This window comes from Poecilia reticulata, chromosome 15 (assembly GCF_904066995.2).
Source record: "Poecilia reticulata chromosome 15, P_reticulata-male-v2, whole genome shotgun sequence".
Classification (NCBI taxonomy): domain Eukaryota; kingdom Metazoa; phylum Chordata; class Actinopteri; order Cyprinodontiformes; family Poeciliidae; genus Poecilia; species Poecilia reticulata.
The window spans coordinates 27511249-27655427 of NC_088844.1; the positions used below are offsets into that span (position 1 = coordinate 27511249).

Consider the following 144179-nt stretch of genomic DNA (forward strand, 5'->3'; position numbering starts at 1 on the left):
ATTATCATTTTGGTCCTTAAAATGCCAAAATTTCCACTTAACTTAACATTTGGTCCATCTGATGACGTAATATTTAAATATTAAATGATTGATAATTTGATGAGTTACTCAGTACTTTTTCACCTGCGTAATTTCTTGGATAGCGACGTTTTTCTTTATTTGAGTAAAAACGTGTCGATTGCTGCTCTGGCTTTAATTTCTGCCCACCTGGACGTGGTGTTACCTAACAGCAGAACCAGGATGTAGGCAGAGCAGCTGCAGACTTGGCTTCACAGTAAAACCTTCCCACTCAAAAGTCTTCTGAGTCGAGGAATGTTTTCAAGTGGAAAATCTTACACCCGTTTTTTTCCATCAATATTGTGTTTCAGCTCACCTGTGGGAGCGAGTTACTCAGATATCGGAAAACAGAAACTATTTTAGATGCTTTTTTGGTTCTGTCACGTTGACTGGCGCCGTAATGCAATGTGAGCATCAGCAGCTTCTGTGTGGGAATTTTCTGGAGATCTAGAGTTCTAGATCAGGCAAAAAAAAAAAAAAAGTCACTAAACCTGCAGTATGTAACTTTTAGAAATATATATACATATATTTTACATATTTATTAAAACTGTCACATTTTAATGTCACAGATAATCGTTGAATAGATTGATCTCCTCCACCTTCTAGCTGAGCTACTGTTTGAAGAAATGGACCAAAAACAACGAATCAGAGCCAGGAGGCGGGTCTTGGTGCTGTCAATCAACCTTAGGTACTCGCTACTAAATGTAGCTAATGCTAGTGAAGCAACTTACCTTTACAGGACAACCATTTATCTGCTGTCATCAGTCGCTATGGTAACTAGCCTTAGCATTCACAGCAGGCAATGCTAGCTCCAGCAGGAGCAGCGCCAAATGGAGGGTGATTGACAGCGCTAACACCTGCTGAACTTTTCCATATTTTGTCACTTTACAACCACAAATATATATTTTTTTCTTTTGAATTTAATGTGAAAAACCAAGGAAATCTGGTCTCTAGTTGTAAAGTAGAAAGAAAATTATAAACATTTTAAAACATTTTTACAAATGACAAACTGAAAAGTGTGGTGTGCAAAAGTATTCAGCTCTGTTTTCTCTAAGTAGCCTGATGACTGCTAAAGGCTAAAATAGTCCAACTGTGTGTGATTATTTCTAAATACTGTCTTGAATCACGTTTAATCCTCTTTCTACTTCACTTTGTTTTAATGTTTCACATTAAATTTAAAAATTTTTTTAAGAGGTATGAAAACTTTTCCAAGCTGAGTCGGAAGCTGAACATTTTTTAACTTTCTGAAGATATATTTTGATTCATAAAAACAACTAAGAACCTGGACAAGAGGGTGAGTTTAAATCCAGATGCTGTCTGACTGTTAGCTCTTAGCCTCTTTAGCTGCTGACGTCCTGCATGTCCTCCTCTAGTGTCACCTCCGCTCCATCGCCCTCTGAGCGAGGATAGATGGCCATCGATTCTGTCCAAAACCAATCAATCGCTCTGGGCATCCCTCAGCAGAATCGCAACCTTCTGAACCAGAGAAAATGCCTGTCAGTGATTCAGAAAGGAAACGCAGACCTAGAGGTGTGGCAACCAAACACAGTTACAGCGGCTTTTTCTGTCCGTCTACCGCTTATATATCCGCTCCGTTTGTAACGATAGAGCCGGTTACCCCTTAGAAAAGGAAAGCTAAAGGTACCAATGGGAAATCCTTTCCAAACCTCACTGTATTTCTCATAATGGTTATTATAGGTAACTAAACAAGAAAAACTGGAACTGAGAGAATTTTTCTTATCTAAAATAAATAATAATGGTCATTAGTGGGGAAAACGTGTAGCTAACTGGAACTATTTTGTGCGTTTGTAGCACTACACTGAAATTATAGATATAACATTGTTTGTTTTCTGCCTTATGAATCTGTTTAATAGCCTTTCAAACTGATGTGAACTGATTTTTTCCTCCAACACGAGCAGTTTACGTCAGCTGTCTGCAAATTACGGCACACCATCCTCCTCCTCCTCATGCGTAAGCTAGCCCGCAAAAATGGCGACCGCACATCTGTGAGAAAACACCAGAATCAATCGGTTGGTCAACAATGATTCCATCCAATTTTTGAAAATGGTATTTTCTGTTGAGCATTCATGACCCAACTGATGTAAACATAATCATAATCACTTTCACTTTTTTCAATTCTGCACCTAACAATTAACTAAAGTGTGAAAAAAACTAAAGCTACTAAAACTAAACAATATTTAATGAATGCTAACTAATAATAACTAGCAACCACACTCTAAAAACTAAATAAAACTAACTGAATTAGACCAACAAAAAGTGACAATTAAATAAAACTAGACTATAATAATAATAATAATAATAATAATAATAATAATAATAATAAACTATTCCCACTCTGGTCCTCAGGGATTATGCACTTTATGTTGCGTTAGCTCATAAATTCAGAATTTCTTTTTTTACATTACTACTCTGACTTTAATTTCAGAGTAGCAACATAAATTACTCTGTTTATGTTGTTAAACGTTTCCTACAAATGGAAATACGCTTTTGTATTTCCCTTTGGGTTTCTACGGCATCTACAATGCTGTAGAAACCCAATGCTACAATGCTAGGTAACAGGCAGAACAGAGTTCTGCCTGTTACCTAGCAACCCCAGCAGAGTTCTTCCCGTTACCTAGCAACCCTAGTGGAACTACAGCACATTTGACCAGCTGGTTTTGCCACTCTATTCGCTGTACAATGGCTGCTGGAAAAGACAAGTGTTTTATTGTTGACTTGCCATCCAGAAACCACTTGCTGCATTCTTGTTGGTTGTGCAAGAGGCTCCACTTCTGCTTTTCAAAGGTGTATAGTTGTATAATTGCGCATCTGTTTGCAGCCATTTTCACATGCGAGTGTAAACGATAAGTTGAGGGGCGTGGCCAGCAGCGGCTTTTTGGGATTTAAAGTTATAAGATGCTTTAAAACAGCTAAAATGTGCAAAAAATTTGTCATGAATCCTAACTTGTTCAAGGAAGCCTAATAGGTCGGCTTTAAGGTTTGTAGCTGTGATGAGGTATGAGCAGAGGGTCAAAGATTCACCAGGTGCGATTAATTCAGGTGGCATTGCAGAGGCATTTTACCAAGGATGACATTTGACCCCCATTCTTCATTTGTATTTCAGCCAAAGTAAGAGGGAGGCTTAATCAAATTAAAATCCAAGTCAAATGTCAGAAAATGGGAAGCTGAACGTGTTTCAGTGCCAGAGCAGCAGAAAGCCAGGTTGGAGACAATCGGCTCATCTTTAATGCATTTTGCCTCGACTTCCTGGATGCAGCGCTGAGTCAGAGTCTCGTTTGAAGCTCGTAACCTCGTTAGGAACTTGTTAGGTGATGGAGGATCAAAGCTTCAGTTGGGAGTGTCTGTGTGGAGAACAAGACGCGAAAGCAGCAACTTTGGATGATCTTTTGATATTTTCTCATTTTCTCTGGGGAACATCAGCTGCTTGGCAGCAGGAAGATCCATTATTCCTGGAATTTCATCATCAGAAACACAAAGACAGAGCAGCATAAAGCAAGAGTTCTTCCGTTAAAATGTGGTTTAACCAACTTATACAGATAAACACAAGTGTTATCTTAAGAGTTTTTTCAGCCCAAAAGACTAAAAACTCACACGAGTCCAACATTAGTTAACCATCGACTATTTAACTGAGCAATTTGACATTCAAAAAAAAAAAATGCTTAAAGGAAACATGACAATTTTGAGAAAAAAAGTTTTGCTGCTAAGATTAGGTGTTTATTATTATTTTTGACTGTATCGAAATCGGTTTATTTTCAATTGAGTCACATGATCAACAACCAGATGTTGCTACTGGCGGAAACAGCAAAGAAGACGACAACATGAGGTAGTTGAAGAATGATGGCACAGCTCGTTTATTAATTACTTATTCATGAGAACAGTCTTATTCACAAAGTTTTGTAATGGAAATGCAGCTGTTACCAAATGGCTTTCACATTTTTGGGGATTGCTCTCAAGTCAAAAGGAAAATACAACTAATTTGTGGTACTTGGATGGACTTGAACTACAAAAAACTTAAATATATATCTGAAGTGCTATTAGTGGCAGCCAAAAACGGTCAGAAATTCAACTTTTAATTGTAACGGAAAACTTTCGAACCTTCTTGCACGTAGCTTTTTGAAGGCTTCGACACAGAAACGTACAAAACAGATACTGTATGTTATGTCAAACTCCTGCTGCTGCTTTAAAAAAACAACGTCCAAACAGTTCTTCATTGTTTCTTCACTTTGCCAGCTGTCACCGGCGAGAACAAACTCATCAAAAGTAAGTAAGTAAGTAAGTAAGCTTTATTTCTATAGCACTTTTCACAGACCAGGATCACAAAGTGCTGCACAAAGTATAAAAAATAAAACAAATTAAAAACAACATACAAACAATAAAACACAGTAGTACACTAAAAAGCAAGATTAAAAAAGTGGGTCTTAAGTTGTTTCCTGAAAGTGTCTATGCAATGTAGAGATCGAATGGTGCAAGGTAGCTCATTCCATAGTCGAGGCGCCACAGCTTTAAAAGATCTGTCTCCACGAGTCTTAAAAAAGGTCCGAGGAACCGTCAACAAGTTCAAATTCGACGACCTGAGGCTCCTAGTTGAAACATAAGGCTGTATGAGGTTCTTAATGTAGTCTGGCGTCTGTCCATGAAGAGCTCTGAAAGTCAGTACCAGGATTTTATAGTGCATCCTGTAAGATACAGGCAGCCAGTGCAAGCTTTTGAGGATGGGAGTAATATGTTCCCTCCTGTGGGTGCAGGTGAGCAGGCGTGCAGCAGAGTTTTGTACTACCTGCAGACGCATTAACTCCCTCTTATTAAGACATGTAAACAGGCTGTTACAATAATCCAGTCTAGATGAGACAAATGCATGAATAATCATCTCAAGCTCACCATAAGTTACCATTTCACGAAGTTTTGAAATGTTCCGAATTTGGAAAAAACAATTCCTAACAAGTTGAGTCACGTGCCGCTCCATCGACATTGCTCCATCCATGAAGACACCCAAGTTGCGCAGGTTGCTCTTAACTGTGCAGCTCAGGTTTCCAAGGTGCTGCTTAATTCCAGGCACAGCACTGTCAGGAGCAACAATCAAGGTCTCAGTCTTATTGGAGTTCAATAATAGGCTGTTTTCAGTGAACCATTTTGTCACTTCGGCCAAGCAACTAGTGAGAGCGCAAAGTTTATGCGGCTCACTAGGCTTGAAAGAGCAGTACAATTGAAGATCATCGGCATAGAGATGATAGGACACCTCACTAAACTTCTGAATGACCCTGCTTAAAGGAAGTAGGTACAGCAGGAACAAAACAGGTCCCAAGACCGATCCCTGCGGCACACCCCACAAAAGCCCTGCAGAATCAGACACTACATTTCCCACTGACACACTAAAAGTTCTACCAACCAGGTAAGAGGTGAACCATTTCAAAACGCAACCCGACATTCCAACCAAATGTTGGAGCCTGTTTATCAGGATGCCATGGTCCACTGTGTCAAACGCCGATGACAGATCCAATAAAACCAGCACAGAACATTTACCGGTGTCCGCTGCTATCATAATATCACTAAACACCTTCAACAGGGCTGTTTCAGTAGAGTGAAACTCACGATACCCTGATTGAAAAGTGTCATAAATGTTATTTGCCTGCAAAAATGATCTAAGTTGGATGCAGACCACCTTTTCCAGGACTTTGGCCAAGAAAGGGATCTTGGATATTGGCCGGAAATTCTTGAGTTCAAAAGAGTCCAGCCCAGGTTTCTTTAACTGTGGCTCCACAATGGCATGTTTAAAAAGACGGGGAAACACACCGCTAAGCAAAGACATGTTAAACATTTCTGTAATATAGGGCCCAATGGAATCAAAAACCCTCATAAACAGTTTAAAAGGGAGAACATCTAAAGTACCAGAAGACGGTTTAATTTTTTTGATGATGGTTAAGATGTCTTCCACAGTGACGGGCTCAAATGAGGTCCAGCTCTGAGTGGGAGGTTCAAAATGCTGTAAACTATGGCAAGGCGGCAAAACCTCACACGTTGGTTTGTCAGCGAGAAGGCAAGCTCTGCAGACGGTAACGGTGAAGATCCCACCTGCCAGTCCCAACCCGCAGAGAAGAAAGGTAGACACACACACACACACACACACACACACACACACACACACACACACACACTCCTGTATACAACTCTGATGATAAAACTCATGGAAGATGAACACATAACCAAACCTAAGAGTAAGAATCTAAAGCTACGCTCACACAGCAGGTCCTGATGCTCTAATTTGGTGCAGAAAACCAATAAAAAAAATCATACTACTAATTAAACCCAACTGTAATCTGACTTCTGTGAACGCTACAAGTATACAAGATATTTACTGTAGAAACTAAACTAAAAATACTTGGTAAGATTTTGTGTTTTTCAGACTGCCATGAAAAAGCCGGTCACTGGTCACAGTGACCGGTAAAAAAAAGCTGATTTTGGTTGCATTTGAAACCTAAAAGTACAAAAATAACAAGGAATAAATTGGTATGGAACACCATAAATGAAATTCAACAGATTCCAATTACAAACCAAAAACAAATCATGGCAAAATGGAAGCAATGCTACCAACTGAACATTCACAGCCAAAGTAAAAACCCTTTTATAAGCACCGTTTTCATCATAGCTCCACTATAATCATCATAGAAATTTCAATGTGCCCATTATCACAATTACAACACGTCATAGGCTGTTAGATTTCAGGTGCTGTGCACTCAAAACGTTACTTTACAATTCATTTGGTGAGTTAGGTAAACTTTTATTGTAATGTACAAGCAAAATCAGCCAGAACCCAAAACGCAGCCAAGACAAGTGTTCAGTAGACAAAAGTTTATTACAAAATAAGGGTGAAGAAGGGGCTCCACAGGCTGTGGTCACACTGGTGAGTCAGGAATGGAGGGACCAGAGGGGTTGGGAAGCCATCTTGGGGAGGGTAGGGTGAATGGGCTGCGGGGGCCGCGGGGACAACCAAATGACAGGGACAAAATCCACAAACCAGAGACTAAGGCGTTGAACAATCCAGGGGAGCTTCTCAGGCAATGTAAATCCAATAGACAGAAAGCTGGAGGCAGGGTCAGAGCAGGCAGGGTTCAGCAACAGGAGGTAGTGATGGGTCCAGCAACACCGACGCGCCGGCGCATGCATCAAGCCCATAGACCAACACCGTGTCGGTGCATGTATTGGTTTCAGCAAGTCACGTGACCGACACAGGAACTGTTTCAAAATGACACTGGATGCCAAACTGAGTTTATAAGGAAGCGAATCTGTCAAAAGTATTTGCCAAACAAATTCTTGATCTTTTACATTGTCATCTATGGAGCAGCTTCAGAGGAAACGTTTCCGCAGTGTGGGACCATTTTGATCTGATATTGGAAAATAAATTTGTTTTCATTTTTGTCGTTTCATCCGGTTCTTGTCAGTTTCTACTTGATCTGTCTGAACCCAAATTCAGCTGAAACTGACTGTTAGTTTACTTTTATATTATGTTCTGCAGGTTAAGTGCCGCATATGTTTAACTAAACCAGGGGTGTCAAACTCCAGTCCTCAAGGGCCGCTGTCCTGCAGTGTTTAGATGTGCCACAGGTACAAAACACTTGAATGAAATGACTTAATTACATCCTCTTTGTGTAGATACGTTCTCCAGAGACTTGCTAATGACCTAATTATTCTATTCAGGTGTGGTGCAGCAAAGGCACATCTAAAAGTTGCAGGACACCGGCTCTCGAGGACTGAAGTTTGACACCCCTGAACTAAACTGTCTTATTTAAATAAATCCACCTTTTCAATGCTGAGGCATTATGAGGCCAGGCAGGAGAATGAAGTCTCAGATTCACCCAGATAAACTCAGATATGCAGCCAAATTACTCAGTTGCTTTTTATAAATTATTTCATATATCCCTCGCTGTAACGCGGTTCACTTTTCACGGTTTTGCTGCTTCGCAGATTTTTTGTGCATTTTTTTTCCACAGTGTTCTTCGTCCTGATTGACCATATGATTGGTAAAAACAGTCTCCGCGCTACCAGAGTGCCAATAACGTTACAGTGTTTAATACAGATTGGCCACTCAGGAGATGGAAACTGAAACTTTCAATGTCTGCTGGTAAAAAAAACTGTGGCCAGAGGCAGCAGAACCGGACCGGAGGCTCGTTTGATGAGATCCGTCGCTTTGCCGTAGATACAGCTGTGAATCTGGCGGTGCAGGTTGGAGGAGACGCTTTAATGACATGACTGCAGATCACATTAATGCCCGATTGATGCACATCCGCTGACCTGAAAACAGGTTTTGTTCTTTGGTTTCAATGTAGAGTATTTATTTATGCTGTGTAATAACTGTAAATAATAAAAGTAACTACTTCACGGATTTCGCCTCACGGGTTATTTTCGGAACGCAACCGAAAAACAAGGGTTCGCTGTAAATGTAGAGTTTACTTAATTTTTTCTACAGCAGAAGTTTTGTCAAAAAAACTTAACAGGCTTAATTTCAAAAGGTTGTAAAAACTTTTTTTTAAATAAAAATGTGTGGAAAAAAACAGTCCATGCATCCTCATTCCAAACACATTCACTTAAATTGTTCACATTCTTTATTGACTGTATATCAAAATATCAAATATATTTTAAATGTAACTGAAGATATGACATAATACAACATATAATATTTAATAAAATAAGAAGACTTAAATCTTATTGTACAGACTTGATCAAATCACTACGTTGCCTGTAGGAATTTTTAGTGTCCAGCAGGTGTCAGTATTGAGTGAAACAGTATCGACACAGTATCAATACAGTGTTGCTATGCGTCGAAACGCCTCATGATGCCTCATTTACCCATCACTAACAGGAGGTCAAACATCTTCTCACAGCAGAGGGCAAAGGCCAAAATCTGTGGTCATAAAACAGACGGGATCAGAAAACCAGGAGACTCATCTGAACATGGCACAGGGCTTGAAAGCTGTGACTGTGGCAACAGACGATCTCACACTGAGCTGGTGACGAGCAGCTGTTTAAATAGGGAGCAGCACAGAGCAGGTGAGGGTAATGAGTAATCAGCACAGTCAGGGCAGAGCTGAAGGGCTGAAATCATGACATTTATACCCACATCAGATGTAGATCTTTGTGACCAATATAGAAAAACTCAGATGGAAAATAATATTCAGTAACGATCTTGTGTAGTTGACATCATTTCCTTTCCAGTGAAGTAATTCTCTTTCACAGCAGGTGTGTGTTTGTGCAAGGTAAAATTTAAATTTCTGAGTGAAACAAAGCAAAGTCTTTGCAGGAACAATGTGCTCAAGTGAAAGGGAAGCTGCTTTGTGCAGGAAACAACAAAATAGAAAGCTCTGTCTGAAAATCAAACAAGAAACATGAAGAAAAAAACAAGATTTCCTCAAGTGTGATATTTATCTGGTTTTTAGTTAGACTGCTGATTCATTAACTTGTTCAGTTATGTTCATCTGATGGCGTTTCTAAGGTTGTTTTCACTCTTTATAGTCTGGTAAACTCAATTCGATTGGGGATCAAAATTGCAACATTTGATAGGTTGCAATTTTGGTCCATCCATCCATCCATTTTCTTACACCCTTGTCCCTCAGTGGGGTCGGGAGGGTTGCTGGTTCCTCTCCAGCTAATGTACCGGGCGAGAGGCGGGGTCACCTGGACAGGTCGCCAGTCTGTCGCAGGGCAACACAGAGACACACAGGACACACAATCATGCACACACACACTCACTCACACCTAGGGGCAATTTGGAAAGGCCAATTAACCTGACAGTCATGTTTTTGGACTGTGGGAGGAAACCGGAGAACCCGGAGAAAACCCACCATGCACAGGGAGAACATGGAGACTCCATGCAGAAAGACCGGGGCCGGGAATCGAACCCAGAACCTTCTTGCTGCAAGGCAACAGCTCTACCAACTGCTCCACTGTGCAGCCCGCAATATTGGTCCAACCAACCAAACTAATTTAAAAACCTGTTCCCCTCCTCGCCTGTAGGGGCGCTGCACCAAGAATCACTGAGGGAAACGACATGAAACCTCTGAAGACACCGAGCGCAACTTTCTTCTTCATGAAATGTAAACAAAAATGGATTAGCGTCAGATTGTATCTGTCGTAGGATTTCTATTTTGTGTTTAGTTAAAAACCACGAGCCATTTCGCCTGCTAGCTAGTGCTAGGCTAATTCCTTTGTTTTGGCTGTATTTACCCAGAATGCCCTGCTTACACTTGTCTTGAATTTAAGGCAGTAAATTAAAGATTGAGTTAATTTAAGAAACACTAAAACATGTACTGAGTCAGAGGACACAGAAAATGAAAAATGTTTCTTATCTACTAAATAATAGTTTTATTCTTTATTTCAGCACTTAGACCAATAATCTCCCTCTAGTCCTCATAGTCACAACGTAAAGCTCTCTGCATCAGAAAAAAATGTTCTCATCTCCTTTTTCATAGATGAAAATGAGCAGCTGTGATTTATTTAGGTTGGTATTACCAGGATTTGGAGATTTTCCAGTTCAGAAAAATGAGCATTTTGATGCTAACGCTGTGTTTGGCTCCCTACATGTGACTGCAGTGCTTGTCATTCCCATCATGTCTCCTTGGCCTGTGTGGGAGGTTAAATGCATTTCCATCTGATGAGTTTATGTGTAGGCTGCAGAATCTGTGACACTTTCAATATGAAATTAAGCCCATGTGTGATGTTCCACCTACATCTGACTCTCTGCACAACAAACCCAAACAGTCTGTGATAATGATGCGCTCCGACTGCATCTGGAGCTTCAGGCTTTGTTTAAACAAACTCAGCTGTTTCTTTTACTCCTGTGTTTTTACTTAAAGATATTCAAACTTGCTGCTTGGTTATAATTTTGTGGGAATCACAGCTGACACACAAAAAATCTGAGTTAAACTATTTCGGGAGCGGTCTGTGCGAAGTGTCGTTTGATTGGTCAGAAGTTTGTTGCTGTGAAGTGTATGACGGCGTATTAGTGCCGACTTTTAAAACTCTGAAACTTCCAAGATTTTTCCAGAAAATTTCTGAGATTAAACTTAAAATTTCTTAGTTTTTTTTTTTTTTAGTAATTTTTGGACTTTTGAAGCTCACAAAATTTTGTTTAGTTTGCACAATTAAAATATATTATGTTTTATTATAATATATAAATATACCATATTATATATATTATTATAATATATAATATATTATATATAGATCAGATATATTATGAAAAAAACTTCCACCCAAATAGTGTAGAAAAAATACATCCCAAGCATAAAATCAATTGATCGTGAATTTAGGAATACAGTCATACAGATAAAAATAAATGAAAATTTTAATAAAATAAACAAAATCTTACCAAGTATCCTTGGTCTAGTTTCTTGTGCAAACATCTTAGTTCACTTGTAATAAGATAAAAACAAGTTTATTTCACAATTATGGAACTCTCTGCTGTTACCTAGCAACGCCAGCCCAGCCCAGGCCGTTACCTAGCAACCCAGTTCGAGTTCCATTGGCGGATTATTTCACTTATAACAAGACATTTTTAGAGGTTATTTAACTGAAATAATCTGCCACTTTAACTAGAACTGTTTCACCAACGCTAAGGAATTATTTACTCAAAGCAAGCTTGTGTATCTTACTCAAGAGTTACTTATAAATTAGTTTTGTCTTAATTCAAGTGAACTAAGATATTAGCACAAGAAACTTGACCAAAAATACTTGAGAAGATTTTGTGCTTTTGCCGTGTAGTCATAGATAATTATACAATAGATTATCAGGGTGGTTTATTTAAGTAAAGTGTTAAATAACGTTTAAAGTCTTTTACAGACGACGTGCCTGTTAGAGCTTAATCTCAAAACTTCTGAAAAATTCACTCTTTTTAAAATTTTTATATCTAAAAGTGTGCTCGGAAACAGCGATGTTGATATTTTGCTTCCATTTTGCGGTTTTTCTAACTGCAGGAGACATTTAAGGAACGTTTATCTGATGCATTTGTTCAGTTCTTTGCTAAATAACTGTTATATTAATAAAACTAAAACATATTTACTAAATCCTGGATGGAAATTTGAAATGTCATTCAGAAAAACCACCATGAAACCACTGTTTGGGTGTTCTGCTTCGGGTTAAGTGTGTCGGGATTTTTATTCTCTGCTCTCGTTTAGCATTGCGGTTTAACTCACTGATTCCTGAAAGATTCGTCTATGAAGAAATGTTTCTGAAACTCCCTGCGCTCACAGCGTCTTCACACCAAACAATGTGCGGCGCTTGAGTCCAGTCCACTGGAAGGTTTACATGGAAATGCAATCAGCGGTGAAGAGGAACCGCTCAGGTTTATTAGTGGAGAAACTGCACAGGACCCCATTTACCCCGAGGTAGAAGCAGATGAACCACTGAGAGAAGTCAAGATTTCCAGGAAGTGAAGTGAAGGGGCCTGCATGCTCCCTGGTGATAGTCCTTGATTTTAGTTTCATCAACTTCCATCCATCCATCCATTTTCTTACACTCTTGTCCCTCAGTGGGGTCGGGAGGTGCTGGTGCCTCTCCAGCTAACGTACCGGGTGAGAGGCGGGGTCACCTGGACAGGTCGCCAGTCTGTTGCAGGGCAACACAGAGACACACAGGACACACAACCATGCACACACACACTCACACCTAGGGGCAATTTGGAGAGGCCGTTTCATCAACATGTGTCTCTGAAACTAAAAATGAGAGTTTGTGACCCTGAGAGCCTCTGCAAACTGTAATCTGGTTTTCGAGTTGCTGTTGAGGAAATGGCTTCTTCTTCTCTGGGTGGCTTTTCAGCCCACATCAATATCAGTTTCATTTACGTCATTATTGTGCAAATGAGAGAAAATCAGTTATTTTAAAGCTGTAGTATGGAACTGCTATGAAGAACATGTTTTTTTTTTACATATTTGTTAAAATTGTCCCCATGTTGTGACAGTTGGCTATGGGACAGATAATCTGTGAAAAGCTCATATTGCTGTCTGGAGAAATGCACCAATCAGAGCCAGGAGGAGGGGCTTAGGGCTGTCAAACATCCTCATGTACTCACTGCAGAGAAACAACTTACTGCATATTGGAGCTTTAACAGAAACTCATCAATTTGAAAAAAAAAAATTTGATACGTTTTTGCGCTAGAATGAGGTGATTTTTCAGCTGCATCAAAATTTGTGATTTTTCTCAAAACTGTGATGGAAACACTTTCTTTGTGTCACACGATCAACATCAGGAAGTTACTACTGGCAGAAACGACAAAGAAGACGACAGGAAGTAGTTTTATGATGATGGCGCAGGATGTAAGTTGGTTTAAACTTTTAATTGCATTTCTTATTCAATTGAAACACCGTACATGTGAAATTGTGTTTTCTTTTTCAACATTAGTGAGTTATCAACAAAGTTTTGCGCAAATTTGTAACAAAGTAATTTGCTTGTTCCTGATTTTACTATTTCCAGTCACATAATGTAGACAAGACGAACAATGAATGGGTGAATGTTGCTGGTAGTGTAAATGCTGCACAAGATTACAGAAACTGTAAATAGCAATTTACTTATTTAAAGCTTTAAGATTCAGGCAGCATCTATTGGCATCCACTATAATCTGTGAATATAAGCTGAGGGTCAGTTATGGGCACACATACTGCCTCTGTAGGAAGAAATCACAGGTTTGTGTTTTAAACTGAGATAATTGGAAACTGTGTCACCGCTGCAGCATCTTTTCCACATTCACACACCCAGGATTTCACAGCAGGCTGTCCGTAAACTGTGTGAAACTGGTGATTATGATGATAATTCACTTTCCTGGAGACAAGGTCAGAGAGGAAGACAAAGCAAAGGGAGGCGGAGCAGAACGGACAGACAGAAGAGATAATCACCGTTTTTAAATATCAGTATCTATATTAAAGCTGCAGAAACTTAAAAAAAATATATGTTTTTTACTTATATGTTAAAACTGTCACCATGTCATATGAGACAGAGAATCTGTCCTCTCTGAGCTACTCTTGCTGTTTGAAGAAATGCACTGAAAGCAACCAATCAAAGCCAGGAGGCGGGGCTTAGTGCTGTCAATGAGACTCATGTATGTGCAGATGAAGAAAACCGTTTATCCACCGTGATCTGTGGCCATGCTAACTAGCCTTATGACAGGCTCTGCTAGCTTCAGTGGAGCTGAGAGCTACACAGAGGGTGATTGACAGCACTAAGACACGCCTCCTGGCTCTGATTGGTTGTTTCTAGTTAACACTGGGAGATGGTGGAGAGGCTTGATTTTTTTTTCCACAGATTATCTACCCAGAGGAGGGAAAATACCCCAAAATAGCACTCAAGTAAGAGTAGCTGTACTTCAACATATTTTTACTGAAGTAAAAGTAAAAAGTAGCAAGAAATTACTCAGGTAAGAGTTAAAAAATATTTGGTAAAAAGACTACCCAACTACAGATTAACTGATCAAATTATCAATCATTTAATATTTAAAAAATACATGATCAGACAGACCAAAACATAAAGGTCAGTGGAAATGTTGGTATTTTAAGGAAAAAATGGCAATACTTCATAGAAATAACAAAACCAGGCAAAATAAAATGTTTCCAAATCAGTTTTTTTCAATATAAAACGGATTAAACTTTGACAAAAACTGCAGGTGTGTGCCTGTGTTTGGTGAAGTTTTGGTTAAAACATGTTTGTTTTTCATTCAGCAGGCAGAAAATCTAGAAATTTACTCAAATAGGAGTAGAAATACTTCAGAATAAAATTACTCAAGTAAAAGTAAAAATTACGGTGCAGTAAAAAATACTCCTAAAAAAGTTACTCATAATTGATAAATACAGATAAATACAGAGCTTCCCATCTCTGTATTTATCTGATAATAAACTGTCATGATATGGTGACACCTTCAATAAATATGTAGGAAAACATTTTTTATAAAAGTTACACACTGCATCTTTAAATAACATCAGCAAATGTCTCCAAGTTTACTGCTAACCCCTCTGAGGACGGGGAAAACAAGCCCAGTCTTGAATATGTTGATAACTTATCTCCATTCATGGCAGAAGCATCAGGATGAATCTTAAAATTATTCTGCATCCATTAGTTTCCCCGCTCCGTTCCCGTCGCTGCGTTTCTGTTTCCCTTCCTCCTCAGATCCTCCTCCTCCATCGGAGGAAGAAAAGGAGACGAATAAAAGTCAGCCCCCTGCTGCAGCTGCCAGCCTCACACTTCTAATGAGCCGTGACACACACACACACACACACACACACACACACACACACGCACACACACACACACACGTACTTATCTAAACTGATTTGTTTGTTCTGTTTGCTTATCGCAGGTTTCTGCACATGCAAAGTTCAACATGAGTTAATTTTAAACGGTTAAAAAGTTTAATTTTTAACAGAATTACCAACTTGGAAGCAGAAAATCAAATCAGTATACATCAGAAATGGAAGCTACAGGGGGGCTCAAAGTGTGGCCTGGGGGCCATTTGCGGTCCCTGGACTGATTGTGTGTGGCCCAAATTCAGTTCAATAACGTTACAAATTTGGACTCCAGTTCAAGACTTTTTATCTTTAATTCACATTAAACAAGTAAAATATTGGCTTTAACACAACGGATTAACTTTTTACAGAGACTTTTACACCCAAATCTGCTTTTAATTAATTCAGGAAATTTGGCTAACTACACAAGAGTGACATAAATCCGGATTTTATTCATCAGAATTGATTAAATTGTGTTATTTCTTTCCTAATTGATACCTAGAAAATTAGCAACATTATTTTTAATCAGGCAAATCTGCAGAACACCTTTTAGGTTTTGGATCTAGAATCATTTACAAACTGTTTCCAGCACCAACCTCACTACTTTATTTGTTTAATTGAAGTGTTGCATGTCTGGTTTATTGTTGAGTTGTCATGATCTTGACCCATCTGGCTAAAAGTTTGTACACCCCTGACCTACAGATTAGGCAGAAAGAGTCGGGAATCAGAAGAAACTGAAGCTGCGTGTTTGGATTTGTTTGTGCGTCAGGCGAAGTCGGCGTCAAATTGATACAGACGCTTCTCACTCACAGCCTGTTGAGACGAAATGACAAGAGCAAAACATGTTTCGCCCCGAGGAATAAAAGAGTTTAATAAAACAAAAGGGATTCAGCCGTACAGTCAGACCTAAATTAAAACAAACTCCATTTTACCGTTTTTCTCTTTTCTCTCTATCTTCCAAAAACGGGATTATAAAAGTCTTCATTCTGCTCTCAACTATCCTTTTTTTGAATGATAATTTAATTTACAGAGAATTAATAATTTATTTTATATGTTGTCAAATAAGCAAAACTAAACTTTGTATAAATTATTCAGCTTTAAATGAAGTTTGCACTACACTGTAAAACTTTAAGTTACTTAGCAACCAAAGCCTAGTTTCTTTTAAACTAGAAACTACTTAGAAAGGAAATATGTGACTGAAACATTTGGTGGCTCCTGGTTTTTATTTGTTTCTTTACTCAAACTTTGACAGAAAATATGGAAAGCAGTGACGGTGTGTTTACTTTTTTCAGTAAAACAATCATTTCATGAAAATGTGTGCGAATGTAAATGATAAAAACTAGCCAAAAAGGCTCTGAACGCTCTTTATTCCTGATGAACGGATGTTTTCACCTTAAGCATCTTAAAACTAATTTAAATAAAAAAGAGGTTTAATTAGCTGCTGCTGCTAGAGGCACAATGCATTGTGGGATACCTTGCTGGCCAATCCCTTCTGCCACATGTAAATCAATGTCCTAAAAGAAATTAATTATTACAACACATAAAAACAACTGAAGTTGTGATGTAAGTATTGCAAACCTAAATTAACTTGATAACATTTGTTTGGCTGTCATAAACTAAATAGCAGCTCAAAATCACGGCTTGGAAACCCTGATGGCTTATGGGTAATATCTGGTGTTTTGAAATACAGTAAAGATAACAAGATTGTTTTTTGTTGTGTGGACAAACTTAAAAACATAAGCTCTTGGTACTTAAACAATTTATCTTCTGAAATATATTTTGCATCTTGAACAAATACTTTTGACCTCAATGCTTCATGTATTTGTGTAAAGATATTAACTTTAATTTTTACTGTTGATTTCACAGATTCAGTTATGTTAAATTTACTTCACCACAGAATATTTTTTTTTCAGTGTGCACTGAGGGGCGTTAAAGGTTATTTCTATTCTGTTAAATTTTAAAAGTGTTTGAATAGAGAAAGGTGAAAAAACTAGTCTAGATTGATGAAACCAAGCTTGACTTTCTCAACACTTTTTCAGGCTAAAGCTGAGCAGGTCGCGTGGCGTAAACAGGTCCAGTTTTAAATCTGTTTGGTAAAAGGGAAAGAAGACAAAAAGGATGTTTCAAATCTGTCTAAAGATCCTCATGAAAGCCGCTCGGCTGAATTTCAGGGCTCAGTGTTAGATACAGAAGAAAACTCTTCTACCCTCCATGGTCACCCGATACACTGATGACCTTGTAATATTAACCAGAACAGCATGTAGGCTTACAATGCAGTATTTAATAGGCACAATTATAAATTTGCAAGCAAGTCAGACAGGATTGAGTCAAGTTTCAATGCTAACTGAGGCAGCTTGATGTGGCGGCTTATTTATATAAAAGATGTTGTGGTTTACAGTTCATGACTTTTTTCCATGTCAGAAATAGTTAAATATGTTATTTATCCAGCTACACATCCAAAAGAGAGACAAAGAGTTATAAATTAACTTATAACATGAGAATAACGTCCTGTTATAAATGAAATAATCTGAAAAGTTTCTTTTAAATCAGTTTGCTCTTGTTTCAAGTTTACTAAAGACCAAAAATACTTGGTAAGATTTTGTGTTTTTGCAGTGTAACGTTGCAGAGAGTGGATAAAAGTTAAATAATTTATATACAATTAGAAAGTGAATCTAATCAAATCTGTTCTTATGTTTTGGTTCAGGAACACGAACATACAGGAGGATGAAGAGATTTTTGACTTAACACAATTTGTTGATATTTGGAGACATTTTGTGTTATTGGACACCTAATAAATCAAAAAAGATTAAACTTATAATAACCAAGTGAACATATGCTCATGTTTTATGAAAGGAGGATTTCACCGTGGATTTCCTGCACATTGTGAAGGTAACCGAACTGCTCAGTGAATTTTCCAGGTGTCCTGTGGCTAAACGCAACGGCAGGTCAATGAATTTTAATAGGTGGAAGGGACTAAAATCACTATCACTGCTGGGAAGCGAGGATAATTTCACAGCTGCAGGATTTGTGCTTTAAAAATTAAGCACAGGATTGTCTTTTTGAATACGATGGAGTAGCAGGGCCAAAATAAAAATAAATTAAATTACAAGGAGGAGAATAAAGTCATTAAATTACAAGAATAAAGTAAAATATATATATATAAGAATAAAGTTGTAATATTACAAGAATAAAAGAATAATCTCATAATGTAAAGAGAATAAAGAAAAAAAGAATAAAATCAAAATATTACAGGAAAAAAGTCGAAATAATACAAGAATAAAGTCGGAATAATATGGTAATAAAGTCAAAATTGTATGAGAATAAAGTTGAAATATTACAAAAAATAAAGTCAAAATAATACAAAAATAATTGTATAATATTAAAAAACGAATAATGTCAAAAAGGAGAATAAAGTCACAATATTACAAGAATAAGGTCAAAATTATATGAGAATTAAGTTTAAATATTACAAGAATTAGGTCAAAATTATATGAGAATAAATTCGGAGTAATGCCAGAATAAAGTCGTAATATTACCAGAATAAAGTTATAAAATTATGACTTTATGCTTGTATTATTTTGGCATTATTCTTGTAAGACTTTATTTTCCTAATGACTTAACTCTCCTAATTAATTGTTTAATTTTTTTCTCAGAAAAGCCCTAATGCTCCATCATAATCTGGGCTCATCACTTGAAGTTGGAAGGACTTTCTACCATCGCCAGTGTTATTTTATTCTCGGCAAAGTGAAAATAACCCAGATTATGTTCTGAAAACCCGTCTGATTGATTCCACCCAGTTTATCTCCTCGGTAATGATAAGCTGTTCTGATTTACATTCACCACCTGCCTGTGTAACATCCCTGAAGTCCTTTTTAAACAGCTGCAGCGTTGATCCGCTGCCAACACGACTACGTTTCCACAAGGGCTGATAATTGGGAGGGTTCAGAAATACTTCTCTTCACACTCGGGTGTTTTTCCCTTCGACCTGCTGACGCCGGGAGCTTTGACACTTTAAAATGCTGCTCCCTGCCTGAACTGTCAATTAGTCCGGCAGGCTGCTGCGTGGCGTTGTGCTAACGTTTGACCTCCTCCGCTGAACTCGTGGCACCTCGTTTAATCCGAAACCCCCGAAGAAAGACATCAGGCGCCTTTGTCTAAACGAGCTTATCGCACGCTGCCGGCTGACGAGAGATCATCAAAGGTGTCGTATTACTTACAGGTGAATTGGAAGTTCTTTTTTCTATTTTTAACAATTTTCCTGAAATAAATGTGGCACACAATGCATACACTGCAAAAACATAAAACCTTACCAAGTATTTTTGATCTAATTTCTATTGCAAATGTAATACACGTGAAATAAGACAAAACTAACTTAACCGGTAACTTTTCAGCAAGATAAATGAGTTTATTTTAAGTAACTGATTCCTTAATATTGATGAAAAAGTGCTAGTTCCACTGGCAGATTATTTCAGTTATTTCGCAATCGTTACCTAGCAACGCCAGCCAAGCCCAGCCCGTTACCTAGCAACCAAATTCTAGTTCTACTGGCAGATTATTTCACTTAAAACAAAAGGTTTTTCCCATAAAATGAAATAATGTCCCAGTGGAACTTGCACTTTTTTCACCAATAATAATGAATTACGTACTTAAAATGAGCTCCTGTATCTTTCCGTGACGTTACATGTAAGTTAGTTCTGTCTTACTTCAGGTGTACTAAGATATTTATACTCGAAACAAGAACAGGGGTGTCCAAACTTTTTGTTAAATTGTTTGAAATCGCCGAGTCTAAATAAGTAGTTATTTTAACACACAATACTTAAATTAAACAAATAAAGTAGATTTATAGGTTATACAAAACATGCTTATTACAGAGTGATTTGTTGCTGGAAAAGGATCTAAAACTTAAAAAGTGTTCTGCAGGTTTGCCTTATCAAAAATTATGTTGCTAATTTTCTAGGTATCAATTGAAAATAAATAGAACTCAATCGATTCTGATTAATAAAATCAGGATTTAGGTCATTCTTATTTTATTTAGCAAAGTTTATTAAATTTATTATAAGCAGGTTTGGGTGAAGCAAAGTTTGCTTTCGAGTAAAAATTCTTGAGGAGATTGCTAAAAGCAAATCTTTTGAGTTATAGACTCAAAACATTTTTCTTAATTTTGTCCTAATTAAAGATAGAAAGTGTTCATCTATACCAAAGACTTGAACTAGGGGCCAAATTTGTATCTTTCTTGAACTGAAATCAGGGGCCACAGACAACCAGTCCAGGGGCCCTAAGTGGCCCACGGGCCGCACTTTGGACCCCTCTGAACTAGACCTTAAATACTTGGTAATATTTTGCGTTTTTACAGTGTATGCATCTATCTTTTTAATGTATTTCTCTCAAAGCTTCGCCTCTGGCTCATTATATCTATAGTGTTACGTTTATCATTTCTCTTTCTTTGATATATGAAAGGCTTTGATTCACTGCAGTTTATTTTCATCTTTAAACCTGTGAATAATTGCCCACGCTGTAGATTTTGTTCTCAGGAAATTTATTGTGACCTGAATGTTCAAGTTGTTTCTCGCTGTGAGACGTTTTCTCACCAAACAAAAGTGAAGCACTCATTAAATTCCTTTAGAAGTAATTCATCAAAGATGGTTTTAGGCACTTAAGAGACTTTTTTATGCAACTGGAGCCATTCATGATTGGTGGAGGTATTTGTTTCAGAGAGTTTCCAGTGCAAATCAAGTGCTTGCTTTCTTAACTTTGGAGCATTTTGTGCTTTCTGTGTGTTTTTAAATGTGACCCGTCATGCTTCCTTGACCAGGTTCGCATTATAGGTGACACAAAAACATGCTTATTACAAAATCATTCTTACATAATGAGAATTTAGTCTGCTCAATTCTGCCTATGAGATGTTTTTAGGACTCTTGTCACTTTAAATCCAAATACAAACGACCTGGAAATCAGCTTTGGTTGCTAGGTAACGGGCTAAGTTCAGCTGGGGTTGCTAGGTAACGGCGCAATAAGGAGGGGCTCATTTTACAGACCCCAAAAAACATTAACTTTTTATGCTAATGTTTTAAAACACACAAAAAATGCCTGTGTGTTTTTTTAAGAAACAGTAGAAACCCAAATAAAAATACAAAAAGGGTCAAAATGTGAATTTAGCATCTTGGTGATATAATTTCAAAATGGTTTGTATCAGATGACTCACGCACTTTGTTATATGAATGATTTTGCATATGTTTTAGCTTTATATGGAAAGATGAGAATAAAACATGACAAAAAAATAAATTTTTTACGGTCAAGTACAAGATGTTCATATTTTGATGTATTTGCAGAAGTGCACAAACTAAGAAACAAGGAAGGCATCTGAGCGGCGCTCACTGTAAGAAGCAGAACTTCAATTCGCCTGTGTCCTACTTTCAAGGCTCGTCTTTTCGTCTTCATGCTGCGAGAGTCTGGCTTTCAAAGAAAAACAGACAAAGAACACAAACAGAGTGACTTGACATCTGTAGCTTGGCTTTTAGAGTAACACAGTATGTCTTATAGTTAAAGCCAAGGACACACGAAATCAAAAGACTGTACATGCTGTGCAGTCTGAGGATATACTTTTTCTTTTGGCTTGGAAGCTGCATGCTCAACATTTGATTTGAACTGATTTTTGCCTGGAGTTTTTTCCCCCCAAGTGCCTGCATTGATTTTCTCGCTGCTCCCAAGAACCGGCGGCTCACTTTGAGATGCTAACTGGAACAGTGGAGTGAAAATAAACATGTTTAGGTTCTGAGTTTTCGGTTCACTGGGTTGCTCCGGACGTGGCGTGTTCGTGTTCGTGAACTCTGTATCGGCTGCTAAAGGTTGGATGTGGAAAATGCGTAACCATAACAACCGTGAATCTTTGCACAGAATATCACTCAATATACTGTTGGGCAACCACTGCGGAGCAGGTAAAGAGTTGCTCAACCTTGAGATGTTGTAAGACTAAAAACTATTTGCCTGGAGGAAACCTTCGCACCCATCGTGTTGATTTATCTAAAGCAATAATATTCTATATACAAACGATGTAATAGAAATGAGTCAGTCTTTCCACAGTTGTTCTTTGTTGGTGTTTTAAGTCATTGTTTAAATACAGTTTCTAAAAGTCAGTTTGAACGGTAAATATTTCCTTTCTATTAAGCAATAATTATTCTCCCAAAAATGAAAAGAGGATTTTTGTATATTTCTCACGATTCAGGTTTATTTAGAATTCAAATGAACAACGAACAATAATTAGAAACTAAAAGATGTGGATCTGAACTCATCCAGAACAAAGAGCTCAAACAGAAGATCATTCTCTCAGGTTATTTCGACTCAACGTTTACACTCGGACCTGAAAACAGCTTCCGAGAGATGCACAGTTATATAACCGTTCATCTTTGAAAAGCAGAAGTGGAGCCTCCTGCACAACCAACACTTGTCTTTTTCTAGCAGCCATTGTACAAAACCAGCTAACCAAACATGCTGGTTTACTAGGTAACGGGCGAACTCCACTGAGGTTGCTAGGTAACGGGCAGCGCCTGGTGATTTGTGATGTCACATTATGGAGGTTTTTGAAACGGTTCAAAAAACATGAACTTATTGCCAAAAAAATGTCTGAGTGTTTTTTAGAAGTAATAGAAACTCGTATGGGAATATAAAAACGGGCAAAATGTGAATTTTGCACAACAGGTTCATTTTAAGTTCACAGAATTTATTTGAACTGGACAAACATGGTGTATAACCCTGCAGAAAATAGCTGTTAAATCACCATTATGCCTATTTTCAAAAAGGTTTTTTATCGTTCCTCCTAACCACCAAGATGCCTTTATCAACGTCATAACTTTCCCCACGACTTCTTTACTGGATTTAGTGCTTTAACAGGTCAGTAAATATATTTTACTTCTGTTATTCACTAAAAGGTGTTTGAATCACCCCAAAGTGCATGTTTCACTGGGACTGTGCAGTCCTGGTGCCAACTGCTCAGGAGATTAAATATGTCACATCTACTGCGTCCTCATTCACCGTTAGCCAGGAGTTTGGCTAATGGTGACAAATATATCTCACCGCTTCACCTTGTGCACACTGCGGCCCCCGAGGGGAACTGACGTCTGTCATATCGCATTTTTCTAGCTGCCACGAAGCCGGAGTGGAAGTGGATGGCAAATCTCAGGTGGAGCGAAGGGGCTTTGAGAAGGAGTTCAGAAAATTGATCGACCATGTTTCTGTCAGTGCCTCCCTTCAGGCCCATCCGCTCACCTCGCTAATCTCTGACCGTTCACCTGGAGATGTGACAGCACTTTCAAAGCGCTTGTTCTCATTACATGCTGCTCTGCCTCGGGTGCAGCAGGTTGGAAAGTGTATTAGCTTCAGCTGCAAAGTCGCACATTGTGTTTTGTGTGGCGAAATCTTTTAAAAAAACATCCTGATGGATGAAAGTTGCAACAAAGCATCCATAATCCATCAGGTTAAAAGGTGAGATGCAGGCACACTTAATTCAAACTAACTCATAAAACAAAAAAGATTTGCTGTTGGGTTAGATTTTGTGGACAAGAATTTCTTACCATCTAATTACTGTTTGCCTTATCTGACAATTTAGCTCACATCCACATTAACATTCATTAAGAAAAAAGACTCCTCGGATTAAGATTGAACAGATGTGCTTAAGCAGGTCACGTGATGGGAACATATCCTTATGAGGATTAAGAGGGTTAAACATTGAATTAATCAAGAACTACTTGTGCTTTCTTTCTTTTTGTCCTGTTCTCTCAGTTTGGATTCACTAATGACAGATTAAATCAGAATAAAAGAGAGATTCTGCCATGAATTTATTCATGCAAACCAGACAGATTCTCCTTTGTCTGCCTTATTTCTGTTTGGACCAAGAGAGCATTAACTTATCAGCTATTTAGGGATGAGTAACAAAAGCTAGGAAGGTGGTTTGCTGTTAGCTTTTTAACGGCACAGATTTACCTCTGCAGACATTAATTAGCAGCTATTAATGTGAAAAAAAGAAAGACTTCAGGGAAAGTACATTCTGTTGTGATCTGTGGGTGTTCTGATCATTTACTGGTCGTTTTTGATTGTCTTTGAGACACACTAATGTGTAATCACTGTTATTTTATTGTCCGTCCGTCCATTATCTGTACACCCTTGTCCCCCAGTGGGGTCAGGAGGGTTGCTCCTGCCTCTCCAGCTAACTTTCCGGGCGAGAGGCGGGGTTCACCCTGGACAGGTCGCCAGTCTGTCGCATAATTTTATTGTATTGGTTTCTAAAAAAAAGAGTATGTCACTTTGGGGGTTGCTTTATTTAAGTTGTAGTTACACCGCCATGCCATGGGGTGGCGCAGTGCCCTGTGAGGCAGTATAGCGAGATCGCAGGCCTTCCCTCTCCTGTGGCAAATATGTGGAATTTCTCCTGTCGTCTGTCTCATCATTTCCCTGTTTTACAGGTTAGTAATGAATTAAAAAAAACGCATGACAGGGATTCTAAATTATAAGAAACACAACTAATTGTGGATGCGTAAATTGTTCGGTAAACTATATTTTATCACGTTTTTAACTATAAAAAGACTGAAAAAGCTAAAGGACCGCCGCTGGCGCCATTTTGGTTTCGGTTTATTTATTTCAAGCTACTTTTTAGTTAAACTCCGTTTTGTATCCTGATATTGTGTAACAGTGCTTATATAATAAGTGAGAAACAAATGTTTACTGGTTTTAATGTATGTTCAAAATGTTAAACGCTGTAGTTGTGCGAACATGAAAGCTAAAAATAACATTGACGGTCATTACTGCAGTGGAGATGTCCCGGACAGATTGTAAAGAACGGTGGCTTTCAGACATTTTCTGACTTTCAAAAGTCAATAAATGTCAACTTGTGAAACTCAGAAACGTTCCAGTCTTTCTAGAAATGTCTTAGATTACTCTCAATATATCATTTTTTTTCTAGCAAATTTTTCATCTTTTCACGCCCACAAATTTCCAAGTATTTTTCTAGAATTTTTCTGAGATTAATCTCAATACTTTTGAGTTTTTTGGCTGAAATTTATTCTATTACTTTTTCTACTTATAGTAGTCCTAATACACTGTTGCAGTATACAGCACACCAGCTATAGTGGCTGTAAGAATTGATTTCCAACTGTTTTAAAAATGTAAAATTATCATTTGGAAACTGCATTTTATATTTACTCAGGCTTTATCTCCGGAACTCATGTGATCTTAATTTCACTGCTGAAATAAGAAAAAGCTTCAGAAGAAGATCCAGACCTTTAATTTTTCGGTCTCCTTGCAGCGCAGCGCCGCTCTGTGTCATCTGCTCTGACCGGGGATTTATGACAGCAGAGTGAGCTGGGAGGAAACACAAACTGCAAACGTTTAACCTCTGGCTTGTTGTTGCCATGGAAACGCAGGTTGAAAGATGACCTTGAAATGTTGAGGATTCAACATGGATCTTCCTGCGGTTTAATCGAAACCTTTGATCAAAGGAGGGGGTTGATGATAAGAGTGATAATCTGGATTAGATAAATCAGGTCTTGAGTAATTGAGCTTGTTGTGAATTGGAAATTTAAAAAAATCACCAGGTAAAATTGAACTCTACTCTGATTTATTTGCTAAAGTCCAACATTTAACGTTTGCCAGTGAGAATGCTTGTGTTGTGATTTATCAGCTCCATGTGCATTAAAATACATCAACAGCTTTACATCTGATATACGCCCTCTGGCTTAATAAACTGAGTCATTATTTAATCCCAGGCTGTAATCTGCCTCTGTAAACGTGACCTCTGCTGCTTGTTTATTGATGGAAAGTTTTTAATTTGTGATTTTAATTCTACTCACAACATGGCTGCTACTGTCATGAAAGACCCAAACCACTAATTTGACACAATCAGAGATATTTTTGGATTTAGTATCATTCTTTACTGAATGCAGATGTGGTGTTTGCATGTTTTCCCAGATGATATTTATCCGAATGTCTCCATCGTCTTTTTGTTTCCTTTTTCTCCGGGAAAGCTTCTGTCTGTTTTTACCCACCTCCTCAGTCAGTCTATTGGGGCATAAAATCCTTTAGAAGATCCAAATCAATGCATGGATGCAATTCATTGTTTTTAGAACTGATGGAATAAATTCAAAATAAATTTAATTTAGGCCTTAAAGAGGCCTGTGTTGATTAAAACTTGGATTACTGGCTGCTTACACTTGGTTTTACATTTTTTCTTTGTATCTTTGCTGCTTTAAACTGGATTTACTTTGCACATAAACACAAAAGTAAACTATTATGGAGCACATAGTGCTATTTTTCATAGGTGATAGATGCAGAGTTAATGAATCCCACAGAAACGACCCTGTGTTGCAGCATATCAACATGACCACTAGATGGCACTGGAAGCTAAATATTTAGCCCCACCATCCGGAAACCCCAACACTGTTCAATCTGCTTTGAAAACTTTCCTTGGACCCAATAAAACATATCCTTTTATTTATTTCACTTTCTGGTACAAATATTTAACTCAGTCCAGTTTATTTATTTATATAATGTCATTTCACAGCAGATTTTGTCTTGAAAAACTTTACCACTCAAAAAAAAAACTTTAGTTCAATCACACAAACATTTCAATTGATCCTAGTTATCAAACATTGAATGTTTAGTTCAGTTTATTATTTAAATTTAAAAAGTCTCTGGATGGTAAGTTAATAATAAAACATTTCTATTCCAGCAGCCATTGTTCATACTTCGGTGAAACCAGCTGACCAAATGGACTGGAACTCTCCTGGGGTTGCTAGGCAACGGGCAGGACTCCACATGGTTGCTAGGTAACTGCGCAGTAGTTGTGGAATGTGACTTGACAATCATGAGATTTTTTTAAACTACTCATTTTCTAGACACCAAACAACATTATTATCTAAAAACAGCTGGGTGTTTTTTTTAAAGTGTTTTCAGAAGCAGAAGAGACACAAATAAAAGTACAAAAAAATCCCCTTTTAGCATTTAGTTAGTCCTTAATGTTTATAAATTGATTTATGAATAAATGTAACTTAACTTTTTATTCAGTGGTACAGCTTAATTAATTAAAGTTAATTATGTTCCAAATTATTGCATGATATTGAACTTTATATGCTAACATACATAGTGGTGCCACTTCAGGTCAGCTGAAAACTTTCCACACTGCAACAAAGAGCTCTCAATGTCAGACTGCAAATGAGATTTTCATAATTTCTTTTTTTTTGAGCTTGTCAAGAAGATTTCAGTCATATGGCGCCTGTGTTGTGACTGCTCCACTTTCTGAGCTGTTAAACTCTTCTAATAAGGCTTATGTAATTCAGAAAAGCTGACTTGGATTGGATCAGTTTGGAGCTTTAATGGATCAGTTAGCATGCAAGGATTTAGCTCCTTCATAATATTCTGCACCGATGCCAACTAAGAGGCCTTTTGTAATAAAAAGTCTCATTGGGAAGAGCAACATCTAAGTTTACTGTTAATTCATTAAAATTATAATGGGATGAAGGAAATGCATATAATGTTTGCTTAAACTCTTTTTGGACGGATAAAGATGATTATAAGCATGGAAAATTATAGTTTATCTTTGTAAGCACACTTAAAAACACATTTTATTTTCGTGTGCCCTTGGATCAGTGCTGGCTTTAGGTTTTATGGGTCATTGACAAACAAAAAAAGTCACCAAACATTGATTTCAAATTTCTTTAGATTTATTTAGTTTTCAAAAACGGCACAATTCACATTAATCAACATGAATAGACCACATAAATATCCCCGATTTAATAAAAATTAACAATTAATACACATAACAACATACATGAGCTATGATTTGTTTGTGACAGATTTCAGTTTATAGATAAAGGTAATGTAATTTACAGAAAACGTATTAAAATAAAAACAAGTCAAACAGTTAAGAGAAAAAAAACAAAAAAAATTGTTATTCATAGTAAACTCACTTAAATTAGTGATATAAGGAATTTTGATAAAGCATTTACATCAAAAATGTGGTTTTCTGGCTCACAGTGGACTCTGATTTTGATTGCATATTTAATTCCAGTGAAGTCAAATTTCGAGCCCTGGGTAAGGACGCACACCTCCAAATTGCGCCCACTTGCTAGTTCAGTACGGTAAAGCACCATGCTGCAAAGCTCAAATCATCTCAGACATGAAAATGAGCTTTTTGTTCTCCAGATTAACCAGATCTCAATCCAAAGGAGCATAGATTATCATCATGGATGTTTGGAAAACTGATCAATTGTTAGAATTGTTCAGAAAAATGCTTGATGCCAGTTGCAGCTGGATCACTTCCTACACAGAGAAGAAAATATTTTAATAAAATAAAGTGTATAAAATGTTTATCTGGAACATTTTTATACCACAAACTAAACAAAAGATCCGCAAGCACCAACAGTGATTGAATTTGTTTCCGCTGTATCAAGCCAAGCTGCTCAGAGGAACATTTTTGGGACAGATTTTATTTCTTTCAACAGTTCAGTAGTTTTGGTGAATCCTCTTATTCTCTGACAGCTGAAAAAAGAAAGTTTCTGAATATGATTCATGTCCAAAATATGTGTTCTGGTATAAAATGACTTTGGTTCAACCATGGAAGCATGAAGATGTTACACAGCAGGCAGATGACGATCTATTGTCTTTATGTCAGGGCGCCACCCGGTGGTTATTGTACAAAAACACTAAAAAGTGAAGTATACAACCAAGAGCAGCTCTTTGGTAATGGATGATTGTGAGTTAAACTCCTGCAAAGGATACTATGAAATAAAATAAATGGTTCTGAATGAGTAGAAAGCAATAGTTGCTCTAAAAAATGAACAAAACTATTTTTTTCCCACAAAATCATGTAGATAATGATATTTTAGCTCTGCCTACGAACTTTTTTAGGGCGGCTTGTCTCTTTAAATCCAAATAAGTTGCTGCTGGCCATCTTTGAAAAGCATTAGGGGAGCCTTTTGCTCAACCAACAAGAATGCAGGAAGTGGTTTCTGGATGGTAAATCTAGCTTGGCTGGGGTTGCTAGGTAACAGCTGGGCTTGACTGGGGTTGCTAGGTAACAGCGTCTGTCCCTTGTGACTTAACAATCGGGAGGTTTTTGAGATAAGAAGACAATTATTTTCCTGTTTGCAGAAGGAGTTGGATAAGAAAAAATGTGAAAGTATTTATGTTGATTGCATAACTTAACAATAAAAGTAAAATAAAAGGCAGTTTAGAGGAAAAAACGTCATGTCGGACCAGCTCTGGTACGTTCATTCATTTTGTTCAGTTCTTTTTTTTTTTTTACACGTTCATAATAGTTTTGGTTAGAGGAATTGCATGTTTGGACAAGCATTCCCTCTGGTTCTGGATGCTGTGTGGCTTGGAGGATTTCTGCTCTTACCTTTTTATTTACTTTCAGAGAGCTGTTATGATGCGTAACCACGGCAACCGGGAGCAACTGATTAGCATCTAAAAAAACTCAAATATCATCTGAACTATGATCCCAAACCTCAGGGCAGTTGAAAAGGAGCCTTTATGCATGCAATGCCACGTGATTTTTCTCCTGTCCATCATTTCTGCCCGACTGAAATTGGAGCAACAAAAGCAAATGAAGTGGATTAGCAGTGCTTGTTGTCATCCAGAAGATGTTACCTAGGAATCTCATCTCTGTTGCTCGGATATTGAACTGTTAGCAGGTTTTGACAGTTATGCGACTGGCATACAGCAAGTCTTCAGTCAGAGGCCTTTTCATATTTGTTGCATGACTGACTGCTTCAGAAAATCCTTCCTACGCACAGCATTACCATCTACAGCGACTCTTTGAAGATACTTGGATTATATGAGTTAATTTTGAGGTTTTATCCGTTTCTGTAGTAGTTTCGTCTTGTTTGTTTTCCTTTATTTTCGACTTGCATATTGAAAAGTAAAAAGAAAAAAAAGAAAATAAACTTAAACTCTGTTGCAACAAAATATGGAGTTCAATGGTTATGACTATTAAAATATAAAATATTTAACTGCTGGTTTTTTACAAGCAGTATTGTTTTTTCTTTATTTTTAACTGGTGTATGGAAAAGTTAAAAAAATGGCAGGAAAATAGACAAACTTAAGTTGTAAAGTGATAAAATGTGAAGTTCTGTTGTGAATATTAAGATATTTGGCTGCTGGCCTCTGCAGTCCGTCTTCTGGTTGGTTGTGGGGGAAATGTGAGGTGTTTGGTCACCATTTCAGCATTTCTGAGGGGGGCACTAATGATCGACTAGCACGCAAGCCGCTCATTAGCTGCCCAGCGATTTAACAGGTTGCATGCAAGGCCCTGGGATCAGCCCAAGACCACTAAATACTCGAGTCATTTTCATTCTTCCTCTCCCTGCCCTCAGGGAAGTGCGCATGCAGATAATCTCATTAGGGAAAGCATAATATTTGTAAAAGAGCTTTGGAGCACAGCCCCACATCTGACTTGCCCTCAGTTTTCTAAGACGTCTTGCTGATGTGATGTTGGTGTCATAATCTGGTCCCAGCGGAGAAATGCGGACATTTGCAGAATTAAACAGGTCCGACACGCACAAATGTGAGGAATGTTTGTGTTCAGATCGGCTTAAACGCCAACAATGAAGAAACAATCCAATTAATAGGGTTATATCTGCAGCTGATAAGCCTGGATGTTGTTAAATTAGGCTCTTGGAGTTCATAATGAGAGCAGCAGAGGGCGCTGTTCACCGTTATCTCACTCAGATCGATGTAGCAGCTGCAACGCTTCAGTTCTGCAGAAAATGGAAACAAATTAATCTGAAAACTCATAACAAGCAACTGAATAAACATTTATTTCTAAATCATGTTCACTTTCTTGACCCTCTTTTTCATTCTAATATTTATTTGATGACAATGGTTTCTCTCTCAGTCATTGTGTGTTTGGATTGTCTGCAAACACAAATCACTGCGTTTATATGAGCATCATTTATGTTATTTTAAATTGTTTTATCTTAAAAAAAGATTGCATACATACATATTTATTTACTTATTTATTATCCTGAAGCAAACTTCTTTTCATTTCAGGCAACATGAAGATCAAGAATGTCCTCAAAGGGCCGGTTATGCCAGATTGTAAAGGTAAATCTATCCTTTAACAAACTGTTTAAATATAACTTTCTCTGCATTTGATTTGGCCTTATTATTAAATGATATGTAGTACCTGTTCACATTCATATAAGTTGGGCCTTTACAAATAAAAACTGATTTGATTGACAGATAAAATAATAGAACTGTGTCTCTGTGGTCCTCCAGAAATGGCAGTGGCGAACCAGATGTGGCCTGCGGACCTCCAGTTTGACACGCGTTTCAAAGTTTATATTATTTAATGACTGTATGTTGTGGTTTTGTGAAAACAAAGTAAATTTTATTGCTTGTGAGCAGAAACTTTGGCCAAAATGTGTCTGACATTCCAGAGAAACTCTAAAACAATTAAACATATTAAATATATTAATAAAATACAGATGAATTTTGCTGTGTTGTTTCAAAAACAGGTTGTTGTTTTTTTTGTGGAGACTAATATTTTTATCCCGTCTTCAGGAAAGCAACTCTGTGACCTGCGACTCGTGGGAAAAGGAAGTTATATAACATCTGATGAAGTTTTGGATCACTGGAGTAGAAGCAATGGCAAGAAAGTAAGGAATTATATTATTTTTACATGCAGTCCTCTGCAAAAGTATTTAAAATATTGAAGTTTTCCAATATTTTTTACACTACAACCGTATTCTAACATAGGGTAACACTTGACTGTAAGATTACGAAATAATGATATCTGAAAGTCTGAAAACTGCAGTGAGATTGCACTTTAGCCCGTTGACATTCCCACATAAATCCAGAGGAAATCTAAAAAGTAAACAGTCTGTAGATTAATCAATCTCAGATAAATCCAGCTGTTCTGTGAAAGCCTTAAAGGTTTGTTAGAGAACATTAGAGAGAACAAACAGCATCAGAAAGTCCAAAAACGCAGCAGCTTCTGAAACATTAAAGGGGATTTAATATTCAAAATTCACTTTTTGCGCATTTTTGTACTCACACACTGCAAAAACACTTATCAAGTATTTTTAGTCTAGTTTGTAGTGTAAATATCTTAGTTTAAGACAAAAGTAACTTTTCATCTAGAAATAGGAGCTTGTTTTAAGTCAATAACTCCTTAATTTTGATGAAAAAGTGCTAAAAAGTGTTATTTGGGCATAAGTTCATCTTATGGACTTATTTACATTTATTTAACTTAATTCTTTTGCTTTTGCTATGCCAACTTACTTTTTTGTGTTCATTTAACTCAAAACTTGCACTAAATAGTTGAATCAACTTAATTGAATTGCTTCCATAGGTAACAAGCAATTCAATTAAGTTTATCCAACTTAATTTATTAAGTTTATCCAACTTAATTTAAGTTTAACCAATTCAATATATTCTAATCACCCAACTCAATTTGTAAATTTTATTTAACAAATTTATTAAGTATGTTTAAGATAACAGATTTAAGTCACTCCTACTCAAATCATTTATTTTCTTCTAATAAACATTTAAAATATCTTTGTTTTAATTCTACAGAAAGTCAACTCAAACTTTTAAGTAGTTCCAAACTAAATATTTTGAAAAACTCTTTTTAGAGTGTCCTCTAAATATACTCTAATTTAAAAGTTACAAATCTTTTCCTTAAATGACCTTTTGAATTGGTTAAACTTAATAAATTAAGTTGGATAAACTTAATTGAATTGCTTGTTACCCATAGAAGCAATTCAATTAAGTTGGTTCAACTTTTTCTTTTTAGAGTGATAGGCGAAATAATCCACCAGTGGAACAAGACATGTTTCTCATAAGTGAAAATGTCTTGTTTTTAAAGTATTGACTTTAAAAAGGCTCCTACATCGTAATGAAAAGTTACTTAAAATAAGACAAAACTAACTACAAGTGTACTAAGATATTTGCATTAGAAACTTTAAAAAAAAATCACAAAGCCGTTTTCTGGCAATGGCTTTGTGTTTTGGTGTCTGGAAAATGAGTCGTTTAAAAACATTTCCTGATTATTAAGTCACGTTTGGCAGGCGCTGCGTAGTTACCTAGCAACCCCAGCCAAGCCCAGCTCGTTACCTAGCAACCCCAGCCAAGCCCAGCTCGTTACCTAGCAACCCCAGCCAAGCCCAGCTCGTTACCTAGCAACCCCAGCCAAGCCCAGCTCGTTACCTAGCAACCAAAGCAGAGCTCCAGCACAGTTGAGTTCTAAAACAATTTTCCAATCTTTGAACGTCTTACATTTCTGTCCAATCAACCGTCATCTGAGAAATGGAAGAGTGAGGCATGGATGCAAATCTACCAAGATACAGATGTTCCCCAGAACCGAGAGGCAAGTCGACTCTTGTAGGGCACAAGTGATGTGGCAAAATGTGAAAACTTAGCAACGTATCTGTAGTTTTAAAAATATTTCAGACTTCTTTAAAAGGAGCTTATATGATTTAATGTTTTTAAAGTCTGCTTTTACAAGCTGGTATTGTAAAAGAACCGAACTCTGAATTATAGAGTTAACTGCTGGAATATCTGTATCCTGACTTCTACTGCGTTAGACACGGACATAAAACTGCTTGGAAGTGTTGAATATTGATCTGGACACATTCTGGGACTCTGTCCAGGACATTTTTACATGCCGTTAGGGGTTGAGAAGAGACCCAGTCCTTAAAGATGATTGACACTCCAGTAAAAGTAGCTGAAATGTAAACATTAAAACCGTGTTCGTCCCCACAGTGTCGAGTGTAAATCTGATGGATTTCACAGACACATCTGGGTGTTTATTCTGGTGGAAACACAATGCAGCTCCTCAGAGGTCACAACATTATGAGAAGGAAAACTCCTTTATGGTTTTTTCTTTTTTCTTCCTCTGTGTTGTTTCACTTTACTGGCCTGGCCATAATTCAGCTGCGCTAGCCTGATGTGTAAAAGCTCACCCCAAACAAAGCATCAACTAAACGGCCGCCAGCTGCTGCTTCTTTTTTTGGCCTGAAGGAAGGGAACCATGTTGGAAAATCCCTGCAGATCTGTTCGCATGACTGAACGGTGACAACTTATCAGAAAGGCTCCAGAGCCCCCAGCGAGCCCCCTGGGGCTGCAGAGACATGCAGCAGGAAACGTCCTGTGGTCTTACCTTAAAAGGCATATTCCTGCAGGCCAAACACCCACAACTACTGTTCTGCAACCAGAACCTCAGTTTACTGTAAGAAATCCACTTCATAACAAAACTCCCCCTGCCCCTTTGGGAATCAATAAAGTATTATTGTCTTATTATCTCATAAGTATAACAGGGATTTTAGTTTGTCAAAATTGGTTTGTTTATACTTAAATTAATTTCGTTTAGCCAAAAAGTTATCTCCTGACGTTCATTGGTATGTAAGTTATGTGGCTCTTGGCAGTTCGTGGTTACCGTAGCAACCAGTAACTGACAGCTCCTCCCCCTTTTTCTGTTGGCGTCTGTAACTGCAGCTGCGCCATTTCTCCAGCTAGCGCTAGACTCACGTTTGTTTTGGTTGTATTTACCCAGAATGCCCTGTTTTGTAGTCCACTTCCTGCTTTTAGGACAGTCTCCGCTCTGCTTACTGTTTATAAATATATGTTAACCGCACCAGAGTTCCCGTCAACCGGACCGAGACGAGGATTGTAGACGGAATTTGTTTTATTGGGCCGCATCAGAGTTCCCTTGCGCATTCACTCCTCACCAAACCAACTGGATTTTCCAGGCAAATAGTTGGACCAAAAACGGACTAAACGGGACTGGTCTGCCTTAAAACCTCAGTCTCTACCTTCAACTGAGACCACTCCAAAACCAGGAAGTGGATCACACAGCGCAGGGCATTCTGGATAAACTCAACCAAAACAAACGCGCGAGTCTAACACCAGCTGGAGACATGGTGCAGCTATAGTTACAGACAAACAGAAAAAGGGGGTGGAGCTGTCAGTTACTGGTTGCTATGGTAACCACCAACTGCAGCTTACAGACTTTTTCTTACAGTGTATTAAGGTTCAGGTCACAGAGCCGCTGCGTATATATGACCTGCAGGAAAATGTCTTTTATGGTAAGACCACACTACGTTTACCAACGACAAACAAGAAATCCTACAACTGCTAAAATCTGACGACACGACTCCTTTTTCGCTTACATCTGGCAAAATGTAGAGAATGGAGGAAGCTGAGCTCCGTGTCTTCTTCAGAGGTTTTTGTATTGTTTCCTTCAGTTGTTCTTGGTGCAGGCCACCACAGGCGAGGAGGGGAACACAAACCAAACTCTTTTCGAAGGGTTTGGTTGGTGAAAGCAAAACACAGCAGCTGAAAATGTAACAAATGTTGGCATTTTGATCACCAATCGAACTGAACTATCAGGTGTAAAAACTCAGTCCTCCAGAGTCCTCAGTTCTCCAGATCTCAATCCGTTCACGCTTCGTCAAGTCCATTACACTAAAACATCTGATGCTATGCTAACATCTTGGTTCATGTCTCAACAAGTCAGGGCTATTTTGGCTATATGGTGGTTATAATATTTTGCCTCGTCAGTGTCTAACTCTCATAGCAACCAATAAAACTCCCAGGAGCGTCCCAGTAAACTCAGTTTGCTGAACATGTCAGGGCGTCAGAGAGGTTGACCCTTCAGGGATGAAGATGGTAGATGATGTCACCAGAATCTATAAGCAGACGTCCCCGTCCCTCCCAAACCCTATCATATACAAGGCATCAAAGGAATTCCCAGGAAGCCGTAGGAGGAAATAGACCAAAGACCAAAAGTATAAATATCTCCTATGGATGAATACAAGCGGCAGCCCAACGGACAGTTGCTGGCCTGGCCTCAGCCGGTCAAGGAGCCAAGAAAGACGTTTCTTATTTTGGTCGTTTCATGTGATGGCAGCTTTTGATTTCCGTCCTTTTCGAGCTGCCTTACAAGGAGAGGTCAGACGCAGAAGGCATCCACTGCAAAACGGGTTGTTTTTATCTGAGAGGGATGAAATCTAGACAGATTAAACAAATTCATCAATCAGTTGATTAATTAATTCAATTCATTTCACTCACAAGACATTTTTCCCTTGTTATAAGTGAAAAACTGCCAGTTAAACTTGTTCTTTTTCATAAATATTAAGGAATTATTAACTTAAAACAAGCTCCGATTTCTAGTATTTTTGGTCTAGTTTTTAGTGTAAATATCTTGAAGTAAGACAAACTAACTTAAAAGTAATTTTTCAGCAACATATAGAGGCTTGTTTTAAGTAAATAATTATTTAATATTAATTCTAATGGCAGATTATTTAATTTATAGCAAGATATTTTTCCCATGGAGAAACGGCCAATGGAATAAGAACTTTGTCAGCAATATTAAAGAAATATTTACTTAATACAAGCTAAAAAAGTTACTTTTAAATTAATTTGTCTAATTTTAAGATATTTAACCTGGTAATATCTTGTGTTTTTGCAGTGATTATTGTACAAATGGGACAGAGATGGAAATTAGCCACCTGGTTATAATCTCATGTATTTACATGTAAATGTTTATTAAAAAGCATTGCCCCATTTTTAAAAATAAACTTGAACTTGAGGTTGCAGTCATGGCAGCCGCAGAGCATCAGCTCTAGAGACTCTGTGTTTTGTCCTGGTGTCTCGTCGAGGCGACGCCGCTCTGTTTAGCTCTCATCCTGCCTCTGGCCTACTTTCAGCTGCGATATACGGCGAGCTCACCATGGTTACTGCCAGGTAAACAGCAGTCAACAGAGAGCTGGACCGGTGCTATCCGCCTCCGGTCACACTGAGGCTCATATCTACTCATTTCATTCAGATTAAATCTCCTTCCTCTTTCCTGTTGTTGGCGTTTCAACCCTGAAATTCAGATCAACACATTTACACTTGGTATTTGTTTATTTAAGAATTCTTCCTGGGGTCCACACAACAAATATTTAAATTAAATCGTTCTTTTACAGACATTACAAAAAGACATAGCGATATTCTTTAAGATGGAAACAAAATTAAATTCAGCACAATATCAACCACTTCAATTATAAATACTGATTTAATTTCCCTTTGAGATCAATAAAGGATTTTTGAATTTGAATTTGAACATTTTACAAACATTACAAAAGGATATCACAAAACCAAAGTTTTGTGATATCCTGGAGTAAATGTGGAGTTACTCCAGTACTACATTTACTGGAGTAACTTTTTTTTGTGAAAAGAAAAAACATTTTAGGTGTATTTTTACTACACTGTACGTTTTACTTTTCCTTGAGTAATTTTATTATAAAGTATTTCTACTCTTACTTTAGTAAATTTTCTGTATTTTCTACCCACTGAATGAAAATCAAATATGTTTTAACCAAAAATTCTCCACCTGCAGTTGGGGAATTTGGCATTTTAAGGACTGTACAATGTATGCTCTGTACAACGGCTGCTGGAAAAGACAAGAGTTTTGTTGTTGACTTACCATCCAAAAACACCTGCAGTTTTTGTTAAAGTTTCTGAAGCTTTTTTTTATTGAGAGAAACTGATTTGGAAAGTTTTTCTTTTGCCTGATTTTGTTATTTTTTATTACTTATATGAATTGTGACAATTGTCATTTTGGTCCTTAAAATAACAAATTTCGGTAACTTAATTTGAAGGGGTGTGCATAAGACTGACATGACACTGTCATAAATATGATATAACACTTGTTATGAACATAAAGAAGTCTTTATGAATGTTTATGACTGTTGTCATTATTCAGTAAATAATGACACTTTTAATGCAAAGTTGCTCTAAAAGTTCCATTAAAGTCCAATAAAAATGCCAACTTTGCATTAATTTTAAATTATGACAATTTAATGGACAGTTGGCATTTTTAATGGACTTTAAATACAACCTTTAGAGCAACTTTGCATTAAAAGTGTCATTATTTACCAAATGACACTTGATGACAACAGTCATAAACATTCATAAAGACTCGTTCATGTTCATGACAGTGTCATGTCAGTCTTATGCACACCCCTTCAAATAAAGTGTTACCCAAATTTCCACTTAACTTTACATTTTTGTCAGTCTGATGATGTAATTTTTACATATTAACGATTGATAGTTGATCAGTTACTCAGTACTTGAATCGATTTTTTTTACCAAATACTTTTTACTCTTCTTGAGAAACTTTTTGGATGGCTACTGCACAGCTTTTTTTTCTTTTGAAAGAGTTGGTTCGAAGCAGTGGTAATATAGAAGTGATAATAGAGGTCCATATTAAAAAATATGTGTATTGTAGTTGGGTAACAACTGTGAGAAAAGGCTAAGCGGTTTATGTGAAGTCCAGATTTTGTGAAAAGAAAACACTGTTCCAGCGATAATGTTCCCAAGAAACTTCTGCTACTAGAGTCCGATTATTATCCTCCAATAAAAGTTGGAACATGCGCAGCATATATCAACAAAAATGATATCTTATGAGAAGCTTAAATATTTAAGAATAATATTTATCATACTCCAGATATTTCCCCCTTCAAGGAACCAACTGCTTCTGTGTTTTGGGCCAAAACGTTTAATTTTTCTCTGGGATCAGTAAATTTGAATTTGATTAAAAAAAAAGTTCTAGTTCCACTGGCAGATTATTTCATTTATTTCCAAAACGTTACCTAGCAACGCCAGCCAAGCCCTGTCCGTTGCCTAGCAACCCAGTTCTAGTTCCGCTGGGAGACTATTTAACTTATGACAAAACATTTTCTCCATGTTCTGCCAATGGAGCTAGAACTTTTCTCATCAATATTAAGGACTTATTTACTTAAAACAAAAAGGAATCAAGTGTTTCGGGCTCATTTTATCTTTCAGCAGGTGAAAACAAGAGAGCTTCTGTCAAACTCCACATGCCTCTAGTGTCTCCGTCAAGGTTCACCAAGCAGGGAAGCGTCTTATTAAAATTTCTCCTGTCGTTCCTCCAGACATGATGAGGCTGTGAGGAGCTCCTTCATCAGCAGTTTGAAGCACAGACTGAGCATTATGCCGCTGCGCTGGTGGAAAACTTCGCTGGGTCGTAGCCGTGTGTTTCTTGGCTCTGGTGGCTTCTGGGCCACTGGTTGTGAATATCTTATAGGGGAACTATTATGCAAAATTCACATTTTGCACATTTCTGTTCTTCCATTTGGGGCTCAGCTCAGCTTCTAAAAACAACACAGGCATTTAAATAAACCAGCTAGTCAGTCTTTGGCAATAAGCTAGTGCTTTTTTGTGTCCATCGGCACTCGATGGGCACAGTGCCGTTACCTAGCAACGGAAGCTGTGCTCCAGCATGTTTGGTGATCTGGTTTTACCGCTGTATGCTCTGTACAATGGCTGCTGGGAAAGTCAAGAGTTTTGTTGTTGATTTACCGTCCAGAAACCAGTTGCTGCATTATTGTTGGTTGTGCAGGAGGCCCAACTTCTGCTCTTCAAAGATGTATTGCGCACCATTACAGCCATTTTTATGTGTGACTGTAAACGTTGAGTTGTGGGGTGTGGCCAGGTGCTGCTTCTTTGGATTTAAAGTGACAGAACCCTAAAACAGCTCATTCTGAAAGGAGCTGGAAATGGGCAGAACTGAGCAGACTGAAATCTCATTATCTAAGAATACAACTGGCCGTCCATATGTGGCTAAAAGCATAAAATAATCCACCTCTAAACCTGGGTTTTGCTGACTGAGGCAGCACCTTTGAAAACAGATTCTTAAAACGTTTTATTGGATTTTGATCTGTTTATAATTGAACTTCAGCTGAGTGCTGTGCAGTTCTTTAAAAATAAACATAACTCGCGGTCGCACACATCAATGTTCCAGCGATTTTTATCTCAAGAGATTTTCAACTGAGCCGAGAAACACATTCAAGCTGCACTAACGCAGGATTTGCCAGGAAAACAAGTGGAATATTGTTCTAAACCTGTGGGTGTCACACAATGAGCCGCCTGATTCTCCGGCTCTATTCTGTGTTGTTAACATGGATGATCAGAGGCAGTCGGAGTCAAGGTTTCTTCAGGTCAAGCATCCACTTTGGCCCCCCGTGTAATGAGAAACAGGCCACCTCGACTATTCCTGTCTTCCATCTTTGGTATTTTCTCGTCTCCCCTCCGGCTCTCTGTGAGAGACGAGACAGGAGCGACGCAGCTTAAAGGCAGACGACTCGCTATCTCAGCTCTGCAAGACAAAAAAATAAGCACATCAATCTTAAGACAAACCTCTCTCACTGCAAAAACACAGAATCTTACCAAGCATTTTTGCTCTAGTTTCTAGTGCAAACATATTAGTTTAGTCTTATTTCGAGTGTACGAACTTATAAGTAACTTTTCAGCAAACTATAGGTGCTTGTTTTAAGTCAGCATTGACTCAGTATTGATGGAAAAAGTTCTAATTCCACTAACAAATTATTTCACAATCGTTACCTAGCAACGCCAGCCAAGCCCAGCCGTTACCTAGCAACCAAGTTCTAGTTCCACTGGCAGTTTATTTCATTTATATCGAGACATTTTCTCATGTTATAAGTGAAATAATCAATGGAACTAGAACTTTTTCATCAATATTAAGGAATTATTTAATTAAAACAAGCTTCTATATGTTGCTGAAAAGTTACTTGAAAGTTTGTTTTGTCTTATTTGAAGTGAAGTAAAATGTTTGCCCTGGAAACAAGACCAAAAGCACTTGGTAAGATTTTGTTTTTGCAGTGCTGCAAAAGGCAGAATGCCAATTGACTGCTCAAACTCTTAACATATGAAAATTATTTGCTTTGGTTTCAGCAGAGCTCTGGTATTTCCTGGTATTTTGGCTTGCAGAACCTTTTAATATGTTACGAAACATGCAACGTTGCTGCGGTCCTGCACTTCTTTTTTTAACCCAGCGGAAATGGGCTTTTGGGTCCACACCTGTCAAAATGGAGGGCTGTCATCAAGTCAGTGATGGACCTTTGCAGGTATAAGCATAGTAATTAGCCTGGTGGAGAGGGTTCTCATTACCCTTGTTCACAGGCTGCATCCTTCAGCTCAGCATAGCAAACGCTTTGGAGTCTCAGCTGGGATTTTCCACTGGTCTGGGATGTCTGCTGCGACACTTTCTTGTTTTTTTGTTGTTGCGTGGAGAAACAGTCGTGTCTGATTGAACATCTGGTTTTTGAAGCGCCTTTGGATGCCTCATCTAGCCCAGTTTGTTTACGAACTTTCTGAGGCCTTCAGAGAGGTTTGCCACATTGGCAGAAGAGGGATTGGAACCAGATAATTATTTGCATGTGAAATTAGCGTTTTTATGAAAGCAAATTTGTGTTGTTTTCTCCATAAAGGATGAGGAGCTGTCGAAAAGTGCATAAGGGAAGCAAACAATAGGCATAGTGGTTTTGGTTTCATTCATCCTGTAAGCAAAACGTATAATAAATCTTAAACAGTGATGGAAGTTGATTGAAATTTTGAGTCGAGTTAATTGCAGATTTTCTAATTAATTGATCCAAATTCATCCCATTTTATTCAAAAACCATGCATCTACAAACGTTTGTTGCTAAATTATTGAATAAACAGACATATGAGCTCAAGAACAGAGACTTTTATTGTTTTTAATCTGTTATTTAGGTTGTTCAACTATCAGATGCTAACTCCTTTTAGCACAACTTAAACAACATTAGTCTTTTCAGCGTCCAGTTAGATCGTCTAGTTGGACCAAGAGAAGCACCTTTGTCGTCTATTGCTGCTGATGCTGCTTGTACGTCAGATTTACGGGCCTCCCAGAAACAGGCCTGTAGACAAACATGTATGACAGTGTTTGTCTTTGTAATAATATATTATTACATAACATAATATAAGAATATGTTACGATATTGCAAGAATAAAGGCGAAATAATACGATAATAGTCGTATTACGAAAATGAGGTTGAAACTTTGGGAAAATTAAGTTAAAATAAAACAAAAATAGTGGTAGTATTATGAGAATAAAGTCAAAATAATATCAGAATAAAGTCATAATATTTTGACAATAAAGCCATTTATTCATTGTGACTTTATTTGGAAAATAAAGTAATATTACGAGAAAAAAGTGGTAATATTATGACTTTATTCTTGAATACTACAACCTTATTTTCATATTATTTCAACTTTATTCTTGTAATTTTATTTTATTATTTTCTGAGCATGTACCCTAGTAATCCATCGTATTGCAGCACCATATCGCTATGCTAAAGCTTATTTTTCAACCAGCATAAATAAAAGTGGAGCTCCATGGCTGAAACGCAGAGGTTGGACCACGGTGTGTGTTATGAGTGTTTCATAGCCTCTGTTCGGATCACGTGTCCCTTCCTCCTCACTTGAAACAGCTGATTTATGTCCGGTCCTGGACACTTGTGGCTGGAATCCAAGGAATGTCAGACGCTCCCCGCCGCTGTGCGCCTGTCCCACGCTAACACACGGAGCAGGCGCCTCGCCGGGCCCACGAAGGCCCACGGAGGCTCCCACAGCAGGGCAAGGAGGCAGAATGTCAGGAATGTGAGAGGCAGCACAATAAATACGCTCTGTGGCTCCATCCCGCAGCTTGAGGCTTATTTGTTTCCTGCTGGGATTGTTTGTAAGTTTTGCAGCCTTTCTGTGTCCCTCTGTGGTTCTAATGGAGGAACGAGAAAGTTCATGTTCTTTTAATTAAAGCTGCAGCAGGTAGCTTTTATAAAAAATGTTTTTACATATTTGTTTAAACTGTCACCATGTTGTGACAGTTTGAGATAGATAATCTGTGAAGAGAGAAACCTTTCTGAGCTACTATTGCTGTCTAAAGAGTTGCACCAAAAACAACCAATAAGAGCCAGGAGGCGGGACTTAATGCCGTCAATCACACTTATGCACTAAATATATTATTTGTAGAAAAAATTTGGAAATTTGAGTTACAAAAGTAAAAAAATATTTGACTTTTCAACCTAAAATAAAAAAAAAAATTTCTAGAAAATTTCTGACATTAATCTCAAGAGTTGGGTTTTCTTCAGAAATCAGGAATGTTCTTGTTTTTTCCAAAAAAACATTCTGAGATCTCAAAATGTCACCATCTAACTCGCTGTCATACATACATTTTTTCACTCAGCTTCTCCATTCTTCTTCATCGTTCTTTTTGTTAGTGGATCTATTTGTTTTAAGCACTTAAAATAATATTTTAATAGATATAGACTCCAAACAAAACAAAATCAAGGACATACTTTTTTTTTTACCAGGACTGTATGTAAACATTCCCTGCAAAATAAGGACACATAATAGGAAAAATTAATTTATTTGTGTTACAATGTCAAAAACACAAATATGCATAGTGTTATGTGAAATAGTAAATTGGAACCATGTGTTGAACAACAAAAAGTGCATTATTAGATAAACTGAAAATGTTCTCTGTTAACCTGGAGGTCAACAGAACATGAAAATGTTCAGCTGAAAATCAAAGGCACAACGGAGGTGAAACACAAAGCACATGCATCCTAAACATGCTGCCGGGATGGAAACAAAACAAACATGAAGACTCCATAGAAGCTAGAATACTTATAAGTTTTGACAATAAAAACATAAGCAGCTTTGTCTACTGTAGCTGATTTTCATCTCAATGATATATCCAGACACCATTTTGATTACTCATAAGTCTTAATTTTAGCGATTCCCTTCTTGTCCGTCGTGGCGCAGCTTAAGGCCGGCTCTTCGCTGCGGGTTTATCCATGATGTTGAGCACGTCGTCCAGGATGGACGGGCCCAGGTCCAACTCCAGGGAGAGGAGCGACCCCGTGATCTGGCTGAGGGAGTCCTGCGAGCCGCTTTTCTCCTTGGAAAGCTCAAACTCAAAATCGCTAATGCGTCCCTCCTCCACGCCGCTGTCCCTGTCCACCCAGTCCTTGTTGCACTTGGACAGCTCCTGCTTGAATCCCACGGTAATGTCACTGTTAAAGTATCCGTTTCGGTTGAAGACGTCGTTGTTCTGGAAGTCCATCTTGTTGTCAAAGCTGTCGTAGCTGTCGCTGCTAGCGTTGCTGTTTAAGCTACCATTAGCTTTACGCAAACTATCGTCGCTGATGAAATATGGTGACTGCTTCCTGCCCTCGCTCTTGTTTAGCTTGTTGGCCTTAGCAACCGCCTTCAAGGTTGACTTGTTTGCGCCTTCCAGCAGGTCCAAAAGGACATCAGGTTTCGACTGGAGATCGGTGAAAGGCGACGAAGGCTCGCTGTCGAAGACGTCCATGGACCTCAGCAGGGCGTCCATCTGCAGCATCTCTAGCTCATCGGGGTTTTCGGCTTTCAGAGGAGGCGACGGACTCATAAAGTCCTCCAGCGGATCTGCTGGCACCGGGAAGACGGTGGAGGAGATCAGCGGGAGGGTGAGCGCTTGGCTGCCTCCGATGGTTGGGAGTGAGATTGCATTCTTGAGGACCGGTGAGGGCGTTTCGGCGAAGGAGGCGTCGCTTGTGCTATGCGCTCGCAGATACTCACTTTGGTTGCCATAGTGAGCGTTGACGTCCTTTTTTCCAGGCAGAAGCTCATACTTCCCCTGGAGGAAGGACATGTCTCCGAAGGCGTCTCTTTCTCCGCCTTTCCCGATGTGGATGGTGTGGCGGAAGTCGCCAAGCGGAGGGCTGATCATGTCAGGAGACAAAATGTCTCTCAGCCGACATTTTTTCCCCTTCTTGCTGCTGATGGGTTTCAGGTAAATGGGAGCTTTGGCCGGCATGGCTGTTTGTTGGGAGATTGCGTTGGATGTTTAGGATGAAAACGCTCTGTAGGTCTGAACGTTACGGTTCCCCTGCGGAGAGGGGCTTCAGTTACATTCTCAGAAACACTCGCTGCACGCAGGAGTCCAGGAATAATAATCTGGAAACGGCTGTCAGGCCAGCAGCAGAGAGGGGACACTTTTCTGAAATCAGACAAAACAAAGACAAAAACGTGAGTTTTCAAACGTTTACAGAGAAATCTGAGAAAAACTTTCATGACTGTCATAAAACATGATGTAACATCATCATGAAAATGACCATTTTAATGTGTGTTTTAATGGAGCTTTCCATTGAAAGTCCCATTATTTACCAAATAATGACACTGATGTTGACTTTATTAACATCACAATATTTCGACTTTATTCTCATGCAACTTTCATCCATCCATCCATTTTCTTTACACCCTTGTCCCTCAGTGGGGTCAGGAGGGTTTGCTGGTGCCTCTCCAGGTAACGTTCTGGGCGAGGTCACCCTGGACAGGTCACCAGTCTGTCGCAGGGCAACACAGAGACACACAGGACATGCACACACACACACACACTCACACCTAGGGGCAATTTGGAGAGGCCAATTAACCTGACAGTCATGTTTTTGGACTGTGGGAGGAAACCGGAGTACCCGGAGAAAACCCACGCATGCACAGGGAGAACATGCAAACTCCATGCAGAAAGACCGGGGCCGGGAATCGAACCCAGAACCTTCTTGCTGCAAGGCAACAGCTCTACCAACTGCGCCACTGTACAGCCCTCATACAACTTCATTTCTGTAATAAAGTTGAGTAACTGATCAAATATTACAATTTTATTGTTGTAATATTATGACTTTATCCTCATTACAACTTTATTCTTATGATTTTATTTTAAAAATATCACTTCACTCTCATTATTTCCCTTTTATTTTCATACAGTTTTCTTAAAATTATGACTTTATTTTCTAAATATGACCACTTTATTCTCATTATTTTTTATTTTCATACAACTCTATTCTTGTTATTTTGTGACTTTATTCTCATAGTTTAATTAGTTTTTTTTACTCTGTTGTTCATTTCATCCCCTTTTATACGATTACATATGAAATGCATTGATCAGATTGGGGATGTTTAAAGTATCAGGAAGATGCTACTGCAGTTTTAGCTACTGTTTTGCTGCAGTATGACGTATTTATTGGAAATAAATCATTACCAAACGCCCCAGAAATAAACTTTCAGCATCCTTAAAGAGTTAGGAAAAAATCCTCTTGTCTCGCATTTGAGAGCAAAGGAGGATCAGGCCTAAATCTGCGGACTTTGCTGCTGCATTCACACATCTTCTGGTCTGCGCCAGCTCTGGATGTGCTAATGTGGAACAGCTGGGCTGCAGATTGGGGGCGAGCGGCGGCTGAGAGGGGGATCAGGGCAGGGCAGCCTGTTTTTGGAGCGAGCTACTGCTCCAGCATGATGGAAAGAGCTGCACCAGAGGAGGGCAAAGAGGGGAAGAACGGGGTTTACAGGGCTTTACGGGGATTGTGTGAGAGATAAGAGTGAAGAATTACAGAGCAAAGGCATCTTAGGAGGGAACAGGATGCAGAATGTGGACTGGTTTTTCTTTGAGGAGCAAATCTGTTGTAACCATAAGATCAGAGGTGGGTAGAAAGTCCCAAAACTTTACTCAAGTTAGAGTAACACTACTTTAACATATTTTTGTTCAAGTAAAAGTCAAGAATAGCCGCCCAAGTAAGAGTAAAAAAGTATTTGGTAAAAGGTCTATTCAAGTACTTAGTAACTGATCAAATCATCAGTCATTTAATATTTAAAAATTACATTATTTATATGAATTATTGTCATTTTGGTCCTTAAAATACCAAATTGTTCACTTAACTTTGTATCTTGGTCCATCTGCACTGCAAAAACATAAAATCTTACCAAATATTTTTGTCTAGTTTCTAGTGCAAATATCTTATCATACTTGAAATAAGACTAAACAAACTTGAACGTAACTTCTCAGCAAGAAACGGGAGCTTGTTTTAAGTAAATAATTCCTTATTATTGATGAAAAAGTATGTTTCATTGGCAGATAAATTAACTTGTAACATGGGAAAAATGTCTTTTTATAAGTGAAATAATCTGCCAGTGGAGCTAGAATTGGGTTGCTAGGCGACGGCCTGGGCTTGGCTGGCGTTGCTAGGTAACGATTGTGAAATAAGTTAAATAATCTGCCAGTGGAACTAGCATTTTTTCAACAATATTAGGAATAATTTACTTAAAACAAGCCTCTATATATATTGCTAAAAAGTTACTTTTATGTTAATACAGTTGAAATGAGACAAACTAAGATATTTTCACTAGAAACTAGACCAAATAAGTAAGAGTTGTATTTTTGCAGTGCAGATGGAACAAAATATAGAGTTAAGTGAAAATTTTAAGAGTGACGAATGACACTTAAATGTCATTCTTCATTCTTAAATCACAAGAATTCATTTAAGTTACAAAAAATAACAAAACCAGGCAAAAGTAAATGTTTGTAAATCAGTTTGTTTCAATGTAAAATTTATGAAACTTTAACAAAAACTGCAGGTGTGTGTCTGTGTCTGGTGAATTTCTGGTTAAAACATGTTTGTTTGTCATTCAGTGGGGAGAAAATCCAGAAATTTTACTCAAGTAAGAGAAGAAATACTTAATAATAAAATTACTCAAGTAAAAGTAAAAAGTAAAGCATAGTAAAAATACTCCTACTTGAGTAGATGTAACTGAGTAAATGTATCTAGTTACTACCCAACTGCATCAGCTAGGTTACAGAAATGGAGAATTTGGTCAAATTGAGGAGATTTTCCTTTTCAAACCCGTTGGAGAATATCACCAAGTTTAGAAACTAATAACAGAGTCAATAAAACAGCTTGTGGCTGAAGGGAGGTGACAGCCTGTGAGTAAGACGAGCGCTTTCCCATTTATAGGCATATTTAATTAGCAGAGAGTGGCTGGCCGGACTGGTCCACACCTTACATTTCACTCAGGAAAACATCCACATTCCTGCAGCAGCCAACCGAACCGCCATTCCCTCCTTATCTGAGTCACTTAACAAGTTTGTGTTTGTTCAGGAGGGCCATTAAGGGACACACACACACACACAAACACACACACACACACACACACACACTGGGTGTTTGAATCCAAACGGCCGCCGCTCTCGTCACAAGTCCTCCGTTATTTGAAAATGAGGTTTACGAGGCGAAATCTCAGTTTATCACTCGATGAGCACATTGGTGTTAAATATAGCTGTGACAGCCGGCAGGATGTGTGTTGAATGGGAACTTAGGGTTGGTGAGAGTGTTTGTGAGAGGCGGCGGTGAAAGGCGTGACACGTGTGAGGCAGAAAGTAGGATGAGGTAGAAGTTAGTAGAAGGAAATACAGCAAAAACTGCACCTGGTTGTTTGTTTTTAAATTCACATTTTTATTTAGGAACAACGTGAAGATGTGAATCATTATTCTCATCTTGTAAAACAATATTTTATAATTCTCTTTCCATTGGACTGTATGAATCCTGACGTGTATTCAGAGTTCCCAATCTGAAGCAGAAGTGATCTGCACCATCTTGGGTAGTCAAGTGCATGCAGTTAGAGACCAACAAAAAGAAAATATCTTCACCAATGTGTGAGAGAAAGATACATGAACAAAATGGCTGCTGTCGGGATCGGCCCGTATGAGACGGAGAAGGAAAACATGTCAGACGACGGCAGACAATCTGCCTTCGATCTCCTACTACAAAATAGTTACCTACTTAGTGAAGAAGAAGAGTACGTACAAAATGGATGAATACAATCAACGTTTGTAAAAGATGTACAAACTCTGGTGACTGGCAGAATAAGTAAATGTTGTAACAAACACATAGGCTACATGTCCGTCTTAGCTAGCAGGTAAAAGTTACATTAGCCTAGCTAATTTTGCTAGTTTAGCAGTAAATACTACATACAGTAAATCACTGATATTTATCTTAGTATTACACAAAGGTGGGTTGGACTACTCAAAAAGTGTAATTGAGTAATTGTTGTAACATATTTGTTTATGTTATAGGATCGAAGCGAGAGCTACGCTTGTGGCTTGTTCATTGTTGTCAGAGCAACTGCCTGCCAAGATGGCTGCCAGTTACAAAGTTCACAGATATGTAACGCCTAGTGAGAGCTATGTATACTCTTTCATGTGGTTAGTCAATATCTAGTACATTTTATTCTTTTTGTTTTATTTTGTTTTTGCTTAGAACAGTTGAAAAAGAAAAACAATGAAACAAAACTTCAATACAATAAAACAGATTATCTTAACAGAAGAGAGAAGCTAAAGAACGTTTTCATCAGTTTCAGATGAAAATCTACTATATTGTCCAACATTCCTCAAATCCTTTTTGTTTCGGTCTTAATGCAAATGTCAGTTCTTCCATTCAAAGAATGTTCATGTAGTTCAGGTATGTCATCATTCATTTCCAAATTATTGCTTTTTTACTGGCAATTAACATTATATTAAAGATATATGTTTTATAAAACGCTTTCACACAACTTGGTCGTTTGTCCTGAAACAGCTTAAAAGTTTGGAGTAATCCAATATGGATACTCTAAGGTTTCCACTTGCCGTCTATGAGAAGGCAACTGATACAGGGAAAGCCTGAAGGACTGACCTTCGCGTCAGGCTTCATGCTGGAGGGTCAGCTGGGCTTTAACGGCAGGAATGACTGGAATTCAAGGGGACATCAGCAAAACATGAGAGAAATTATATATTAGGTGTCAGTCTTCAATGCTTTAATGAAACCTTAATCTGTTAAAGCTGGTCTCAAAGTTTCCTATCTCACCATGTGAATTAGGTTGGTTTAAGTGTAAAGTAATGAAGCGGATTTATGGTTTGATAACTTTATTCTTATATTTAAGAATCCTTTGACCATTTGAGGATGAAAGAGTCCCCCCACTATTTAGTCAAATTATCGTTTATTAAATTAAACAGAAAATAGGTCATGCTGCCGACAGTTGGAGCCGCTCCAAGCCTTCTTGGTGAACAGATTTTCAGCAGCACACAGTGTCGGCATTGCATATTTTGGGATTAAATTATGTTTTCATTGTGTTTTTTCTGCAAGACTTAATGAGCATGGCCGTTGCCGTGCTATGCAGTTTCCACTAGATTCACATCTCCCATCAGTTTTCCAGCTTTGATGAGATGAGATTTCTCCCATTGAAGCAGATTTCTATGGGTAAATTTCAACCAATGCTAAAACGGCAAAGAAGTTTGGTTTAGATTTAACATTAACACTTGCACTGGAGGATGCAATTTCTTGTAAGCCTTGTAGTGTCGAACTAGAGCATTACGTTAATGTTAACGATTGGATAAAACTTAAAACATCAGTACAGTTGCAATGGGGCTGATTTTTACCAGGCTAGTATTCAGCTAGCATTTTTATAAATCACGTAGCAATCTTAGCAATACAATATGTTCAAAAATAGTTTGTCAACCTTGATCAAAATGCAAATTCATAATTATCAGATTGATAAAAATGTGACGCTGGAGACCAATATGCTGAATAACCGACAAAGTTAATTGAGGTTGCTGACTGAGTGATTTCACGAGTCACTGTAGGCTATTAACAGTTGAACAGGTGTATTGTAGCAAAACAAGCCCTAGATTCACACCATGCTTTTGGATCGACTCCAAAACTTAAACCAACTCGGCACGTGCTGCGAAGTGCAATCTAAGTGGTGTCGCCACCACAGATTGCAGCCCTGGGTTTCATTTACACCTCCTGGGAAGATGGAAAGCTGATGGCAGCTTCCTCTTAGAAATGCTTGCCCAAGCATTCATGGAGTCATAACGGGAGTGGTGCAGGAAGAAAACACTGTGTCATTGGGTCAGCAAAGTGTCTGTCTGGACATGCAGGGATCTGGAGCCACTCCAGCCTCTTTAAAACTGGAAGGCGAGGCAATGCATGTATGCGAGGTGATGAAGCTTTGAGGGTGGAGGCCGATAAATATAGAGCCGATATCGGGTAATTAAGCTAATGGCTCGTGATCTGCCTGGGTATTTCTGGACACCTTAAAGGCGCTTGTGATATCAGCGGCTCGGTGTTATTCTGAGATGCAGCGTAATCTTACTGTAGTCTAAATAAACGCTTCAGTTTGCTGATGCTTTACAGTCTGCAAGCAGCTGCTACCTTCTTTTTAAAAATAGATACAGTGCACTTCCCAAAATATCCATCGAAGGATGGCCAGAGTCACCTTTCACACACAAAAAAACCACCACACTTTAATCTACATGTTGCCTTTTTTGGGAGCATTTGGAAGTAAAAAGAGTCCAGCTCCTCCCATGCTCTCTGTAAAACAACAATGATGCTACCAAATCCTCCTCTTGTCAAACTATGACCTTGACTTGGGTCACGCCTTTGCATTTCAGAAAGACCCTCTCTTTGGGGTTGTTATAAAAAGAACATGCCACAGAGGCTAATGGCAGCCTTACAAAATACAAAATGCAATGAGCTGTTTCCTCAATTATAGGCAAAAGCCTTGCTTTCAAAGAGTCCAGTGGCTTGGATGAATAGCAGGGTGGAGTATTTGTTCTGTTTCTTTCTCACTCCCCTCGTGCCACCCGCATGTATGGCCAGCACTTGCCAGAGTTTTGCTTGGCAGATGCAAGCAGGGGAACTGAATCAAAGCGCTTGAAACATGAAGAGAATGTCAACATGTGCCGGCAAAAATCAACACTGTTCTTGTGTATCGCTAAAGGCCTCTTCAAAATCCTTGACTTGGTAGAAATAAAAAGCAAGAGCAGCTCTGCAGAGCAAACAAGCTTTCTTTACAAGCGTGAAGCCAGAATATGAATGTCTCCTGGAAAACAGGGATACTAGAAAAATTGCTGTTCCTCGCGAAACAGCCATGAGAATGCTAATGTGCTGAAGGGAGCTGAAAACAGCTGAAGGGAGACAAACCGAGGACAGCTGACTAGACGGACAGAGCTGAAAATATTATATGGAGCCCAATGGAGGAAGGGGAGACATGCCTGCACTCCGGAAGTGCTTGAAAGTAAACCATAAAACCTACATCACTGATTCTTGCATTTACGCAAAGCAGATACCTCTGGCTACATTTTGATGCATAAATTATATCTGTAGAGTGAAATATGTACGAACAGCAGCATTTTGTTTGTGAAGAATTGCTAAAAGCTGAAAAAGCGTACGTTGCTAGAGTGCGCGCTCTGCCAGTTGAAGAATTCCGCCATTGGATTTCATTGTAAATCGGAAAACGGCGAAAGATTTGCATAAAACTTAAATCGTGAGTTTAGAAAAACCGTAAAAGATATCAAAACGCTGAATAGCATGAAGATAGCTTTACATCTTGCAACTTGTTTAAAAGCTAAATGGGGGTTTTAGGTTGAAGTTTCCAGAAGTAGGAGAGTGTTAAAGAGCAGAAAGTTTTAGCTGAATTTTGTGGAGTTCTGAATATTTTATATGGAGCCCAATGGAGGAAGGTGTGACATGCCTGAACTCCAGAAGTGTTTGAAAGAAAACTGTAAAACCTACAGCAATGATGCTCATATTTTGACAAAGGAGACAGCCATGGCTACATTTTGATGTATAAATTATTTCTGTAGAGTGAGATATGTATGAACAGCAGCATTTTGTTTGTGAAAAAGCAGTGAACAAATCCCACAGTCAGTTTAAGAATTCTGCCATTGTAAAAAAAAATCTGCATAAAATATAAAAAACTCTAATCAAAAAGCTGAATAATATGAAAATAGCTTAACATCTTGTGATTTGTCTAAAAGTTGAATTAAGTTCCTAGACTGAAGTAGGCAGAATTAACAGGCTGATTAGTGGAGCCAAAATCTGCATAAAAGTTAAAATATTATAAAAAGTATGAAAGTTGAAAATGCAAAAAGATACAGCAGAATTCTCCTGAAGACGCTGAACGTTTAGATATATGAAACGTTGAATGTGCAGAACTAGTATGGAAGATGTAGTAATAAAGAAGAGCACAATCTTAAGAATCTGATGCGGTTTTACTGTAAGGCTACATAAATGACAGCAAAGCAGAGATTTTTATACATGCTTCATCATAGTTTTATGGTTCAAACCATTTTCTCAGAGGAACCCCCACAGACATGCATGTCAGCAGGAAATCTCCTGCAGCATCACTCGGATCATGTTAGCATCGCAGTGTGAGGTCAAGCATCTCTCCCTTACCTCGGCTGGATCTGAATCCCGCTCCGGTATCCCTCAGGATGAAGTGTGAATCTGTGTGTGTGTGCCGCAGTGCTGCTCCTGCGGTGCGCTGACACTGTCCTGTCTTCTGTATCCGCCTCCGGGCGCTGCGCTCCGGATGACTGGGACGTCTGCTGGACAGCTGTTTGGGAATTGCTCTCCCACTCCTTTTTCCTTCTGCAGTCTCCTCCTCCACCTCGCTTCACTCCCCCCACTGGCTCCCTCCTCCTCTCCCTTCTTGTCTGTTTCTCTTCCTTCTCGGTCGTCTTTCTCCTGCAGCACCTGTGCACGTCTGTCCACCCTCTTGCAGAGCTTTTTTTTTTTTTTTTAGCTGTTCCTCAGCTCTGTTTCTGAAAAATAAATGTGTGTTATTGGTGTGTTCTCTGACTCTGTCCTCGTTTAACTTCCCACATCTGATAAGATCCAATCTGAGACTCACCCTGTCAGTCTTTGGCGCCTGTCCTGATTTTCCTTATCTCTGTAAACACGCATACTCATTATTTTCCCAAACACTAATTTTGCAAACTCACTTCATGATGAGATATGATTTTTTTTTCTCCCCTAAAAGCTGCAGCACAGCGAGGCGTCATCGACTGAACAGACTAATTGTTGCAGAATACTGCAGCACTGCAGCACGTGTATGAAGAGCACATGGCCAGCTGCTGCATCACACCATGCTCTCGCTCTGCCTCCCTGCCATGATTTCTAAATGAGACACAAGGTGGTGTGTGGGGAAAAAACGGCTTCAAAACTAACACAACTCACAACAAGAACACCAAGCAGAGGCAAATCCACCTTTTTTATCCTGAAAATTTCCATCACCGTGGCAACCACTCTGCGTCAGGGGTGATGGGAAACTATTTTTTTCCTGTGAGAAGGGCAAAAGGAGAGGTGTGAGACTCGGCTTGCTCACTCTTTTTTACATGCTGGGGGGAAGGGATCCAAAAAAATCAATCAATCCTCATCGTCACCCTCCTAAAATAAAGGCCTGAGTTATTCTGTGCCAAAAGTGATTTTGGCAAAAGAAAACGACATTTTTTTAGGAAGGTGACTGTATTCTTTTTCTGCTGTCTACATCTAAGTTCTGACTGAAGGTGAATTCACACCAATTGTGCCTGGTCCACTTTAATCAAACTCCAGTCCGTTTGCCTAGGAAGTCCGGTTTGTTTGAGGAGGTGTGAATAAGTAATTAAACTCTTGACTTGGACCATAAAAAACAAACATCGGCCTACAAGCCTGGGTCTTCATTCGGTTGAAGTGAACCCTGGTGCATTTTGAATGCATATGCAAATGGAAAGCGGACCAGAAACTGCTCCAAACGGAGGAAGTGGACTGCAGCACAGGGCATTCTGGGTAAATACAACCAAAACAAACGCTAGCTAGCGCTACCTGGAGAAACTAAAGACAGAGAAATCCTACAACCGCTAAAATCTGACACCACTCCATTTTATTTTTGTTTACATTAAAGAAGAAGGAAGTTATGCTCTGTGTCTTCTTTAGAGGGTTTTATGTCGTTTCCTTCAGGGGTTCATGGTGTAGTGCCCCCTCAGGCAAGGAGGGGAACAGGTTTTTCAATAGTTTGGTTTGTTTGACGCAGTGCATTGTGAAAGAAAACCATGGCAACTGAAAATGCAACAAATGTTGCATTTGAACCGAGTCAATCAGACTATTGGGTGTGAAAACAGCCTAAAACTCTTCATTCATTGTTCAGAATTAAGATATGGAGAAGTTGGGAGGGGGACTTATTTATTTCATTCATTTTCTACCTTACTTGAATAGCCTGTTTTCTTGTTTTTCATTTTGGGGATTTTTAAGGAAACCTTTGATTAATAATTAAGAGCTCCAAGACGCTAAAAAGTAATTATTCAAAAATCTCGAGTGGCATTTATATTATAGAAACGTTGAGGTGCCAAAATAGTCCTACATTAAATTTTTATTGCACTACATTTTTTGCCTTCACTGAATAAATCTACTTAAATTAAAGTATGATTTTTTTTTTTTTGCTATGAAATTATTTATCCATCCATCCATCCATCCATTTTCTTCCGCTTATCCGGGGTCGGGTCGCGGGGGCAGCAGCTTCAGAAGGGAGGCCCAGACTTCCCTCTCCCCAGCCACTTCTTCCAGCTCCTCCGGGGGAATCCCAAGGCGTTCCCAGGCCAGCCGAGAGACGTAATCCCTCCAGCGTGTCCTGGGTCTTCCCCGAGGCCTCCTCCCGGTGGGACATGAACACCTCACCAGGGAGGCGTCCAGGAGGCATCCTTACCAGATGCCCGAGCCTCAACTGGCTCCTCTCGACGTGGAGGAGCAGCGGCTCTACTCTGAGTCCCTCCCGGATGACCGAGCTTCTCTCTCTAAGGGAGAGCCCAGCCACCCTGCGGAGGAAACCCATTTCGGCCGCTTGTACCCGTGATCTCGTTCTTTCGGTCATGACCCAAAGCTCATGACCATAGATGAGGGTGGGAACGTAGATCGACCGGTAAATCGAGAGCTTCGCTTTTTGGCTCAGCTCTCTCTTCACCACGACGGACCGGTACAGCGCCCGCTTCACAGTAGACGCTGCCCCAATCCGCCTGTCGATCTCCCGTTCCCTTCTTCCCTCATTCGTGAACAAGATCCCCAGATACTTAAACTCCTCCACTTGAGGCAGGACGACCCCCCTGACCCGGAGAAGGCACTCTACCCTTTTCCGGCTCAAGACCATGGCCTCGGATTTGGAGGCACTGAGCCTCATCCCGGCCGCTTCACACTCGGCTGCGAACCGCTCCAGTGAGAGCTGCAGATCACGTTCCGATGAAGCCAACAGGACCACATCATCCGCAAAAAGCAGAGATGCGATCCTAAGGCCACCAAAACGGACCCCCTCAACACCTCGGCTGCGCCTAGAAATTCTGTCCATAAAAGTAATGAACAGAATCGGTGACAAAGGGCAGCCTTGGCGGAGTCCAACTCTCACCGGAAACGAGCCCGACTTACTGCCGGCAATGCGGACCAGACTCTGACACCGGTCATACAGGGACCTGACAGCCCGTATCAAAGGGCCCGGTACCCCATACTCCCGGAGTACCCCCCACAGGGCCCCCCGAGGGACACGGTCGAACGCCTTCTCCAAGTCCACAAAACACATGTAGACTGGTTGGGCGAACTCCCATGCACCCTCCAGGACCCTGCTGAGGGTGTAGAGCTGGTCCAGTGTTCCACGAATGAAGTTATTTATTAAAACGTAATTTTAAGACTTTTCTTTTAACAGGTAAACCAACATGGGTGGAGGTCCCACCCAATGTTATTTCTTACACGATGAGTTCATAATAAGTCTTGTGCTGTACTGAATCCTGGCCTGTGTCTGTTTGTCATGAATGCATCCTCTGTCTAACGTACACCAGCGTTATTTACCACCAGTTAAAGAGCAGTTGTGAATGGGCTGCTTTGGTGTTGTCAGATTGGCCCGGGGTGATGTCATAGTGGGACCCATGTGGCCGCCACATGATCATTACGGAGGACGCGCAACACTGTCCTTTCATTTACTATAAGAAGCGCGCTAAACCGTGGAAACTCCAGGATGGCAGAGGCTCTAATAAGCAATGTCGCCTGGAAGATTAATCACTGGGAGATTTTGCTGCTTGGTAAGACAGCTACACACTCATCATTATGTAGCTTTAGAAAGTTACTACATCTATTTATTTGTTGCTTCTAGACCATTTGTGTTTGTCTAGTTCCAGGGTTTGCCCTCAGCCAATAAAACTAATTTAAATCCTCAAATGTTACATGACCTTTTGAACAAAGACAACATGGTTCATGAACATTGTCTATGGAAAATTTGTCATTTTTAAAGTACTGCCATTTTGTTTCTACTTTGGGTTCTTAAAATAATTAGAAAACACATTTTGTAAAAAGAGAATGGAGAACGGCTTGTTCAAATTTGTGATGTATTATGTTCATTACATTACTTTTGCAGAAAATTGTTTTAGTCTGCTCAGAGCTGTTTTAGGGCCTCTTGCCACTTTAAATCCACCAATTTAAATGTTGTTGGCCAATTCAACGATTACACTCACATGAAAATGGCTGCAAGCAGATGAACAATTAGACCACCTTACATCTTTGAAAAGCATTAGTAGAGCAGAAAGTTTTGTCTTTTCCAGCAGCCATTGTGCAACGAATACAGAGATAAAACCAACTGACCTAAGATGCTGGAACTCTGCTTGGATTGCTCAGTAATGGGGCTGAGCTCGCCTGGTGTTGCTAGGCAACGGTGCAGTGACTTAGCAATGGGGAAATTTTTAAATGGCTCATTTTCCAGACACAAAAAAAAACACTAACTTATTGCCAAAAAACAGCTGTTTTTGAAGTGCTTTCGCTGTTTTTAGAAGCAGTCGAAACCCAAATAGAAGTACAAAAACATGCAAAAAGCGACTTTTGCATAATATGTCCCCCTTCAATGATGTAAACAGACAGATTGTTTCCAATCTAACGTAAAAAAAAAAGGGATCTAAAAATGACTGCTGGTACTTTTAGTGCCATTATGATGTGGAAATTAAAAACTACTACAACTGCAAAACTCTCGGCTAGTTTACCAGAAATGTAGAGTTGGACTCAATCAGCATAACTGTGGAAATGCAGTTATGTGACGGAGAAAATTTGGTTTTTCTATCGTATTTTAAATGTAGAAATTGTGCCACTTCCTGTACGCTGTGGGTGGTCCACAGCAGTTGGACAAATACAGGCATACTTGATGCAAGATGGCAACAGTAACGGAAGCTTAGAAGCAAAAATAACAATAATTTTAATTAAGTTAAAGTAAATGTGCTTTTCGACTCTTGCTTTGTGGTCTTTAGGTATTTGGAGAAACTCATTTTACTTGGCAGTCTACCTAGAATCAGAATGTTTTGCAACTTGCTGCAGCGTTTCACAACTTGTTCTTCAACAGATTCCTCCAGAGAGACCAGGATTGAGCAGCAGAATGGAAACTACATTTCTCTTTTATGCTCAGCAGAAAGGCCCTTAGTTTTCCTTCAAACTCACCATTGTCACTTATACTACGGTTCCTCTGTATTAAGTTGCGAGGTTGAATATTTGGTTTACAGCATTCAGGTTCAGTCAGAAGTTTACATACTCTGATAATGGATATTAATTTTTGACCTTGAATGATTTATTCTAATTCTTTTTTCAAGTTGGGAATATTGTACATCGGTGGTGCCAAAATAATCTCCATTTTGGACCATAACAAGATAACAAATGCTAAAAAATATGAAAAAATAGATTTCCTGCATTTGATGACTACATCTTAAAGCTAAATAAAATTAAAGATCATTTCACTTGGATGTTGTGCACCATTAATATGATGTTCAAATATTGTGCACTGCAAAAACACAAAATCATGCCAAGTATTTCTGTCTAGTTTCTAGTCCAAATATCTTATCACACTTGAACTGAGGTAAAACTAACTTACAAGTAACTTTTCAGCAAGAAACAGGAGCTCATTTTAAGTCAATAATTCCTTAATATTGATAAAATAAAGTACTATTTCCAATGGTAGATTATTTCACCTGTAACATGGGAAAATGTTTTGTTATGAGTGAAATAATCAGCCAGTGGAAATAGAACTGGGTTGCTAGGGAACCGTGCTGGGCTTGGCTGGCGTTGCTAGGTAACGGTGTTGGGCCACTGGAACTTTTTTATCAATATTAAGGAATTATTTACTTAAAACAAACAAATATATCTTATTGAAAAGTTTCTTGTAAGTTATTCCAAATATTCTAAAATATTTGCACTATAAACTGACAGAAGTACTTGGTATGATGTTGTGTTTTTCAGTGTCATTTAATTGTAAATAAATACTAAAAATTGTATTTCCCTACTCTGGATTATAACTCCAGTATTTGTCGTGCAATTCTGTTTTTTACTGTGAGCAGTGGAAGAAGTTTATCATTTTTTAAAGTTAATTCCAATATTCTTCAAATAAAAGCTCTCTGTCCGGTTTTAACCTCAGTTTTTCTCTTTGAGGTCCAAACTGTTCCACTGATGTCACCGTTCCCAAACGGAGACGCTGTGAACTGGTCGCCTGTCAGGTAAACAAGCCTCTCCTTGTCCGGTGAAGTGAACACATGGAACAGAGACCAGCCTTCAAAAACAAGGCACTTCTTGTCATTTTCTCCACTTTTGCTCGTGTTTTTACTCACAAGGTTCATGGTGGCTTGCTCATAATTCACAGGTTTAGCTCCAGTTGTGTGCAATGTTGGCACAGTGCTTTACCCGCGTTCACGCCCATTCTTGAGTAAGCTGCATCATTATCACTCTGCGTCTGTGAGAGCCGGGGAAACGAGGAGAGGAACATGGTTAAAAACAAAAAAATACCAAACAGAAAAACTGGAAGCTGTCTATTCGAAACCTATCATGGACTGCAGATCGTTTATCAGGTTTTTGTTTTAAAACAATCAGTAGAGCTTCTGTCTTACTGTCTGACGTTAATTCAGACTAAACATTTTCCGCTTTAGGATTTCCAACATTATTTTTATTTGGGAAAAATTTCACGCTTTAGACAAAACTGCTAAGATACTTTAAGGTTGGTGATTTCACTCTTTGACTTTAAGTCGGCTGTAGTTGTCATGCCACGCCACTGGAGGGCGCTGTGATTTTGACATATAGTCATAATGCGCATGTTCTTTGGACCTCACTAGTCTCCTTTTCGTAAACAACCCTGCAGCTGTGCGGTTTGTGTCGTCTCTGCTTTCACACCTGTGTAACTTCAAACTTCCTGAAAAGTTTTAACTGGATTCACAAAGTGTCGGCATGAGGGGACATTTACACGAGACCGCTGGCTGGAAACTGCCAGTATTTTCAGAAGTTGATTAGGGAAAAGTTTCACACTTTGTCAAGACTGTAATTATCATGCCGGGCCACGAGATGGCGCTGTGATTTTTGCATGTTGTTGAAACACACAGGTGCTTTTGACACTTCGCTTCCACCTGATTTAACAGTCATTAGCTTCGTTTCCATTGACCATACAGCACAATTTGACTTGGTGATTTTGGCTCATGTGACAAAGACATTCAGTCGTCTTAATCGTCATTTGTTAGCATTTCTAAATCCTTTAAAAAATGGTGTCATCAGCTAAACATTGAACTTTCAGCTTGATCAGTTCTCAGAAAAGTTTTCCTTTCTGAGCTGCCTCTTACCTTTTCTTTCTCCGGCTCCTTAAACTCATTTATTTTCATTTTGACAGTAAAGGTTTCACAAAGCTCGCAGTCCGGGGGCACAGGCCGACCGTCTGCCTGCGGGGGGAAGAGCAGGATGGGATTGTGGGTAGTCTAAACACCGTCTTGCTCTGCGGCTGTATCTCAGAATGCTTTTCTGTGTGAGCGTGGGCGACGGGCCGTCCTGAATTACAGCAGACCACACGCACCATGAGGTAGCGCCTTGGCTTCTGTGCCTTATTTAGCAAGTGAACAAAGTTTGGTCAAGGTGAAGGCTGGAATTTGGGAGGATGGGATGGCGAGAGGCCAAGAGTCAAGATGTTGCCTCCATTGTGCTCCTCTGGCTTTTTGCTTCTTATTAACAGAGTTGGGTAGTAACGAGTTACAAAAAAATTACTTTTAGGAGTATTTTTACTATTCTGTATTTTTTACTTTCACTTGAGTTATGAAGTATTTCTTCTCTTGAGTAAAAATTTTGGATTTTCTACCCACTGAAAGAAAAACAAACTTTTTTTAACCAAAAAATCACCAGAAACAGACACTGCAGTTTTTGTTAAAGTTTCATCAGTTTTTTTATTGAAAGAAACTGATTTAGAATAATTTTTTGCCTGATAATTTAAATATAAATTGTCATTTTTAAAAATACCAAAATTTCCACTTAACTTTATATTTTGGTCCGTCTGATTATACAGTTTTTAAATATTAAAGGATTGATAATTTGATCAGTTATCAGAACATGAGTAGACATTTTCCAAATACAGTTTTACTCAAACTGAGTAATTTCTTGGATAGCTACTTTTTACTTGAGCAAAGATATGTTGAAGTAGTTCTACTTTAACTTGAGCACAATTTCTGGGTACTCCTCTGATTATAGCCAGTGTTTTCTATTGTAAGAATATTTTACTTATTTGTGATCATTTTTAAATACCTGTACTGGGGGCCCAGATTTATATCCTTCTTGAACTGAAGTCAGGGGCCACACGCAATCAGTCCAGAGGCCACAAATGGCCCCCGGGGCCACATTTTGGACACCCCTGTCCTAATGCATACTCACTATTTGCACCAGAACAAGAATTTGGTATCATAGGAGTGTCATTTTAGCGGTTCACTGCAAAAACATAAAATCTTACTAAATAATTTTGGTTTAGTTTCTAGTGGGAATATCTTCATACACTTGAAATAAATAAAAAACTAATTTACAAGTAACTTTTAAGAAAGATAGAGGGTTGTTTTAAGCAAATAATTCCTTAATATTGATGAAAAAGTTCTAGTTCCACTTATTTTACAATCAGCGAGCCTTATGTCGTTATCTAGCAACCCCAGCCAGCACAGCCCTGTTACCTAGCAACCCACTTCTACACAGTAAAAATGCCAGTGTTGAATTAACACCCAAAAGTGTCTATATGTGTCCAAGTCAGCTGGTGTTAAATTCAACAATACAGAGTCACATTAACATTTACAACGGTGCTGGTGTTAAAATATATTAAAAGTAACACCAGTGTAGTGTTGATCACAAAACATAATGTGGTGTTAAAAAAGTAAATAATTGACCCACAAGGTGTCAATATCAATCAAATCCAGGGGAAAATATTCAAAACAATACACAGAAATGGAAAGTTTAACTTTTCTTAAACCCATTTCAGTATTATAGACCAATGTTAATTTAACAAAAAAATTGGTGTTACTTTAACACCTGCTGACTTGGACACATATAGACACTTTTGGGTGTTAATTCAACACTGGCATTTTTACTGTGTAGTTCCACTGGCAGATTGTTTCATTTATAGCAAGACGTTTTTCCCATGTTATCAGTTAATTTATCTGCCAATGGATCTAGTTTTTTTTTCAGGAACATTAAAGATTTATTTACTCTAAAAAGCCTCTACATGTGGCTGAAAAGTCACTTTTAAGTTGGTTTGTCTTATTTCAAGTGTGCTAAGATATTTGGACCAACATTACTTGGTAAGATTTTGTGTTTTTGCAGTGTATCATCTAAAGTCATGATCACGTCACTGAATGAAGGCAGAGTATCATCTGTCATGCCGGAGCAGATCTTCAGATCATTTGAGATGTCCTGTTTTCTGTTTCTGGTTTATCTTCTGCCCTCTGGCAGAGTCTGTACTTTGTTACAAAGGGGCTTCAAACTCTGGAAACTTGTTCCAACATGCAGGAATTCAGAGCATGCACATAGCGAGCGGCCGTTACGTAATTTTCTCTGTAAGGTTTAATGTGAATAAAATGATGTTTGGATGGTGTTGTTGAGCAACAGCTGAATCTTTACCGGTCACAAGGGAAATGAAGACATTATTCCGCATTTCTGAGATATAAAGTAAACAGCTGCCCTCTTCATGTTACATCAGCATTGCATGACAAGTCTGCGAGGAGAGTGACCTTAACTTGTTCTTACCTCCAATCTGGTCAAATGATTGCTTCCTGTTGTTCTCCGTGCCGTCCACTGGGAACCAAAGTGTCGCTGCTGTTTGGTTTACAAGAGTCTTCTTATCTGCTTGCTCAGGAAATAACATTCCAGAGTGTCTTTATTTTTGCTGACGCACCAATGTTTTAAATGTTTTTAGGAGAAAAAGCGTCACGTCAGCATGAGGCCATGAGGTTATGCTTCTGATTTCATTTGCTGTTGCTAATTCTGGCAATAATAATAATCAGTTATGATCCCTGAGTGGTTTTAGGAGTCTGTGTGTGTTTGTCACTATCAGAACTAGATAAAAAGGCAAGGAAAAGGTTTTAATTAAGTAAAACTTCTTCCTAGCGAGGGAGCGGGAAGTAGGTCAGTTATTCTTGCTTGACTTTAACAACCTTTTTGGAATTTGGTGACAAAATAAATATTAAAAAATGGTGACCTTAACACCACCTCTAACAGATTATCGGCAGAGCAGATGTTTAAATGAGCTAATCAGCCACTGCTGTTAGCTTAGCTAATAGCAGCTAAAAGCAATCTCTCTCTTAATAATCACAAAATAAACATCAAGCGTAAAAACACAGAACTGTAGCTGGCTATATGTTCTGTTCTTTGTGTGGTAAATGTTTCGGTGTCCTTTCACTGTTGGATCCTCATACATTTTGTGGCATTGTGGTCAGTTGCTATGGCAACGCGTCTGCGTGTAGCGTAGCCGACAGAGAGCGCGAGGGGGGGTGGCTTTGACTTATTCTTTAACGGTTATTCTGCGTTATTTTTCCGCTTGCTGTGGCTCATAGCACTAAATTAATAATACCGCCATCTCCAGGTTTAATTTTTTTACGGGGTTGTTTTACCGGGGCAGCGCGGCTACGGGCGGCATGTAAAGAAATCGTCTTTCTGCCCTCCACCATTTTGCGCATGCGCGAAATTTAGAACGTTATGGATGTGAACACTAACGTCCGAGTAGTTTCCGAAAAGTTTTACTGGTTTCAAAAAGTACCTCCAGTCACTGATGTCGTGTAAATAGACGGCTGAAACTAATAAAAAAGATTCTCTCATTATTCTGGCATTTATAAAATAGAAATATTCTTATAGTCTGTTCGTTACATCACTATTAGACATTAAATTAAACCAAAATAACATGGCAGACTACATGTAATTTTTTGGTTAAACACTTAATTAACTCTTGTATAATACATTAGTTCACAACCAGGATCTTACGTTGTTTACAGTTTACTACAATATTAAATATAACATCAGTTGGCATTACATTCCAGATTTGAACAACACATTTCTTTTCTGGACATTGGTTCTAACTTTACTGATTTATTGATGTGTCTATTTATTTCCAGAAACAGATTCGTGCTTCATCATATGTTAAAAGCTCAGTTCACTGAATGACTCAAAGGTTTCCAGCTGCTGGTTTTGCAGGATTTAATGAAGCTGCTCAGTTGTTTGGAGTTGGAGTTAGTTTAATTGTGGTGTTTGAAATTTGAAACACATTCTTACTGATTTCTCACTTTAGCAGCAGATTCCTACATGACACGGATCGCTCATTAAGGCGTGTGATTAGTTTTATAACAAGGCAGCAAATTAAAAATCCACCGTCTCCATCTGCTGCCCTTATTATCTAAATAGATTTAATTTGATGATTTCATCATTTATTCTGTTAATTTAACTTGGCGTACACTTCATAACTTCACTAAATGGCCTCAATTAATCATTGGTTTCTTCTAAAACAATAATACTGCATGAACAATGTTTCTTCCTTCTTTTGTTCCCATCCTGAACAAGAATGTAAGGAAAATTAAATTGTGAAAGAAAAACCCTGAAAAGCACAGCATCGTGTTGTTGTAGACCAGGAGTTATTTAAAGCTTTTTAAAGCTCTGCCAAACTCACACGTTCTTGTGACATACAAAAGGAGACCATGAGAAATCTTTTCAAAATGTTTTAAATAAATCCTGTACAATGCAACAAAATATGCACATACATGCTAAAAATATATTTGAAAGAGGAGAGAACCCTACATGAAAAAAATTTGTTGCTTCTTTTTTTATTTTATTTTAGCTCCTTTACTGGCATGAGGACACCAGTGTCCATTCTTTGTATATTTTCCATGACTGGATTTATTTTAATTGTAATTTTTAGGTTGTAACATTTTGCTTCTGTGGTTCACTTTCACAGTCAATTGGAAAAACCTGTTCCCCTCCTTGTCTGTGGGGGCGCTGCACTAAGAACAACTGAAGGACATGACATGAAAACCTCTGAAGAAAATACTGAGCGCAACGGCCTTTTTCACAAAATGTAAACAATCATGGATTTTGGCGTTTGTAGGATTTCTCTTTTGTCCTTTTTGAGCCATAGTCCTGCTAGCACTAGACTCTTGCGTTTGTTTTGGTTGTATTTACCCAGAATGCCCGGTGCTTTAGTCCAGTTTCTGGCAGACTCAGTTCAATTGGGGACCAAAACTCCAACATTTGTTACGTTTTCATCTGCTGTGGTTCGCTTTCTCACTGCACTGTGTCAAACCAACCAAACCAATTGAAAAGCCTGTTCCCCTCCTTGTCTGTGGGGGCGCTGCACCCTGAAGGAAACAACACAAAAACCTGTATAAAAGACATTGAGCACAACATCCGTTTTCACAAACATAAACAGAAATGAATTTTTGCAGATGTATGATATATACTACGCTATTCTAGCGCATTTGTTCTGGTTGTATTTATCCAGAATGCCCTGCGATATAGTTTAGGTCCTGCTTTTGGAGCGGTCTCTGTTCACATATGCATTCAAACCGCACCAGAGTTCACTTTAATGAACCAAACAGAGCTGGAGTGAATGCAGCCTCAGAAAAATACTAAGAGAATTACATTATTGTGTTTTCAACCAGGTTGGAATACATCACACCTGACCAAAATGTTTTTATGCCATAAAACCATCTCTACAGCGGGGTATACCTTTTTTAATCCACTGTAAACATTTTTCTATTGTTTAGAAAAGATGCCACTCTAATTTAATGGTGGGAATCTGTGAAAACTTGGATCCAGAATCCACCAGCACCGCTGGTATGTCTTCTGAAAGAAATCCAGTTACATTGAAACATTCCTCTACTATTCAGTGACCTTACAGGTATTTAACAATGCATGCCACACACAGCACCATATTTTCTGAACTGAAACATAGGAATTACCTCAGAAAGGACAGTGCAGAGGTCTGTAATAACTGCCTGCATCTTTGGCATGTGTGGTAGGAAGATGTGCTGCGGGGGTGACATAAATACCAGGGAGACCTTTCCTTTGATTGTGTCTGGAGGTTTTAAACGCCAAGCCTGTGCGAAGAAACGGAGCGATCTTATGAAAGGAAGGCTTTTGATAAGCTGGAAACAAACCGTGTGCTGCCAACATGAAGAGCATCAAAGAGGAGGCTGATAATTAACGGGGAGTCCAATCTTTCAACTCGGGAATGAACTAGTGTCCCCCGTAAACATCCAATATTCTGCATCAAGAGTTTAGTTAATGAACATCCTAAAAATGTTCCCAGACATTGTTGCTATAAAAATGCCTCACTCGCTCGTTTTCTGCCCTCTTTGGGGTCGCAGGGGTGATCGAGTTTACCACAGCCAATCAGAGAGAGGCGGACGAAACCTGGTTGGGTCACCAGTCCATCGCTAGAAAATACAATAAACAGGATTAAATTATCTCACTTCTAGAAGTTTTTACTGATGGAACAAAAAATGTTTTTATACATATTTGTCTAAACTGTCTCTATGTTATGGCAGTTTGGTATGACATGTCAGACAGTGAAAAAATCAAGCTTCTCCCAGTGCCAACTAGAAACAACTGATCACAGCCAGGAGGCGGGTCTTAGTGCTGTCAATCATGTCAATCCCCAGTTCCTTCTTTAATGCTAAAGCTAGTTAGCATGGCAGCGGATAAATGGTTTTCCTGTAACTGTAAGTTGTTTCTCCTCCATTAGCACATTTAGCAGTGCGTTCATGAGGTTGATTGACAGCACTAAGCCCCTCCTCCTGGCTCTGATTGGTTGTTTTTGGTGGGGAACAGTGCATTTCTTCAGACGGCAATAGTAGCTCACAGATTATCTGTGTCAGATCAAACTGTCACGATTAAACTGTCATAGTTTTAACAAATAAAAAAATTATTTTTAATAAAAATTTTATCACGTCTTCATGACTTGCTTTTGATTTCACCATCTGATCTAAGGTCCAATACAGATGAAAACACGCCAGGGATTATCTGGATCTGTAGTGATAAACTAATCTCGTTTCTGAAAGTGTTACATGTCAACTGTTTAAATATTAAATATTAATTTACAGTACTCTCTGCCAACTGTGCGAATGTTCATGTTTTCATGGATTTTTAAGTCCTGTTGTAACCAGATACATTTAACCCCTTCATTCCACTTGCTAACCAACCCTGCTAGTCAATAAACCGTTCAGCAGAGCCGCAGAAAGTCTTCCCTTCTCACAGTAGCCGGGTCACCTAGAGGTCGAGGGCCGTCGGAAACCACATCTGGAAATCCTGATTCCCACGCAGAGCAGATCAAACGAGATCCTCAAAGTGATCTACACCTCTCCCATGTGGTAAATGTTTGACATGGTTGGGGATGGGACATTAGCTCGGTTCTTGTCCCCGCTGTCATCCTCCCAGACTTGTGGCTAAATCATGCAGACAGGCATATCTGACCTGCTCCATCTGGGCCTGCTTATCCCTTTACGTGGCGGACCGAGACGAGCCATCAGCCGCCGCAGACAGACGAGACTCTGGTATGACGTGGAGGATGGATGGCTGGGAGAACTTCCTGTTTTCTAGGAAAATCTAAAGGCTTCACAGAACGGACAGTTCAGGTCACGTTGAGGTCTGAAAGTCGGTTATTGCTGCTGTACACAGCGATAAAAATGAATAAAGTTGGGCTGGAACGATTAATCAAATTAACCGTGATTAATCGATTATTGAATTAATCGGCAACTCATTTAAAAACCAATTAATCGTTCACTGGTTTATACTCTTGGTTGGAAAAAAAAACATTTAGAGCAGTAATTAAGCCAAAACTGTACAGAAAATATAAACATTTTGCGGTTAAGATAAAAACCGCAAAATGTTTTATTTTTGCGGTTTAGATTTGTCCAATAAACCTGCTAACTGAACCTAAGATTTTTATTTTTAGTAAGCATTTCTTAAAATGGCAAAAAAAATTATAATTTTAGTCAATAAACGTTGCCTACATTTTTAGACAATTTCCTTCATTAATTCCTTGTTAAAAAAGGGATTATTTGTTTATCTGCATCTAGTATGTATTCCCACTGTATAAAAAAGTGTAGGGCTGAAATGACTAATCATGATTAATTGATTATTGAAATAATAAACTATTTTAGCAATTGATTAATCATTACATATACAGACTCAAAAAACTATATTAACAGCGTTGTGTATATAAAAAAGACTGAAGTGGTTCAATTAAAAATCTGTAGGATGTGCCATTTTTATCCGATTAATCTTCAGAATAATCGATTAATCGGTTACTAACGTTGCAGTTACTTCCGGCCTGTTAAAGTTAAAGTGTAAAATGTAAAGAGGGGATCAGAGAACGGCGACGAGCTGAGCTGCAGCAGGGCTGTGGGCCTGATACGGTTTCCAGTAGACATTCCTTTACGGTGAGAGTGCGTTTGTGTTTCGCCAGGTGCCTGGAATGCTTCTGGACAAACACACAATAATTCACTCAAACAGCCTTTTGTGTTTCTCACCGCTGCACATTTAAGTCGGCGAGGAAGACAAACGTTGGACTCTTTGGGCAACAATGGAAATCTCTGTACGGCTGCAGAATTCCCCAACAGTCGGCCATTACATTGTTGGGGATTTATGTTCCCCAGCGGAGCAGCTCACCCAAACGTTCAGATACCAGAGCAAACAGGAATGTTCAGCACTGCGCTCCAATATTCATTAGTCACTGCGTTTGACTTAATCAGTTCAACATAATTCAATGATCAACGGCAACAATGCGCCAGGAATGTCGGCGTTACCGTTAACTGATGGCGTGACTGACGGCACCACAGGTTGTGTTTATTCTCATACCCATAAATAGTCCTCGACTTTCACCTCACTGGACGTAAAAGAAAATAACTGAAGCTACTTTCAGGAATTTTTAGATAATTAAAGCTACATTTTAGGCATTTTTCTACCCTGAGATATTTCACAGCAATGGGGTTAAGTATCAATACATCCATAGTGTAACGTTACAGAACGAGGAGAACATTTTCCACAAAGACATTCAGTTCAGGATAAATTAACCAAACAGGTATCAAGAAAACAGGCAGAGGGGTTTAAAAATGGTTTCTTCTTCTGTATAACCCAGTGTTCGGTCCAGAACATCTCAATGACAGCAAGCTGCTCAGAATAAACCCACATCACCACTACTCCACCACCGTGCCTGACAGGAGGCTGGAGGCATTCGGACTGATCAGGAGTTTAATCAATATATGTACTGTCATCTGGATGGATGCGTGGATGGATGGATGGATGGATATTTCAGGTTCTATATTTAATCAGTCATTAAAATAAAAAAAACTGTCAACCTTTCAAAATAAAAGTGTTAGTCTTTTAAGTGATTATTGCATAAACAGGTTCCATGTTGCTGATTAATTAAAAGCCATTCATGGAAAATGGGATTGTGTTAACCTTTCAAAATAAAATTCTTCAAAACAAAAAACAAAGTTATTCTTTTTTAAAGACAGTCAGAAGCTTCTTCAGATTTGCTGTAATACAGACTGCTACAGGAGGATTAATAAAGTATTTTTGTATGTGAATTTGAAAACTAGTTGTTCAAATGTGCTGGAGTTCCGCTGGGGTTGCTAGGTAACGGCCGAGTTCTGCTGGGGTTGTTAGGTAACGGGCGAGTTCCGCTGGGGTTGCTAGGTAACGGGCGAGTTCTGCTGGGGTTGCTAGGTAACGGGCGAGTTCCGCTGGGGTTGTTAGGTAACGGGCGAGTTCCGCTGGGGTTGCTAGGTAACGGGCGAGTTCTGCTGGGGTTGCTAGGTAACGGGCGAGTTCTGCTGGGGTTGCTAGGTAACGGGCGAGTTCCGCTGGGGTTGCTAGGTAACGGGCGAGTTCCGCTGGGGTTGCTAGGTAACGGGCGAGTTCCGCTGGGGTTGTTAGGTAACGGGCGAGTTCCGCTGGGGTTGCTAGGTAACGGGCGAGTTCTGCTGGGGTTGCTAGGTAACGGGCGAGTTCCGCTGGGGTTGCTAGGTAACGGGCGAGTTCTGCTGGGGTTGCTAGGTAACGGGCGAGTTCCGCTGGGGTTGTTAGGTAACGGGCGAGTTCCGCTGGGGTTGCTAGGTAACGGGCGAGTTCTGCTGGGGTTGCTAGGTAACGGGCGAGTTCTGCTGGGGTTGCTAGGTAACGGGCGAGTTCCGCTGGGGTTGCTACGTAACGGGCAGTGCCTGCTGATTTGTGATGTTACATCTTGAAGGTTTTTGAAACGGCTCATTTTCCAGACACCAAAAATTAATAACTTATTCCCATAAACCGGCTGGATGGTCTTTTTGTTTTTAAGTTTTTAGAACCAGGTGAGACCCAAATGTAGGTACAAAAACGTGTCAATTGTTGCTCAAGTTTATACATTTAAAACAGTCGTCAGAGCTTTATTCTCCATTATGTTGTGAGATACTTGTCATCTCCCAAAGGCCGTACGAGAAGAAGAAGAGAAGCTAGAATTAGAGAGTGGCTACACAGAGGAGGACAGAAATAGCTGAGGGTGTGTAGGCCCGGCTCCGACCACTGGCATGCACGCGGAAGCAGCCTCCATTCCACAGGCTAGCAGATGGTTTAGAGACGCTACATCCCACATGCAGCGCCGGCCGGCCTTCCCCACCCTCGGCTATTCTGGGCCTCTCTGCCACTGGTGGCTTTCACTCAGCAACCGCACAAATGAAGCAGGAGAAGCATGAGAAACGGGAAGGTCTGGAGATGTTTGTTCTGCTCGGCTCCGTCTTTGTTGTTGTTGTTTTTACTTTTCATTATGACGTGTGAAAGCCGCTTCAGAGGAGTAACGCTTCACTGCACTGCAAAAACACAAAATCTTACCAAGTTTTATTTGGTCCAGTGCAAATATGCTAGTACATTTGAAATAAGAGAAAAGTAACTTTTCAGCTTGTTTTAAAAAATACTGTTTCCACTGGCAAATTATGTCTATTTATAACAAAACATTTTGCCACATTAGAAGTGAAATAATCTGCCAACGAAACCACAACGTTTAAAATCAATATTAAGGAATTACTGACTGTAAATTAGTTTTATCTTATTTTAAGCGAACTAAGATATTTGCTCTAGAACCTGGACTAAAACTCCTTGGTAGGATTTTGTGTTTTTGCAGTGTGAAGCAGAAACTTAAGTTTATTTAATGAGTTTCTGTGTTTGAGGAAACTTCAGTTAAAATGTTTGCTATTTGTGAAACGTTTCCTAAATAATTCAGTTTCCTTTTAATGAGGCCAAATACTCGGTTAAAAACAATAATCTGCCTTAATCCCAAATATTTTATTGGTGAATTTGTGAGAAAAAATTGCTAATCTGTCCAGTATTGATGCCAAATTAAATTACTGTATTGTAAACTTTTTATAGTAACTTTATTGTTTATTTGATGGGGGCAGATAAAAGAAACACAATTTAATCCCTGCATCACAGTGTTTGTAGCCTTGCGGGGCCTTTAATTAAATGAAAAGATCATCAGTTTCACAACAAAATGATCAAAAAGATTTGAGACAATTAATTTAAAGTTACAGAGTTAAAACAATTAAGAGTATTTAAAAATTAGAACAGCTCTGGTTCATCTTTAGATCATTTAAATGAATATTTTAATGTCAATTGAAGCATTATTTGTCTCACAAAGATGAGTCAGAAGTTTACATACACTAATGGTAATATGCTCCTAATATCAGCCAATCAGGCTTCTGATTGGTGGATTTTTAAATAACTGGTTCGACTGTTTAGAGCTACAAAAGATACATGAGCAAAAACATTAAATAACCAAATATTATTATTATAAAGAAAAATATTTTTCAAACTTTTCCTTAAAGGAGAAGTAATACATTTTATAGTGGAACCATCAAATGTTATAGAATTACTTAGAAAAAGGAAATAAATGGCCACACACAACAATCATTCACTATAATAGATACATTTGAGAAACTTCCAAGGCAAACATTTATTTCTATCAATCAATCAAATTTATTTTTTAGCACATTTCAGCGCTAAGGCAGGTCATGAGTAAAAAATAAGTTCATTTATTACCATTATATATTTTTTAAATTGAATATTTATCAGAGTTTTGTTTAGTCTAAAAGAGGTTTAAAGGTTAAAAATAGTAGATAATTGTCAAAAATTATTCCTTTTTTTCTTTAAAGATCTAAATGGGGGGAATCTCTCTCTCTCTCTCTCTCTATATATATATATATATATATATATATTTTTTTTTTTTTTTTTTTAAAGCCTAAATTCTTTATTATTTTAGTCACAGTTTACTAAAAACCACAACACAGTTCTATGTCAGTCCTAAAACTTCAGTCTGTTTTGATGTCAGACGTTGAGTTAATATTTTATAGTGTATGTAAATATCTGGTTTCAACTATATTTTCTACAAAGGCCCAAACTTTAATGTCTCCAGCATTTAATTGTAGAAGAATCCAAAGTTTCATTAGAGTTTAAAATGGGAGGAAACTCTTGATCGGAACCAAACGACCCTGCAGCCTTTCAGCCTGTTTCTCTGCACCTGCAGCCACGGTTTCATTCAAAAACTTTGCATTTCCATTTGAATACCAAATCCCAAATGCGGGTCGAGGCGCAGCCGTACCCAAATCCCCAGGAGCTTTAATGTGTTTAACGATTCAAGTGATGAAAGTTTAAAATGCAGCAAATTCTTGTTCTCCTGTTTATTATTACATTAAAATGAAAGTAAAATTGTTGTATTTTAAACTTTTAACTTGAAGAAGTTTGTAATTTTTCTATAAAAATCTTGGCCTTTTGCATCGGCTGTGGTGGATCAAATTAGTCTTGTGGTCAGGAGACTCGGAATCATTTCAGGAACAAAATGGCCGCCAGGCTGGACTTTGGACCGAGTCTTTTAGAGTTTTTGACTCTAAAAGTACAAAAACTTTTGCATCAGAATTCATCCAATGGAAGAACATATTCATTCACTGTCCACTGAAATCTAAAAATAGATGTAGAACCAAAAATAGCAACAACAACAAAAAAAACTATCAAAAAGGTAGTTTTTTTAATTATTATTTCTATTTTAAAGACTTTGTAACTTTTATGACTCTAAATAAGTTTTGCTTAGCTAGGCTGAATGTGAAAAAATCCAAAAATAGGTTTAGACCTAAAAATAGTAGATAATTGTCAAAATTATTAACTTTTGTGACTTTACTGGTTTTGTTTAGATGGTTTAAAACCTTAAAATAGATAGTAGCTAATATTGAAAAATTATTACCTTTTTCTAAGGATTTTGTAACCTTTGTGGTTTTAAATCTGTTTTATTTGCTGGACTAAACGTTGAAAACCTAAAAATAGGTTCAGTTTGGGAGAAAAGTTTATATTTTAAGGCTAAAGTTTCTCAAACAAATTACACAGAACAGCTTTAGCTGAACACTTAATAAAGACTTCTGTCCATCCATTTTGTTGACACCTTTGTCCCTCAGTGGGGTCAGGAGGTGCTGGTGCCTCTCCAGCTAACGTTCCGGGCGAGAGGCGGGGTCACCCTGGACAGGTCGCCAGTCTGTCGCAGGGCAACACAGAGACACACAGGACACACAACCATGCACACACACACTCACACCTAGGGGCAATTTAGACAGACCAATTAACCTGACAGTCATGTTTTTGGACTATGGGAGGAAACCGGAGAACCCGGAGAAAACCCACCATGCACAGGGAGAACATGCAAACTCCATGCAGAAGGACCGGGGCCGGGAATCAAACCCAGAACCTTCTTGCTGCAAGGCAACAGCTCCTCCGACTGCGCCACTGTGCAGCTCCAACAAAGACTTCTGCTGACATTAAAATCATTCAGTTGTTTTTTCAGACGTGACTCAGGCTGTTGTCTCATTGTCGCGCTCACAGGTGCATGCTGGGTAATGTTGTCGGCATAACGTGCAGACTGTGTTTATCTTAATCTTTTTATTCCAGGCTGAGCCGCAGAGATGTTGCGTCTCATTCGGTCCAGACTGCTGATGAAACTCATCGTTTCCACCAGAGTAAAGATTCAGCCCGGGAGGAGCAACATGTCTGCCTCTGCAGCGTCATAATCCTCATCCTGCTGCTCATCCCAACACTCACTCTGACGGCGCCCCCTGCTGGACAACAGCTGCACGACAACAGAAAGGAATGCAGCCGCTTCCGTCTTTTTTATGGCTGAATGTGGAAATCCTTGGAGAATTTAAATGTAAATTGTTTATTGTTTAGACAAAATGTTTTGTTGATAGCTTTAAGGATCTCTTAGAGCGGATGAGTGCAGGAAGTTTTTGTGTTTACTGTTGAACTCTGGGTGAAGTACAGAAGAGTAGTTCAAGGCCGGGAATGTGCTGATGTTACATCTGAGAGGATTTTTACAACTAAAGTATCATTTTAGCTGAGAAATCACATCCGGAAGTGGCTCAAGGTTCAGTAAATACAAGTTTGTGTGGAGCTTTTCTGACTTTGTGATGTTTTAAAGACAAAGAGGAAGGAAGAGATTAAACCCAGAGCGGTTCTCTGATGCAATCTCACTTTTTCTGGACTTTCAGAAGTCCTGAGCATCAGAGGAGAACCCAAAGGTTTTACTCAAGTAAGAGCTGCACCAATTCCACTTCTTTTTACTCAAGTAAAAGTAAAAAGTAGCTGTCTACTAAAAAGGTAAAAAAGTGACTCAAGTACAGCGTAACTGATCAAAACATTATTATGGTCATCAGATGAACCAAAATATAAAGCTGCGTGGTGTTTTATAGACAAAAAAAGTCTGAATTTTTGGGGGAGGAGGGGGAAAAATGAATTTTGGAAAAATCCAGATTGCTGCTGCTTGTGTTCTCACTAAAACCAGTAAGATGGAGAAAATCACCCAGTTCTAAAGTCCTTCATCTGAGACAATAGGCTTCAAAATACTGCTGTTAGTTTATAAATCACTAACAGCAGATCAGCACCAGAAGACCTTTCAGGTCTGGTTCTGCTCTACAGAACCAGAACTAAGCATGTGCATAGAAGCATTCAGCACCACAAATCTTAAACAAACCTCCAGAAAACTGCAAAACAGCCAAAACACCAAGTTCCTGTAAATCTAGACTAAAAACCCTTTAGAGTTGCTTTTGAAACATAACAAATTAAACATTGATCAATAATCTATTACTGCTGCTGCTCCCTCTGTGTGGCGTCCGGCTGAGAGGAGCCTGTCGACCGTATCAGCTCTTCTTTGACCCAGAGGAGCGAGGCCATGCTGCCTTATCAGCATATCTGCAGGGCCAGCCCCAGGTTTCTCTTTATTTTAGTTTTTTTTTTTTTGTGCTGCCATGCCTCTGGGTTTCAGGTGGGCTTTTTGTTCCTGAATGCAGGCTGTGGGCATGAAGAACAATGCTGCGTTCAGAGAGCGAGGCAGAAACTGCACGTAGCAGCATCATTATGTAAGGAAACTCCCTGCCTTCATTCCTCTCTGCAGCTAAAAATGTAGTTCGTTTACGTCTGCCAAAATAAATAAGCACAATTAGAAATACCTGTTTGAAATACGGTAACTGTTGGGTGTTTGAATTTCTCCCACACGTACATAAGAGATAAAAAATAGCAGAAGGAAAAAGGACAAAACTCGAGAATAAACATGTTGAATTTCATGGCAATAAAGTCAAACTGAGTAAATAATAGCTCAACAGCTAATCCATTTAATACCTGATCTTTATTTAATTCATTTATTTACCTATTTGTTATGTATTTATCCTTTTTATTTATTTTTCCTTAACGTGTTTCTGTGTGTCTACTATATTTTTACATTTATTGAGATTTATTTGTTAATTATTTTATTCAGTTATTTGACTTGCCTTCCAGAGTCGCGTTTTATTTAAAACTTCGTTGCTCTTTTGGAAGCTGCAGCTCAGAGGAGGAGCTTCGCCTCAAAGGCGGGGCTAAGTCCACCCAGGCGTTTTGCACAGCTGATTGGTTGCCATGGAGATTAAAGGATTTCTCAAACATGCATGAAAAACATCAAAGTAACACTCCAGGTTTGGCTTTGATGCAGGAAAAATATGATGAAGTGAAGCTCAAAATAGTAAATTTTACACCATACCTTGTCACTTTTTTTTTTTTTTTTTTTTTTTTTGCCATTTTCCCCCGTAAATCACATCAACTCCCTGAACTTTCCTCCACATCAGATTGGACTTAAATCAGCCGGACGGCTCGGTGCTCTGGCTGCAGGTCCAAGGTTGCTCCGATAATGAATGTGTAGCAACATTTCAGGCCACAGTGCACATTAAACCAGAAACGCGCTGAAAGGAAAGACTTTCTGCCGAGGTGAGTTTGTTTCAGCTTCATACTGCAGAGTTAAACTCAGAACAATTAAAGTGGATCATAAAAGCTTTTATGTTTATATGTAGACTTAAGTTTTAATCCAAGGGAGGAAGAGAGAGGTTCAAATATAAAGTTAGAGGTTTCATGCTCTTGCTGTTGTGATGAACTTTGATCATCTGGTTTCTGATTAAACATGAATTGCTGCAACGCATGGAAAGACGATACAAACAGGTTTAGTGGTTGATAGAAATCACAGGACAAAAAATCTGACATGGGGGGAAAAAAGTCCAAAAAAGTGGAAGTAAAATAAAAACGTTGATAAAAAGGTTCCTCGTTTCTTGTGCGATTGTAAAAGTTAGACCTGTTTTTTTTTTAAACACCTCAAATTCAACCTTATAGAAATTTATCTTTTTACACTTAAACTCCTTATTTAAATTTTTCAGCTCCAATAAACCTTTTAATTAATTTAATTTTTACTTTTGGCTGTTTACCAGTTTTTAAAAAATCATCTTACTGTTGATCTAATTAAATAATTCAGTTTATTATTTTATTTTATGTTTTATATTATATTCTTTTTTTACTTTAACTTCAGTTAATTTTTACATTTTTATTTTATTTAGCAAAATGTTTAAGTGAAAAAGTTTCTGCAGTTTCTATGTGTTAAAATTCAGGTTTCTTACACAACAGTAATAGTTTGGAAAGACCTGTTGTTGTGAAATTCCCATTTCTGATGAATACTAATTTATTTAAATACATCATGGGAAAACAAAGCCACATTACCTGAAAAGACTAACATCTAAATTTGTATTTTACGGCTTAATTTTTGTCAAATATGTTTATTTTCTCCATAGTAGACACCATTTATTCAATTAGTGTATTGTTTTATTTTATTTCTACTTAAACTAATTTGTTAAATTTTATTTCACTGTTATTATTGACCCATTCAGTTTAATGTAGAATGTAGCAGCATCATTACGTAAGGAAACTCCCATTTATATAAAAAAAATGTTATATAATTTTTTTAGTCTGCACTGTATGTTGAAGAACATCATTTATTTTGTTATATTGTTTCTATTGTACCTTAAATTAATTAATTTCCTTTCATTTTTCTTTTAATTTACTTTTTTTTATATCATTTTACTAAGCAAAAATTTTATTCACTCAGTGTTTGCTTTATTTTCTTTTTTATTACTTTATTTTATTGTATTTATATTTATTCAATTTTAATTCATTCAACTTATTCATTTCCTCTTATTATTTTAGTTCATTATATTTTTTTTACTTTGACTTTAATTAATTTATTATATTTAATTTTCTTTTAGCGTTCACCCGGAACCTTCTCTTGTGACGCATAATTCCACACGGAACGTTTTGATCGTTGCTCCCGCGAGCTGTCAAGTCAACAGAAGTAGCTCCCATCGTACCATTGAGGTAAGACGTGTCATGATGGAAACTTACGTTTTTGTTGTAAAACTCCCAGTTTCTGAGTGAAGAAGTTGTTGTTGGGTCTAACTGGAAGGAAACCAGTATAAACTGGTTGTGTTAAGCCAAATGCCGCGTTTCAGTGCTAGCTTTGACTTTGCCATCGCTAATTAACGCACCTAGCTTGTTTTGACGCTGTTAAGACTTTATGGAGTAAACCTGTGAAGCTTAAAGCAAAGTTCAGACGCGGTTTGAAATATTTATTTGAATATTTCGCAGCTTTCGTGTCAGCGGAGACTTAACACCCCCTGGTTCATGATTACATGATTAACATGGTGATCCAATTATCTCTGCTAACTGGCCAGACACAACAACAACACTCTGCAAACTGGGCACTACAGAGATTATTCAGCTTGGTGTCGCGTTATTTTTAGACAAAGGTGTCGGAAAGTAGATTAAAATTCAGAAATATGGATCAGTACTGCAGGAGACTGATGGGAATTATAAATACAGTATAAATAAAATAAAGTAATAAAAGAAGACTTTAGTGAAAGTGAAAAAAAATAAAGCAAACACTGAGTGAATAAAATTTTTGCTAACAGTATCTGTAGCCAAAATAATGAAAACATGATCATTATAAGATATATTTTACCAACAATCTGACATTTGTCAAACTGAGCAGAATAGAAATATCCTCTATTGTCCCACAGTAGGGAAATTCAGGTGCGACAGCAGCAAGTCAGAAGGGAAACAAAAGATTATTTGGTTGTTTTTCTGTTGAAATGTTCCTGGATTTATGTCTCAGTAAAGGTTGAAAATGCACGAAAGTCCGGTGTGCTCAGGTGATTAAAAATAGATGATACACGTTGTATTAATATTTACGCTTTTTCTTCAAATGTGCTGTAATACAGACTTCTATGGGAGATCTTCCCTGCCAACAACCATTTGGATTAATATGAGTTACAACATTTAGTTTCCCCTTGGGATCAATACAGTGTTTTGAATTGAATTTGAATAAGGAATAAGTCTATTAGTCATGATAAATTCAAACCAGAGCAACATTTTCCATTTCTCTCTTTTCTCTTTCTTCCTACAAAAACCTGATGACAGAAGTCTTCAATCTGCTGCTTTGGTCTCAACTGCAACAATTTTGTTTACAGAGACGCCATAATTAATTTTATTTGTTGTTTCTGTTGTCTTGTTTATTTATTTTGGCTATTTAAAATGTCTTCCAGTTCCAGTGTTAAATGTTCAGTAGAATTTAAAGGTTATTGAGAATCTTGAGAATGTGTTCCTGCTTTATTATTATGCCATCGCCATTATATTACGTGACAGAAATAATATTATTGTTCATTGTATTTATCATCCAGTTGAATTTTTTTGCCATGACAGACCTCGTTTTATGTAGGCTTTTGCTAAACCTGATGAAAGAAGAGCTGTCACTATGACAAATGTTGCTGGGCGATAAATTGTCCCGGAAGTTCTTGCGATAAACTATAAAACTTGTTTTGAGACCATTTTAACTAATGACATAAAAATGCAAGAACACATTCTCAAAAATAAAAAAAATCTTTGAATGCTAATGAATATTTAACACTGAAACCGAAAACATTTTAAATATTCAAAATAAACAAAACAGCAGAAACAAATAAATTATAAAGTGTAAAGAAAATTGTCGTATCTGAGAGCAAAGCACCAAACTGAAGACGTTCATCATCCAGGTGAAAAGAGACAAACCAGGAACTATGCAAATGGAAATTACTGAGTTCCTTTTGATCATGTGATCAATTGATCTATTGATTATTGTGACATTCCTAGCAGCACCGTTTTGTGTGTTTCCCTGCAGGATGGCTCAGACAGACAGCAAGGTTCTGGTTCTGGGAGCGCTGGCCGGAGTGGCCGGCATCAGCCTGGCTGTGGTGTGTTACCGCGGCTTAAGATCCAAGCGAAGAGTCTCCTGGCCGGGATACTACCAGAACGGCACCAACGACCCGGGATCCGGCCTGATGCTGGTGGACGGCCCTGTTCTGCCCAGGGGTCAGGCCGAGGTGCTGGAGCGCCTGGAGGCCCTGATCCAGTGTGTGTCTGAGCTGAAGGAAGAGATGAAGGCGCTGAAGACGGCGCTTCCCGCCCTGCCGGACCAAGTCAGGGAGGAGCTGAAGGGCCACAGCGAGGCACGGCGAGTCGGCGCCCAGCACAGGACGGCAGCGGCGAGGAGGAAAAGAGCAGCGGGCGCCGCCAGCAGCCCAGAGGGACAGAGCTCAGAGGACGCAGAGAGCGAGGGAGGGTGAGTCTGTCAGGGGCAAAATGATCCAAATATTAAAGCATCTCTGCATGCAATCAGCCCCAAAAGGTCCGAAAACTAACGACCTGGAATATCTGAAAATCAGCTAAAAGTAAGTCCAGATATAGAAGAAGTAAATTAAACAGTAAGTAAGAATAAGTAGCAATATAAGGAGCTTCTACACTGCAAAAACACAAAATCTTACCAAGTATTTTTGTCTAGTTTGTAGTGCAAATATCTTATTACATTTGAAACAAGAGAAAACTGACTTACAAGTAACTTTTCAGCAAACTGTTGGAGCTTGTTTTGAATCAATTGATCCTTAATATTGATTTTAAAAGTTTTATTTCCACTGGCAGGTTGGAAATAAAACAGGTGCTACAGGTGCCAATTACACCTGGTTATTCAGTAGCTTACAGACCAGTTTTAACACCAGTTTTAAGCTCCACACAACATCTTTGTGGAGAAATTTTGGCCACTTTTCCACAACATTTTATTAAACTTTAAACCACTGATTTATGTGGTTTAGTGTCAGTGCATTTTATTTACTGTTAGTTTTGTCAGTTTCCTCCATGTGTCTGAATCTGAATATGATTCCCATCTTAAGTTTGTTAAAATAAATTATCAGTACTTACTTTGGCCGCTTGATTACAACAGACTCCAGAACTTAAAACATAAACAATGAGCCAAGCTAACGTGTCCAATTATGGAGGAAATTATAGCTTCTGTTGGTTATTTCCCCTTTTTAATTCAGCATAAAAGTGAATGGATTTTCTTCCCCACCTGTGGACCCAGTCTGATCGTTTTATGTTTCAAATTACCCTGTGACACATTAGCCTAAGGTGCTGGGTAGAAACGGCAGAATAATCAAGCAGCTTCTTCAACCGTGAACCGGCACCTTGAACCCACGCCAGCCTCAGATTGAGTAAACAGCAGATGGTTTCTTTTTCCTTTTAAAAGGTTCGACTTGTGAAAACAAACACCAGCAGCAAAGTGACAGAGATTAATCCAAGGTCTGGAGGCAGGACTGGAGTTTCTCTTGTGCTTTATTCATTTATCACAAATGAACGACTGAGAAAACAGTTTTTCACATAAACTGCTTTGACGAAAACAGACAGTTTTGCTAATCATCTTCTTGCAGCGTGACGTCATGCGTGGAGGGCATTTTTATATTAATCCCATCAAATTTCATTTAATCCTCATGGTTCTGGTTTTTCCAGCAGCGGGGAATCTGGACGATTCCTTTTGTCTTTTCTCGTCAGAAATTTTCCCATTTCTAGTTTAAAGAGAAAAGCAGCTTGATAAATTTGATTGGATACCGATCAGAAAACCGAGCGTGGAAATTAAGAAGGGTGGATCATCAGAGGCTATTTCTATCTTCGATCTCCATTTAATAATCCAATAATGACTGAAAAGCAGATTACATTTGTAAAAAATAAAAATGTACTTTGAAATTAGATTTTTCTTTCTCACCTTCACTTCAACTCTCTGAAAATCATCGGGCTGAAATATTCAAAATGTCATGAATTGTGTTTTAGACGCCAATGTGACTTTTAGCCCGTTGAACCAAAGCTCAACTCAGACATATTCATCCAAAGGTCAAAGGTCACAGAGTGATGGAAGAACTGATGAGAAACGGGCATGAAGAAAATAGACAGATATTGTTGCAATGATGCAGCTCTAGTCATGTCTGGTAATCAAATAAAATGAGAAACTACGGTTGGCATTCATTAAATTCGTTTTTTGAATAAAAAATAAACATTTTATTGCCTAAAATGCAACAACACAGGATTCCTTTAGTGAACAAAAAGAAAATCCTTTCTACCTGACTCAACATCTATACAGTGTAGGATTGATCTGGTTATTATTTTAGATTATTTGGTGAATAATTGGACAGCCAAAGGTGATTAATAGATTTTTTAAAGAATTTGAATCAGGTGATGATAACATTATACATTTAAGGAGTTCTGGGTAGAAGACAGGTTTTTTTTATCTTAAATTAAAAATGTTCAGTTAGTTGCTGCTCTGAAGGTTTTGTCCTTTTATCAAATAGCCTTTTCCAGAGTCTTTCTACTCCAGTCGCTAAATTAATTGACTATTATTTTAACAATCGATTAATTGTTTTGGTCCTACATATTATGATTTCCAGAAACACAAAAGTAGTATTAGTAGACAAATTTGTATAATTTTTGAATATCAGGTGGGGGGGCTGCACAAAATCAGTCCAAGGGCCACAAGTGGCCCCCAGGCCTCACTTTGGGCACCCCTGGCTTACATCACTACCTGAGTGAATGTTGCGTAACCCGACTGAAGCCGGGCGTCGCCCAGAGCCTGCAGCTCATTTAGTTTCAGGTCATGCATGTTTGTTGAAGTGGGATCCAGACGGCTGATTGGTGGAAAACGGCTACACATCATAACATTTCAGGAACATTTCAGCTGCGACGTTACAACCAGCCGTGCCACTGGCTGCCAGAGCAGCTGCGACGCGGTTCGCTGGTGTCTGCTTGCAGCCGGCAGCCACATCAGGTGCTTTTAATTACAGCTCAGGTTTAACAGAAATCACCAAACACACACACCTCTCATAATTAAAGAACCCTCCCTGCCACTCTGTTATTTCTATGGACTGTGTGTGTGTGTGTGTGTGCGTGCGTGCGTGCGTGCGTGCGTGCGTGCGTGCGTGCGTGCGTGCGTGCGTGCGTGCGTGCGCGCTGATGAAAGGGAGTGTGTTCTGTTCGCCTACCGGAGCGAGACAACGTCTCTAATCCTCTGCATGCTCAGGATTTGCTCACACTGCAAAAACACAAAACATAACCAAGCATTTCTGGTCCAGCTTCTAATGAAAATATCTTAGTTAACTTTAAATAAGACAGAATTAACTTAAAATAACTTCCCAACAACAAATATGAGCTTATTTTAAGTAAATAATTCATTAATTAAAAGTTCTAGTTCCACTGACAGATTATTTCACTTATAACATGGGAAAAATGTCTTGAAATAATCTGTGTACCTAGAACTTTTTCATCAGTTAATCAATCAACAAAAGTGGCTTTTAATACTATTTTAGTACACTTAAAATAGTTCTAGCTTATTTTAAGTGTACTAAGATATTTGCACTAGAAACTAGACTAAAATTATTGGTAAGATTTTGTGTTTTTGCAGTGTGGTCATCATTTTTAAAGCACATTAGGTAACATTAAGTAACATTAGGTTTTACCCCAGTCAAACCTAATGTTACAGTCGAAGTTTACGGGAAGAAAAAAGTATTTTCATTCGAATTGTTTGGAAATCTTCTCCATCTTGGCAGCAGATTACCAACAGGGGGCGCCAGTGAAATAGAAACAGCAGCATGTTGTGTTGTTGCTGAAAATGATGGATGTGTGTGTGAAAGCATGACTTTATTACACCCTGGAAGTGATCAGTTATGCAAGCCTAATGGTTTTTGTTGCTTTTTTTCCTTGTCTCTTCAGACCAATATTGTAATTATTATTTTATTACTTCGGTTTGTCCTTCGTGTTTGCAGAGGTCGCCCACCTGTGACCAGTGTGACAGTTTAAGCCTAACTGCAGGGTCACGATGCACATCAGTTCTGCAGAACTGTTAGCTGTTTATGTCACAGAGACTCGCTCTCTGTTCGAAAGCAGATCCATCAATCGCGCCGCCACGAGCCAAGATGTCAGCGCCCCCATCTGAAGACGTCTTGTAGGAACTTGTAATTCAGTTCCCACTGAGTTTATTTGGATCACATCGCCGTAGCTCAAGGACATTACAACCTCTCTTTTTTCTCTTCCAAAAAATAGCATTTCTGACACTGGATAGTTGATTTAAGCAGATGTTAGGCAGAGTTTTGTTTGTGTGCGGGGCAAGCCTGTTCAGAAATGCTAAGAAGGAGGAAAAAGGCGCTCATTGTCTGCTTTGTGATTAAAAGCTTTAGTCGAGCTTCCACATGACGCCATTCAGGCTCTGCTCCACACCTGTCAGATCGCGAGACGTTCACCTCCGTATCGTCGGATTAATTGGAGGCGCTCAGCCAAACAAACACATTTATTCACCTTTGTTTTTCCGGGGGCCTCTGTGAACAGAGGAATAACATGTTTGAAGAGTCTGACCACCCACAGCTGTGTTTTTAATTGATTACTCAACATTCAATTAGGGCTGGACAATAAACCAGAGCCAATTTCCAAATGTAATTGATTTTTTTTTATTTTTGTTTTTTGTAAAAGTGGCTTTTATTCAGTCATCAGTTGTAGGACAAAGTATTAGGGTTAGCCTAAAAGAATTACGAGAAAAAGTTGTTTTGATGAGAAAAGCGCTTATAAAGTTATCAAAATATGTCGTGACCAGCTCAGTCTGTGTGGGTCTTTCTTTGAAATGCTCATTTCAAAGTCTTCCTGCTGATAATAAGTTGATGATGTATAAAAAGATTAAAGGGGAACCTATTATGCAAAATTCATCTTTTGCATATTTTTAATTATGCTTCCATTTGAGCCTCAACTGTTTTTAAAAGCAGCTAAAGTGCTTCAAAAACATCCAGACAGTTTCTGGCAATAAATTAATGTCTTTTGGTGTCTGAAAAATGAGTTGTTTCAAAAGCCTCCTGTCACACTGAGCCGTTACCTAGCAACCCCAATGAAGCCCACCCCGTTACCTAGCAACCTAAGCTGAGCTCCAGCATGCATGCACTGTACAATGGCTGCTGGAAAGGACAAGTGCTTTGTTGTTGACTTTCCATCCAGAAGCAACTCGCTGCATTAGTGTTGGTTGTGCAGGAGGCTCCACTTCAAACTTTCTATTTAAGAAACCTTTTATTTTTATAAAAATTTTGTTCAGTTGAGCCGAAAATAATTTGAAAATTAGATGCCTTACTTTTAATACAGCAAACGTGCAAAATCCTTTAAACGGTTTGGATATACGATGAATATAATCCCTTACCAGCAACAAGAAAAATAAATGTATTGGGCGACTTTAATTGCTTCATTTTAGTTTTTAGTTTTTTTTCTTGGCCTGTGAAAACGTGACTCTACAGTTCGGCTGACGTGACAAAACGTTTAACAGACTCTCATTCTGCAGGTGGACGTCAACAGAAACTGCCACGTTCAGTGTATCTTTCATGGAACGTTGTTGCCGAAGGTATTTTTTCATATGGGATTGTGTAAACTCAGTTTCCACTCCGTTTTTCCCCCTCAGCTATTTCTGGAACAAAGTTTCACCACATCCAAGCAGAGATGCTATTTATAGCCGTACAGTAGAGACGAAACCGGCAGCAATTAAACAGCCACTGCTTCCTTCATTACCGCCTTGTGATGTCGTCTCCTGGTTGTCACAAACAGGTGACAGGTTTTGTTATTCACCTGCTGAGGCGAACAAAACTTTCTGCTTCACAGAACATTTCATCAACTCGTTTGTCCTCGTATTTAACGAGCGGCCTGAACTTTTGGATAGAAAATGCTTGATAAATTAATCTTTTCAAGTTGAGTCAATAGGGCTGCACAGTGGAGCAGTTGGTGGAGCTGCTGCCTTGCAGCAAGAAGGTTCTGGGTTTGATTCCCGGCCCCGGTCTTTCTGCATGGAGTTTGCATGTTCTCCCTGTGCATGGTGGGTTTTCTCCGGGTACTCCGGTTTCCTCCCACAGTCCAAAAACATGACTGTCAGGTTAATTGGCCTCTCCAAATTGCCCCTAGGTGAGTGTGTGTGTGCATGGTTGTGTGTCTCTGTGTTGCCCTGCGACAGACTGGCGACCTGTCCAGGTGGCACCAGAAACCCTCCCGACCCCACTAAGGGACAAGGGAGTAAGAAAATGGATGGATGGATGGATGGATGGAAGTTGAGTCAATGTGAAAAAGTTAAGTATTAGACTGGCCAACAAGTTATCCCATAATGCATTGTGCCACAACTAATTAAGCCACTTTTTTCATTTTGTCACAGAAATGTGTTTTAAGATGTTTTAGGTAGACTCCAAAGCTTCATCTGTGCCAGGGGTGTACAAACTTTTTGTCATGTATCCAAATTGTTGAGTGAAAATTATTTACAGGCCAAGAAGAAAATAAAACTAAGATCAAGCAAATGGTTTTTTTTTTTAATTGGAAAAGGATTTTATTCATCATGGGTCCAAAATATTAAAATGTTTTTAAATGTTTTTGTGTATTTAAAAATGTATCTAATGGAATAAATGTATAGATTTGTTAAAACGGTTAAAAACCGTTTCTTAGATGTGACTTTGAATAATTAATTGAGCGTACTGCACTGTTTGATCACAAGGATCAATTGGAAAGTATGATTAAATTTAAATTTGTTTTTTCTTTGTACGGTTCCTTGTTAAATTAACTGAAATTATTTTCAGTTACAGGAACAGGATTTGAGTCACTTTCCTTCTAAATGCTTGCTGCATCTGGCCAAGTTAAATACGTCTCAATAAAAGCTGATTTGAGTGAAGCCAAGTTGGATTTTCAGTAAATTCTCAGCATTACGACAATGGGATAGGAAAAAGTTTAGATTTAAAACAAGTGGCGAGGGGAAGGGCAGTAGGCCAGTTGCGCTAGCTTGACTTCGACAACCTTAACATGTCGATGTGTTGTGGAATTTTGTGTTTCGGTTGATTTAAAAAAGGCGACGCCAGCTCTCTGTCTGCGGGTCGCATCACAGATGTTTAAATTCGCTAATCAACCACCGCCGTGTTAAACTAGCTAATTAATAGCAACGATCAACGTCAAGCCTAAAAACATAAAACTGTAACGGACTGAATGTTCTGTTCCAGTGTTGGAAAGGTTTGCGTGTTTTTTTGGTGTTGAATCCTGATACACCAGTGGAGCTGTTGTCAGCCTGTTGCTATGGCAACCAGTCTGTGTGTAGCAGCCGACACACAGAGAGAGAGAAAAAAACGAGGTTTTCAGTTGTTTTTTAACGGTTTTTCTGCGTTTTTTTCTCGCTTCGCTGTGGCGAACTGCACTAAATTAATAATATATAACTCCAGGCGTTATTTTGTTAGTTGTTCCACCACAGCAGCGCGGTGACAGACGGATGAAAGAATCGTCTTTTTTCCGGATGTAAACAATAACATGAAACGTTCCTATAAGCAGTTTCAAGTCTAAAACATGAACCTTAGGGTGTTTGTTTACAACATAGTCACATTTATTAAGTTACACTCATTGTTAACTTAAGCTAAACATTTTGAGGCAACAGGTTTGAGTATATTTTTTAAGTAAAGACAACTACTTTTACAGCCAATTTTATGTCATTAAACATGAAATTATCAATTTAATCAAGTTGTGTAAACTTAAGTTGTACATTTTTTCAAGGCACCCAGTTTTCTTAAGCTTTTTAAGTAAATTCCACTCATTACGTTTTACAGTGTAGGGGTAAACCCTGCATTAGAATCCCTGTTCAGCTTTCAGGAAGGGATGGGGGCTAAATAACTGGACTCCCTCCAGTCAGTCAGGCATTGTTTAAGGCAGCCTTTCATTGATACTGTCAACAGTCGATGAATAAGCTGGACGGCATGTTCCCAGGCCCAGAGATGTTGGGATGGTAACTCTTGTTTGTTTTGAACAGGGTAACCACAGAGACTGGCACCGCTAAGCTCCTTTGAGACATCCTTTCTTTGCCCCTTGGGGTCTTCAAACCGAGTGGCTGATTCCCAGCGCCGGTAGAAAATTAGAGTGCGGCTCTTCTAATCCTTGACTTTTTACAAAAGGTGGAGTGTTGCAAGGTGGCATTCAGTCGCGGCATTTTGAATGTCTGCTTGCATCTGAATACGGAGCAACAAAACGGGATGAAGAAGAAAAGAGTTTTAGTCCAGAACTGAAAACCTGAAAAGGCAATAAATCAGTAGCAATATACATCAGGATGGACACGTGTTCAATATCAATAGATGATGATAAAGTCTGAACCGTAAATGATCCGCGCCATCTCAATAGGCAAACGCATGTGCTTGGGGACAAGCAAAAAGAAAATATGTGGACACTCTTGACCAATGTGCGAGAGAAAGATACGTGAACAAAATGGCCGCTGTCGGGATCGACCCGTATGAGGCAGAGAAGGAAAATATGTCAGACGATGTGGACAAGCTGCCGCCGATCGTAGAAAGCGTAGAAAGTGGAGGAGCTTCACGGCCTGATTGGACGAATACAATCAATGTTTAAACGGATTTGGGAAGGAAATGCAATCTCTTCATGTGAATAACAAGGTTCTGTCAGTTGCAAATTTCCCGGAAACATCGTTCTCAGGTGATGTCACACTTCTGGGAAATTTGTAGCAGACAGCCATCTTGGTAGGTATCTGTAACTAAATGTCATGGCAGTTGCTATGACAACAATAAACAGGCCACAAGCTCAGAACTAGCCCTCGTCTCGTTCCTCATAAACAGTATAACTACATTACAATTATTACAATAAGTACTTTACCCACCTCTGTGAAATACTAAGAGGTAAGTACGACATTTACTGTCGTACTTACTGCCTTAAGAGACGCTAAGACAGACGTGTGGCCTTGTTGGTTTACGAAAGCCTACACTGCAAAAACACAAACTCTTACCAGTTTTGATGTAGCTTCTAGTGTAAATATATTAGTTTAGTCCTATTTCGAGTTTGCTAACTTAAAAATAACTTTTTAGTGACATAAAAAGTTATTTTTATGTCACTAAAATAACTTTTTATTTTAGTGTTTTAAGTAAATAATTAGTTATGTTACCAGATTATTTCATTTGTAACGACATTTTTCTCATGATTTAAGTGAAAAAACTAACATTTTTCATCAATATTTATGAATTATTTATCTAAAACAAGCCTCTATATCTTGCTAAAAAGTTACTTTAAGTTAATTTGTCTTATTTCTAGTGTGCAAAGATATTCGCACTTGAAACTAGACCAAAATTTCTTGGTAAGATTTTGTGTTTTTGCAGTGTATGAGGCAACATCATTTCTGATTTTTTTTTTTAACTGTTGTGAGCAAATTATCTATAGATATTTGACTACACAGAGGAAAACAGAGTTTTATATGGTGATGAAACGCCTGGTTAGCGATAAAGTTCATATTTAGCAATATTTTGACATCTTCTATCAGAGGCGGTCACTTCCAAGGTCTCTGCAAAGAAAATAATGACTCCAAAACAAGCTAACGCACATTACATAAACATGGTGATACAAAAACATCCTTAGTGTCTTCTTTCTTTCAACATACGAGATTCATGAGCCGTGCAGTGGCGTGACAGGAATGCACCGATCGCTCGGTCCTGCGCTGCGTGTCTCCAGCTCCACTAAGTAAATAACTGGAGGGAGGCAAAGCCGACTGCTGAATGAAGAAACATGAATGAATCGGGGAATGAATGGGCGAACGACGCAGCTCAACAGAAGATCGGCCACTTTTGTTGCAGCTCCTTGTGATTTTGTGTGACTAGACTAAAACGGGAAAAAAAGCGACCACAAGAATGAGGATAAACACGAAAGCACGCCCATTTAGATGTCTTTTAAGCCGAGGTGTGTCGGCCAACGAATAATTTGAGTTTTGGTTTTAGGGTTTATTTGGGGAGTTAGCATAAAGAGGAAGGTTGTTAAAAGGATTTAGCGCTTTACCGAAAATTCTAGAATGAAAACAGACGGAGATTAAAGTTCCTGATAGCGTTAAGTCTGGATGTTCTTCCACTCTTCTGCAGAAATGCTGCGTGTGAGGAAAATGAAGGCCAGTAATTAGCTGCTGTTTCTTCTGCCGAGTCTGAAAATTAACGTGTGGCCTTTTACAAATATGTAACTTTGGATTAAATGACACGATTTCAAGTTCCTGACACTTCCTGCAGCATTTCAATCGGACTAAGGACTAAACTTTGACTAGACCATTTCAAGACGATGCGTCTTGAATCAGCCATGCTGCTGTCGTCTTGTTTCTGTATTTGGGATCATTGTCCTGTTGATGATCCAGTTTGGGTCACATTTTCCTTCAAAATGCTGTTGAATACAGAGGAGTTCATGGTGCTGTGGCTGCACAACGAGCCCAAATCATCACCCAGCCACCGCCGTGCTTAACAGGACGAATGAGGTGTTAGTACTGAGATGTTCAATCAAATCAATCTATCAAATTTTGATACATGGTGTTGCAGGTGAATCCTCTCCTTATAAATAAATAAGATAAAAGTGACACGTGATCTATGCCAGGTTCACTGTGTCACATTTAAACCTAGCTTAACCTGTCTTTACTATCACTGATACTGATGTGTTTTTTAAAAAAATATTTAAAATAAACAAACAAGCAACACTTAGCCTGGCGGGGGGGTCAACTAAAGCCTGGCAGCCCGCCAGGCTTACGATACATTGGGGGAATCCCTGGATGTTAGTAACTTTAGAACCTGCTGAACCAGATTATTTTATTCTGCTCTGATTTGTAAATCCTCCAATTTAAACTGGCTGTACTTTCTATCTTATCATTACATTATTTAGACGTTGAACTCTGAGGTGATTCCGGATGCATTTCCTGCCTGGCGTTGTGCTAACACTCCTCAGAGCTCCACAACGGCAAACTGCCAAAGCACCTTCGTGCATGAGGCGGCCCGCTTTTCTCATCAGTTGATAAAAGTTTTAATCAGGAACATTTGGGTGCTGCTTTCCATCTTTAATCCAATAGAAGCGTCTCCATTGTGGCTCTGTTAATAAATAACGTGGTGTGGAGCAGGATTTCTTGATCCCAGAACACAGGCATGTCCCGATTCGTACTGAATAAAATGAATAAAACCGCTGCAGTGCATCAGTCAGAGTGTGTGTTATTGGGTGGAGTTAGCATGCGGCGTTTGCATGAAACACCTGTCGGACCTACATTGTTTACGTCTGCGACCCGCTCTGACACATCCCCTCTAAACCGTGCCTCACGGCCCCAAATATTCTCTAACCACCAGTGACGCACATGCAGCTGCTGCCAACACTTAATAGACGCTTTTCATGGTGTCTGCATCTTTGATTCTTACCTTTAACTTTATTACACCTATATTTCTACCCCTGGCTTTCAAGTGTTAGCTTTGGGTGTTGGTGCAAGTTTGCGCCTCCGATTGAAAAGGCTCCTTAAAAGGTGTAATGCGAGCGTTGCGTGCCGTACCCTGCTGAACAAGTTCCCCCATGTTTCTGGAAACTCTTCAAGTGTCAGACGTCAGCCACTAAAAATTATAAACAATTAAGTTACCCACTTATGTAAACATACCAGGTGCCATTTTTGTGTGCAAACAAGACGTGAAGATTGATCTGGTATAATCACCACCTGGTAGCATGTGGTTTATTGAAAATGCTCGTTATGACAAGATTGCTCTGAATGTTGATTAGTGAGAAGAAAAAGCTCATAAGAAGATTATTGTTTCTTCATTGAGAGCAAGAAGGTGGAAACTTTCAGCCTGTTTGTTGGTTTACCAAATTTAGCAGTAAAAGCAGTTTGTATTAAATCAGTTTCTCAAACGTTTGTTGCCGACTCATGCAGATCACATTAAGTTAAATTGCCCCTCAGATAAACGGTCGTTTACATGCAGTACCTTTCTGACCACCAGGGGCGCCCAGGGAACCACAGTTGGAGAAAGACTGTTCTTCCTGCTTTACTGCTTTTTTCACTCAATATAAAAGATTACAAGTCAGTTCTTTGAAACTTGTCCAGAATCTTTTTTATTTGTATTTTTAATATTTCTTTTGTTCATTTCATTGTAAGATATGTAGAAGGAGAAACAAGCACTTTGTGTTCACGTAAGTCCTTCTGTCCCAGTTCAGTTCCCAAAATAACCACATGCAGCCTCAAAGTAGAATAAAAACTTGTTTTAGGTGTGATGATCCCCCTAATATAACCAACTTTCAACGGGGAAATGGGTCAATTACATTTGAAAATGCCAAAAATAATAAAAATGCATAAAAATCAATGTTAGAAATTTTCAGCCTAGGCTAAAACACCCCCATAGTTTTCCTAATAGTTTTATAAAGTGTATCATTTTGGGACATTTAAAGCTTCCCCAGAGCTTAAAGCACCTTTCTCATCTACATTAGCTACAAATTGCAGCTTTGAGTCGATGAAACCTGTTATTTCATTGATTGATTGTGATTACAGGTACATGACGGCGCTGACAGACTCCGAGGATGAAGAGCAAAGCGATGAAGAGCAAACTCCAGACAAGCTATCCATCCTCCTCGACAGAATCGACCGCTTGCGTCAGGGCGGCGAGTCGGACAAAAGGGAAAGCCTGAGCGTCCTTCTGGAGCAGAGAGACGAGGTGAGTTTACTTCCTCTGCCAGTGAGGCAGGAAACATGGCGGCGTCTCATGATGCGGTTCACTTCTGCAGTTTGGGCAGAACTCAGAGTTTCTGTGGCGGCTAACCCGAGCGTACTGCGACGTTCACGACGTCAGCACCACTCTGGAGGAGAAGAAGACTCATGCAGAAAACGGTAACTTAAACATCACAAGACTCACTCTGAACGTTTAACATTTTTTAACAGTAATTACGTCTAAAATGTTAATCAGCAGATTATCTGAAGGTTTTATAGAGATTTATTTGGACTTTAGCTCAATTTCCAGTCCAGTCCTAACCAAAGTGAACAGATTCCCAAGTCTGAACAGATTCTTTAGTCCGAATAGATTCTTGACTTTGAACAGATTCTTTATTCTAAACAGATTCTTGACTTGAACAGATTCTTTACTTTAAATGGAATCTTTACTCTGAACAGATTCTTTAATCTGAACAGTCTTGACTCTGAAGAGATTCCTTACTTTAAATTGAATCTTTACTCTGAACAGATTCTTTACTTTAAATTGAATCTTTACTCTGAACAGATTCTTTACTTTAAATTGAATCTTTACTCTGAACAGATTCTTTACTTTAAATTGTTTCTTTAATAATTTAACACTTTAATTTTTGACTGAATTGATACTCATTTATTTATTTTATGGTATTTTTTTAGGCTAGAAACTTAAAACTAAATTGTTGTTTCTCTTAATCTGCTTAAAATGCTGAACAAAGTATTACAACTACCATTAAATGTCTGTGAAATTAGGAATTTTAAAATATGCAATGATTACGCTTAAGACTTCACTTTTCCACATTTTGTTCTGCATCATCAGCAAACACCAGCGTACTTTTTGGGTTTATACCTAATTTATGGCATTATTATATATATTAGTTGAAGGAAAACGATGCAGTTTTTTTATTTTCCATTGAACCGTCTATGCAAATGATTCAATCTGAGTTTTTTCCAGAGTCTGTGACGAAACCAAACATTTTCCAGTGACGTCCCTGAACCTTTTCCTACAGACAGCAGCGTTTGTTTTTCTTTCTTCCCCTGAAGAACAGAGACTATTTTTACGAGTCTTCTCTGGTCCAAACTGGACGGGCCTGTTCCTCTGAACTCTAATCCTTCCTCATCTCAGCCAGCAGACACCTGGCGCTATTTTAGGAACAGTTTGACACAATTAGATGCGACATTTTCCAAGGAGCGCTGACAGATTTAAAACTCCTCCTGTTTCATCATCTAACTTTTGTTTTCATCGCTTTTATCTAAAACCCAGCTTGTTGATTCATGGGCGTCTTTTGGTCAACAAATCATTTATTGCACCAAATATTCTTCATTTTTTTCTGTCAAAAAGAGAAACTAAAATTATTTATGCATGTTTATAAACATTTTTACTGATACATCCACAATGCAACCTTTAGAAATAAATGCTGAATTTGTGTTTAAATGGAAGTTAATATCTTTTTACCGTTTTGTTTTAGGTAAAGCGGTTGGTGAAGAGGCCATTACCGTGAATCCCAAATGTGCTGAAAGTCATCAGTGGTAAGTTTTAACATTTTCTCCCTTTTTTTCATCATTTTATTCTGGTAAATGCTTGTGCATATCATATTAAAATATAATTGAGTTTATTAGCTTACTTAATTAAAAATAGGAAGCTCATGTATGGAGGTGGTTAGAAAACACAAACATTTACTCGAATAAGAATAAAAATACTTCAACTTATTTTCACTCAAGTAAAAGTAAAAAGGTATTTGGTATTCATATACTGAGTAACTTATCAAATTATCATTTAATATTTAATAGTTACATCATCAGATAAAGTTAAGTGGAAATTTTGGACAAAAATGACAGTAATTTATTTAAGTAACAAAAAATAACAAAATCAGGCAAAAGAAAATGTTTCCAAATCCGTTTCTTTCAATAAAAAACTTTTGTTTTTCATTCAGTGGGTAGAAAATCCAGAAATTTTACCAAAGTAAGAGCAGAAATACTTCATAATAAAATTATTAAAAGTCCAGAGCAGTAAAAATATATTTTTTCAAAAAAGTTCCTCAAGTGAATGTAATGGAGTAAATGTAACTAGTTACTACCCAACTTTACTCATGTTTATTTATTGATGTATTGATTGTTTATTTCTTCTGTTTTTGGTGATTTTGGCTTAAATCTAATAAAATTCCAAATGTCAGGTTGGCAGAGGGTAAAAATATTAAAAGATATTTTCAAGACAACGAATGTCAGACATTTCAGTGGCTCATTGATTAATAGTTTCTTCATGTTTAGTTTTATCAATACTTTCTGCTGCATCCGGCCGTTTTCAGGACCTTTGTGATGTTATGGCCCAAAATGAGAACGAGTTTGGCAGCCATAATTTATGGGGATCAGTAAAGAACTGCAGCCAAACACAATGAATCTAAGCTATCCCTTATCCACCTTTTTCTCAACCACACGTCTTCCTTCCACTTAACTTTCCATTATTATTTTTATTTTTGTTCCTGTTCTGTCCATCTTCATTCTGTTGATTCTTTTGGAGCCAAACTGAAGCACAAGATGTTCCTCCGAGTTTGTGAAGCAGAAACCTTAAGTACAGTAGATGACAAAGATAATACATTTTACAAAACAAGACATCACCCAGTAAACATGGACTGGTCCCAAGTTAGATGCTGGGTGGTCTTCTAGCTTTTCTTTCAACCAAGTAGTGAAGAAATAAGTAAATAAAGAAACATGAACTGCCAGTGCAGGTGATCCGGTGGAGCATATTTATGAGATAATGTCAGCTAACTTCCCAAACATCAATCTGATGGAATCACATCCAGTTTCAGGAATGTAAACAGAGCCAGGGTTAACCCCGCTGACATATACTGACAGTTATACTGGAAGAACTGGTGTGATTAATGTCTGATATTACAGTTGTAGTCCTTCATTCACTGTTTACACCTGCACAGGTGAACTGCTTTGGGATGCGAGGGAGAAAATGTCATTTTTATCCAGAAATATCTGTAAAGTCAGTCTAAACATTTTGCCATGTGCTTGTTGTAAAAAAAAATTTAAAAAAAGAGTCTTGTCTCCTTTTAATTAGGTCTGGAAGGTAAGACTCCTGTTTGCAGGGCCCTTTGTGTTTCACATCTAAAAAAATCTGCTCATGTCAAAACTTGACTGCTGATTAGATGAAGAAATGTGTCCCGTTACATAAACTGAATAAAAAGACTCAACGGCTTTTTCTGGCTGTCTGAAGTTAAATCAGACCAAACTTGTTTTAGTATCTGAGAAGTTGCCTCAGACATCCTTCTGTACCTGATTAGATGCCATTATTATTTATTTTTCCTATATTTACTATACGTGTATTTCTCGTATTTTTATGATTTTTCATTTATATATAATTTTTTTTTTTTTTACTTTTTTCCATAGCGGTTCCCTCTGTTTCCCTTTTATCTCCCTCCTGAACTTTATTTTAAGTCAATAAGTCATTAATATTGATTAAAAAGAACTAGTTCCATTGGCAGATTACATGGGAAAATGCTTTTTTTGTGTGAAATAATCTGCCAGTGTCACTTTTGACTTCAAACAAGGCTCTATATAGCTTGCAGAAAAATAATTGAAAGTTAGTTTTGTCTTATTTCAAGAACCGCTGAATGAAACATTAAAATCTCTGAAGGAGACACAGATCAACTTCTCCAAAAATGGAGTAGAGTCAGATTTAACGTTTGTAGGATTTCTCTTTTTTCTTTGGTAAAAAGACCATGAGCCATTTCTCCCACTAGCTCTAAACTCTCTCGCTCAATTTGGTTCCATTTACCCAGAATGCCCTGCGCTGTAGTTCACTTCCTGTGTTTGGAGCGGTGTTCGGTCCGCTTGGCGTTCACATGTGCACTCAAACCGCACCACGGTTCACATCAACCCAATAGATTCAGAGGTTTGTAGGCGGACCAGATTTCGCTTTTTTGGGGTTGGATTGCGTAATCACACCTCCAGAAAAACGAACCAAACTTTCTAGACAGATGAACTGGACTCAACAGGACTCGGCATTTCCTTGTCGACGCAGGCCTGAAATGGTCAAAAACTTTCCTGCTTTAGAAAAACGTTCTAAAGTGGCGCCTTAAGTCAAAGAGAAATTACACCGAGAGTTGCTGCTACTAAATGCTGTTCCTCAAGCCTTAAAGGCATCAGTGTACTTTGTATTTCCAACGAATGCTTTGTTACCCAGAAGATCCTCCTTTGTACTATTTCTGGTTATAATTTGCTTGTTTACATTACATGAATTCTTCCTCATTCTGAGTGTCAGAAATTCTTAACACATTTTCCTTTGCGGCTGAGTTCATGCAGGTTCGTTTGGTTTTTGCAGACGTTTCTTTGTCTGTAAGACTGAAGCCTTGTTCTCTCAGTAGACTAGTTAACAACTGGCCTCGGCTCGCGATGTCAACCGAAACACAAAGCCTCGTTTGTTTAGCTAATAAAGCGAAACGGCTTAATGGGTAATCTAATTTTTGCTAATGGGATTAGTGAGATTCTGAATTGAAGCAGTAAAAGAGTCCGACTTGAATGAGCAGGTCAAATTAGGTAGAGCTGCTCTGAGAGGGGAGGAGGGTGGGACTGATGGAGCGCTGCCAGGTGTTGAAAGGAAGTTTATGTTGCAGGTAACTGTTTACTTAGAGCACAGATGCCGTGAGAAAACTTGTCACCGTTTTTTTCTTTTTCTATGAATGCTGTTCATCTTGTCACTTTGGCAGCTGCTGTTTAGATGCAGCGCAACTCACTTCCTGCTCCACCACTGAAACTACTTACCAAGCTGGGGTTTTACCCTCTTCGCCCAAAAGCACGATGAGGGATTAAAGGTCACCTAATATGCTCCCTTGAACAGGAGGACTATGGTCTATACCAGGGGTGCCCAAAGTGGGTCCTGGAGGCCCGGCATCCTGCAAGTTTTAGTTCCCTCCCTGATGGTAGTAACAACCTTTTTAGCTCGTCATTGTTCTTCGTAGGCCATCTAACGAGCCAACATTTGATCCAGGTGCTTTAAACCAGGGAGAAAACATGCAGGATGCCGACCCTCCAGGACCCATTTTGGGCACCACTGGTCTATACAAAACATGTTCAGATTTTAGTTTGTACAGTTTCAGATTGGGTTGTTTTAGGGACTCTCTCACTTTAAATCCAAATAACTTGCTGCTGACCACACCCCCCAACTCAGCGTTTCAACGTTTACACTCATACCTAGAAATGGCTGCAAACGGATGCGCAGTTATACAACCATACATCTTTGAAAAGCATTAGTAGATCCTCCTGCACAATCAAAAACAATGCAGCAAGTGGTTTCTGGATGGTAAGTCAACAACAAAGCACTTGTATTTTCCAGCAGCCATTGTACAGCTGAAAAGCTGAATGTACGAGAGCAGGGGTGGGCAATCCTGGTCCTCGAGAGCCGGTGTCCTGCAGCTCTTAGATGTCTCCCTGGTCCAACACACTTGAATCCAACAGCTGAATCACCTCCTAAACGTCATTATTTGACTCAGGTGTGTTGAAGTTGAGACGCATCTAAAAGTTGCAGGAGACCGGCCCTCGAGACCTGGAATTGCCCACCCCGGTGCTACAGCATAGCTTGGGTTGCTACACTACAAAAACTCAAAAACTTACCTAAATTTTTTAGTTTCTAGTGTAAATATCTCAATACACTTGAAATAAGGCAAAACTGACTTGCAAATAACTTTTCAGCAAAATATAGGAGCTTGTTTTTGGTTACTTAGTCATTAATATTGATGAAAACAGACTAGTTCCACTGGCAGATTATTACTACGTAGTACTTTTTTAAATCAATATTAAGGAATTATTAACTCGTATCTTACTCAATATCTTATTGAAAAGTTACTTGCAAGTTACTTCTGTTTAATAACAAGTGGATTAAGATGTTTTAAAGTTAAAAGTAAAATTTTGTATATGCAGTGTAGATAACTGGCCAGGCTTTTCTGGGGTTGCTAGGTTACGAGCAGAACTCTGGTGGGGTTGCTAGGAAACAGGCGGAACTCTGCTGGGGTTGCTAGGTTACGAGCGGAACTCTGCTGGGGTTGCTAAGTAACAGGCAGAACTCTGCTGGGATTGCTAGGTTACGAGCGGAACTCTGCTGGGGTTGCTAGGTTACGAGCGGAACTCTGCTGGGGTTGCTTGGTAATGGTAATGCTGATTTTTGATGTTACATTCCAAAGGTTTTTGAAACTGCTCATTTTCCAGACGCCAAGACATTTATTAATTTATTTCCAAAAGCAGCTGGTTGTTTGTTTATTTATTTATTTATTTATTTATTTATTTATTTATTTATTTATTTATTTATTTATTTTTAAGCAACCGGGTTGTTTTTAGAAGCAGTAGAAAGTTACCCAAATGGAAATATAAAAACTGGCAAAACGTGAATTTTTGCAAAATGCATGCCGTTTAAACTCTGCATTACCACGCAGTTGAAATGAAACATCGCTAAAGGATTGGGAGGATGTTAACCTGTTCTGTAAAGCCAATCACATAAAAATGACGTTTAGATGTTAATGAATGCACACAGAGAGGGAGTGAGTGACAGCTTAATAGGCTGGGTGAGGAAGGCTAGCTGAGCAAACCTGCTTTGATGATCCGAGTGCAGCAGCAGCAGCTATGAAAGGTGCTGCTGTTCTGGCTCCGCACCGCTCCTGCGTCTTATCTTGCCGATGAAGCTCAGATGTTCTTTTGAAAAAAAAGAGAGAGACTTGTGAGCTCTTTTGTTGGTGCTTTAATGGAAGAAACGGGTTTGGCATGATCAGTGGGTCGTCTCAGGTTCTGCTCTTTATGGTCTGCACCTTTTTACACTCGCTTTTATTCACACTGCAAAAACACAAAATATTACCAAGTATTTTTGGTCTAGTTTCTACTGAAGACAAAAGTAACTTTTCGGTTTCACTAGCAGATTATTTCACTTATAGCATTGGAAATGATCTGCCAGTGGAACTTGAACTTCTTAACAATATTAAGAAATGATTTACTTAAAACAAGCTCTTTAATATTTTCTTAAGTTAAAGTTTTGTCTTATTTCAATTGTACTAAAGTATTTACTTTGGAAACTAAAATGGTAAGAATTTGTGATTTTTCAGTGCACTGGAAACATTTTAGTGGATGCTTTCCTCATATTTATAGCCAAACTTTGCAGAAATGCCTGTTTCTTGCTTGCACAATTGTAGCAAACTAACAATGCACACAATAAAATGCATATTTTGCTTCATTTCACAGTTTTTCACTCATTTTGGTGCAAAAACTTGCAGACTTCACTCCCAGCAATCCTCTGAGACGGTAGAGAAAACAGAATCACTTTGTTTTTGTCCTGAGCCAATTGTGTCTGCAAACTGCACACTGTCTTGAAACATTTGGCAGTTCCTCGCCCTGTTTCTGTACAAGTTTTAGCCTGGAGTCCCGTCTGGCAACTCTCTGCGTTTGGCTGTTCGTGTTTGGATCTGAAGGCTGAAATCTATCTGCTGTTTCCGCCAAGCACCTGTCTCTTTGGGCTCTTTGTTTTTGCCCGGTAGATTAGGGGATTTCGTGGAGATGTTATTGGAACATGTGCACCAACTTTACGCAATAAAGCGCTCTTTCGTCGCCTCTTCTTCCCCTGTCATTTATTGCGACTTCTCTCCTCCCTTTTTGATACTTTCCTTTTCTTATTAGGCAGGATAGTGTTTCGGCTCTCAGTTTACAGGAGCGGGTTAGCTTCAACAGTTGGGGCCCTGAGGCCAGACACACCTCTACATCCTACCTCTTCCTCTTCCCTGCTCTGTGCCTCTGAAATGAAGTAGCATTGCATAAGAGCAGTCCTTTGAACAATCAAGTATTCATGTTAAAACCGTGGCTCAGCTGCTTCTGCATGCACTGTAAAACATTTTAAGCTTGTTGAAGTTGAAAATGAAAGTCCACCTGCTGCCTTGAAAATGCTGTTTAAGTCAACAAGAAAATAGTTTTTTAACTCGGTCATTAGAAGATAGTAGACATGGCTAAATGTGGCTCAGATGTTTTACAGTGCAGGTGCTCTCTGACCCTTGATGGCGAACGTTTTCGCAGTCAACACCAGCCTGTGGTGGCCAGGATGTCTGCCAACGTCTCCTGGTTGTCTTTACGATCCCTGATCCCAGTGATGGTTACTGTTCGTCTCTGGTATGTCGGTGCAGCAAGTACATGAGTTGATTGACGGCACTAAGCCCCTCCTCCTGGCTCTAATTGGTCTTTCTTGGTGCATTTATTCAGACGGCAAGAGGAGCTCAGGGATGAGGTGGAAGAGATTGAGCTTTTCACAGATTATTTGTCTCATTTTGACACAACATGATGGCAGTTTTAACAATTATTTTTAAAAAAACCATATTTCTGTAAAAAATACGTACTCCATCTTTAAGAGTAACTAAACCTCAAATCAGCTGTTTTGCAGATAATCTGTCTTAATTGGTCTTTAAAGGTGCTAAGTTTTGACATTTTTGTGTAAATTTGTTTAATTCTGCAATATTAAGCCTCGTTTACTTGAGTAAAAACATCGTGATTTAGTGCTACTCTTGAGTACAGTTTTTGGGTTCTCTACCACCTCTGATCATAAGTAACTTTTCGGCAAGAAACAGGAGCTTATTTTAAATCAGTGGTTCTTAACCTTTTTTGAGGTACCTAACTCCCCCAGTTTCATATGCGCATTCACCGAACCCTTCTCATTCCTACCCCCCGGAAACACACAGAGTACTTTGCGGTATTCTGATTTAGTAAAGTTATTATTTGCAGTGTTACCACCCCCACACCACTAGAGGCAGTAGCAACCCCGAAAAGATGCGACTAAGGAGCAGATTTAGACTATAGGATTTGGTAAAAACGGTGAGTTTTGCTGAAGTAATTAAAGACACAAGTTCAAATCCATGCTGAGAGAGGAGCTCCTTCAATCAGTGCTCCTCCGCAGCTCTAATTGGTTAAGCAATGTAACGTGATCCTCTGATTGGCTAAGCAATGTAACGTGATCCTCTGATTGGCTAAGCAATGTAACGTGATCCTCTGATTGGCTAAGCAATGTAACGTGATCCTCTACAGCAAGTAATGGCAAAGCGGGGCGTCGTCACGACTTTACACAAGTGAGTCTTTACCTCCGCAGCAGAGGCTCCGCCAAACCCCTGAGACCGACTCACCGAACCCCTGGGGTTCGATTGAACCCAGGTTAAGAACCACTGTTTTAAATAAATAATTCCTTAATATTGATTTAAAAATACTAGTTCCATTGGCACAATTTTCCTCATAACATGGGAAAAATGTTTTGTTCCGAATAAACTGCCAGTGGAAATAGAACTGGGTTGCTAGGCGACGGGCCGGGCATGGCTGGCGTTGCTAGGTAACATCACAGGGCCAGTTGATAGTGAAATAATCTGACAAAGAACTAGAACTTGTTTGTGACTTAAGACAAGTGTCTATATTTTACTGAAAAGTTATGTTTAAGTTATTTTTGTCCTTTTTCAAGTGTCCTAAGATATTTTCTCTAGAAACTCGACCAAATGTACTTGGTATAATTTTATGTTTTTGCAGTGCAATGTTCTCTCTAGCTAAAGTTGAGAAGATCTGATGACTACGTTGCTAAACTCTTTGAGGGACTTTCAGCTACTTGCATGAAAAAAAAAAAAGTTGAATCTAGGATTAACACACGGAGGCGAATAATAAGCCAACCACTGTGGCTTTCAGCAGATCTTTAATCAGAGCTGATGGATCTGTTCAAAGCCTTTGCATCCAGCTGCCTGTTTTCATTGGAGCTGCTGGTGACAGATAGCATCTCAGCTGGAAACCCGCGCAGAGCAGCGCCAGCCACTGGCTGTGTGGGCTCGTCCCGCGCTGCCTTCGCTAAATAAACACCAGGCTCTTTAGTCACAGTAGCCCACGGTTCTTCTTCTGGTGTTTGCCTTTCAGGGTAATTTGAGGTAGTATTTGTCTTATCAGTGTTGATTTTCCATTAATGATTGTTTCTCTGGTGTTTAATTATTTCATGCTGGTTCCCCTCCACTTGACTTGAACATGTTGTTTTTTAATTTTTATCCGTCTGTCTGGGGTTAAAAGTCTTGAGAGATCGTGTTTCCTAGCAGAGCAGGAGAAGCTTTAATGTTTTACTGAAACAAAATGAAGTTTAAGACATTTAGGGAGAATTTGCAAAGCAGTGCAACATCTTCAGTGTTTGCAACCTTTTGGCACACAGTATGGAAGAAAGAGAGCATAATTAGTCTGATGTTTTTAGGCAAGGAATTTTTAACCTTGGCGTTCTGTTTTTCACCTTAAGGAATTTGCCTATAAAAATTTACCTTCAGGCTGCACAGTGGTGCAGTTGGTAGAGCTGCTGCCTTGCAGCAAGAAGGTTCTGGGTTCGATTCCTGGTCTTTCTGCATGGAGTTTGCATGTTCTCGCTGTGCATGGTGGGTTTTCACCAGGTACTCCGGTTTCCTCCCACAGTCCAAAAACATGACTGTCAGGTTAATTGGCCTCTCCAAATTGCCCTTAGGTGTGAGTGTGTGTGTGCATGGTTGTGTGTCCTGTGTGTCTCTGTGTTGCCCTGCGACAGACTGGTGACCTGTCCAGGTGACCCCGCCTCTCGCCCGGAACGTTAGCAGGAGAGGCACCAGCAACCCTCCCGACCCCACTGAGGGACAAGGGTGTAAGAAAATGGATGGATGGATGAATTTACCTGCAAAAATTGGCCTGCAAAAATTCACTTGTAAAAATTTTCACCCACAAATATTCGCCTTACATTTTTGTGTATTTTATTCTGTAGAAAGAAGCCTGAATTTCCACGTTAGGCCTTAAAAACAACCATAATCTTTATTAATAAAAGTTTGATCAGCTAAGCTTGAAAGCAGTCAAATTTTGCAGGTTTTTTGCAACATTGTTTCCTTTCTGCTCGGCATATTTCTTCTTTTTTTTAAACACTTTATTTAGCATGAAAAGCTGCTTAAACAAAAACTGATTTCTGAGTTTTATTTTGTCTTCACAGGTACGCCATCATGTGTGGAATCATGGCAGAATACGACTCGATACAAAACAAGATAAAGAACGGTTACATCTTTAAGGTGAGCTACACAGATCTAAAACTGTTCCGGCATTTTCACATTTTGCAATCAAATTTCTGAAGGTGTTGAGTTACTTTAGATCTTTCCGGGAAATTAGTTGTTTAATCCTGGAAATGTTCTTCTGGTGATAGAAGGCCGACTTTGTAACTGTCTTTATGTGGCTCTGGAGGTTCAGGTTCCACTCATGCGCTTACATAACCGGAGCATGGAACAACGGCACGTAGCATTTTATCTCTTCTCAGCAGTTTTCACAAACACTGTGTACCTTCAGAGCTTTGACAGGTGAATGAGACAGAGAAAAAGAGAGAGAGAGAGAGAGAGAGAGAGAGAGAAAGAGAGAGAGAGAGAGAGAGAGAGAAAGAGAGCTGAAGAGGGCAGAAATGAAAAGAAGGGGAGGGTCAGTGACAGCGGGGGGAGTGTGTGGCAGGTTTGCGTGTGTGAGAGGTGTTTGTGAAATACTTGTGGGTTGGTGAAGCGGGACAGAAGGCGGTGAAAACAGCGGCCGTACCACGAATCAGCATTAAAATCCGTCTCTGCTGAACCATGAGTCGGCGTTAAATCCTCTTGTTTCTCTGCTTCTGTCCCAGGATCACCTGGATAAAGCCATCGAGTTGAAGCCGCAGGACCCCCTATCCTACTACCTGCTGGGTCGCTGGTGCTACGCTGTACGTGACCTTTCCCTCCTGTCTGACCTCAGAGAGTACGGCAAGCCGTTAGTGTCAATAATGACATGTTCTGAGTCTGATCGCAGAAAATGTAAAAATGTTACAGGAGGACATTGTTGACAGTACGTAAACACACAACAACAGAAAATACAATTAAAATGAATATCTAAAATAATTTTGCACTTCTGTTAAATCCCAATTAAGTAATCAGATCTTAAAACGTCACTTAATGAGGGTCATATTTCGAGCATAAGTGAACTAGCACAGATGCTAACATTTTAACACAGAGCAGACTTACAATTTTAACATTTGTTTGTGAATGCTGAATGTGAAAGCTGCTAAATGTGATTTAATGGTTTCATCATTGATAAATTATAAGATCTTGAATTTATAAAAATTAAGATTTATAGGAGGTGGCAAGTTTACTTTGTAAACGTTCGAAGATCAAGCTTCCTAGTTGGATGATTTTTGTTACCATGGTTACGATGTGAGGCCAGGAGTTTAGTCTTTGTGTTTGAGCTAATTTTTTTCATGAATGCATCTCAGCAAGTTACAGATTATACTAAATCTATGGACACGTTGCATGTTGTTTACATGTGGAAATTTGCGCCTCCACACGGCGCTGGTTGGCAGAAAGACGATCTTTTACTTGCATATCAGATGCTTATTTTACATTTATTAATAAGTAATTGCTGTGGTAGATTAGCTACCGCTGCTATCAGCTAATCTAATACAGCAGTGGTTTATTAGTTAATTTAAACACCTGCTGATGATCTGTCAGAGTTGGTGTTTAGGTCGCCTTTTTTTATTATTTAAATGAACCAAAACACATTGAATTTTCAGTACATCTACATGTCAAAGTTGTCATAGACAAGCTAGCATAACTAACCTACTTCCTTTTCCTTTGCTCTTTTTCTTAATTAAAGCTTTTTCCTGACCTTATTATATAGTTGTAGTTTTGATAATTAGTACCAAAGCACTGCATCCCATTTCTTTTATATATCAGGTGAATATTTAAGATTTCGGGCGTTCTGTTGACAACTTGACAGCTAAACCTAGTGCTAGTCATCGTTGGAAAGCAGCTTTTTGGGCATGACAGTAGATACTGATCTTTTCCATTTGGTGACTGTTGAGTTTATAATAAAAACCAGTTTAGAACAAGCCGTTAATGTAGGTCTAATTATTGACAGTGACGGCTTTCCGTAGTGTATGTGGAGTTCAGTGTGTTTTTTTTTCTGCCTGTGTGATTCTGGCAGGGCGCTCTCTGGACGGTTGACAGCAGCCATTGTTGGCTTTAAATCAGATTGCAGCGCAGTGGCAGCTCCGTCCTGTTTCTGTTCGGCTCGTGTTCTTTCCGTTCTGCCGTTTGTTTTTGATTCAGATAAAGGCTGTTTTTATGGCCATCACGCTATGTCTTTACTCTGAGTCATCGCTGCTGCTATATTTAGACGTTGGATCTGATTACGGGGTCCATTGGTGCATTTTCAGATTTTGTTTTCATGCAACGTGTTAATTTGGTGTTAAAAAAAAATAAAAACAAAAATTTTGAACTAAATTTTAATTGAAATATAAAATTATTGGTCGATTTAAACCTTATAAATGACTTTGATTCCTGCAATGAGTAGGAAAATAAATTAATCTTTTTTTCCCAGTAAAAACACTGGGATATTTTTACTCTTTGTGAAAAATATAAACTTTTATATAATGCTGTTTTATAAAAAAAAGAAGCACTATCCATGCTTTTATTTTGAAGTCCTTAAAAAAGCTTGATATTCAAACCAACGTTTGATTAAATTTAAAAACATTATTTACAGTGGAAACCAGATATTTTTATACACCTAGTAAAAAGTTAGATTAGATTAAACTTTTCTTGTTTTAGGTTAGCTAGAATATCCCAAATTATTTCTGTTTTCATGTTGAAAATTTAATTTATCAGCGCATAGAAACGTTTAATTATTCATGACTGCATCATGTTGGGGGTTGAATATGATGCGACGCAGAGGCTCTTTTCTCTTAGCCACTCTTCATAATGGGAAAGACAAGAAAACATGATGATTAGGCTTAATGTGACTGTGAATTATTTGTGGAAAATTTGAGGATTTTTCTTAAATATTCTAACTAAAATGCAGCTTTGAAAACTAAAATGATGATTTGCAAACCAGCCAATCCAGGAACACCGTTTAATTTACCTTGGCTCTTATTGGCTGGATGGCGCCGATGAGGAATAATGTGGATTTTAATGATTTTAATGAAATTGTTGCCAGTCGTTATAAATTCCTCTGTATCTTTCTTTTATTCTTTAAATTTTTTGTCTGTCGTTTTCCTGTTTTAAGCCTGGTTATTTGGTTATTTTCCAGGTTGCTCAGTTGTCGTGGATTGAGAGGAAAGTTGCTGCAACGCTGTTTGGAGAACCTCCGAGCGCCACAGTCGAAGACGCACTGAAGAATTTCCTGAAGGTACGCTGTTTTAAAAACAGCCGCGTTTTCATCCATGTTGTTATCCTGGAAAATTTCATTTCGGTGTTTTTAAGGTTTGGAAAGTTCTTGATTTCTGTAAAAAGTCCTTGAAAGTAATTTATAGACAATAATTAGTAGTAAAATCTAACGTTTGATGAAAAGCTTAAATGTGGGCACCAGATTTTTAAAGATGATAAAAATTTATTTTTTTATGTTTGAAATTAAATCAGATAAAAATTTTTTTATTGTTTTAGATTAGTGAGAATATATAAAATTATTTCTATTTCCTTGTCAGAAGTGAGATTTTTTTTTTCTTTCTTCAAATTCAGAAGTTTGTAAAGATGCTATATTGTGCTTTACATTTAAAGGTTTTTTACTTTAACACAATTTGTTTGAATTGTTTAAATTATTATTCCTAATAACTGTGACTTACTGATCTGTGGAAATGAAATAAAGATTAACTTACGTTTTATACGTTAAACTTTATTGAAATTGATGGATTTCTTTGCTCTTGGATCCATCAGTGTGAGAATAAAAAACATAAAATTTAGTTCCATTTTATTTTACTTTATTCCTGCTGTAGAAAGTAAAATACCATCACAAAACATTATTAATAACCATAATAAATAATATGTAAAAGTGAATTGAAACTGTCTTTTTTTCAGTTCATTTGTATGTTTTTATCTCCAAAGTGATGCTGGGAAAGTTTGAAAACTTACCGTGAAGATGCTTAAAATGCTTGAATTTTATGTGGAAATGTTTACAAACCCAGATGTTTTTAACAAAGTGACGCCGAAGAGTGAAAATTAACAATTAATTATGCAAGAGAGTCTGTTTGAGGGTCTAAATACTAAATAAGGTGATAAAATCCACATGTAACACTTTATTTGAAGGGGGGTGAATAAGACTGTCATGACACTGTTATAAACATGTCATAACATGTCATGAACATGAATAAGCCTTCATGAATATTTATGACTGTTGTCATAAAGTGTCATTCGGTAAATTATGACACTTTTAATACAAAGTTTACATTATTCAAAATGTCTGGTATGACAGCTTGACATTAACTAAGAAATTATTACTGATATAAATTTGTTATAAAAGTATTACTGATTGCACTTTAAAATGTAGGTAACTTTATGTTATTAAAGGTAAAGTTTAATCAGTAATGATTTATTGGTAAATGTCAAGTTTAACAAAGACATTTTGAATAATGTCAACTTTGTATTAAAAGTGTCATAATTTACCGAATGACGCTTTATGACAAAGGTCATAAATATTCATGAAGGCTTATTCATGTTCATGACATGTTATGACATGTTTATTACAGTGTCATGACAGTCTTATTCACCCCCTTCACATAAAGTGTTACCAATCCACCTTTTGTTGGTGCAGATTCCTTAAAATGGAGCTAAACATTACATTAAATTCACAGGAAACTGCTTGAAACCCATTATTGATATAGGATTATATATAGATATTGATATTGATAGTGGTATATTTTTAAATAAACAACCTGTTGGATTAACTTTTACTGTCTTGATGTCGAAACAAAATGTGGGTTAATCATAAGTGGTTGAAATGAATTAAGAAATACTCTTAAATAACACAGAAAGTTGAGTTTTTATATAGTTTTGTTAGTTTTTGCTCTCACAATCAACCAGAATCGAGTTTATTTTGTGCCGCAGTAGAAATTTTGCCTCCAGGTCGGCTCCTGCGCTCCTTTTTTCTTTTTCTGTTTTTTTAATCTGTGTTTTTTCAGAGCAGTCTTATCTGCGTTCCCACATTTCAACTGTTTATACAGCAGAGAAAATACTTTTGCTCCTGGCCAATATTCCTCTGCATGCCTCTTCTCATTAGCTCGGCTTTAAATGAGTCGTGCTGCGACTCGTCGGCGAAAACCTTACAGCAGGTCTGCTGCTGAGCAGCTGGAGGAAAAAAACCCAGCACCAACTCAGACTCCCCATAAATCAGCCACAATTTAAGAGCTGCTGCGTGTGGAGTGAAGGTGGGGCGGGTTGCCATGGTTACCATAATTGCACCTGACCAATCACGGTATTCTTTTGACGTTAAAAAAACAAATCACATCAGATTGTTTCTTACCGGTTACCCCTGTTATGTCTGACTGCTGCATCCTAAAAGCGCAAAGCATCGTTACGGCAGGTCCTTCCTCCAAACCGTCGCTAGCTGCGCGTCTACTATTAACCTTAAAACTGCGCAAATTGGAATTACGAAAATAAATTTGCTTAATGGAACCACACCAATTACAAAAAATCTCTTTCTTTTTTTTTTTTATAAAAGTTTGTGTTTTCTTTTTACTGTTCAATATTGAACCTTTTTCTTTTTTTTCATTCTACACTGCAAAAAATCTGCCAAAGTATTTTTGGTCTAGTTTCTTAGTAAACTTGAAATAAGACAAACTAACTTAAAAGTAACTTTTTAGTAAAATACATTAGCTTGTTTTAAGTCAATATTTCATTAAGATTGATGAAAAAGTACGAGTTCCATTGGAAGATTATTTCACTTTTTTCACAATCGTTACCTAGCAACGGCAGCCAAGCCCAGCCTGTTACCTAGCAACCAAGCTCTAGTTCCACTGGCAGATTATTTCACTTTTAACAAAACATTTTCCCCATATAATATATTAATTTATCTGCCAATAGAAATTTTTCATCAACATTAAGGAATTGTTGACTTAAAAAAAAAGCTCCTATGTCTTTTCTGAAAAGTTACTTTTAATTCAGTTTTTTTTATCACTTTTTTACCTTTTTTGTGCCTCTTTGCTGCTGTTATATCTTTCACTCTGTGGAACAATCAGGAATATTTCTATTCTTCTGAACTCAACCTGTTTTTTTTATCTGTTTTATTCTGAGATGAGTCTGGCGTTGCAGCTCAGAAATGAACCAGCTTTCTGTTTTTTTCTACAAACGCAGGTTGAAGAGATTCATCCTGCGTACTCGAAGCTGAACTATGTGTTCCTGGCGAAGGTCAGTGATGCTTTCTGGTGATTCTGTTGGCTGTAAACTGGATTTATCTTAACTGTACTGTTTTGTTTTGTTTTTGTGGCAGTGTTATAAAGCTTTGGGGCAGAGCGAGAAGGCCAGGAAGATGTGTGAAGCTGCATCTACCATGAACACCGTCTCCAAAGAGGTTCACTTCACTTTAGTTTTATTTTAAACCCAAAACTTTTCTGTTTTAATTTGATTTTGTGCCATAAACCAACAGAATGTGGTGCAAAGCTGTGAAATACAAAGAATTGAAATTTCTGCTCATCCCTCAATCACAGTCACATTGAAAATCAATCATTTCAGTCTGGACTTTGTCTAGGCCATTCTAGCCTATCAGAGGCTTTCCTCCTGGATTGTCCTCCATTTATCTTTCCATGAATTCACCACAGAGCAGTAATTAATCCAAAAATGTTAAAAAAAAATAGACGTTTTGCATTTAAGATAAAGACTTATTCGTCTGTAAATATGTTTCACCCAGAACTCAACTTTTAGTTCTGTAAAAAAATCCTTTTCTGTCCAATTATTAAGTGGTTTATCCAAAAATATATTTACTTCTAATATTGTAGAAAACAGAGTTATTTGAAAAACCTACAGAATGTGCCTGTTTTTTTATCAGTTTAATTGATTAATCAATAGATTAATCAGTAAGTAAAATAATTGTTAGTTGCAGCTTTACTGGCAATTTAGTTTTATAGTTTCGTCATCATGATTCGCTTTTCTTAATCCAATCTAAATTGAGGGTAAATTTGTCTTTTTGTGTCTTATTTTGTTTTATGTTCTATCAAATAACAGCCAAAACTAAATTTTATGATTTATTTTAAAGGCTGAGTGCTCAGGGTTGCTCAGGGGTTTTTGGTGACATTTGTCCTTCTTACCAGTTGGTGGCGCTAATGCTCCATTATGATGATTGAACACCAAGAAGAAGAAGAGGAACTATTCGCTGAGACTACCTGCATTTCCATGCGCAATTTGACGTTTTCAAAATAAACTTGCTTAATGGAAATACGGCAGTTAAAAAAAATTTAAAAATTTGTGTTAAAAAGCTTTAGCACTTAAATGAGGTGGGTTTTTGGCTGCATCTAAATTGGTCTATTTTACAAAACTACAATGGAAACACTTTTTTCACATCACACGAGTCACATAATCAAGAACTGGACGTTACTACTGCCGGAGACGACAAAAAAGACGACAACAGGAAGTGGTTGAGGATGATGCTGCTGTTTTTTTAATGACTTATCTCCTGAACAAATTTATTCTTAGTGATTTTAATTGTGTTATTTATTGGGGGGAAAAAACCACAACAGCGATATTTTTTTTTTTCAACATTAGCAGAAAATTGACAAAGTTTTACACACATTTCTACTTTCACTTTACAATAATGCACCACTCCCAATAAAAACCACAGGAAACAGAATGGAAAAAAGTATGAAAAAGCCACCATTTGCTTCAGTTAGTGGCAGAAAAGTTCAAAATTAGCCAACAATGACTTTAAAATGTTTTCCTTTGTGCAGGATGAAGAAGCACAGAAGGAGCTGGATTTACTCTTCCCTACAGTCTGAGTGTGAAAACGCTAAGGAACCATTCTGAAGTTATTTATAATTATATATATATATATATATATATATATATATATATATATATATATATATATATATATATGCAGGGGGAAACGGTGGGTGAAAATATCTGTTTGATTCACTCTGTGAGTGAAACAATATAATTTTTTTTTGTCTTCTTATTCTAACGGTTAATTTTTGTTTCTAATCATGAAAAAGTTCATATCAAATTTTTTTTCTATATGTTATAATCTGAGTTTATTCATTTATATGCTGTGATTATGTATGTGTTTTTTTTTTCTTGTACATGCTTCAGACTTTATACATACGGGTGACACATTAGCGCCATATACACTGCAAAAACAATCTCACCAAGTATTTCCGGTCTAGTTTCTGGTGCAAATACCTTTAAGTAAGACAAAACAAACTAACGAGTAACTTTTCAGCAAAATGAATAAGCTTGTTTTAGCTCCTATATCCATATTTATAACATAGAAAAATGTTTTATTATAAGTGAAATAATCTGCCAGTGGAACGGAACTTGGTTGCTAGGCAATGGGCTTGGCTGGCGTTGCTAGGTAACGATCGTGAAAGAAGTGAAATAATCTGCCAGTGGAACTAGAACCTTTTCATCAATATTAAGGACTTACTGATGTAAAACAAGGTCCTGTACCTTACTGAAATGTTACTTGTAAGTTAGTTTTGTCTTATTTCAAGTGAACTAAGATATTTACACTAAAACTAGACAAAATAACTGACATAAAATGTTGTGTTTTTGCAGTGCGTGGCTCTGCTGCGAAAGATAATTTCATGAAATCATCTTCAGTTTCCACCTGCGCTGAGAGAAATGTGTCATATTTTAGAGGAACCCACACAGTTTGAGGCAAATGAAAGCGTTTACCTGCAAACAGAAATGAACCTGAAAGATCCTTTTTCACTGTAAAAAGTCATTCGTAACAGAATCTCAGCAGTTTTCCCAGCAAGTTTAATTTTGTTGCGCCAGATGAATCATTCAGATCTGCTTCTCACTTTGGAAAACTCAGTGTAGCGTTACCAAACATTTTCTGATGTTTTCATTCAGAAGCAGTGAATGTTCTGCTGGATGTGTGAAGGATTAGGCGGTGGAATTAGATTATCACACTAAATCAGTTATTCATTTAAAGACCAGAAGATTATTTGAAACAACAGCAGAGATGGTGAAACAGCTGAAAATGACTTTCTTTTAAGAGATGGAAAAGTATGACGGCGTAGATTAAACAACCGTTATGGATGGAAATATTGAGAGGTGGAGCAAGTTTCAGAAAACTCTAAAAATGGGAAACTTGTGAGTTTTAAAAGTCAAAAATCTGCTCCAAACATGTCAGAAAGTTTAAATTCAGACATTTCAGACCTCCAAAAGTTGAAAATTTTCTTGGAAATAATCAGAAATTATGAGATAAAACTTGGAAGTTTCAAAAGTCTGAACTTTCCAAGGTTTTTCCAGAAAATGTCTGAGATTCATCTGACCTGAAACTTTCATTCTGAATCTGCACACCTGGGTTCACATGATTAACATGAACTCTCCCATGTTCTCCAGCCGCTTAGAAACTGAAATGACTTCATGTTTGTGGGGGGAGGAGGCGAGCGACGGGAAAAATCCCCCAGGATCTCTGGGAAAATACATCTGTGAATCACCTGAACCCTGATTTACATATTTTCTCTTGAAGCAAAAGTAGAAGTTTATGGAAAGTGATTAGGGAGACTGAAAAAAAGAAAACATTGACTTTATCCTCAGAATTCTGACTTTAATCTTCTGAGAAAAAAGTCAGACTTCTGAAATTAAATTTAGAATTCTGAGGGGGAAAAAAATCTGAATTCGAAAAAAAGTCAGAATTCTGAGATTAGTTAAAATTCTGAGAAAATCGTCAAAATTTTGAGAGAATTCTGAGGAAAAAATTCTGAATTTTGAGATTAAAACGGTTCAGAAAATAAAGTCAAAAGTTTGATTTTAAAAAAAAAGTAACCAAATTCTAAGAAAATTCAGAATTCTGGGGGGATAAGTTAGAATTCTTAGAAATGTTTGAATTCTTAGATAAAAATAAATAAAAATTCTGAAATTAGAATTCTAAGAAAAAAGTCAAAATTTTGAGAATTTTAAAATTATTTTTCAGGGGTTTTTTTTTGTAAATGTTTTATGTGAAGGTGATTTTCTACATTTTACGTATAAAGTTCAAATGATGCTGTTTGAAGGTCAGATAAGCTGTAGTTTACAGGTGATGTAAAAATTATGTAACAAAAACATGAATATCAGGGTTTCTTTGTTGTGAAGGAGAAAAGTAGCTGTTTCTGTTGGTGTTTTTATTAATCTGAATGTATTTGAGAGACCGTTACTGTTTGATGCTTCATGCTGTTGGTCATTCCTGGATACTTTATTTATGTTAAATCTCAGACCGATTTTATTTCTGTGACATTTTGGCACCCCTGACTTATAAAACAGATTATTATGAATCATTTTGGTATTGAATTATGCAACTTCAATATAACTTATGTTTAATTTAAGGCTTTTTATTCAACTTTTCCAGGGATGCCAACATGTACGGAGAGCTTTGGGTCAAATGTTAGACACCGAATCAGGACCATCATAGATTAAATAGAGAATCAAGAAAAAAGAGAAAAAGGCACCAAAAAACTCAGAAAGCTTATTATTCAGAGTAAAAGTTACAATTTTGCTAGAAGCAAAATCAGAAATTTTGAAATCTCAGATATATTTTAGAAAAAATATGGAAATTTCTGTTTGAAAAGTCAAAAATGTGTTGGAAAAAACTCAGAAATTTGGTGATCTCAGAAATTTTCTAGAATTTTTTTACTTTTTAAACTGAGAAATTTCCTTGTTTTTATTTAGAAAATTTCTGCGTTTTTTGATGGAAATTTACTCTTTTTCCCGCTACAATGACCCTAAAACGCCGTCATACAAACATTCACATCCTTTTAAAGCTTCTTTTCTTTACATGTATCTTTGTATTGTCATTTTTTACCAGTTGAATGATTTAAATATTTTCTGACTGAGTTGAAGCTGTGGCTCAGTGATTTCTGAAATGTTAGTAAATCTACAAATTGCTGACTGAAGGAATCGTTTTCCCGCCTTGTTTGTGTTCTTTTCTGTTTTATTGCTGTTTATTAAAAAAAAACAGTAACATGTTTTGTAATCTCCAGCGTGTAATTAAAGCGCACAGTTTATAATTTTTTATGTTGAACCAAATTGATCTCCATCCAAAGTCATCATGGAGTAACAAGTCCGGTCGTGTCGTGCAGAATTCGCCTCTGAACATTGTGTGCCAGGGCAGCGGGGAGTTTGTTGCTGCGTTAGATTCGGGCCGGCCTCCCACTGGTCTAGTCATGTTTCATCTCTAAATAGGTGCTTCCCAAATCGGCGCAGGTGTTTGTTTATACAGTAATGGAAACTTCACCTTTCGTGCCTGTTTTTATAAGCCTCCTTTAATCGAGCACTTCGGTCGAGACGGCTGTGGTGTCTGCAGATGCGGGGCCAGATGTTGCAAACGGACTCAGGAGCTGCACCATTAAACTTTTACGTCCCATTTTTTCTCTGCTGCAGCACCAAATTTTCATCCAGCGGCCATATTTGATTGGTCGTTTGAGGTGCGTTTGTCACTCGCCTGTTTCTGTCACATATCACACTGGCTGCATGGAGAAATGCACATTATTCTTCTTTTGGCCATATTTTGTGCGAATGCATTTCAACACTAAAATAAATTTGCTGACTCATTTATAGGGGCAGCGTTATGCAAAATCCACCTTTTTAGCTTTACATCATGTTTTAATGTTATTCCTTCAAGAACAAACCTTGATTGTTTCATGCATGTTTGACAAAACGCCTGGTTGGACCAAGCCCCGCCTTCAAGGTGCAGCTCCTCCCCCACTCAGCTCCATCAGACTAGCCAGCAGCAATTAGCAAACATCTGGTGGAACTGAGAAGCTGCTGGGCTACATATGAGCTGCTTCTCAGAGCATCGCTGGTAAAAACGTTGATAAAGGGTTAATAGAGGAGCCATGCTCGGATGACTTCCTGAAGGCGGAGCTTCAGAAAGGGAAGACGTTTTTAAAGAGACAGAGGTCCAATTTTAAGGCATTAAATTACGTTGTTAAATTTCTTTAGTCATATTTGATATATGCAGCATTTTTTACAACTAAAGTTACTTAATTATGCTATAATTTTTTTTCTATGTGCCTAGAATTACACAATGCTGTCCCTTTAAGTTGTATTAACTTTACCTGTTGAGTTCAAAACACTAAATAAAAGCTATTACTTAAATTTTAATTTAGTTGACTTGGCTGTCTTTAGCATTTATATTAAACTACAAATGAATAGTTAAGAGATTTTTTTTTAAAGTTAAGTTTTTACCTTACAACATCAAGTTGACTTAACATAAAATTTCACATTTTTATCCCTGTTAAACTAATTTCCAAGTTTATTACTCTGAATTTTTTACAGCTTTAGGTTTATTTTTTTATTGTGATTGTGAGTCTAAGGGTTCGTTTACACTGCAGCCTGAAGTGAACCGATTCCAATATTTTGACGTAATGCGACCTGTATCTGATCTTTTCATGGCAGTGTGAACAGCACAGGTCGGATTCTTTTTCGAATGTGACCCGTGTCCGATTCAAATGCGACATAACGTCCAGGTCGCATTCATCAGAACTGAACATCACTGATTCTCAACAAATCAAACTATTCTGCGTCAACCATGACGGACTATAATGATGATTAAGTTGTTAATATGCTGCTCCGGTCGAACAACAACTTCAAACATGTAAGCTAAGCTCCACCGTTAGCCTCCGTGTTTACTTCCGCAAACACTGAGCTCTTCTTCTTTTTATGGCGGTTGGCAGAACTGAGAACTCTGACGCTATGGCGCCCTCTACTGCGCATGCGGGACACTTTCAGGTCGCTTGCCCGTTTACACTGTAGAACACATGCAGGTCACATTTTCTGGCAGTGTGAACGGCTCTGGCAAAACAATCGGAATTGCCAAAAAATCGGAATTGAGTCTTTTCAGGCTGCAGTGTGAACGCACCCTAAATAAGAAACAAAAGGAAAATTTCAAAATTCATACAAAGTTAAAATTTTACAGATTCCTACCAGAAAACACAAAAATTCATTTCTAAATATTGAAAATTCATGCCTTCAAATATGTTTACATTTTTCTGAAAAAATAAAATTGGATAAAAAACAATAGACACACTTGCATTAACTAAGTACTGAAAATTAAAAGAAAAATTTCTTAACTTTTCTAAGACACATAACTTGTTACAAACATTCTTAAATGTATCCTTAAAACTTGTTTAAACAAGGTTTAAAATTTCTATATTTTTATTTACTTAAAAATTTTTTATTTCATGCTGTAATTTGCTCTGTTGTTTTCAATCTGATTGTTTGAGAAACAAACATGTAGTATCTGAGCCATACTAAAAAAATAAATACAATTTTGAGAGTAAAGTTATAAAATTACAAGAATAAAGTCGTAATAATATGACTATACTTTTGTTATTTTTATGGTCTATGGCGCATTTATATATTTGACCCTATCTGTTAAAGATGAAAACAATCAATTCACTTACAATTAATGGTTTATTAGGTTAAAATTAGTTCCAATTAAGTCCGTTTAGAGTGTTGCAGTTTGGCCGCCATCCAGCAGAGGGCGCCGCTGGTCTTCATGAAACGAAAAAAAACAAAGATGGCGGAGGCGCCAAACTAGAACGGTTAAGAGAAACGGTCCGAACAGCCTAGTGTCGGGTACAACATGCACTTTATGCCGTTTAGAAATATTAAATCCTCAAAAACCTAAAGTTTCACCTTTATAGTGCTTTATTCAGCCGAGCTGCTGACGGAGTAGCGTTAGCATGTTATGAAAAATGTCGCTCTTTTGTTATGGTAAGACTTGACGACAGAGAAAACTCGGACTTTTAAGAAAATGTCCGCTTATCAATTAACCGTTACTCGGTCGATAAGATCAATCCACTTTAGATTAACTCGTTAATTATAACTTACATCCCTGCTTGTGTGTAGTTATGTCCCTGTGTGAATCAGAGAAAGTCCACAATGCAGTTTGCCTTTGTATAATCACTCCCCCCTGAGAAAACAGCAGTGCAAATAAAATAAAATATGACAGTAATGCTCATAACGAGTGTATTCACGCTTTGAACTTGACCCAAAGTCAACCCCTCTGCTCAGCTTTGGACTATTTCTGGCTAGACCTGCTGTTTGTTCAGGACTCACTTCAAATAATCCCAGTCTCAGCCCTGCTGTGACATTTCTCAGCCTCCATCAGCCGCTGTCTGAATACCACAACCTCATACCCTCCATCATTCATACGCTGCACATCCACACATTCAGTCCTGAGCTGAGCTCTGCTGAAGTTACACAACTTGCATGTGTTTTATCTCCAGCCAATGCAAGATGCAAGCGTATATCAGACTCTCATGCTAATCTGGCTAATGCAGACTTGACAGGTTTAAGCTGTGATGACATAGGATGTGTCTAACAACCAATTCATGCAATATCATGTCAAGTTGCTTTGCAATGTAGCGCCACAGAACGGCTTTGTGTCTAAACAGTAAAATGTTCTCTGTAATCTTCATTGGGGCCTGTCGTAGCCTGGTGATGGTGCAGCAACCCCTAACCCTCATCCTACTGGTAGCATCAACCTGCTAGTGACTCAATATGCTAGTGATAGCCCTCATGCTAACAATAGACTTACACCTAAGATACGCATTTTAGCTCATTTAAAGCTATGTTGTTGACGCCATACACACTACTACGGACAGCCTTTAAGGTGACCTTACCATTTTGGCTAATTGTAGCTAATGTTAGCATACAGAATGGAGTAAGTCCATGTTAGTCAACACAATAATGATTGGAATTAGAAAACTGGGCTCCAAACAACACGCGCACTTTAAACTTTTTTATTTTTAAATTTTCTATTTTTAATCCATCACCTCTCTTAGACGTTCAAGTTTTCCATCTGTTTTACTTTAAACTATTGTTGCTTATTCTGTAGCAAACCTCTTTTTTTCTTTTGTTTTTTGAAACATCTTTTACAGATTCGATTCCCTTTGATCACATTTCAACCACAAACTGAGGTGTATTTCATGTAACAAACCAACAATAAAAAAACTTTTATTTTTTCACCATTAAGATTCTGAAAAGTGCATTTATATTCAGCTCTTTTTACGTTACGTTAAACATTACTCTTGATCAGGGCCTGCCCTGTTTCATTAAGCACTAAATCAATCACATGATAAATTAAAACAAACTCAATTATTTCCTTTTGCATGATTAATCATTTTTGTATTTTCTCTCTTTGTACCAAAAACTGGATTTAAAATGTTTTTTGCCTGTTGCTTTGGTCTTAAATAAACCTGTTTTATTATTATTATTTAGTTTACAGCGACTTCATAATTAATAGTATTTCTTTTTGTTTATTTTGGATATTTAAAATGTCTTCCAGTTTCAGTGTTAAATGTTAATTAGAATTTAAAGTTTATTGGTCTGTTAGAATATAATGACAGTTTCAAGAAAATATGCAAAGAAATGTGTTTCTCATTAAAAGTTATACTGCAGCTTTAATGGAAACACTACAATTGCAAAAATGTTTGACCTTTGTCAAACTTTTGTGCACATTTGTAATAGAAACGCAGCTTTTGACCTTAAAAACACACAATATACAAACATAGTGTAAAAAAGTCAAAGGTGTGGGAATACTTTAGCATCCAGAGTAAAAAGTTTCCATGTTTCAGCTCAGCATTTTGTAATGTATTGCAGTTTGACTAATGAAAACAATGTTTTCACTCCCATTCATAAAGGTTATGCTTGGAGCGCTGCCACACATGACTCCAGGGGCTGTTTAGTCCTGGGAATTACTTTTGGATTTGTAAAAATGGGAAAAGAGAGAGAGAGAGAAAGCTGCTCGGTATCAGCAGCCATCTACTGTCTGATTCTGTCACGCTCTGGTTAGTCGGCAGCTACGTGCCTCACTTTGAACGAGTACAGGATGTTCTAGCAGGCTGAGATAAAAAAACAAAACAAAAGGCAGAACAGGCAGCAGGATCTTAGAAACATTTCCCTTTCTGTTCCCGCCTGCAGCTCAGCACTTCTTGGAAAGCATCAAACATGACAGTTTTGGTTTTATAACATCTAAATTCAGGTTATTTCCAGTTGACTTGATGAAAACTGAAATGGAAACAAGCTGAATAAATTTATTTGGATTAAAAGTAGAAGACAGAACTGACCTACACTGCAAAAACACAAAATCTTACCAAATATTTTTGTCTAGTTTCTAGAGCACAGGTGTCAAACTCCAGTCCTGGAGGGCCACTGCCCTGCAGCTCTGCTCTGCTGCACCATCTGAATATAATAATTAGGTCATTAGCAGGACTCTGGAGAACTGATCTGCACAAGAAGGAGGTAATTAAGCCATTTCCTTCCAGTGTTTTGTACCTGAGGCACATCGAAAAACTGCGGCACAGCAGAGGACTGGAGTTTGACACACCTGTTCTAGAGCAAATATCTTGAAAAAAAGATTAAATTAACTTGCAAGTAACTTTTCAGCAAGAAATGGATGCTTTTTTAAATAAATAATTTTTTAATATTGATGGAAAAAAATATATTTCTATTGGCAGATTATTTTGCTTATAACATGGGAAAAATGTCTTAGTGAAATAATCTGGCAGTGAAACAAGTCATTTTTCATCAATATTAAATAATTATTTACTTAAAATAAGTTTCTGAATCTTTCAGTAAAGTTATCTTTCGAGTTACAAGTTAGTAAAATTAAATAACACGTTTCAAAAACCTTCTGAAGGTAAAGTTACAAATCAGGAGGCGCTGAGCCGTTACCCAGCAACCACAGCAGAGCCCAGTCCGTTGCCTAGCAACCCAAACTGAGTTCCAGGATGTTTGGTTGGCTGGTGTGACACTTTTTGAATAAAAGCACATTTTTTCTATGGCGACATCTTTAAAGGAATGTCTAAAATCACTTTATCTGAGGCTCAAAAATGGAGCAGAGTGTTAGCAGAGCTGTTAGCTTAGCTTTGCTTAGGCCTCTGGTTTCAGATAAGCTTTAAACAGAAAACATTTAAACTGTCTAAAAACCAAATTGTGTCTCCAATATTTTATTTTTGTGCAGCATGGGTCCAGAAAAAAGAAGCTTACCAAACAGGCTGTAGATAAAAACATTTTATTTGGTTTTCTCTATACCTGTAAATGTTTACATTTTGCAGTTACACTGAATTTACATGAATCAGGTTGGCTTCTTCAGGAGCCCGTAGATCTCTGCGTCAGCCTCTGATGTGTGAGACGTTCAGAATCAGATTCCTGTGCAAACGTACATGAAATGCCCAAAATGAGCCGAGCTTTAGCCAGGAGGTGAAACTCCGAGGAGGTGAAACTCCGAGGCCTGGACCAGATTCCAGTGTCAGTTTCACATTTTCTATCATACAGTTTCTGCAGTTTTAATGCCCTGCACTCCAAAAAATAACAAAAACAAAATCTCACAAAGTATTTCTGGTCTAGTTTCTAGTGCAAATATCTCAGTTCACTTGAAATAAAACAAAACTGACTTACAAGTAACTTTTCAGCAAGAAATAGGAGCTTGTTTTAAGTCAATAATTCCTTGATATTGATTTTAAAAAGTGCTTATTTCTGCTGGCTGATTATTTCACTTCACAACTGTTACTTAGCAACGCCAGCCAAGCCCAGCCGTTCCCTAGCAACCCAGTTCTAGTTCCACTGGCAGATTATTTCACTTCACAACTGTTACCTAGCAACGCCAGCCAAGCCCAGCCGTTGCCTAGCAACCCAGTTCTAGTTCCACTGGCAGATTATTTCACTTATAACGTGGGAAAAATGTTTTGTTGTAAGTGAAATAATCTGCCAGTAGAACTAGTAGTTTTTCTTCAATATTAAGGAATTACTAACTTAAAACAAGCTCCTCTAAATCTTGCTAAAAAAAAATCACTTTTAAGTTAGTTTTGCCATTTTTTCAGTGTGCTAATATATTTGCACCAGAAACTTACCAAAAACCCTTGGTATTATTTTCTATTTTTGCAGTGCGTGCCTGTAATGTGTATCCATTTTCCTGACTGAGCGAGCGTCCAGCTAAGTAACACTGCTTTAATATCTGCTTACATGCGAAAGCTGACCGTCTCATCACAACAGCATCTGTAAAAAGTTAAAGAATATATTAGATTAAATAGTATTTGAGTCTTTCTTCCTGAGTAAATACACCGGCATATATAATATATTAATTTACACGTTGCTACTGAACATTCAGTGTTCGCAGAGCTGAAGCTAGGAGCTCATGCAGCTGCAGCTCGTCCCTCAGTCTCTGCAGTTTGGCTCATCACAGTTACAAAGATACACGATTGAGAAACATTTATATTGTTATTTAAGCAGATAAAGTGTCTTTTCTCCAGGTAGCAAAGCAACAATAAAGGCTTCAGTGTGCAGTTTCTTTCCAGCTTGCAGGGATAAATCATGCAGCAGCTCAGTATTGTTTATGATCAGAGCTTCGTTGTGAGCGTTGTGCTTTTCCAGACTGTCTTCTGGTTGTGAAGCAGCTGGTTGCAGTCCTCTGCTCTGACGAATCAACGCTTTGCAGGCGTTCGCTGCGGCTGACTAATGTTGAGAACAGATGTGCCATCGCAGAAACACCCAGAGTGCAGCTACAAATTCAGATGCAGACGCATTTATCAGCACCTCAGGTCAAAGTCTGAAAGTCAAACTATCTGTTCCTGCAGCCGCTAAAGGATTTAGAGAAATCCTTCCTTCAGCTCGACTACAACTCTCCCACATCAACCAAATTAGCTTCTTAATGAAATCAAAACTATCCCTGTGAAATAAATTAAGGTGTTTTTTTCTTAAGGTTACATATTTTTTAGCATTTCTAAAGCCTAGGGCTGCAATTAATGATCATTTTAGTAAGAGATTCATCGATTATTCTGATGATTAATCGGATAAAAATATTGGCATATTTTTAATTTAATTGTAGAAATACATTAAAAATGCAAGTAATCAAATAATTAAATTCAACATTTTATTCGTTTAGTAAATCTGAACCGAGTGAAGCCAAAACAGAAAAAGGTGTTTTTTTCTAAAATGTTAAGTACGGTGGACGAACTGTCATGCTGTGGGCCTCTTTTTCTCCCAAACACCCTGGACACCTTGTTAAGTCATGGCAGGATTTCTACAATGTCAGATGATTTTAAATAAAAACGATGATCTGAAATCTCTGTGGTGAGAAAAACGGGTAAAAGTCTGGATTTTTCTACACTTTCAAGTCCGATTATATTAACATTTGAAATATTTTGTTTACATATAATTTACTAGAGGTGTTAATAAATGTCTGCTTCCACATATCTTCCACATATCTACTGCATATTTATTCTTCATTTTCTGAGTCCTTAGACCTGCAGCCTCTCAGAACAGCCAAAAAAATCATTTAAAGCCGCAAATGTTGCACGACTTTAGAAAAAACAACTAAGAAATTTAGACAAATATCTACTTTAGGGAATTTGTTGTCAGTTTAAAGAATCACCGATTTATTTATATTTTTATGATTTAAAATGAAGCTGATGGATATACTTTTTTTAAACGATGGAAAATGCAATTAAATTAAATTTTAAAAAACTGACCTAATCTGGTACTTTCAGTGTCGTCCTGTTTGGAAATCCAGAAGCTAACATCTATACACTGCAAAAACAAACACACAGTGTTACAAAGAGTTTTTGTCTAATTTCCAGAAAAAATCTGCTGTAGTTTTGACTTAAAGCAAGCTTTTATATTTTACTGAAATGTTACTTTTAAGTTAGTTTTGTTTTATTTCAAGTGTACTAAAATATTTGCACTTAAAATTAGACAAAAACTCTTGATAAGATTTTGTGTTTTTGCAGTGTAGCTTCTAGCTTTGGCTGCTATAGCTACCTGGCTAAGCTATAGCTAGTTGGCTGAGCTATAGCTAGCTGGCTAAGCTATAGTTAGTTGGCTGAGCTATGGCTAAGCTATAGCTAGTTGGCTGAGCTATAGCTAGTTGGCTGAGCTATAGCTAGCTGGCTAAGCTATAGCTAGTTGGCTGAGCTACAGCTAGCTTCAGCTGACTTCTTTTCTCCATTTTTTGCAGGAATAAAATGGAAATCTATTAAAAATTCAGCATTTGTTTTTATATTTGTACTAAAATGGTTGTTTTTCATTTTTGGTTAGTTTTTAGGTCCGATGAGCCATTTGTGGCTCCGGAGCCGCAGGTTGCAGGCCCTGCTGTGGCCTTTAATCTTTAATCTTTTGCCTGTAATTCTGCTGATTGTTCGTTTGCCTGAGTGGCACCAGCGTCCAGCAGAGTCATGTCTTCCCGCAGAGACACGGCGATGGCGTAGTCGTGCGGTTTCAGCGTCAGGCCATACTTGTAGTCCAGGGTTAGCGTCTTCGCCGGGTCGGTGGCGATGCGGCACTGGTGCGCCAGCAGCGCCGTGAACAGGAACAGCTGCATCTTGGAGAGCTGCTCGCCGATGCACCGCCGGCGACCCAACGAGAAGATGAGCACGTTGGCGGTCAGGTCTTTGTTCAGCGCCCCCTGGGGGTCCAGGAAGCGCTCGGGGTCGAAGGTCCCCGGGTTGGACCACGTGGCCGGGTCGTGGTTGATGGACCACTGGTTTATGAAGATGACGGTGTTCTTTGGAATGGCGTAGCCCATGATGGAGGTGTCTGTGACGGTCGAGTGGGGGATGGTGAGCGGGACGAAGCTGGTGAAGCGCATCACCTCGTAGAGGAAGGCCATGACGTACGGCAGCTCGGCCTGGTCCTCGATGGACGGCAGGCGACTCCGGCCCACGACTCTGTCCACCTCCAGCTGAAGACGCGTTTGGATCTCAGGATACCTGAAGGTGAGACGTCAGCGTGTAACTTTTACAAAAAATATATGCTTTTTTACATATTTGTTAAAACTGCACCGCTCCAGACCAAACACAACCAATCAGAGCCAGGAGGCGGGGCTTGATGCTGTCAGTCAACCTCGTGAATGCGCTACTAAACATGCTAATGGTGGAGAAACGCATGTCCATTACAGGAAAACTGTTTTCCTTGCTTTCATTAGCTAGTTAGCATGCTATGATATGAGGAAGAAGCTGTAGTAGCAGTGGAGGAGCAAGGATGATTGACAGCGCTAAGACCCGCCTCCTTTCTTTGATTGGTTGTTTCTTGTTAGCAATGGCAGGAGGCAGAGGAGCTTCAGTTTTTTCACAAATTATCTGTCTCATATCAAACTGTTACCACATAGTGACAGTTTTAACAAATATGTGATAAATATGTTTTTTATAAAAGTTTGATTCTGCAGCTTTAACCCGTTTTTCTAAAAACCGATAACATAAACGCGCTAGCAGTCCCTCACTGCAAACAGCTGACTGTTCACTTTGACCAGTGTTCAGTTTCACTCCTTGCATTAGACACATGCAGTAACACTTCCTCATGTCTCTGCAGGGTTAGCAGGAAGCAGCGTGAGCTGATCAGCTGCTGCTCCCCGCAAAGTGAAAACAAAAAGACTGAAAACTAAAAACATGTCGAGAAGTCTCTTAAAATGTGGTTAAAGTTTATCAAATCAGGCCTGACTTGACCTGCACTGACCTTCATCTAAAACACATGGAATTAAACTTGCTTAAATTTGCACCAAGTGGCTCAAAGTGAGAATGCACTAAATGTGACGCATAGGGGCGCTGCGGCGAGAGGGGGCGCCAGAAAAAAAAGGCGATTGGAGTCATGCTGAGGGTAAATATGGAGGCAGAAAAGAAAAAACAGAGGAGGAAACAGGCATAGAGATGTCATAGGGATGAAAAACGCTTTTCAAAATACACGGTAATTAATTTCAGTCTATCAAGAGGAAGCTTGTAAATATTCAGATTAGTTTAAGTTACTAGTAAATTGACAGGATCGTTATCGTCTTGCAGGTTTATAGTGGTGCTAAAATGTGTCACACATCTCAGAGTAGAAAATAACTGACATGTTAAATCTATGATTAAATCAACAACCAAAGTCGGAGTAAATATCTTTTAAGATGCCGAGTTTAAAACACCTAAAACCTTAAAATCAGGGCTTGACAAACAGATAAACTTTCAGATTTCTTCTTTTAAAAAAAACAAAAAAAAAACACCTGTTTCCTGAGTTATGGAAATTGACGCAGGTATGTTCTGAGATTTAAACAAAACAGATGCTTTTTATCAGTTAGGGGTAATTAATGTTCATGTTTCACAAGAATCTAGAAAATCAAAGTAATGAAAACTGATTTTAAAGCCAATCTGGACTTCCAGGTTATTTTTGTTTCAGCTCAAATATCCAGTATGTAAAAGTTTCTTACTTGACCAGTATGAGGACGATCCACTGTAAAGCCGTGGACAGCGTGTCCTGGCTGGCTCCAAAGATGTCCCCCATGGTGGGGGTCACGTAGTCCTTCCCGGAGGAGAGACCCGCGGTCTCCGTGATTTGGTCCAGAGCCACGATGAAGGCGTCCGTCATGTCCCTGATGGCGCTCGACTCGATGGACTTCCTGTGCTCCATGACTTTATCCCGGATGAAAACCCCAAAGTCCCGGTTGAGGTTCTTGAAGTCCTCGAAGATGGTTTTGATTGGGTTGGGGAAGTACTGGAGCCACGGCATCACGTCCACGATGCTCCCCGCTCCCACGGTCTTGGTGAACTTGTCGTTCCTGCCCACCACCTCCCGGAACTCCGCATCCTCGTAGGTGTACCTCCTCCCGAAGCAGATGGCGCTCATCACGTTGGCCGTGGACACCACCAGGTCGGTGCCGGGCTGGAAGTACCGCTCCGCCCGCGTCTTCTCCACGAACCTCCGCAGAAGCTCCCTGAACTCGGCCAGGACGTGCTGCTCGAAGGTCCGCTTGGTCTGCGGGTTCCCGGTGGAGAAAGTGCGGACGGTGGACTGCGCCAGTTTGCGGTGCGTCTTCCACGAGTCCGAGACGGTGCCGAACGCCATGCTCTGACCGTCGGAGATGAACCGGAAGGAGGTGAAGTCCGGCCTCCCGGCGAAGTCCAGACCCTGCTTGATGAGCGCCGGTCGGATGGCGTCGCCGTTCAGCACCACCACGGTTCGGCTGCCCAGCTGCATCTGGAACACGTTGCCGTACTTCCTCGCCATGCGGGTGCAGTACAGGTGCGGCGTGTTGCCGAGCTGCGCGGCGTTCCCGATAACGGGCCAGGCGAAGGGCCCCGGCAGGCCCGGAGCGGCCCCGCGGCGCCGGAGCCACAGACACACGGACAGCAGCAGAGCCAGGCAGGCCGCCAGCGGGGCGCCGGGAGGGAAACGGTTAACTGAGGGCAGAGACGCTTCCATCACGCAGATCCTGCGGGACGAAAATAATGAGGTCATTAATAATAATAATAATAATAATAATAATAATAATAATAATAATAATAATAGATTTTCTGGAGGTAAATCTGAAAGTAATTCAGATTTTTTTTTTATCTTTTGATGAATCACCTTAAAAGCAACAAAAATCAGATGATTCCTCTATATTTCTACTGCGGAGGTTTTGCAGCCGCAGACTTCCCGCTGCGCGTTTTCTGCCTGCAGAGCGGCGCTGCGGGTCTTTTATCTGCGGGCGGCTGCAGCATCACGGCCCGTCGGCGGCTCCGGTGCAGTGGGCAGGTTTGATGCGAGGGGGGGGCACCGTCCTCCGCTTCTCCTCCCACCATCACCTCCTCCTGAAGCTGCCTGCTCTGTGAGGCAGGCACCATCATCATCATCATTACTGTTATTATTAGCACCACTATGGTGGTTATTGTTTCATTTATTTATGGTTATCATTTATTTCGCCTGAAAACTCCCATTGGGGTTTTAAAAATCGCTTTAGAACAGAATCTGACCGACATTTGCAGAAAATTCAAAGCAAAACAGAAAAAATTAACAAAAAAGACATTTACAGACTGATGATTCCTCCCAAAATCAAATAGAAAAAAAATGCTTTAGAGCATTTTGTGACAGTATTTAGTGTTTTATTATTCAAAAGTAACACCTTTAGATGAATTAAGTCAATGATTAATTGATTATTTTTAAAGTATTTTATTATCAAGTTGGACGAAGTTTATCATCAGTATTGCAAATGATAAGAGAAACATTTTAATATTGCAGAATTGATTGTATTTTTCTTAGAATAATGCATTTAAATGAGTTAAAATCAATCTCGACTAGAGCATTTTTTATATTATTATAATAATTATTATTATCCCGATGACGTATTTTGAGCATGATAAATTATAGGACTTGAACAAAATCATATCTTCTTCTTTTTTTTTATTCTATCATACTGCTGGCTTTATTTAATTAATAGTTTATTTAAGAAGATTCTCATATAAAAACATAAACAGCAGCGACTCTCCAGCCGGAAGGGAAACGTGACGCCGACATCCTGCAGGTTCAACAGAGTTCATTCCGTCTCATCTCGATCCGAACAGAAACATTTTAAATGCTACATGTTTTAGTTCTCATTTCAAATTAAAAGCTTTGCAGATTCACGGAGAGGCATTAAAACACAACAAACTGAAAATGTTTACGTCCTTAACTCTAAACGTCAGTTTCAGTCTGGATCGTTTCGGTTTTAAAATCTACATTTTCTCCAACAAATATTTAAAGCCTGAGAAGATTTAAGTCTGGGTTACAAATAAGGAAGCCGTGAGATCCAAAAAGGATTTAGCAGCGTTAGTACTTTTGAGACGGAGTTGGTTATTAAATCCGTTCATATTTTCGGATTAAATCCCCGCCAGGCTGCGTTTTCCTGCGGAGCCACAAGGAGGGGGCGAACCCGCAGGTTTCCTCATCAACGTGCGGCGCCGGCGGCGCGATCACGCAGGACGGGCGGGGACGTTACTATAACCCCGGTCCAACTGGAGGAGTAATAACGGAACAAAAACATGAAATGTGTTTTATCGTCAAACATCTGATTCAGATCAAACTTACAGCTGTAAAATTAAAACCTGCTGCTAATCACATGAATCTACTCTGAAAGTGTTTTAATGTTATTTCCTTCTCGCATTGAATTATTATTATTATTATTATTTGACTTCATCTTGATTCTCTGAATGTTTTTCTGCAGGAATGATGTTTATTTCTAACTTTGTTGCTCAGATTTGATGTTTTCTGCGCTTCAGCACCGCGGACAGCGGCTCAGACCGACTGAACATGTTCGACCCTAGAAAAACACATTTAACTTTATTTTTCACCGGTCCTAACTTAAAAAAACTAAATGAAACCAGCATAAAGCCGCACTAACATAAAAGAGCATAAATATAGCGACTTATCCCGTCGGTTACGGCCGTAAAGATGTCATAATAATTTTTCTAAAATATATTCTGATAGGAGATATAAAAAAAACAAAACAAATGTGTCTCTTTGAATAAACATAAGTCAAAAATTTTACTCTTTTTAAATTCCCCAATACGTGAAGACAGTCTTGAATATATTAATCCAATTAAATATTAATTTATTTTTATTTATTTTTTTAAAGTTACTATATCATAAAATAATTTAAATTATAATTGAGATTTTTAAAAAAAGTCATTTTAAGTTAAAAGGACGACGGGAGAAATTTGGCCTTTTGTATATTTTAGTTTTTAGCAAATCAACATCAAACGACACGTTTCGCAGCTCTGAGGCTTTTTATTTTTATTTTTAAAATGCATTTAATAGAAAGCGAACTCACTGCGTAAAGACCCTCAGGCTCGACGTCACCCTGATGACGTCACTACGACCCGTCACAGTGTCCGCTGCTGATCCGAGGCTGGAGACAAACCAGTGGAAATGGTTCCCGCCTCTCTCCACATTTAATCTCCTGTTAAGCGAATCTCTGTCAGAGAAAACTGAGGCGGGCCTCGTCATTTTTCCGTTTCCTGTTTTATTTCTCACCTAATATCTCAAACAAACGTCTTCAGGTGTTTCATGTTGAACATAAATATCATTTATTTCAGCAGCTCAAGTCAAAATGTGGATCTCGTAGAATCACGGAGTGGCTGACAGTCATATGCAGAAAACAAGAAAATAAATGTAGTTTTAATGCAGAAATGTTCTGTAGCGGCACTCTGCACAAGGAAAGTTTAGTGGAAGGAAAATCTGTGATAAAACCGATTGGAGGGTTTGGCAAACGGTAACTTTTGGGTTGAGGTTCAGTTTGACGTTTCCATAGTTAGGAAGAAACATAGAAATAAATGTTTACGTCTTTAATCTGTTAAATCAGGGGCCCCCAAAGTGGGTCCTCGAGGGCCGACATCCTGCATGTCTCCCTGGTTTAACGCACCTGGATCAAATGATGGTTCGTTAGATGGCCTAAGAAGAACATTGACATGCTGAAAAGGGAGAGAAGTAAACCATGCAGGATGCCGGGCCTCCAGGACCCGCTTTGGGCACCACTGTGTTAAATGAAGGCTGTTCCCTCTTTCAGTCGGTCGTCATTGTCAAAATATGAGTTTTCATTCTGGTGTTAAATTTATTGAGTTAAATGTCGCGAGCGACACTTAAAAGCAATAAATACATTTTATTTGACTTCACATTTCCTGATTTCTTGAAATATATCAAATTTACTCTCCATTAAGGACTTCAAATATATATGGATTAAAAAAACAACTTTAACTCTCATCATTTTCTTCATTAACTTTTAGCATTGGCGACCCCACAGGGTGGACAACGGGGGCCCTGGCCCCATCGTGGATAGATAGATAGATAGATAGATAGATAGATAGATAGATAGATAGATAGATAGATAGATAGATAGATAGATAGATAGATAGATAGATAGATAGATAGATAGATAGATAGATAGATAGATAGATAGATAGATAGATAGATAATACTGTATTGATGACCAAAGCGGATTTTTTCCCCACCATAACACACAAAAATCAAAATACAAAAAAAAAAATATATATAAAGTAATCTTCAATCAAGACATGAATGTAAATTAATTACTTAATTTACAAAATTTAAAATAATATTTATATATTTTTGGTTTATCATCTTAAAATAAATTCCTCTTTTAATGCAGTTGTATAATCTTGCAATTATTTCATTCATTTATTTATGCATCGTCCACGTCTGCGCCTCTTTAAAAATGCAGGGGAAGTTATTTACACTTCTGACAGTTTCTGCTCATTAAATGAATCAAACACTGTAAATATTCAGCCATATTCCAGTAAAACAAATGAAATAGATCAATTCCACACTGACTGGTATTTCTAGTTTGTACGTGGTTTTTAAACAGGGTTCACCAATAACAATATGTAAGGTAAGGTCATTTTAAACACATTTTCAGCAACAAAGCAATTCAAAGTGCTTTAAATGAAATAAAAGGAAAACAGAAAAAGTTCATATAAAGAAATAAACCACTGCGCCCCCTCCTGGTGGCGCCCATTTTCGGGAGGTCCCAAATCCTGGCATTACCATCTATTATTAGTCACTGCTGCAGTTCCCCTCCTGCACTAATCGCTACGTAAACTCTGCGTGACTCTTGAAAAGCGCCCCAAATCCGCTCATTTGCTGGTGTTCGGAGGCAGAGCGGTTCGGTAATCCTGTCCGGGTTCGCAGCGCGGTGACCTCCAGCAGCTGCAGCGGACACCGTGACCCCGCCGGGTCCCTCCCTCCCTCCCGCCGTGACTGACAGCTCCGCCGCTCATCGCGTGTGAACGAGCATGGAGGTCATGCAGGAGCGCAGGAAGGCGTGTTGCAACCGACAGTCTGCGCTCACGCTAATAAAACAAATAGAAACGGCGCAGAGTTGTACTGCGGAAATTCCAGCCTGATGTGATTTCATCATGTTTCTCATTCTGCATATTTTCTCTACCAGGAAGTGACATCATCTGCAAACATTAGGCTGATTTATGAACGTTATTAGTGGCACATTTCACAAGAAGATATTATTTTAGTAAAGTCTGAGGTAATCCTCTGTGGTTGCGGAGCTGTCACGCACACTACTCCCACTTAAAAACCCGCAAAACCCACCTGACCCATGGCAGTGGTTTACTGCTTTATTGTTTCTGAAAGGTTTAATATCAGAGAAACATTCAGGTCAAAGTGTTTCATGGCATTTTCTCACTAAAGACAGAACAGCTGATCCAACTTAAGCACGTTGTGTTAATTTATCACAAGGAAACAAATTAAGTTTATCCAACTTAATGGTCAAAATAACGTAAATAAACTTCATTTCATTAAGTTGGATCACCTGTTGTCTTTAAGTGTTTTCTCCCTCCTCGTAAAATGAATTAATCTTTTATTGCAGTTGAATAATCATGTAATTATCTGAGTACTGTTTATGTCTGCTCCTCTTTAAAAGGGCAGTAGCAGGAAGTTATTTACACTTCACAGTTCCCGCTCATTAAATCGGTCATAAACAATAATATACAGGCATTTCAGGAAATAACACACAGACTGATGTTTCCAAGCCTTTATTAGAATATTACATATAACCAATTGTTAGAGATTTTTTGGTATTATCATTTTGTTGTTACTTTAGTTCATATTCAGTCTAATGTTAGAGCAGATTAAAATGTTCTCTTCTTTAGTGTGTGTATTAACTGACCTGGGGGGTCACAGCTGCCTGTTCATCTTCAGGTGAAACAGTTTGACCAAGATTTGAACCGGGCTCAGGCCGTAAATCAGATATCGCATCTGGAACTGGGTTGCTAGTTGTTTAGGTAAATTGTTTTACGACCTTTGCTGTGTTTAGGTAAAATGTTTTACGACCTTTGCTGTTTTTTCTCTGCTGTCTATCTTGCCTATCCTCCCTCTTTGAAGTTTGAAAATAAAAGACAAGCTTTACCCAAAGATTTTCAGAACGCTCTATGAACAGCTCGGAGGAGCAATTGATAGAGTTTGTTCTCCTTTGCAAAGTTTGTCATAAAATTCATATACGTTGTCTGTGGTTCTTTTATGTAGGTTCTAGGAAAATACCTATCATTTTGGTGCCGAAACCCGGGATCTCTCATACCGACCGCTGTCAGGCAGAGGAAGACGCGCTGAATCCGTGCACGGCCAGAGTCAACTGGACCTGGAAAGAAAGACCCAGGAAGTAGAATTCTTCGCTGGGCCAGCGACGTAGGTCCGACTTTGTCTGCCAACGGCGGAGTGACGAGATCCGACTGGACAACCCGAAAACTACAGAAACGTAGGTGAATTTTAAAATGGCTATTTCAGTGGTTTGAGAATCCTTGTATGATGTCGCTCTGCTAAAACTCAGTGGTTTGAGAATCCTTGTATGATGTCGCTCTGCTAAAACTCTGTTCGAGGAGACCCCATAAGGGCAAGTCCTCAGGCGGATAGGAAGCTTGTCATTGCTGTGTGGTTTTGATTTTTGATGGGTAAAATATCACTGGTGCTGAGTTATCTGACAAGGCAAAAACAGATAATGTTGCCATTACTGTGCTGGTATTGCTGGTTTGCTGCTACTTTGATGTGTGTGTGTGTGTGCGTGAAAGAGTAGTGTGAGAGTGGTTGGAGGTTTAAATACCGCTTTGTATTTTACCTCATATAAAACAGTGGAATTAAGCAGCAAACCTCTTGTGGATGCAACAGGCAAGATTCTCCCACTCGAAAGAGTCGAAGCGGGGAATACCACAACAAGGTATTTTAATTGCTGGCCCACTGAAAAGATCTCCAGTTCATAGGACTCCCTAGGAGTCAACGAACCTGGACCAAATTTAAATAAATTCAAATAAATAATATTTTCAAGCTGAAATTGCAAGTGTTTTAAATATGGGAAATAAACATTCTTGTAATTCCTCACTTATTGAGGGCCCCGATGGAGATGAAAAGTACATGCTGTCCAGGTTTCCTGGTAGCACTGTACACATGGAAAAATGGAGAAAGAAATATAAAATAGACGGAAAGCTAAAAATCGATAAATGGCAAGCAATTGTGAGAATTTTGGAGAATAGTGTAGCAAGAAAAACGGGGATAAAAAAGATTAAAAAGGAGGATGAGTTGAGATGTGCTAAAATATGGTTAAAAGCAGCCACAGACCGGAAAGAACAAATTAAAAAGATTAAAGACAAAAAGCTTGTAGAATCAAATAACTTATTTGTAAGACCAGAAGACAATGAAATGGTGCTATCCAGACGGAATGCTCCAGCGGGGCAGGGAGAGCAGGTACGGCCGACTGCTCCTCCCCCAACCGCTGAAGCAAGTTCGTCTGCCTCTGTCCCAGTAGCAACAGCCCCGGCAGACAGTCTTCCGGACGCGCCCGCTACTGGCAGTAAGGAGCCCCAAAGTAGTCTGTATCCCTCACTGGAAGGTTTAGATCCACCCCCGTATGCGGGAGACAGAAGTCAAACAGAACATATGCCAATTGAACAGCCACATTACAATTTAAGGTTAAATCCTAAAAAGAAGATCCAATATAGTCCTGATTTCCACGGGGGACATGTTGAAGAGTACCCCATGATACAGGTACCAAACCCTAATGCTGGTGCGGATGATTCACCACATACATATGTTTTTAGACCCTGGAATTTAGAGGAAGTCCGGAAAGCTGTGGAAGGAATAACACCTGCAGCAGAGGATCCCAATAAATGGATAGAGGACATGACTGGATTAATTCATTCTTATAGACTGAACGGAGTTGAAGCGGGGGCAGCAGCCATGACCTCGCTAGGAAAAGACTGGGCAAAAGTAAGGGGAAACTATACGGGAAAAAATAGAATAGGCCCAATACTATACCCTGATGGAGAAAACCCAGAGCTGAGTAACGAATACAAAGCACAATGGGATCCAGTATGTGAAAGAGTTAGAACAGTTTTCCGTAAAAAGGCAAACTACAATCACTTAGCGGGGATAAGACAAAAAACTGGAGAGGACGTAGACGACTTTCGTCTGCGGTTTGAAAAAGAGTTCAAAGTTCACAGTGGGATTACCTATGATGAAGGGCCCGACAGCGTATATCAACAACAACTGAAAAACGCTTTAATGTCAAGTTTCCGCCCTGAAATTGAGGGCTGGATTAGAAAACACCTGGTCGAATATGATGCTGCCTCAGTCCCACAACTGATGACATGGGCACGTCATGCAGAAAAAGTAGTAAAAAAACCAAAAACAGGGTCAGATGTTTTTCATCTGGAGGATTTTGGAGAAATAGAAACCTCTGCCTTTTTCCGTGGCCCTCGAGAGGCCGAGGGAGAAACAAAGGCAGGAGAGGTCACCCTGAGCAGCGACCCATAAATCACACCACACAAGACGAAGATGTCTGCTGGCGTTGTGGCAAGTCAAACCATTGGGCAAAAGATTGCAAAGCAAAGAACGTAAAGGACTATAGAAGTAGCAGATGGGAGAAAAAACAAAAGCCTAACTCCTCAGTATGACTAGATTCTGCCACACCCAAACAAAACACACCACCAGATCAAATTGGTGTAATGGTGGACATATGTGCAGCTTGGGATATGTTAAATGCATTAAAAGAAAACCTTACATCACACTGAATGTTTGTGGGGAAGAAGTTGAATTTCTATGTGACACCGGTGCATGCAAAACGGTTCTTAAAACTAAAATAAAAGGTGTAAACCCCACAAACGAGTCTATTTGGGTAAAATCTGCCGATGGACAAACGCATAGAGAAAAAATGTCAAAAAGTACATTTTTTAAAGACCCTGAGACAGGAATTAATGTAAAAGCTTCTGTTGTGATGTCACCTAAATGTCCAATAAATCTGTTAGGTAGAGACCTAATGACAAAATTAGGAATAGCAGTAGTCCCTGTACAAGATGGGATGAGAGCTGTCAGATTAAAACATTCTGATATGTACACAGTTCAAAAAATGAACAAATCTACTGTTCATATGATTTAAAGCCAGCTGACAATCCTCATGTCCCAGGAAAGCTTCTTAGAGAAGCTCGTGAACAGTTGGACTCACCTGAAACGGAAATGAACTACAATCAGTTGCATGTAACAATGAACATCCTAAATGATCCACAGGATGATTATGTTAAAAAGTTTTTAGAAACAAATCCTGTGACACTGGCTGTGACCGAAATGTTCACAGACCGACGGTCTTATGCAGCTGTGACTGTGCTCCTTCCGACTAGCCAAATAGAGCTGTATAAGTTACCGGCTAATCCACACATTTCATTATTCAAGCCACATAATATCACATGGGTAGATGTGGGTAATAGAACTAAAATGGCTGGTGAAGCCGCTGATTTCAAAGAAGGTGAAGACGGTTGGAGCTACAGCCCCAGCTGTGACGTCTGGAAACAATCACTATGTGAAGTAGTCACAGGCACAGCTCAAGTCCACGCGTTTGAGTGACACACAAACATATTTTTGACAGGAAAGGATGTAGCTGAACTAGCTGAACTTCCAGAAAACTTGTGGACAAAAGGTCCCTCTGATGTCGGGTTGCTTGGTTCAATTCCCCCGGTGCAAATTAAAGCAAAATCTAGCTGGAGGCCTAGAGTAAAACAATACCCTATAAAACCAGAAGCACTAAACGGGATTAAACCAGTAATTGAAGGTTTGTTAAAAGGAGGAATCATAAAAAAGTGTTCAGATTCTCCTTGTAACACACCTATTTTTCCTGTTCAAAAGCAAATAAAAAGACTGGCGTATGATTCAGGATTTACGTTCAGTAAATGAAGCAGTACAAACAAGAGCACCTAATGTGCCAGATCCACACACACTGCTAAACTCGCTTAAACCAAGCAATAAATTCTTCACAGTAATTGACCTCAGCAACGCATTCTTCTCTGTACCCATTCACCCAGATTCACAGTTCTGGTTTGCTTTTACCTACAGAGGTCAGGGGTACACATATACCAGATTACCCCAAGGCTTTGCAGACAGTCCAAGCATATTTTGTGAGGCAATTATGACCTGCTTATCTGATTTCCAAATGTCAGACAAAAGTCAACTTTTGGTGTATGTTGATGATCTATTAATAGCATCAGAGAGCGAGGAAGCTTGCAGAACAGACTCACTTGCTCTGCTGCACCATCTCTGTCAGACAGGGAACAAAGTAAACAAAGATAAGCTGCAGTGGGTGAGAGAAGAAGTAAATTATTTGGGACACACACTGTCTGCTGAGGGAAAGCAGATACAGAAAGCGAGAAAGGAGACTGTTTCTGAAGCACCTAAACCAGAAACTAAAAAACAAATGATGTCATTTCTTGGACTTTGCAATTACTGTAGAGCCTGGATTCCACACTATGCTGAGAAAACTCAGGCTTTACAGGATTTGATTCATGGCACCCCAATGGCCATGACTGATAAAATAGCTTGGAATCCAGAAGCTGAAAAAAGATTCACTGAACTAAAACAAGCACTAATGCAGGCAACAACTTTGATTCTTCCTAACTATGAAAAAACTTTTATTCAAACTGTAGATTGCAGGAATGGATTTATGACGTCTGTGTTACTACAAAACCATGGTGATAAGCTAAAGCCGTTGGCTTCCTACTCAAAGAAATTAGATCCAGTAGCACAGTCTCTACCAGACTGCGTCCAAGCAGTCTGTGCAGCAACATTAGCTGTACACATGTCGGCTGACATAGTCTTGTTTCACAAGATGGAGCTGTTAGTTCCACACGCGGTAGATGTTCTACTTTTGCAGAGCAAAATGAATTTGCTCTCACCAGCGCGACACCTTTCGTATACAGCAACGCTTTTGTCACAACCACACATTGTAATAAAGCGGTGTACGATTCTAAATCCAGCTACTTTGCTTCCATTACCAGATGATGGAACGCCACACAGCTGCATAGAAGCTACAGAGCACTTGCAGCTTCCAAGGCCAGACCTACAGGACACCCCATTAGCATTGGGAGAGGTCTGGTTTGTTGATGGGTCATGTTCAAAGGAGCCTACGGGTAAAATCAGACAGGTTATTCGGTTGTTGCTTTGCCAAATGAAATAATAGAAGCAGAAAAAATTTCCAGCACTCATTCTGCACAGGCAGCAGAATTGATTGCTTTAACGAGGGCATGTGAACTGGCAGAGGACATGCATTTGACGGTGTACACAGATAGCCAGTATGTTTTCTCTACTTTGTTTTATTTTGCAAAACAATGGGAGCGTAGAGGAATGACAACATCAACTGGGAAACCAGTGACACATGCATCTTTACTTAAAAATCTTTTGCAAGCAATACAACTCCCAGCTAAACTAGCTGTATGTAAATGCACGGCTCATACAACAAGGACGGATGAAGTTTCAAATGGGAACAGACTAGCTGACAAAATAGCTAAAGAAGCTGCAGCAGGGAAGCATGGGAAAGGAACTTTCTCAGCACAGACTGAAGGAGAACAACAACTGATAGACAAAAAAGTGCTGAAAGACATGCAGGACAATGCACCACAGGCCGAAAAAAGGATGTGGATAACTAAGGGTGCGAAAATTAATGATGAGAGCATTTTTGAAGTAAAGGACAAACCAGTTCTACCTAAATCTTTATTTAAAGCTGCAGCAATTGTGACGCATGGGCGCTGCCATGTGTCAACAGGGGGGATGGAAGCCATGATACAGCAACATTTCACAACGTATGGTTTAAATTCCTACCTAAAAAATTTTTGTACTGCATGTCCAGTCTGTGTGAAACATAACCCACAGGGAAACATAAGGCCAAAACGAGGCAGGTTCCCGAAACCATCTTATCCATTTCAAACTATGTATATGGATTTTATTGAGCTTTCACAAAGTGGGCCATACAAATACTGTCTGGTGATGATAGATGCTTTTTCTAAATGGGTTGAAATAGTACCATCAAAGTATGCAGATGCTTTGACAGTAGCGAAGGCTATTTGCAAAACTATTATCCCAACGCATGGCATCCCACAGACTGTTTACAGTGACAATGGACCACATTTTGTAAACCAAGTGATACAAAACATGGCATCTCACTTGGGAATGACATTGAAAAACCACTGTGCCTATCACCCACAGAGTGCAGGGCTTGTGGAAAGAACAAATGGCACGGTGAAAAGCAGATTAAGAAAGTGCATGGCAGACACTGGCCGACCCTGGCCAGAATGTTTAGACTTGGTGAAGCTCTATATGAGAATCACCTCAACAGCAGATGGTCTAACACCTTTTGAAATAATTCATGGGAGAGCTTACAGACTGCCTCTGTTTGCTCCTGACTTACAGAAAGCTGATGAAGAACAAACATTAGCAGATTATATGATCAGGACTCTTAAACTGAAGAAAGTGTCCAGTGCGAATTTACTGCCTTCTGACTCTTCTCCTCCACAGGAGGCACCTCCCATTAAGCCAGGTGACTGGGTCTACATAAAGGTCATCAAACGGAAGAACTGGGCAAGTCCACGGTGGGAAGGACCATTCCAGGTGTTGATGACCACACCAACAGCTGTAAAAATCGCTGAAAGACCCAGCTGGATTCATCTCAGTCACTGTAAGCTGCAGAGAGTGTTGGACCCCTAATCCGGAGTAGAGAGGAAGGTGGGCTTTATTGCCTCCGGGCTGCAAAGGGGTGCTACTTTTAGTGTGGTTCGTCTCAAACCCGGTGAAGAAACGCTTAAGATTCTCACTCTTTTAGTTTGGGGGTTCTGACATCTCTGTGTGCCGAGCAACAATGGGGACTCCATATGCCAGATGGATTTTCTACGGCGCTGTGACTGCAGCATGTTTGATGTTTGGAGAAGGACGTGAGCCTGAGTTCCACAAACACGACTACAGCACCAACCTGTGGTGGAAACTAATGAATAGAACCGCGTACGAGGGACATGCTGTGAACTGCTACGTGTGTGCGCAGCTGCCGGTTTCTATTCACAACTCAGGCCTCCGACCAGGTGACATTACTGACAACAAACAGATGTGTCTCTATGTTCTAAGCACCAGACCACGGCGCGTCCCACCCCTACGGGGAGACAGAGCGCGCGAGAAGGACTATTCAGCTGACCTCCGAATGGGAGAGGCTGTGCAAGGTCTGTTTGGATTTTTAAATTGTTCACTCGCAGACGATGTACTTCCTTTTGCATCATCTCAACAAACTGTATGGAAGATACCAGAGATCATTTCATTAGCAGGAGCTAAACCAGGATCTCTGGGGAACTGTGTCTACAATAATGGACATGTTATTCTAGGGACGTTGCCCTGGAACTTGTGTAACAGAGTTTACACCTACTGCGAACCGACACAGGATTTCATCGACTGCACAGCCTGCAGGGGTCAAAGGATGACTCCACACTGCAAAGTCTGGAAGGACAACCCAGACTGTGACAACTTGCTTCAGGAGAGGAGTTTCAACATCACGCATAAGACAAAGAGGAAACAGGAGACAACGCTGTGCAGTGCCATAGTGCCAGGAGACTATGGTTCACGTATGTTGGCAGATTGGTACTTCATATGTGGAAATGAAGCATACATGTTTTTACCAAAAAATTGGGGAGGACTGTGTGCTGTGGTTCCGTTAATCAACCCGATTGCGTTCATCAGGAAAGCACAAGATGATCCACGTACCCGCTCCAAACGAACAGTTATGTCAGAGGTCAAAAAATGGGGAGGCCTAACTACACACACTGGAGTTCCATGGGAATTCAGGATTTGGAACGGCGGAGAAAAATTCATGCAAGGTTTGTTTCCGTGGGTTGGAGTAGGTGAGATTCGGGACCACGTAGAGATAAACAGGTACGGATTACTGCGACTAATCAACATCACATACCAGCTGGCCAATGGCACCGCGAAGGAGCTGACTGAACTGAGAAACATGGTCATGCAAAATCGTGTTGTTCTGGATTTCCTCACTGCCCCTCAGGGAGGGGTCTGCAAAATTATTGGCCCAACGTGCTGCACTTTTGTGCCGGATGAAACAGGCACTGGAGGAACTATTTCTGATGCTCTATATGAGCTGGAGGATCTTAAAAAATATGTGGAGAGTGGAACACGCGGCTCATCCTTTTTTGATTTGTTTTCATGGCTCACGTCTGGTCCATGGTGGACTTTATTGTTAAAGCTCGTGACACCTATTCTGATTGTTTTGGTTCTGTTCTGTCTTTTTACGGGTTGCATTATTCCTTGCCTACGAAGTATGTTGTTTAAAACAATTAACACAACTGTTGTCAGTTATCAGCTAGCAAAGGCATCCTATGAGACAAATGAAGATGACTTGTTTCGAGGTTCTGACGATTTTCTGAACAATGATGATGTTCTGTAATCAATAAACAGATTAATTCATTTGCTGAATGATTCCTACACCGAAAATGTGAAAACAAGTGGTGTTAGAGATGAGAAAACTGCATTTGATTTTTTGCTGTTTCTTTCTTTTGTTTTTGTCCATTTCATTTATTCATTATATTAATTTAGTCATTGTGTCATTTTTATGTTTAGACTAGGGAAAAAAAAAAACATTCTTGCATTTATTGGTTCTATTTTATTTCTTTTCTTTTCTATGCTTGGCTTTTGAATAGGGTTTACACACGTGGTAAAATGATAAAAAGGGGGGAATGTTAGAGATTTTTTGGTATTATCATTTTGTTGTTACTTTAGTTCATATTCAGTCTAATGTTAGAGCAGATTAAAATGTTCTCTTCTTTAGTGTGTGTATTAACTGACCTGGGGGGTCACAGCTGCCTGTTCATCTTCAGGTGAAACAGTTTGACCAAGATTTGAACCGGGCTCAGGCCGTAAATCAGATATCGCATCTGGAACTGGGTTGCTAGTTGTTTAGGTAAATTGTTTTACGACCTTTGCTGTGTTTAGGTAAAATGTTTTACGACCTTTGCTGTTTTTTCTCTGCTGTCTATCTTGCCTATCCTCCCTCTTTGAAGTTTGAAAATAAAAGACAAGCTTTACCCAAAGATTTTCAGAACGCTCTATGAACAGCTCGGAGGAGCAATTGATAGAGTTTGTTCTCCTTTGCAAAGTTTGTCATAAAATTCATATACGTTGTCTGTGGTTCTTTTATGTAGGTTCTAGGAAAATACCTATCACCAATAAAAAGTTTAATAAGTGGGGTCAAAGAAAAGTATGTTTAATATTTGCTTAAAGGTCGTTTTTTAATTTATGTCTGCACACCTTCTTATCAGAATGCTGCTTAAAATATGTTTTATTAGCATTCATGGCTAACTGTATTTAGCCTGGCAGCGTTTTTTCTAACTTTCAGCTGAAGCAATTAAGACGCCTGCGATACGGGGCTGAAAAATGGCTTATTTGTCATAAATCGATTATTTAAATAATCCTAAACTAGTTTAGTAATCAATTAATCCTTAACTGAAGTCAGACTCAAAAAAAAGACCATTTGCTGAAAGAACATCGTCGTCGGAGCAGAAATTAATCTGAAACCGTACAAAACGTAAACATATTTTGCATTTAAGATGAAAGAAATATGCTTTTCCTGTAAATATGTTCTACTTAGCAGCTCCAGCCAAGCCCAGTCCGTCACCTAGCAACGCAAGCATCATTTTACCTGTTACCTACCAACCCAAGCTGAACTCCAGCACGTTTGTTCAGCTGGTTTTATCGCTGTATGCTCTGTATAATGGCTGCTGGAAAAGACAAGTGTTTTGCTGTTGACTTACCCTGAAACCACTTGCTGTATTCTGGTTGGTTGTGTAGAAGGCTCCACTTCTGCTTTTCAAAGATGTATAGTTGCATAACTACGCATCTGTTTGCAGCCATTTTCACGTGAGTGTAAACGCCGAGCTGGGCGGTGTGGCTGGAAGCAGCTGATGTGGATTTAAAGTGACAGGAGGCTCAAAAAATACAATTAACAAGTTACAAAAATGTTAAAAAATGTAACGAAAATGTTTTGTATAGGCCATAGATCTATTTTCACATGGTCTCCTTTAATGGGAGCTACTTATTTCCTCTATTTCTGAAAACTGCACAGCATGTTTCAGTTATAATCTTGTGTGGAGCTTCTTATTCCTAATTTAGCTTGATTGTTGTTTGGTTTTACATCTTTTTAATCTTTTCGATTCAGTTGTTCAACATTTCCAGGTTGTGGGACAATAAGTTTATATTTCTATCGATGCTCCTCTGTCACAATCAGGAGGAGGTTTGGTTTCCGAGTCGTCTGGTTAGTTTTTATTTCTCTCTGTTCGTTTTCCTCGGCTGCTGTCTGTCTTTGTGCTGCTGGTTCCTCCCAGCTGCAGCTGCTGGTAACCAGGCCCCGGTTCCACATCCCTCCCAGTACAAACTGGGTTTCCACGGTTCATTTCCAGGTTCTTCTGCTCCGTGTCCGACTCCGTTTGTTGCATTTCTCCTCCACTTTGGCTACTGCTGTTTCCAACTTTTTAAGTTTGGCTTTTATAATTAAATTACAAAACTTTTTACATTTTTGCAAAATGATTTCATAAACCTTTCCCCACAGTAAAATTCAAACACTTTTCAAGGTACATTTTCAAATTTTTCCAGCACCAAATTGGTGATACAAACAATACAAACGAACAAAAGACAGTTTCAACTCACTTTTATATGATATAATTTATTACTGTTATTAATTACTTGTGATTCTACAGCAGGGACAAAATTAACAAAACTTTATGTCTATAAACATGACTGGTCTGAGAACAAAGCAATAATTTAACAAAAAAAAGCCCAATTTCTATAACAAATCATAAGACGATCAATAAGTTCTGATAAATTAGCAGTAATAAATATTCATTACACTGAAACAATCCAAATTTACTCAAATTAAATGCTTAAACACAATATACAAAAAGTTACAAAAAATGTTCTTGCAAAGTTTTCTGGCATTTAACAAATATAAATAATTTAGCAAATTTTAACTAAGTTAAAACAAGAAAAGTTTAGCCAAATTTAACTTCAGATAGTGATTTAAAAAAGTATGTATCGGGTGAAGCACTGAAACAGTCAGATTAATCATGATTAATCAATTATTGAAATAATCAACTAATTTAATAATCCATTAATCGCCAAGCAAACAGACTCAAAAAAGGCCATTTGCTGAGTAGACAATATTTTCAGAGCAGTAAATAATCAAAACAGTTGGTACACTGCAAAAACACTAAATCTTATCAAGTATTTTTGGTCTAGTTTGTAGTGAAAATATCTTAGAATACTTTAAATTAAAAAAACAGACTCACAAGTAACTTTTCATCAAGAAATAAGAGCCTGATTTAAGTAAATAATTCCTTAATTTTGATGAAAAAGTTCCAGTTCAACTGGCAGATTAGTTCAGTCAACACTGCACCGTTACCTAGCAACGCCTGCCAAGCCCAGCCTGTTACCTAGCAACCCAGTTCTGGTTCCACTGGAAGATTATTTAACTACTAACATGACATTTCATTAAATAATCCGCCAATGGGACTAATAATGTCATCAATACTGAGGAATTATTGAGTTAAAACGAGGTCTTACTTCTTGCTGAAAGTTAATTTTGTCTTATTTTAAGCGTTTTAAGATATTTGCAGTAGAAACTAGATCAAAAATCTTTATGAGCCCTAATTAGATATATGAAAACATCTGGTTTAAACTGTGAACATTTTCCAAATTTAGGCTTTTAATCAAACACTGGATTGAACTTTATTTTAAAACTGCAGTTTGAATATCAAGCACTTTCAAACCTTGAAATTTAAAGGGTTTCAAACACCCACACACACACATCCTGTTAGACGAAGCGCCGAGCAGAAACACACACACACACACACACACACACATCAGGAGCGTCTGTACAGCCCTGTCATGTTGATTACCATCCAGTAGAGATGAATCGACCTGCCGCCGCGTGATTGGTCCGACTACCACCAAACTAAACCGGTTACTGGCGACGAGTCAAAGAGAGTTGAGCGGAGGGGCAAAACCTTCACTTTGGTCCGACCGCGAGAACGCCTCATTACGACTGGATGACCCCGGCGACTTCAAACGTCAAACTGTCCCACAACAAACCCCCCCTCCCCAAAAAACGCTCCTTAAATCCTGTTGTTCTGTGAGGTTTTCCATCTAAGTTCATGAGAACGATGCTAATGAGAGCTGATGATCCTCAAACATTGAGGTATCTCCGTGTTTTTTGTTTTTTCCCGTCTGAATAAGTGCGACGGAGGCGCTTGCCAAAGCGCAGTCAGCAGCCCGTGAAGGCGTCTCCCCTCCATTCTCACACTAAAAGGGC

At 38.7% G+C, this 144179-nt stretch overlaps 4 protein-coding genes and 2 long non-coding RNA genes across 14 annotated transcripts; 3 read left to right on the forward strand and 3 right to left on the reverse strand.

Annotated features, from left to right (window-relative positions):
- Nucleotides 1–1835: 1835 nt before the first annotated feature.
- Nucleotides 1836–26595, reverse strand: LOC145555217 (uncharacterized). 2 transcript variants are annotated; one of them, XR_014091316.1, is made up of 3 exons: nucleotides 25605–26590; nucleotides 21711–21784; nucleotides 1836–2061 (listed from the first exon to the last, which is right to left on the reverse strand). It is a non-coding gene; the product is annotated as an uncharacterized LOC145555217 (long non-coding RNA). The 2 variants fall into 2 exon arrangements; XR_014091315.1 differs by lacking the exon at nucleotides 1836–2061 and having other exon boundaries at nucleotides 21633–21784; nucleotides 25605–26595.
- On the forward strand, nucleotides 24557–74547 carry LOC145555215 (uncharacterized). 8 transcript variants are annotated; one of them, XR_014091310.1, is made up of 7 exons: nucleotides 24557–24790; nucleotides 27052–27148; nucleotides 31374–31427; nucleotides 31602–31680; nucleotides 31887–31981; nucleotides 59252–59316; nucleotides 74045–74547. XR_014091310.1 is itself a non-coding variant. In XM_081616712.1 (6 exons), exons 3-6 carry the CDS (start codon nucleotides 31379–31381, stop codon nucleotides 74271–74273), a joined length of 438 nt encoding a protein of 145 aa, XP_081472838.1. In that variant the 5' UTR covers nucleotides 24624–24790; nucleotides 27055–27148; nucleotides 31374–31378; the 3' UTR covers nucleotides 74274–74547. The 8 variants fall into 8 exon arrangements, 3 of the variants coding, with proteins under 3 accessions (XP_081472838.1, XP_081472836.1, XP_081472837.1); XR_014091313.1 differs by lacking the exon at nucleotides 27052–27148 and having other exon boundaries at nucleotides 24560–24790; XM_081616712.1 differs by lacking the exon at nucleotides 31602–31680 and having other exon boundaries at nucleotides 24624–24790; nucleotides 27055–27148.
- Nucleotides 43560–53953, reverse strand: cdc42ep3 (CDC42 effector protein (Rho GTPase binding) 3). Its single transcript, XM_081616709.1, has 3 exons — nucleotides 53691–53953; nucleotides 53234–53601; nucleotides 43560–45192 (listed from the first exon to the last, which is right to left on the reverse strand). The coding sequence occupies exon 3, from the start codon at nucleotides 45007–45009 to the stop codon at nucleotides 43975–43977; it is 1035 nt and encodes a 344-aa protein (XP_081472835.1). The 5' UTR covers nucleotides 45010–45192; nucleotides 53234–53601; nucleotides 53691–53953; the 3' UTR covers nucleotides 43560–43974.
- A 1664-nt stretch (nucleotides 74548–76211) lies between the features above and the next one.
- Nucleotides 76212–114178, forward strand: rmdn2 (regulator of microtubule dynamics 2). Its single transcript, XM_008430002.3, has 12 exons — nucleotides 76212–76384; nucleotides 77704–77812; nucleotides 79650–80090; nucleotides 92142–92304; nucleotides 92375–92477; nucleotides 93800–93860; nucleotides 103312–103387; nucleotides 103975–104052; nucleotides 106410–106508; nucleotides 109445–109498; nucleotides 109581–109661; nucleotides 111031–114178. Exons 3-12 carry the CDS (start codon nucleotides 79651–79653, stop codon nucleotides 111076–111078), a joined length of 1203 nt encoding a protein of 400 aa, XP_008428224.1. The 5' UTR covers nucleotides 76212–76384; nucleotides 77704–77812; nucleotide 79650; the 3' UTR covers nucleotides 111079–114178.
- A 6114-nt stretch (nucleotides 114179–120292) lies between these two features.
- On the reverse strand, nucleotides 120293–126743 carry cyp1b1 (cytochrome P450, family 1, subfamily B, polypeptide 1). Its single transcript, XM_008430003.3, is given in 4 exon segments — nucleotides 120293–123452; nucleotides 123454–123999; nucleotides 125469–126470; nucleotides 126608–126743. Coding segments are annotated over 3 exon segments (1599 nt in total). The 5' UTR covers nucleotides 126461–126470; nucleotides 126608–126743; the 3' UTR covers nucleotides 120293–123391.
- Nucleotides 126744–131582: 4839 nt separating this feature from the next.
- LOC145555216 (uncharacterized) lies at nucleotides 131583–140989 on the forward strand. The gene is made up of 2 exons (XR_014091314.1): nucleotides 131583–132275; nucleotides 138344–140989. It is a non-coding gene; the product is annotated as an uncharacterized LOC145555216 (long non-coding RNA).
- Nucleotides 140990–144179: the final 3190 nt, after the last annotated feature.

What these genes read in the sequence shown, in the direction of transcription:
- LOC145555215 (XM_081616712.1), top strand. Translation starts at nt 31,379, where the DNA reads ATGAAGATCAAGAATGTCCTCAAAGGGCCGGTTATGCCAGATTGTAAA. An exon ending in GGTTATGCCAGATTGTAAAG is followed by an intron (nt 31,428 to 31,886) that starts GTAAATCTATCC and finishes TCCCGTCTTCAG; the next exon opens with GAAAGCAACTCTGTGACCTG. An exon ending in GTAGAAGCAATGGCAAGAAA is followed by an intron (nt 31,982 to 59,251) that starts GTAAGGAATTAT and finishes TTTCTCTTTGAG; the next exon opens with GTCCAAACTGTTCCACTGAT.
- cdc42ep3 (XM_081616709.1), bottom strand. Translation starts at nt 45,009, where the DNA reads ATGCCGGCCAAAGCTCCCATTTACCTGAAACCCATCAGCAGCAAGAAG.
- rmdn2 (XM_008430002.3), top strand. Translation starts at nt 79,651, where the DNA reads ATGGCTCAGACAGACAGCAAGGTTCTGGTTCTGGGAGCGCTGGCCGGA. An exon ending in AGAACGGTTACATCTTTAAG is followed by an intron (nt 103,388 to 103,974) that starts GTGAGCTACACA and finishes CTTCTGTCCCAG; the next exon opens with GATCACCTGGATAAAGCCAT. An exon ending in TGAACACCGTCTCCAAAGAG is followed by an intron (nt 109,662 to 111,030) that starts GTTCACTTCACT and finishes TCCTTTGTGCAG; the next exon opens with GATGAAGAAGCACAGAAGGA.